This window comes from Corythoichthys intestinalis, chromosome 1 (genome assembly GCF_030265065.1).
Source record: "Corythoichthys intestinalis isolate RoL2023-P3 chromosome 1, ASM3026506v1, whole genome shotgun sequence".
NCBI classification, from domain to species: Eukaryota; Metazoa; Chordata; class Actinopteri; order Syngnathiformes; family Syngnathidae; genus Corythoichthys; species Corythoichthys intestinalis.
This window is the reverse complement of record NC_080395.1, coordinates 76497740-76641918: the sequence shown is the minus strand read 5'-3', so window position 1 is coordinate 76641918 and position 144179 is coordinate 76497740. Positions and strand designations below refer to the sequence as shown.

The window sequence follows — 144179 nt, the reverse complement described above, 5'->3', positions numbered from 1 at the left end:
GTGAAGCTCTTTAGTCTTCAGAAACACAATAAGAAATGAATAAAAAACATTGTGGTGGTCAGTAAATGTTACTTTTATTGAGCAAGTGCACGGAAATATATATGGAATGACTCCATTCTGAGGGAGAAAATATGGAATCATGAGAAACAAAGAAATAACAATGCAAACACATCTCTAGTATTTAGTAGCACCACCTCTGGCTTTTCTGACAGCTTGCCGTCTCTGAGGCATGGAGATGATGAGCATTTTTCATCGATTTGGTGCCAAGTCTCTTTGATTGCAGTTGCCAGATCATCCTTGCAGGTCAGAGCCTTTTTTTTTTTTCAATTTTCACCACAGGTTTTCAATAGGGTTGAAATCTGGGCCATTTGCAGGCCATGACATTGACTGGAGGAGTCTTTCTCCAAGGAATGCTTTAACAGTTTTACCTCTGTGGCATGATGCATTATCTTGGAAAATGACATATTTTCAACTGAAGGGGTCAAGAGTTAAGAATCTGCATTGGACAAGGTGATGATGCTGGAACTTTGGTTTGGTGCTGTTCCAGTGAGATTTACAAAGATGACTGCCTGAAGAAAACATAAAAATTCCCTCAGTCCTTCATGATATGGGGCTGCATGTCAGGCAAATGCACTGGGGAGATGGATGTGGTTAAATCTTCAATAAATGCACAAGTTTACATTGAAATTTTACACAGCTTTCTTATTTCTTCAATTGAAAATATGTTTGTCATTTTCCAAGATGACAGTGCAATTCTTGGAGAAAAGACTCAAGACTGCAAATAGCCCAGATCGCAACCCTATTGAAAACCTGTGGTGGAAATTGAAAAAAAAAAAAAGGTCCAGAGCAAGGCTCCAACCTGCAAGGATGATCTGGCAACTGCAATCAAAGAGACTTGGCATCAAATTGATGAAGAATACTCATCAAGTCCATGCCTCAGAGACTGCAAGCTGTCATAAAAGCCAGAGGTGGTGCTACTAAATACTAGAGATGTGTTGTGATAGTTATTTCTTTGCTTGTTTCTCATGATTCCATTTTTTCCTTCTGAATGGCGTGGTTCCATATATTTCCCTGCACTTGCTCTATAAAAGTAACATTTACTGACCACCACAATGTTTTTATTCATTTATTTTTAGAGGTGTGCATCGGCACTGCCCTCACGATTCGATTCGATTACAATTCGGAGGGCCACGATTCGATTCGATTCGATTCAGAGGGTCACGATTCGGTTCGATTCGGCAATGCATCGCAATGCATTAAAGCCTGGGATGCATTATCATTCTAAAGCAAAGCATATTTTGCGTGAATCATGAGGCAACACAAGCGGTCAGACATCAAAACAACTTTTTATTGGCTCTTGTGTTACTCCTGGTTGAAGTCAAATGAAAATACTTTCATATATATATTAGGGCTGTCAAAATTATCGCGTTAATGGGCGTTAATTATTTTTTTTTATTAATCATGTTAAAATATTTGACACAATTAACCCATGCACTGAATGAGCCGCTCTCGCATTGCCTCAGATTTCAATGACACCTTTTATGGACATTAAGAGTGAAGAGAATGCCACCGGCCGCTTGGGGGCAGCACAGCGCCGTTCCATACTAATGTTATTCCTTCTAATAGTGGGAGAATTAGTAGTTGTGAGACGTTTATGCTGTTGCTTTGTGCTCCACACATATTTCGGTAAGTTTGCTTTCTTTTAGTGGCAATTATGTGTCTCGTTGTATTTTGGGTAAGATATACACAGAGATATATCTGTTATAAAGGCGAGTGGACACAGGCGTTCTTTGGGCTGCGCCGTTTATTGGCATAAGCTTCTGCAACTCCTTCACAACAAACAAGTATCATTTAGTGAAAGCACAACAAAAATAATAAATAATATTGCTATCTCTTAAAAAAATAATATTCACAAAAAGAAAAGCACTTCAGTCTGTAGTAATGACGCCCTATTCTCACACAGCTAAACAACAATGCAAAGTGAACTGGCATTACTCAGAGTTTGGTCACTCTATTGTTATTATTGTTATTTTTATTCTTTTTATTATTATATTAACTCTACTTTTGATTGAAAATTGTACACATTTTATTAACACGAAAATATGAAGAGAGGTTTTAATATAAAACTACTATAACTTGTAACTATAACATTTATCTTTTATGAACTACAAGTCTTACTATTTGTGGATCACTTAAACAGAAAGAATGTTAATAATGCCATTTGTGGATTGTTATAATAAACAAATACAGCACTTAAGTACAGTATGTTGTATGTATATATCAGTCTTGTGTCTTATCTTTCCATTCCAACAATAATTTACAGAAAAATATGGCATACTTTAGAGATGGTTTGAATTGCGATTAATTACGATTATTTAATTTTTAAGCTGTGATAAACTCGATTAAAAATTTTAATCGTTTGACAGCCCTAATATATATGTATTTAAAAAAAATAATAAAAAACATCACAGCATTTAATTAGTGCTTTGAATGAGACCAGGGCTTTCTCTTTTTTTTTTATTTTTTTTTTTACACACAGTAGCAGCCTTTCACACAGTGCAAAATCAGTTATAACAGTCACTGTATTTTAGTCACAACGACCCATTAATAAAAATATTCAAGTAAATATTAAAGAAAACGACAAAGAAAATATTGTATTGCAGCAGCATCTTTATCGTAATATCAATCCAGGGATCAGTTCAGTTGCAAACAAAACATCAACTAAATAGCAATGTAGAACAAAAGTAAAATGTAGGCTTAGCCCACTATATATGTGCAAACAACTTAGAAATGCAATCAGTAAATACCACATAACAATAAAAAATAATGAATTAAAATGAAGTGCAGCAGCATTTTAGCAGCCATAACAATCTGTTTCAACATGAGGAAATATCATTTTTTTTGCAATCGAGAGAGCAGAGAGATAGTAGAGGTTAGATCGGGCCTAAAAAATCCAGCCCGATCCGACACGGCCCGCTGGTATTGAAGCCCGACCCGGCCTGAGCCCGATCAATTAACTAGATTTGCAGGCCCAGCCTGAAAAACCTGAATTTTTTGTTGTTGTTGTTGGAGTGACGTGAAAAAAAAAAAAAAACGCAGGAGCAGCAATTTATTTTCATTTCTTCGAGTTGGCAGAAAAAACGCAAGTTTTCTTAATATTTAAATAGTCAACATATTTTTATGATCATTATAAAAGCATTTACACAACGAAATAACGCTGGAAAAGTTTAATATAAAAAGAAACATGCGGTTTTGCAGACATACAGAGAAGATTCAAAAGGATCACATTTGTGTTGCCTTTGTGCGCATAAATAAAAGTGTCTTTTGTAACAAATCGCAAGCGCCACAGGGGGAGGAGAAGAAGAAAAAGCGGCGGCGCCACTGCGTTCATGTGCGTGCACAAGCAAATGCACAATACAGAGCGCCTGCCAGGGGCGGACTGGTAATCTGTGGGTTCTGGAGGATCACAGAACGGCCGGTGCCCCGGACGGCCGGCGGCCGCCATCCATTATACATCACTGTTTTTATCCCACCTATCCTCTGATTATCTACAGTTCGCATCCAATCCGACAGGTGGCAGCAATGCGCCTGGCTGTTCACCGCCAATCTAAGAACGAAGAAAGCACAGAGTAGCCTTCATTGGTTCCTTGTGGAAGCAAAATAGCGACGAGCGTCAATATGGATGGTGGTGGCAAAAAAAGAAAAGAGAAGGCGCGGAGAAGGTTAGGGAGAAAAAAATTAAAGAAACTGGAGAGCAAAGCATTAAAATGTCATAAGTTGACAAATATTTTCGCAAGCAGCAGTCTGGCTGCAACGGCCACGTCGGATAACAAGTTAACAGCCCAGCCCCCAGCGATGGTGAGTGTGGGAGCGGCAGCCGCTCTGACGTGCAGCCGGTGCAGGGAGAGAGAAAAGAGGGAGGGGGGTAATGATATGGAAGTTCCCCAGACAAGCGCTGGGAAAGTAAGTAGGGATGAAGTGGGTTACTTCCTCGGTATACTGGCAATTGTTATCCATCAGGTAGCTACATTTTAAATGAAATAAATGACAATTAAAGGGTTAGTGCCAGTGAGTCCATGTACCCGTTTGCAATCGTGTCAAGTTACAGTATGCGAGTACTACTATCACTCTCCTAAGAAAAATATTTTAGCTGTAAAACAACGTACGCACACGCAGCAGCAATATTAATTCAGAAGAAATGTAACAAAATATTAATAAAATGAATGATTTTACTTTAAAGTTTAGGTAGTTAAATTGATGGGATATACAGTATATTATTAATCATTTATATATCGTTTTGTTTTCTAGTTAATACTTTCCAATGAAGGTTATGTATACAGGATTTGTCTTGAAATGTTTATCGTATTTTCATTGAAATTTATTATTTGTATGGCAAGATTAATTATGGCAGGGGTCTCCAAACCGGTCCTCAAGGGCCGCTGTGGGGCTTGGTTTTTGTTTCAACCGATCGAGTACCGACAGTTTAACTAATGAAGTTTCTGCTAAAACAAGCAGCACCTGACTTCAATCAAAAGATTACACTTGTAAAACACCAGATTGGTGGACAGATGTTGTCTTGTTTTGTTAGATTGAAATCCTTCGCCCGCTGCGGCCCTATGTGGAATAGTTTGGAGACCCCTGAATTATGGCATAAACAATGAAGTCATTTTATAGACAGAGATATATAGAGATATATTATAATCAATTGGATACATAAAACTTGCTTCGAAAAAAATTCTTTCATTTGTTTATTCAGGTTGATCATAGAGCTAGTACAGAAAATGAATCCAACTCCAGTTCAGCCTTGCAGTACTTTGAGCGCCCCAAGTCAGACAGTCACAGTCTAAACACATTTTCTCTCATAGTGCACGAAATTGATGCATTTTACAATAAAATGTAAAAAAAAAAAATTCTCCACGGGGGGGCATGCCCCCGGACCCCCCTAGGGGGTCTGTGTTTCTCTTCGTATAGCGATTCTTGTGGGCTGGGCTGAGTCAAAGTCCAGGGCTGCTTTTTAGTCCCAGTCCGCCCCTGGCGCCTGCTCTCGGTTTTATCCCATTTTTTTTTTTTTTTTATAATTTATTAGTCCAGCGCGGCGGCCCAACCTGACCCGAACATGAATGCTTAACATTTTGGGCCCGACCCGACCCGTTCGGGTTCGGGCACAATATCTAACCTCAAAGAGATAGGACATAACATAGCAATGGCTTAAGCGAAGAAAGATGGAGTGAGAAAGATTATTGATGCACCTAAGACATTGAAAGCAGACATCTGCAGACATTTTGGCTTCTATGAGGTTGGTGGGAAACTTGACCAGAGTTATGCAGTGTGTAAAAAAATGAAACATTAGAATAATACAAATGGGGAGACCAAATCCGTTGCATCACCGGAATTGCGCAGGGAAGATTTTTTAACGTACTTATACGTATATTTTAAAATGCGCTGAATCGATTCGGCTTGTTGCCCGCATCGAATCGAATCGTCCATGCCCCGCATTGGGATGCATCACCGCATCGATTATTGTTGACACCACTATTTCTTTTAGTGTTCTCGAATGCTAAAGAGTTGCACTTTTGAACTAATTCATTATTTTTTCAAGCTTTTTATCAGAGTTTGTTCTACATGATAAAATGTCTGCGTGAGTGCTTGTCCGAGACTGGTGATTCCATACTTTGTGCTAGGGGTTGTAAATATGGGAGATGTCTTTCGGCGCACAGCAGGCGCAAATAAGGCATAAAGTTTGCAGCTCTGTGCTTGGTAAAGTCAGCAACGTTCTTGTGTGCTTCAAAGGTTAATTGTTTTATAACAGCTGCTACTTATTTTTTTTGTAACTGTTGTCTGAAAGTGCGTATGTAGGCTATAAGGCTCGAACAGTATTTTCTTGGACACCAAATAACAATGTTACTATTTTGAAATGATTTTCCCCCTCCTTTTCCATTTTTTTTCTCTCACGCACATTAAGTATTTGGCGTTAAAATTCTCACCTTGTATTGAATAGAATCGGTTCGAATTGGTTAAAATTGGTTACTACTTTTTATGTCTCTTCCTTGAATTGACTGTGAATAAAGATATGATTGTTTTTTTGCGTGAAAGAGTTTCAGCCCTAATCCATACGTACATACAGTTAGGAGCAGAAGTATTTGCACCCTTTGTGATGTTGCAAGTTCACCCATTAAGAAAAAGGTAGAGGTCTGAAATGTCAATCATAGATGCATTTCATCTCATAGAGACGGGCTTAAAAATAATCCAGAAACCACATTGTATTTTTTTTAAAGTAACTTATTTGTAATTTAATGGAGTTCATAAGTATTTGTACCCCTGAGAATCAGCAATTATTAGCAATAATTACAGTTGTCAGTCTACCTTACAAAAAAAGTTCACGTTTATTTATTTATTTATTTGATGAATGAGTGGATGAGACTCTTGGCCAATTATGGTGTTCATCTTTAACAAAGGGAGCACTGAAACTAATATCTGTGGCCACTTGATGGCAGCAATCGCAAGCAGAAGACGTGAAGGCAAGTGGCCATGGAAGAGAAAATGCTATTTGGCCATCAAACACATTCAGGTCATTTTTAAGGGTTTGTAAATGGCAAGGACTAGATTAAGAGTTGTCAAAAAAGCAAAAAATGTTAGTGTCAATGTCACTGTACTGCACAAAATATAATCACTATAGGCTCATTTCCTCCATATTTTGGTCCGAGATCACTTGAATCACTTATTTTCATACGCCAATAACTGACTACAGAACAAGTTAAAACATTACATTTTGGGGGTGAGGAATGGAGAGCAGAATCCGATCTTATATTCCTTCCTTTAAACAAATGTTTCAGAGCACACAAAAAAAATCCTAAACCAGAGCCGTCATTGCCAAGAATGAATGAATAACACCAACAGCAGCAGCACACCTTCTTCTTGTGTGTGTGTTATACTTAAAGAACAATTACGCTCTTTCATCTATTCATTTATCGCATATTTATTATCCATTGGTCGTTACAGTTTTTGTTTGCACTTTCCATGAGTGCTACTTTCTATTCAGTTATGCCCCTTGACTAATAACAATGAAATAATTCTCAGGGTTTCCCCTAGATATTAAATATTATGGCGCACCGCCACACCAAATTAAAAGCCATGCAAAAGTACGGAAGCCTATTGCATTCACATGAAAAATTTAAAAAATGGCGGGCTGTTTTTTGAATTAATTTTTTTTCAACTCTGTTTTTCTGACCAATTTAATTTTTGGGCTGTTTTTTTTTTTTTTTTTTTTTTTTCAACCCTCCATTTTTCTGAGTAATTTATTTTTGGGTTTGTTTTTTGAATTAATTTTTTTTTCCAACTTTGTTTTTCAAAATAAGTTATTTTCAGGTTTTTTGAATTTTTTTTTTTTTTTCCTGAGCTTGGCTCCCGAGGAAAAAATATTTATTCAAAATTCAAGCACTTAGAAGTCTCGCGCGAACTCTATCCTGCAAGTTCAATACTTGAAGACACCTCTCGCGAGACCTTCAAACGGTCGTTTTTCAAATAAATATTTTTTCCTGAGCTTGGCTAATGGTAATGGCTACCAAGAAAAAAAATAGTTCAACATTCAAGCACTCGTGAGTTATCAAAGTACTTGGACGTCTCACGCGAACTGCGTCCTGCAAGACTTGCAAGTTCAAGAATGGAGTGGAGGACACCTCTCGCGTACACCTTCAAACGGTCTTCTATTTTCGCTCAATTAAGGTAAGTCATCAATATCAGTAATGCTAAAACTGTCCTTCTGTGTAAAGCCTTTATATTATAATGCAGCATTAGCAGGTAAATTAAAGAGTTACGGGCTAAGATATGCGATTGGCTGGAAACTGCTCGAAATGCCTCCGTTTTTTAGGCTACCAGTCGGTCAGAGTAACATACCCGAAGGCGTACATATTACAGCGCCTTTCCACAAATAAAATTCTATGATTTTATAATTCTCATAATGCTGTACTTTAATTGTGTAAAATAGATATTATCCACGCCATGTGGACTACGTGTGTCGTCCATTGCACTGGTCGCCGTCTTTACAATGAAAATACGATTGCACAAGTATGAGGTTTCTCCGACGACGAGTATGTTGATGTGTCTGAACTCGAGATTGGGATAAGTAAATTATGTAAAGAAAGAATGGATGGATTTGCGTTATTTATTTGAGCGACTTCACTGTGTTGGCTTGCTAGACATGAATTTTCTTGGCACAGAAAGAACAAAGCCCAAAACGTCTTTTACGGTGTTGGCGTTGGCGCTTGACCTTGTACCTTCAACACCGCGCATTCTTTTTCTGTTCTGGAGGCTTTAATAAAAACGGAATCTACACACAAATACTGACAGTCTCAGGGTGTGGTCAAACAACAAACACATGTTTTAATGAATGAGGCACACAAAGATTCTGATCGATGTTTGAGAGCAATCCATTGTACGTTGGTGGGCAGGCAGGGATCATTCTCTGCTTTATTGCCCGGCAAAAGACATTGCATAAACATTTGTTTTGCAGTTGAGAATGTAGTGAATAAATACTTTGGTGTATTTCACTGTTCTTCCTTTCCTTTCGGCTTTTCCCTTCAGGGGTGGCCACAGCAAATCAGTTGTCTTCATCTGACCCTGTCCTCTTATAAATTTTAGCATTTGAAGTTCTACCTCATGTGAAATTAATACCAAAAGTGTTTGTGAATGTTTTTCTTTCAAAAGGTACAACAGATTTTCCTCTTGATGGTTATGAGCCACATTTTCTAAACAGAACAAATAAAAAAGGAGGAGGTGTTGCATTGTACATAGATAAACATCTTAAATATAAGATACGAGAAGATATGACACTAACTATTTCTGATGTTATGGAATGTTTGACTGTGGATTTGTATTTAGAAAAACAGAAAAATGTGATTATAAACTGTGTGTACCGTGCGCCTAATTCAAATATGGACATTTTCAGGAACAGTTTAGAGAATTTGTTTTCTACAACAAGCAAGGTCATGTTTGTGTGTGGTGACTTCAATGCTGACTTGTCCAAAGAAGGAAAAGATAAAACAACTGACGAATTTATAGAGACCATTTCTAGTATGGGGTTATATCCACTGATAATCAAGCCTACCAGAATAACTGCTCATAGTGCGACAATGATTGACAACATCTTCACTAACCACATGGGAAGCAGTCTTAACTGTGGATTACTGATCAATGATATTTCAGATCACTTGCCGATCTTCGTTATATATGACTGTGCTGTACTAAAACAAAAAGAAAAACAAACAATTAAATATTCAAGGTGTAGAACAGGAGAGACAATAAATTCTCTCAAAAATGAGATGCAAGAGTTTAACTGGGAATTTTTATATGGCAAGAAAAATGTTGATGATGCTTACGAATACTTTTTACAGGTATTTATATCTTTATACAACAAAAACTGTCCAATAAGAAGTTTAATTTGAAAAATGATGATAAACCATGGATCACAAAGGGTCTAAAAAATGCTTGTAAGAAAAAGAATTTGCTACATAAACAATTTATAAAACAACAAACAAAAGAGTCAGAGCTCAAATATAAAAAATATAAAAATAAATTAAATAGTATATTGCAATTATTTTAAAAAGACTATTATACTAAAGAGTTAGAAAAACAAAAAGATAACAAAGGGTATGTGGAAATTAATTAATAATTTAATCAGGAACACCACAACTAATCAAGACTATCCAAACATTTTCCTTAGGGAGGACGAACATATTAGCAAGACGAAAGACATAGTTGAGGGATTCAATGACTATTTCGTAAGGGTTGGGGAGAAGCTGGCTGCGAATATTGGGGGAAATCAGATCATTGATCCAACTGTTTTTAAAAATATCTCAAGAAATCCAAATTTAGGATTTCTAAGCAAGGTGGAAAACAAGGAGGTTATTGATACAGTAAAAACATTCAAAAACAAGACTTCAACTGATTGCAATGGGATTGACATGATGATTGTAAAAACTGTAATACATGGTATAGTAAATCCACTAACCTACATCTGCAACCTCTCTTTTAGTGCTGGAGTTTTTCCAAAGAAAATGAAAACGGCCAAAGTCATTCCACTTTATAAATCAGGTGACAGCAAATTATATTCCAATTATCGCCCGGTGTCTTTATTGTGCCAGTTCTCAAAAATACTGGAGAAACTATTCGAAAAGAGACTTAAAATTTTCTTGGAAAAATTCAGCATTTTGTCGGAAAGCCAGTATGGGTTCAGAGAACAAAGATCAACTGCACTTGCATTGCTTGACCTTACTGAAGAAATATCTAGTTGTATTGACAAAAGTAATCACGTAGCTGGTGTTTTTGTGGATTTAAAAAAGGCATTCGATAAAATAAACCATGATATATTACTTGGGAAAATGGAAAGATACGGGTTTAGAGGCATTGTTCTGGAGTGGTTAAAAAGTTACATGGGAAATCGCAAACAGTACGTACAGATTGGTGATTACAGATCATCATTATCGGACATTACAGTTGGAGTACCACAGGGCTCTGTATTGGGTCCAAAACTCTTTACACTATTTATCAATGACCTATGTATGACATCTAAAAAATTAAAATTTCTACTCTTTGCAGATGACACCAGCATCCTATGCTCAGGAAAATTCTTAAAGATGCATGAGGTAATGACTGAATTAACATATCTGAATCACTGGTTCACGCTAAACAAATCATCAATAAATATGGAAAAAACTAAATATATTTTGTTTGGAAATAAAAAGACAGAAACTGAAGAAAAGATCATTATAGACAATAGCGAAATTGAGCGAGTAACAGACTAAATTTTTAGGTGTAATACTGGATGAACAGTTGAATTGGAAGTCACAAATAAAGCACATAAAAACAAAACTGGCAAAAAGTGTTGGACTACTGAACAAAACGAAACCTTTTTTAAATTATAAAGCACGCCATATCTTGTTCTCTTCAATAGTAATGCCATACCTCAGCTACTGTGTGGAGGTTTGGGGCAATACATATCCCAGCAATTTACAGTCACTTGTGGTACTTCAAAAAAAAGGCAATAAGAATAGTGCACAAGGCTAAATACCTCGAACATACAAATAGACTGTTCTTGGAATCCAAGCAGTTAAAATTCCCGAGTTTTGGATTCGAAGGTGACTTCGACTGCCTCACGTGGATGGTGGTTGGCGATTCCTGTGCCTCTGAGGATCGGAGTTTTCCCGACCGCGGCTGCGACATTAACGTGAGAAGGATCAGTCTATTTCTTGGATGTGATGGTCCGACCGCTGTTTCAACATTGGTTTGGAATCCGTCTATTTCCTGGATCGTCAAGACGATACGACCTCAGGCCCAGACGTTGCCCTAGGATGGCGTCTGGTTGGACCAATGGACCAATGCCTTTCACACTGACAGACTTGACCTGGAGTGAGCCGTTTCTGGTTGTTGGCCATGTTTTGTGCTGCTCTTTTTTGTTTGTCATGTGTTGATTTGGTTACCATATTTGCCCATGTTTGTTGTTGAAATTGAGGTTCATGTTTTTCAAAGCTTTTGAAGTTCAAAGAGTAAAACCCACTATGCATTTGTTTTTGTTATTTTTCATATAGTCTTTGCCCTATGTGCCTTTCAGCCTTTACAGTCGTCTATGTATAGCATGCTGTTTAGCTGTTTTATGGTTCATCTTCAGCTGTGTACGGCTGTGGACAGCCTTTTTCTCATCAGGGGGGACTATGTAACGGTCACTTCTGTGATCCTCTTTGTTCCTTAGGACATCCACCACACGGTGGCGCCTCTTTATGTTGTATGTTCACTTTCTTTTTCAGTTGCTACCTACTTTTTGGGGAGTCAAGTGTGATCATGTGTGCATGGTCCGTTGCACTCCCAAGTGACGAGTGGTTGAGCTGGATTTATTTATTTTTGTCTATTAAAAGTGCATAAGTGGACGTCTACTCCCTTTTTTACCTTTTATGCACTCATCCTGCCCTGCCACGCGTTACAAATCGCTTGTGCTTTAGTGCTTACACAATGAAAAAAGTCATAATGTTTCTGTTTTCAGTAGACGTCACCATAATGTTTCTGTTTTCAGTAGACGTCACCATAATGTTTCATTCTGGTTTCTGTTCTCAATAAAAGACGCGGTCCCCAAGTTGGAGGCAGAGAAGCTTGTTGGGAGCCACTCGCTCCGCATCAACCGTCCTCCTGACGGCCGTCAGCGTAAAAACGTATCTCCGTCTACTGTCTGATCCTTGTCTTCGTGCTCCTCTAGGTCTTTATTATTTTGCTAGATACAAGTAAGTTTAGACCTAACACCACCGTACAACAAAAAAAAGAGTTTTTGTCCTTCAATTTTAGGTGTGGACTTGTGGAACAAACTTACTGAGGACCAAAAGAAAAGCGCTAATTTGAGCGTGTTTAAGAGAAAATACAAAGATCTTGTTTTCTGTAATTATAGAAATGAATTATAGTATTTATGTTGAGAAAATGTTGAGTGATGCCAACAATTGTTCTTTAGGCATTATTGAACTGCTGTGAATTGTATTTGTTTTGTCTGATTCATGCTGATGAGTATGTAGCGGACAAAGGGGTAGGATTCATATAAGTTTTTACTTCTTCCTACTCCTTTTCGAATCTTATGTTTTGTTTGTATTCTTGTATATCCATAATGTGATGCATGTTTTCGAAATAAATTCAATCAATCAATCAATCAATCAATTTTTGCCAACTGATCGTGTCTTTACTGCTGAGTCAGGTAGTTCAGTACTGCTCTGCGAGACGCATTACTGTTTCTGGATGTTTCCTAAGATGTACTGCCTGTCGCTGTCAGTTCAGCCAATGAGGCAAACTTACAGATATTTCTGCCAGTGCTTGCATGTTATCAGTCCACAATGTGCGAAATAATGAAAAGTTTCACAGTATTTATTTACCATTTGCTATTAAATTTAAAAATACAGTTCAGATATGTATTTCAATACAATGTGTATTATATAGATTAATTTGTTTTTAATTGAGAGACTGCTTGATAAAGTATTAGTATTCAAAGAATATCGTTACTATTAATTGTTTGCCTGCAATTTAAAGAAAACGAGTTGACAGTAAATGTTTCAACATACGATTATGGACATTACTGCAATTCTTATAATAATCAGCTTTTCCCCATAGTTACTGCACTGTCAGCACACTTTGATATACATTAGGACAACTGATAGCTTGTGCAGTTTATAACACTTATCAGAGATAGTATGTAAGAATGTAAAAACATAGGTCAATGGCTTCCTCTGGAAAAGTGAGAGGATGAAGACCATTTTCTGTCATGGCAAGGCAACAAATCTACAAAAAAATATATACAGTATATATGTCAACACAGTCCTCTCTGCAGACACACAGGGATAGGGTCCTCTGCAGACAATCTTCTCTGTAGGTTATCTTTATTTGAGATACCTCTTTAAGGTACTCTTGGCGCCAAAAAAAATGGGGTAGGGTTGGTACTAGACCCCCAGCTGTAGGTACAGCATTCCTGCTTGGTCAAATTCTGATCCAGCGGTGAAGAACTTCCTGCTGTTCTCTGAAAAAATGGGCACAACACGTGAGAAAAGTTCATAAATTCGAGCCATCTGTGGAAAAATATTTTGATATATTTAAGTACAACAGTGTAACTTTGCTCGTAACTTGTAAATCTGCAATAGAAGGCGTATCTGCTGCTAAATTTAAAATTTGTATTTGACAAGACGTGTTGGCATTTGTGTGTGTAAATAAATTTTTTTTAGAGTTATATAAGGCTAATCAATGCCGTTTGCTGGCGCCTGAATGTCGTATTTCTTGTAGGTTTGCATTAAGCTAGCGGGACACCTCAACATATCCATTGGAGGAGGAGATACCTCATGTTTGTGCAAAAGCATTTTCTTCGCAAAAAGAATGCAGCCACTGCAATTGACTACACAAATGGATAACACATATTATACACGATTATTATGAGAATTGTATAGCAATTTGGACGCCCATTTTACGTGTGAAAAACCGCTGCTGTAAGCATTCGGTTATGTTACTCGGGCAGAAGAAAATGTTCTAAAAAACGGAGACGCTTCGAGCAGTTTACATCCAATTGCATCTCTTAGCTGGTTACGTTATAACTAGAACATAATAAGCATGACTCATATTGATACTTTACCTTAATTGAGCCAGTCATGCGACCGTCATAAGCAGTTTGAAGGTGTACGCGAGAGGTGTCCTCCACTCCATTCTTGAACTTGCAGGACGCAGTTCGCGCGAGACGTCCAAGTACCTCGATAACTCACGAGTGCTTGAATTTTGAATAATTTTTTTTTTCTTGGTAGCCATTAGCATTAGCCAAGCTCAGAAGAAAATATTCATTTGAAAAACAACCGTTTGAAGGTCTCGCGAGAGGTGTCTTCCAGTATTGAACATGTAGGATAGAGTTCGCGCGAGACTTCCAAGTGCTTGAATTTTGGATAAATATTTTTTCCTTGGGAGCCAAGCTCAGGAAAAAAAAAATTCAAAACACAAACACAAAAATAAATTATTTTGAAAAACAAAGTTGGAAAAAAATTATTTCAAAAAACGAACCCGAAAATAAATTGTTTTGAAAAACAAGGTTGGAAAAAAGCAATTTAAAAAACAACCCTCAAAATAAATTATTTTCGAAAAACAAAAGTTGGAAAAAAATTCATTCAAAAAACAAACCCAAAAATAAATTACTCAGAAAAACGAAGTTGGGGAAAAAAAATTAATTCAAAAAATGAACTCAAAAATAAATTACTAAGAAAAACGGAGGGTTGAAAAAAAAATTAATTCAAAAAACAGCCCCCCCCCAAAAAACATTAGAAAAACGGAGAGTTGAAAAAAATTAATTAAAAAAACAGCCCCCCATTTTTTAAATTTTTCATGTGAATGCAATACGCTTTTGTACAAAAGAAATGTTTTATTTTGTTATTTTATTTATTTTTTAAGGCCGTTTCAAACTATTGGCAGCCTAGTGTGAAGGGTTGAGCAGCAACCTATTCATTGTGTATTGTCATGTCCGTAACTATACGAGGCCCCCTTAAGAGACGATCGGACGGGGAGCTGTGATGTAGAAGGAAGCAAGAAGGAGATAGCGGTCGCATGTCGCGGAAGCCTGCAGTTATTTTGTTCTTGTTTTTCTTTAGAAGGGCAGGACTGTTACAGCGGACGGATATACGCAATCATGGCTGACGAAATCTTGATAAATGCGCTTTTTTCCCCCCCAAGTTTTTTTTTTTTTTTTAAGCTCTGGGACACTCGAAAAATGTCCCTCATACCTCTCCTTGCTAAGCTGAATGGTACCTCGATGTGCGTTTGTGTGGAAATGTAGTTCATGAACAACAACAAAAAAACTATTCACCTTCTCACCGAAACTAGTAAAACTCTTTACATGGCAATTAGAATTTCCCCCTACACCTTGAAATGGGTCCATTACAAGGGCGTAGGTTTGCTCTCAATATTGGTGGGGACGATATAACAGCATAACCTGCATGTACACTTTTTGCTGGGGACAGGACATTAAAAAAACCCAAACTGATTAGGTGAAAGGGGGTCAGGGCTACATTTCTCACCAATATGAACCTAATTATTTGATAGGCTAAATGATCAATGCACAAATAAATCTGTATTGACTTGTACCAACTTTCACACCGCAAATTTTTAACGTTTTAATCTGATGATTTTACTTAAATCTATTCAAATAATTTTTTCCATCTTGTTTTGAGTGTTAAAGACTAACAGATTAATGGGTCAGATTATTCAATTTACTTTAGGTAGATATTACCATTTGTTGTAATTAGAGCCCATACATCTAAAGGTTGGTCATTTTTCACCAAAATTAAGGGGGAAAAGGATTTCAAATAATGTTTTGAACAATATCACTTCTTGAAATAAGATCATTTCTGACGAAAAAAAAAAAAGTATTTTTTTAAAGATTAAATATACTCACATTTTGCTTAAAAAACGAGTGTTAAGATTAATTTCAGATAGCCATTTTTCTTATTTCAAGAAATCCGAGTAAAATTTACTTGAAGCACTTGCAGATAATTTCACCTATTTCTATTAGGAATACACTGAAAACAAGAGAATTTAACCAGTCATCCGCCAATCAAACGTGTGTTTGAGAGGAAAAAAAGGTGTCATTGTGTAAGTCTGAACATAATGAAAATAATTCACTTAATAATCATAGGGTCAATTCTATCCTTACAAAATATGTAAAGACAATCTAAATGACCTCTATAACTGACCTCATTATATAAAGCAAATAAGTTTGCCTAAAAGTTGGTGGGGACTATTTGAGCATCCTGAAAAGTTCCTAGTGTTATGGCTCCAACATCCCTATGCAAACCAAATGTCATTGGTCTATTAACAGAAGGACTAGCATTGTTGTGTTAATGTAGTACATACAGTATTAGGGCCAAATAAAAGGAAAAAGAAGGACTACGAGATGTAAGTAGTACTAATGCTACAAGAAAAAAAAAGTCGTATTATTACGTAGTGTAATGTAGCTGTAATCAGCCACGCATTTTACATACATGTACCGTAGCTGAGAGCTATGACATTAGCCTGGCTAATGAAATATTTCAAATAGATCTTTGTTATAGTTCTTCTTGGGAAACAAAATGTGGAAAAAAAATTAATTTGTCATGATATGATGCAATTTTGCCGTGGCACGACATGGTGAGGCGGTCTGACTTCGATGCAGCCCACCACCGCAGCTTCAAAAAATCCTCGGGGAAACCTTGAATTCTCAGTCTGATGTGTGCTACAGTGGGTTTAAGTCATATATTTTGTTCCCAGCTTCTAAGTGGTATTTCCTAGTTTGTTTGGTCGCATTGACATATAAAAACACTTTTGTTTCCCAAAAAGTTTGGGTTTGTGGTCACAACTTTGAAATTCTATTTTCCACTTTTCTTTACTGTTGTGCTTTCAAATGCTTTTTATATGTAGATTTCCTCCTTATTTCACGGACTTAGTTTGACCTGAAATGCAAAGAAATGACATTTAACAAATATTTGCATAACTACGACGTAAACTCTGAAATTCAGAATATAGCCTCTAATATGAGCAAAACCAAACTTTTACCCTTTCAGTGCCGCTTTTTCAGTTATTTGGACCCAACTAACACAAATAAAATGATTACAAGCCAGTAACAATTGGTGTTATTGGCAGTTCAAATAACTTGCTCCATCTGTTCTCATCAATATCTATCCCAAATACATACAAACACACGCACACACAAGGTTACTTTTTCCATTTATTACAATATTGGTGCTGTGGATACCAGTGTCCTTGTGCATGTTTGCTCCACTATTTCTCAAAATAATCGCCAAATTTCTTAAAATGTATTTTTATTTTTAATAAATTTTTCACGAAACAAAAAAAAAAAATTGCTATTTGATGATATTTTGATATATGGCGGGAAACAGACAAGACCGAAAAAGCAGTTTCTGCTCTTGCACTACTCTTTAAAATAAACTGCTTTATTTTAAGCCAAAACAACTGTTGTGTTTGATAGAACAATATCTATAAACTAACATAGCAGATTCATGCTATGCAGATTCATTAAAAACAAGTTTGGACGCATTAAGCCCCAAAACTGTTTTTAATTTGTCCGTTTTACCCTGGAAACCCCCGTTTTCAGACGTTGCGCAACCGCTTTCGTTTTAACCCAGCCATGAAACTAAATTAATTATATTTAATTTTCAAAGTGTCATTTTTAGCTTAGAGTCGGTAATTGGTTTCTAATATATCATGTAAAAAAAAAAACACTTTAAAAAAATTATTCACTTGCATATTTTAAACTTTTAAACAATTTATGTCACAATGACAAAATTGGCGTCTGTAAAAAAAAGTCACGGATATCTATCACGGATATCTACCACATAACTAACGCTTAATTGTATTTTTTTTTTGTTTTGTTTCGTTACTGTCGTATTTTCTCCGATATGTTAGATTAGAAAGAATTGATCCAAACAAAGAAAAACTGGAAAAAAAAAAAAAAAAAAAAGGGGTTAAAAGGGTAAATATATGAAAAAGAAAATCGACCAGTCCTTGATGTCTGTGATTTCTGCATCGCGACCCTTGTTATATTACAATGTTTCACCCATAAAATCCCCCAAAAATCCGGCTGTGGCCATTCACATCTGTGTCTTGACACATATAAATATAATAAATGCTACATGGAGTTTTTGGATTGAAACAATGTAAGTATATGATAATATCTTGCTAAATCATGGCGCCTTCTATTCTGCTCTCTCATGCTCTCACCTCCAGTTAGGGTTTCGCTGTTTAATTTTTATTTTATTTTATTTATTAATGCATTCCTGATTAAAAATGTTCTTCCCACAGGAAAATTGAGATTTTAAGCTTTCCAATGATGTATCACATGTGCATATCGAACAACTTTGAAATTTGGCCAAATTGGGGGTCTTAGAGCGGAACTTCATGTCACCAGAGTGTTTTCCGCCAGTTAGTTACAGTGCCTTGCAAAAGTATTCGGGCCCCCTTGAATCTTGCAACCTTTCGCCACATTTCAGGCTTCAAACATAAAGATATGAAATTTAATTTTTTTGTCAAGAATCAACAACAAGTGGGACACAATCGTGAAGTGGAACAACATTTATTGGATAATTTAAACTTTTTTAACAAATAAAAAACTGAAAAGCGGGGCGTGCAATATTATTCGGCCCCTTTACTTTCAGTGCAGCAAACTCACTCCAGAAGTTCAGTGAGGATCTCTGAATGATCCAATGTTGTCCTAAATGACCGATGATGATAAATAGAATCCACCTGTGTGTAATCAAGTCTCCGTATAAATGCACCTGCTCTGTGATAGTCTCAGGATTCCGTTTAAAGTGCAGAGAGCATTATGAAAACCAAGGAACACACCAGGCAGGTCCGAGATACTGTTGTGGAGAAGTTTAAAGCCGGATTTGGATACAAAAAGATTTCCCAAGCTTTAAACATCTCAAGGAGCACTGTGCAAGCCATCATATTGAAATGGAAGGAGCATCAGACCACTGCAAATCTACCAAGACCCGGCAGTCCTTCCAAACTTTCTTCTCAAACAAGGAGAAAACTGATCAGAGATGCAGCCATGAGGCCCATGATCACTCTGGATGAACTGCAGAGATCTACAGCTGAGGTGGGAGAGTCTGTCCATAGGACAACAATCAGTCGTACACTGCACAAATCTGGCCTTTATGGAAGAGTGGCAAGAAGAAAGCCATTTCTCAAAGATATCCATAAAAAGTCTCGTTTAAAGTTTGCCACAAGCCACCTGGGAGACACACCAAACATGTGGAAGAAGGTGCTCTGGTCAGATGAAACCAAAATTGAACTTTTTGGCCACAATGCAAAACGATATGTTTGGCGTAAAAGCAACACAGCTCATCACCCTGAACATACCATCCCCACTGTCAAACATGGTGGTGGCAGCATCATGGTTTGGGCCTGCTTTTCTTCAGCAGGGACAGGGAAGATGGTTGAAATTGACGGGAAGATGGATGCAGCCAAATACAGGAACATTCTGGAAGAAAACCTGTTGGTATCTGCACAAGACCTGAGACTGGGACGGAGATTTATCTTCCAACAGGACAATGATCCAAAACATAAAGCCAAATCTACAATGGAATGGTTAAAAAATAAACGTATCCAGGTGTTAGAATGGCCAAGTCAAAGTCCAGACCTGAATCCAATTGAGAATCTGTGGAAAGAGCTGAAGACTGCTGTTCACAAACACTCTCCATCCAACCTCACTGAGCTCGAGCTGTTTTGCAAGGAAGAATGGGCAAGAATGTCAGTCTCTCGATGTGCAAAACTGATAGAAACATACCCCAAGCGACTTGCAGCTGTAATTGGAGCAAAAGGTGGCGCTACAAAGTATTAACGCAAGGGGGCCGAATAATATTGCACGCCCCACTTTTCAGTTTTTTATTTGTTAAAAAAGTTTAAATTATCCAATAAATTTTGTTCCACTTCACGATTGTGTCCCACTTATTGTTGATTCTTGACAAAAAATTAAAATTTTATATCTTTATGTTTGAAGCCTGAAATGTGGCGAAAGGTTGCAAGGTTCAAGGGGGCCGAATACTTTTGCAAGGCACTGTAAGTTTTAAGGCACTCTAAACAGTAAGTCCTAATAGGATTTTGAGTTTTTGCAATGTTCAAAATAAATGTATGATACCTGCTGTATAGTAGCAGTGCAGTTCAAAGCCGAACCATACGGTTCGCCCTGTACGGTTCAAAACGCCTTTATGAACCGCGCCTTTTCGGTTTCGCAATCAATTTCTTCCGAACGCTTGTGGAATAAATTGGTTGAGCTCTGTGTGCCTGTGTGTGACTGTGACGTGAAGCACAGCTGTGGAGAAATTCCCGCTCCGCAAGTAAATTTCCAATCGCTGTCAAATACCTGCGTAATAGGAGCCGAGTAATGCCCTCTCTCGCTTACAAGCGATGTGAAAGTGAAACAAGAAAGAAAACAGAAAAAGCTATGGCGAGCGGAGGAGTGGCGAGACCGAATTTTGAGGAAGCACCGGCTTCTTTCAAATCTGCGGTGTGGCAACATTCCGGTTTCCCAGTGGACTACAATGCGGAGGGAGAGAAAACAAGAAAATAACCCGTGCAGTGGGGATGTGCATACCAAAAGACATGCAGCCATATTCCGGGGTTGAAGATGCAGGCTTCGTTCATTTAATTGCAATGCTTGACCCGCGTTACATTGTTCCCTCGCGGACATATTTCTCCAACAACGTAATCCCTGACATTTGTGAAATGGCACGCAAAGCCATTGAAGATGATTTCGCTAAAGCACATAGTTTCAACCTGACCACTGATAGTTGGACGTCCCGTGTTGGGACATGAAAAGTGCAGTCCTGCAAACTCCTATCTATGAAAGCCATACCAGCGCCAAATTAGTTTAGGAATTGTGCACCGCAGTGGATAAGTGGAAGTTGAAGCGGCCTAATATATATACCAGTCTCCACAGATAACGCATCCAACATTGTCAACGCAGTGAACGAAACTGAGGGACTAGGGCCACAGATTGGCTGCTTTGCCCACACTGTTAATCCGGTAGCCAAAAGAGCACTGTCAAACAACCCTGCTGTGTCCCGCCTCCTGGGGAAAGTGAGGAGAGTGCCATTGGCAGCCATCCCAAAATGTTTCATTCAATCAACTCATGCATTTTATTTAAAATTACGGATATACCGTATTTTCCGCACTATAAGGCGCATCGGAGAACAAGGCGCAACTTCAATGAATGGCCTAGTTTAAAACTGTTTTCATATATAGGACACACCCCCATTATAAGACGCAGTAGTAGTAGTTTTTGGGGCTGCATTATGCATCCACTAGTTGAAGCTGCGTTAAAGGGAATAAAAATATTGATCCATATACAGTGGGGCAAATACGTATTTAGTCAACCACTAATTGTGCCAGTTCTCCCACTCGAAAATATTAGAGAGGCCTGTAATTGTCAACATGGATAAACCTCAACCATGAGAGACACAATGTGGAAAAAAAACAGAAAATCACATTGTTTGATTTTTAAAGAATTTATTTGCAAATCGTGGTGGAAAATAAGTATTTGGTCAATACCAAATGTTCATCTCAATACTTCGTGATGTACCCTTTGTTGGTAATAAGGGAGGCCAAACGTTTTCTGTAACTCTTCACAAGCTTTTCACACACTGTTGCTGGTATTTTGGCCCATTCCTCCATGCAGATTTCCTCTAGAGCAGTGATGTTTTGGGGCTGTCGTTGGTCAACGCGGACTTTCAACTCCCGCCACAGATTTTTTATGGGGTTGAGATCTGGAGACTGGCTAGGCCACTTCAGGACCTTGAAATGCTTCTTACGAAGCCACTTCTTTGTTGCCGTGGCTGTGTGTTTGGGATCTTTGTCATGCTGAAAGACCCAGCCACTTCTCATCTTCAGTGCCCCTGCTGATGGAAGGAGATTTTCACTCAAAATCTCTCGATACATGGCCCCATTCATTCTTTCCTTTACAGAGGTCAGTTGTCCTGGTCCCTTTGCAGAAAAACAGCCCCAAAGCATGATCTTTCCACCTCCATGCTTCACAGTGGGTATGGTGCAATTCAGTATTCTTTTTCCTCCCTTTTTGGTAGAAACACGAGAACCTGTGTTTCTACCAAAAAGTTCTATTTTGGTTTCATCTGACCATAACACATTCTCCCAGTCCTCTACTGGATCATTCAAATGCTCTCTAGCGAACCGCAGATGGGCCTGGACATGTACTTTCTTCAGCAGGTGGACACGTCTGGCAGTGCAGGATTTGAGTCCCTGGTGGCGCATTGTGTTACTGATAGTAGCCTTTCTTACTGTGGTCCCAGCTCTCTGTAAGTCATTCACTCGGTCCCCCCGTGTGGTTCTGGGATTTTTGCTCATCGTTCTTGTTATCATTTTGACGCCACGGGGTGAGGAGGGAGTTGAAAGTCCATGTTGCCCAACGACAGCGCCAGAACATCACTGCTCTAGAGGAGATCTGCATGGAGGAATGGGCCAAAATACCAGCAACAGTGTGTGAAAAGCTTGTGAAGGGTTACAGAAAACGTTTGGCCTCCGTTATTGCCAACAAACGGTACATAACAAAGTATTGAGATGAACTTTTGGTATTGACCAAATACTTATTTTCCACCATGATTTGCAAATAAATTCTTTAAAATCAAACAATGTGGTTTTCTGTTTTTTTTTTTTTCCACATTCTGTCTCTTGTGGTTGAGGTTTACCCATGTTGACAATTACAGGCCTCTCTAATATTTTCAAGTGGGAGAACTTGCACTATTAGTGGTTGACTAAATACTTATTTGCCCCACTGTATAAGGCACATTGGATTATAAGGGGCACTATCGGCTTTTGAGAAAATTGAAGACTTTTTGGTGCGCCTTACAGTGCGGAAAATACGGTACTTTTATTTTTTTTGCCCACAGCAAAATATGTGTGGGCATCACCAATACAACATTTGGAGGTCAAATTGGGCTGCAATTGGTCCCTGGGCCGCAAATGTTGAGTCCCTGTCCTATATGAATGAAATAAAATCTTAAAAAAAAAAAAAAAACACGCTTTTACTACTGTGTGTGTATTTCAATAGTCAGTCACTACACTAGCCAGAGAGCTAAGAAGCATTTTAACAGTTGTAAATGCTTACATTTGAAGTGTTTCATTTTCTAAAAAGCAAAATAAAGGCAGTGTTTTGGAAAGTCGGACTTGGTTTTTGTTTTTTTGTTTTTTTATATGCAAAACACAAATCGAAACCGAACCGAAACTGTGATCCCAAAACAGAGGTTCAAACCGAACCGTTGCACCCCTACTGTATAGGTGCACATTAGGGACCAGTGCTACTTGGCGTTTTATCCAGCAATGACTACTGAGCTAAAATTGACAGTTATCATTATTAAGTTTTTATTTTACACCCTAGTCACTCTACAGCGCTATGTTTTCACAAATTAAATAAAGACACGTTAGTCACGCATCAACAGTGGTCATAATTAATAGAAACCTAGCACTCTGCAGGGCTAATATCACGTGAGCGAGTGACAGTAACTTTAATCTTATTTATTAGCACTGAGAAGTCTACTGCTTTAAGATGGCGGCTGTTTACTAACGCCGCCGAGTCAGTCATTTCACATCTAGTTCTACAACATGTGATATCTATGAGACGCATCAGATGGTACCTGCTACCACTGAAGCATCATGCGGACATAGTCTGTCGCGGCTGTCGGCTGTAGTAAGGTTTTTTTTTTTTTTTTTTTTTTAAATTGCTTCTTCGTCTATGCACGTGACATCAGTGCGTTGTCCCGCATTAAAAGTAGTCCGGGCAAAACGTGATGCTTAAAGTAGGGGTGTGCCATCTTAGGCACCCCGCGATTCGATTTGATTACGATTCAGTGTGCTACGATCCGATTATTAAACGATGAGCGCCGTATTGACGGTGATCGCGGTTATCGCGATTATCGATGCATCGCACATTACTACTTAATACAGTAGCCAAAAAAAAATTATGTCCATTATTTATTTAAAATATCTTAATAATTCAACAGGAACAATGAAAACATGCCCATACAACAAAAGCTGCCCTTAAGCTGCTTTTTTATTTTATTTTATTTTTTACAAGAAAGTGCAAAAACATTAACCATTTTAAAGGGAGTACTTATTTCACTCAACAATACAATAAAATTTACACAGGTACAGTACAAGAGGGTTCGTGTACTCACCTCTTTTAGATGCACACAGTCTCAGGACATTTTTCAATTGAGATACCTTAAAACTACTGCTGGACATCTAAATGACAAGGAGCAACTCTCTCTCTCTCTTCCCCTCTTGCTCAAAAAAAAAAAACTTGTGCACAAAAGCACCGACCACCGATTCGCGTTTCTGTTCCTGCCTGTCTAGTACACAAATTTATTTTCAAGTCTTTTCAAAAGGAGTAAATCTCTCTCTCAGTAACCAGCAGCATCCATCATAACGTGCGCGCACCCGTTAACGGTGCCCGGCGGCAGACGTGTCTTGAATTTTGTTCTGCTATGAGCGGCTGTCATAAAGTTATGAGGGAAAAACATCGTAATCGAATCGTCACGTGTCGAATCGATATGCATGTAATAATCGATTTTTTGGAACTCCTCTAGCTTAGAGCTGGCAAAATTAAACGATTCCTCGAGGTGTATAAAATTACTCGGATCAGTTTTTAAACTCGAGTTACTCGAGTTGCTCGAGTATTTGTTTCAGCTATAATGGTTAATATGTGTTGTGTAGGGAACTGCTCAGTATGTAGGAAATTGCTGAACTTCTGTGGTAAAATCTCCCCAAAATCATGTTCTTCAGGACTTACTTCCTCCTCCTACCCACTTTCAATTTCGCATTGCGAACCGTTGCACAATAAAGTCAACGAGTCTTGACTGCTATTTTATATTGAGTCCTACAGCATCTGCCGGAACCCTTGCCTTGGACTACGTTATCGGTTTCAGTGATAAGGAGACAAACAGTTACAAAAATTATTTTGCACAAGTTCAATAGTTATGGATCTATGAGAGTCTTGACAATTGTTTTGAAACCGTGATAGGCACACTTTAAATCAAAGTAACACTACTGAGGTTTTTGTGTTTTAATACTTTTCTCTACTACTGTACTAAAACACCAACTCATATTTTATAGCAATGCTTTCAGATTAGTAATCAAGACTATTTTAGTGTTCCCTGAGCACGAATGCATTAGCAAGCAGGAACCAAGGATGTGCTCCTTTTAAGTCTTCTTGTACATTTAATGTCATCCCACCATTCCTTTGAAATTTAAGTCAATATTTGGACTTGGAGTTCAGACACACAATTATTAAATTTAAAACTTCAAAAGTTCTATTTATGCTACAAAATGTGAATCCTGAATAGAAATCTTACCAGGTCGGCATATGTTTTGCACAAAGCAGCCAATTTTTCTTCAGGTGTGGCTAAGGAATTCAACGCCTGCATAAGAAGGACAACCTCCTTCCCTGAAAAACAAAATCAAAACAAAGCGCGTTAGTATTTCACAAAAACAGGTAATTATACAAGTTATTCAGCAACTGTTGTGTAATATCTTATACAAGCCAATACAAGAACAACTGAACTTGGATATAACACACTACTCACTAGCCAGTGTCCAGATTGGAAAGTAGCATGATATAAAGGATGCAAGGCAACAGCGAGCAAAGTCAGCATGTGTTATTATATTTTATCTTCCACTCTTAAAGCAGACATCCATTTGCTTCACCAAGTACCTATGTCTCTGTGACATGATCAAATCAACCACTCATGATAAATTACATCAATTAATTTCTTTCTGAAATAACGCAGTTTTGAAGGGGACGTAGTGTATTTAAGAAACATTTACTTCTGCTAGGTCAGTTAGGTAGCAGAGGGGGTTGTTAATCAGTCAATCAATAGCTGTTTTTTTGTTAATGAAATTACCAACAGGAGCATCAGAAAGGCAACGAGGTTGAGGCCGCCGATACTTTTTTCCCCTCTTCATCTCTTTTGGCTGATTTTTTTTATTGACCGACTTTCTACTGCTGTAGTTTTTCATTGCAAGTGCAAGGAACAGGATGAGCACAGCCAGAGCTCTACAAAATGACCTCCATCAGGAAACTGGTGGGAATGTTTCTGACCAAACAATCAGAAACAAACAGATTCCATGAGGATGGCCTGAGGAACCGACGTCCTGTCGTGGGCTCTGTGTTCACTGGCCAGCACAGCAGAGTTTGATGGTTATTTGTCACTGGCGCCCTGTGCTCTTCATTGATGAGAGCAGGTTCAATCTGAGCACATGCAATAGACGTGAAAAGGTCTAGAGATGCCATGGAGAACATTATGCTGTCTGCATCATCATTAAGCATGACCGGTTTGGTGGTGGGTCAGTGATGGTATGTTGAAGCATATCCCAAGAAGAACACACAGACTGCTACAGGTTAGGTCATGGAAGCTTGACTGCTATCAGGTATCGGAATGAAACCCTTGGACCCATGGTCAGAACCTACGCTGGTGCAGCAGGACCTGGGTTCCTTCTGGTCCACGGGAATGCCAGATGGATGCAAGTGGGTAGAGTATGCTGGCAGTTCCTGGAGGTTGAAGGAATTGATACAATTGATTAGCCCCCACCTTCACCTGACCTAAACCCAATAGAAAACTTCTGGGACATTCTGTTAAGGTCAATCCGGCGCCGCCAGTTTGCATCCTCGCACAGGAGCTCAGTGATACCCTGTTCAGATCTGGGAGGAGATCCACCAGCAAACCATCAGTCATCTTATTAGGAGCATGCACCAACATTGCACACAAACTACTGAGAATCATTTTTGAGGTACTACAATGACATTTTGGCAAAATGGACCGGTCTACTGCATCATTTTTTCCACTGTTCCCACCCAGTTTCCCCAACCTGTTGAGCTTGTTGCCCAATGATTGCTGAAAAAATACTGTAAGTAAAGCTAAAGTAAAAGCTGGACTAAAGACCACTCACACAATTGGACATTTCAAACTCAACCCATCTGGGTCAGCCCCTTCTTTACCATGATGGACCAATAGAGTCTGCATCACTGCAGACGCCGCACTGACCTGCCTGTCGATCTCCAGCTCCATTCTTCCCTCACTTGTGAACAAAACCCCGAGATACTTAAACTCCTCCACTTGGGGAAGTACCTAATCCCTGACACGGAGAGGGCATTGTACCCTTTTCTGACTATGAACCAAGGTCTCAGATTTGCAGGAGCTGATTCTTACCAGCTGCCAACCACATCTGTCTGAGCACAACAGTGTGGTATGGGAGCCAAAGTCCACACCCTGACTCTGTGTATGACAGCCGGGTCCAGATGAGGGCCAGTCGAATCGGAACAGACCCCACCCAACCCAGGCATAAATTTTTGGTGCCTCTTTGCTCTGGCAAGAGATATAGCAGCATCAAAGCTTGCTCCAACAGCAAAACACAGCTTCTTCCCCAGCGCTGCCAACCAATCACACCCCACCTCTCACAGATATTACCCCACCCCTGTTATAATGGAGTTGAATCCCTGCACTGCAATTTAAATTGTATCTCATTCATACAGTGGTAGATATGTGCAATATGCTGTGCAGTATGTCCATTAACTATAAATTTGTGCAATCGCATGATGGCCTTCCATTTCAATCTTTTGTGATGTCTCCTTGTGTGGTCCAAGAGCTGTAACGGAGTTGTGTTGTGTACCGCATAATGACAAAAAAAGATTCTTTAAAATTCAGTTTCAGTAAGAGTTCAAGATTGCAGCTTGACGAAGCCAACAGAACTGCATCAACTGCAAAAAGCAGAGATGGAATACTGAGGCCGCCAAACCAGACTCAGCATATTCTGTTCATGTAATGTTATGCGATGTCAACATGTCCAGGTCTAACCCTTTTGAACAGAATGGGTGACAAACAGCAGTTCAACCCTCACTGGAAATGAAAACGACTTACGACTGACAATGAAGAAAAACTACAAAGACTTAAGAATTAGAAAAGACCTCTCACCTGTCTGCAAATGTCTTTCTGCCAGAGATATTGTTCATTGTTATTTTTTTCTGTGAAAAACTAGCTTGGCGGGTCGCTAGGACTGACCTTATTGGTATTAAAAAGTATTGTTCAGGAACAGGTGTTTTAGTGAAGCTAGCAGAATCGAAATCGGTATCAGTTTTTAAATATTTGCAGACAAATGTTTTGCGACACGCTTGTGAAATGCTTTGCGATGTCAATTGTCGTCTCCGTTAGGTGGAGTCGTCGAGGAAGTATTGTCTCATTTCTCCAAAGAAATGAAGCTCCTCCTGCGTAGCTCTTCTGTCAATATCCACTGTAATCCACGTCTCCTTGATGAAATTTCTGGTGGGAGTTGCTAGCGTGTAAACAGAGTAGCTAGAACCTAGAAGATTGCAATTAGACGTGCAAGATGAACCCAAAGTCTCCATCTTTGAGGTACTGTATGAGGGCAGTTTCTCTACCAGTGGTCGAAGCTGAGGCCCAACATAATTGGGCAATGCTTCTGTGAAAGGGCTGCTCTTAGAGAGGGACACAAATATTTTTGTGACATTTTGGAAAACCAGAAATCACTGGCTTCATTGTAAAATCAGTAAGCAGGTATCTGTACTTAAATTCACTAATATGACTAAAAGCCTTAGCCCAGGAGTCCACAAAGTATTCCACATCGGGCCACGGTGGGACGACACATTTGCACTAATTCGGTGACTTACAAGTGTAATCAGTTGATTGTAATCAGGTGCTGCTTGTTTTCGCAGAAACCTCATTGGTTAAACGGTCTGTGGTCAGTCATTAGGAACAAAAACCAGGACCACCTTTGAGGACCTGTTTGGGCACCCCTGCCTTAGTCTGTGAATCAAACAGTCAATTTCTATTTGGAAGGACTGGGTTGGATCACATGGCATTTTTTTTTGTAAAATATAACGTCAGATTCTAGTTTTATTATTGATATATAGTTGATCCATGAAAATGTATAGTGTCAACGTCAATCCAATGTCCCTCATTTGTCAGACTTGTTTTGCCCGTTATTGGCTGTGAACAGGATGTTTTGGAAACCCAAAAAGGTTCACTCTCCCGGGTGTAAAAACAAAAGCCTGCTGAATATCGGATGGCATGACACCAAAAAATGAAGGGTAAATGCAAAATATACAAAACTTGTGAAGCATTCATGTTGAATAAACATATCGATTTCGGCTGCACACAACGAAGCGGTCCATTTCATTCAGAATCAGGAGCTTAAAATAATTCATGTAGAATGAAATGAACATGCTTTTTCACGTCATATACACTTTAAGGCACTGTGGCAGGCCCCTGCCAACAGTTGTTCTCCCACGCTCTTTACATCGCTGTATAACTGGTGATTTTTTTTCCTCACCATACTAGATGTCAAAGATAACTTGGACGCCTCATCCGACGCTATCTAAAAGGCCTCATTCAGCACCTCGCCTGCAATGATTAAAATTGACCTGCAATCACCAGTGACTAGTAGTTCGTTATTGGTGTTGACGTCGCAGGGCGGGGACGTCACAGGGCCATGCTGCTGTATTTCACAGTCTAACTATGTAAGGTAGTGATTAAATACACCAGAAGGTGTCAATGGCGTGTTAGACATTATTAAGACATCAAACCAATGAGTGTGTTTTCTCCCTCGACTGACGCCGTGGCTCCCTGTGTTTTTTTTCTAGACTGGGTCTATTGTGATTCACGTTCATTTGAGTGTTGTCTTCACAAGACTCCTGAAAATGGCTCCCAGCATCATAGTTTGTGTATGACTAAATATTGCCATCCAGTGTTTGAGCTAAAGGAGTAGCTAAAATGTTTATATATAGGTTGACCAAAGTCTGAGTAACTTTTATGTGTATTTTGCGCATCTTATTTTTCAGACTATAAGTTGCAGTTTTTTCGACTTATACTCATGAGCGACTTATGTGTGAAATTATTAACACATTATGATATCATTTCACATGCTGTTTTGGTGTTTTGGAGTGACACTGATGGTTTGGTAAACTTGTTAGCATGTTCTTTATGTTATAGTTATCTGAATAAATCTTAATAGCTATGGCCACGTTCGCGTTCTGCCTTTGGCAACGTGTGTTCAATTGTATTATTGACTTTTTTATATTGAAATGCATTCTTTTAGTTTGTGGCGCTTTCACGCCCACGTAGGGGTGCATTCGCACTTGTTTACGTGAAGAAGAGCACTCACACACCAGAAGAAGAAAGACAGCTACGCAGCGTCTCTGAGAGCGAGTGGGCAAGAGAGAGGGAGAGAGAGAAAGACATGGCTGCGAACCTAGGTTCATTGTTAATGCTTGTAAAATCTCTCTACAGAGGCAACGCCTGTATGTATCATCTTTTCTGTTGTTGTTGTGTTTTCTCCACCCACGATTGGACACTTAGAGCCAGTTATGTGGTTGTTTGAACGATGTGCTAATGCTAGCGAACGCATGCTAAACGTTTGTGTCATTGCTGTAATAGCACCTAATTATCATTTATTTACGTTGATGCGAACCTGTTTGGTATCGAGGACGAAATCCAGCATCGTAACTTGGGAGTTTAGCTCGTTGTATAGCAAGGACCGAGCCGTAGCGTCCTGGTGAGGACAGTATATTCACATTTCGTTGTTCATGCACAATACACTCAACACTTACTCAGCATGTTGTTCTCTATTGTATTTTTATATTAAATTGTCTTTTAAGATGACATATCTGTTCTATGTGTTGGATTTCATCAAGTAAATTTCCCCCAAAAATGCGACTCATACTTCGGTGCGATTTATATATGTTTTTTTTCCTCTTCTTTGGCCATTTTATGGCTGGTGCGACTTATACTCATGTGCGACATGTAGTCCGAAAAATACGGTATTTTGATTGTGACTACCAGTTTTCTTTGCATTGTTGAGTTAACGGTGTGAGAATAGGACCTCAGTAATACAGATTGAAGCACTTTTCTTCTTGGTGACATTTTTTTGAGAGATATGAGTATTAGTTCTGTAGTATTTTCACCATATGATACTTATATGTGTTGTGAAAGAGTTGCCGAAGCTTATGCCAATAAACGGCGCAGTCCAAGCTACGAATCTGAATGCCTAGGTCCACTCTGCTTTCTCTCTCCCACTGTGGATTAAAGAAACTAGTCAGTCAAGGGAAAAAAAACACACTCATTGGCTTGATCCCTAATTAAGGTCAAACTCGCCATTGACACCTTGTGGCGTATTTAAATCACTACCTTACATAATTAAAGAGTGAGGTTTTTTTTGTTGGTTTTTTTTGTTTTTTTAAACAGTATTAAAACACCTGGGGAAATGCTAACATTCCATCATTTATCAATACACGCATGCCTTCTGGATTCATATCATGCCACTTCGTGTAATTACACACATCGCAACACCCAAAAAAATTATAGGAATTTGGATCGATTGTCAAGCTAAAACGACCGGCGCCCGAGATCCCCGTAATCTAGCATATTGTGTGCGTGACGTCACAACTAGGAAACACCGGCTCAGTGCTTGGGTCCTGACAAAGTACTGAATGGCGGCAATAATGGCGGACAATTTTGTTTCTAGTTGCAGCGACGAATCCGACGTAACAAACGTTCTTCTAATGGTGACGAGGAGAGTTGTGAACCTTTCTTTGGTGTTTTGGGTTATCAATTTGAGCCCAAACGAAAGCCAATGCAGTCTACTGAAACGATCATTGAGGGGAGCAATCACACTGATGAAACACCGACAACAGATCGTGTGGGAAACACCGAATGGTTTGTTTTGCATTTCTTTTTGTGAAGCGGATACACCGTGACCGCAAAATAAAGTAATATTTAGAATAATTATCATTTATTGTGCTATCATAGGTTTTCACTCTGCCAACAGACACAAATATGAATGGGATTAAAGGATTTGTTCTGTATATTTTACGAGCGATAATTTATACATGTGTCCAGTCCTATATCCAATGCGTGATATGTTTTTTATTATAAAAGAGTACTCACTCCGGCCATTTCGAGCTTTGCTGCTCCCCTCCTTTGCTTTGCCTGGGGTGGTGGAGTGGTCTCATCAGTGCCAGTCATCGTCCTATTTCTTGATATCTCGGGACATTTAGGTGGCTGCGCGTGTAGGTGGGCACCACATCTGCTTTAAGCAGCAATTTCTTAGCAAAACCTGATTTCATTTGTCCTTAGTTCGAATAGCTTTCAGGTGTAAAATGCGCACCACAAAAATCCGTGCCGGAGACTGGGTCTGCAAAATTAGCCATCTTTGCACGGACAAACTTTACCCATTGTCTGCGTAGTCCAGCTCTTCTTCTCACGTTCAGGAACTCATGGGTACTATATTGCGACAAATGGCTATTTGTACACCACTTAGCACGACAAGTTTGAACCATTTTAGCGATTTTTTGATAAAACATGAACGCAGCTCTCTCGTCGATAAACAATGATGGCACCTGCCTCGACCTTTTGCTTCCTGGTTGTGACATCACAGCCCCATTCGGCTGTTTCCGGGCTACATTTGGAAATGTTCGTAATTTTCGATCTATTTTCGATAATTGGTCATGAATGTGATTTATTTTTTTGTTAACTTTATTAATATTTGTTACCATGCCACATAACGGTTCTATTGATATCTCACAGCCCCTTAGTATTATAATTCTCTTTTAAGAGTGAAAGGTGAATTCTGGCAGCTTGGCCCTGTGACGTCACCACCCTTCGACGTCAACAACAACGTTGACTTATTAGTTCAAATAATTTTACAAATTGTATACAAACGAAAACATCAAGAGGGGTTTCAATATCAATTTATAATAACTTGTACTAACATTTATCTTTTAAGAACTACAAGTCTTTCTATCCGTGGATCCCTTTAAGGTCACTGAGAAAGGTCAACAAGTCAGAGGATCTGCTGTTTTCCTTCAATAGATGCTCTGTAGAGAGCATCCTGACCCACAACACCTTAGTGTGGTTTAGGAGCAACTCTAAGAATGACAAGAAGGCTCTGGAAAGAGTCAGGAAATCAGAACAGAGCATCATTGGAGTGCAGCTGTCCTCTTTGTCAGACACCTATATCATCAGGTATCCACGTAGGGCCAAAAGCATGGCCTGTGACAGTTCACACCACGGGTACAGCCAGTTCTCCCTGTTGCCCTCAGAGAAGAGGTACAGATGCATCAAAGCTCTGATTTCAAGATTTATGAACACTTTCCTTCCCAGTGCAATTAGGGTAATGAACACGCAGTAATTGTTTGCACGGCGTTATGTTCAGTGACTGCTTACTGTGCAATGTATTTATTTAATTTATTCTACTCTATTGTTGCTCTGCTGCCCTCTCTACTGCAGATGCATAACGGCATCCCTCATGATTTACGTTGCCTGATCTTCACACTTCTGTTTTTACTTTTTTTTTTTTTTTTTTTTTTTTTACTTTTGCACCACCGGAGTAGTTTTCAAATCTCATTGAGCATTTTCTATAATGACAATAACTACATTTAATACAATTCATTCAATAAAGTGACAGCCCTCCATTATAGAGTTCCCACCAAAGGCATCGTGTTCAGCAGATTTAGGTTCACCTCCAGGCTCAAGCTCCGTCTCCTTCAAGTCACTTGGGCTGCCTTCTCTGCCAGGAGTCTCTCCTCTTTCTTCCTCAGCACAACATATTTCTAAGCCAAACTGTGCAACTTCCTGAGAAGAGACAAAGAGAAAATGTACAGTGAAAATCAAACGTCTTGAATGAAACCACCGGCCAATTGCCCAGGGCAAGTAAAAAAACATTCCTTCGCAAAGGGGACGAAACATAGAACATGCCCGACTAAGCAAGCAAATAAAAAAAATATATACCTTTGGAGCTATGCACAAATTGAGGTGATTAGATGTGTCATTTGAGTGGGAGTGGAGAAGCAACCAACGGATTCAAAATGTGACTATTGTTGTGTCTATTTGAGCAAGTATTCCACCCTACAGTGAATATACTTTGCTTGACGACGGCAAATAAAAGGTCCTACTAAAAAAGATAAAAAATGTAAAAACACCGGCATTTTCTATGCTGCTATGAATATGATGACACCAGCAAATGAGCATAAGGCGGAAAAAACAGACAAGACTGAAAAAGCCGTTTCTGCTCTTGCACTCATCTTTAAAAGAAACTGCTGTATTTTCAGCCAAAACAACTGTTGTGTTTGATAGAACAATATGTCTATATCAGGGGTGGGCAAACCGGTCCTCGAGGGCCGCAGTGGGTCCTGGTCTTTGTTCCAACTGATTCAGCACACACAGTATAACCAATGAGGTTTCAGTGGAAACAAGGAGCACCTGACTGCAATCAACTGATTGCACTTGTAAGAAACCAGATTGGTGAAAGGCTGTCCTCATGATGGGTATGAACAAAAACCCGCACCCACTGCGGCCCTTTGTGGAATAGTTTGCCCACCCCTGGTGTATATGCTGCCCTAGCAGATTCATGGGCCATTAAGCCCCCGAACTATTTTTAATTTGTCCATTTTACCCTGGAAACCCCCGTTTACAGACGTCGCGCAACTGCTTTTGTTTCAACCCAGCCATAAAACGAAAGTAATTAATTATATTATTCAAAATGTCTGTAATTTTTAGCTAAGAATCATTAACTGATGTCTAATATTTTGTTTAAAAAATAATAATAATAATCGACTTGAAAAAATTATTCACTCGCATATTTTAAACTTTTAAACAAATTACGTCACAATGACAAAAATGGTGTCTGTAAAAAAAGTCACCGATATCTCACGGATATCTACCTCATAACTATCACTTAATTGTATTTTTTTTTTTTTGTTACTGTTGCATGTCTCCGATGTTAGATTATAAAGAATTGATCCTATCAAAGAAAAATTGGAGAAAAAAAAAACGTTAAAAGGGTAAATATATGAAAAAGAAAATCTCGATAACTCCTTGATGTCTGCGATTTCTGCATCGCGACCAGGGGTGAAAGTAGGCCAGAACGGTCAGGAACGCAGTTCCGGTATAACATTCAGGGCCGGAACGCAGTTCCGGTATAAGATTTAGGGCCAGAACGCTGTTCCTGTATACGGTGCTTTGATTCCGAAAATATGACGGCAACTGTCAAAACGCTATGTAAAAAAAAATAAAAAATACAAAGCTGTCACACGTGCATTTCATCTCCAAGAAGAAAACAATCTACAAACATCAGATTTACATACACACGTGTTAACAACAAGCATAATAAAGTGCTTGTGTAGCGTAATCCGTTTCCACCGATATTTATTATTTATTTTATTCCACGAACGGCATGGAGGTTTCCCCAGCTGCTGCAGTTATCAGAGTCTGACGATGACGAGTCACGCCAACGTGCGAATGCACGGAGCAAAGCAAAACGCCTGGACTCAATTATCCATTCAATTGGCTGACATACTGACATGTGATCACCAGACATAGTTAGCTCTGATTGGTTCAAATGTGCATGTTTTCTGAAACAGCAAAAAAAAAAAAAAAAAGGGGCAATGCAACAGAAAATGGATCAAATCTTTAAGAGCAAGGAAAGAGTTGAGAAGGCGTATTTATCATATTTAGTTTTATTTGCGCTGATGGGGAGGTTCAGAACATCTTAGCTGTCAATGTGCACTTTGGACTTATATTTGTTCATTTATGTTAGGCTTTTTATTCATTTCCTTATGATTTAAAAAAGTCAATGTTTGCGCGATCTTCAAAATATATTCCAATTCACTCCGCATAATATAAGTCATTTGTACTTATTTTTCTTAAAGCAGATTACTTATATCCTGATTATTAAAAAACAAAAAGTAAATGTTCACATTATCTTCAATTTTAATATACATCCTGTGTTGTTAAGTAGTTAAAATTGAGATTTGTCATTTAGTATGTGAGTAAATGAGGGAAAATCATTGAAAAAATACAATTTTGAATGAAAATCAGTTTTGGTATGTGTTATAGAAATAACTGACCAAAACAATTGCATTTCAGTAGTTTCGACACTCCCCCCCCAGAAAATATATAAATAAAATTTCTTGCTCCGTGGCGACCTTCACGTCGGGGAGTTCCGGCAAGAAATTCTAACCACTTTCACCCCTGATCGCGACCCTTGTTATATTACCAAGTTTCACCCATAAAATCCCCCAAAAATCCGGCTGTGGCCTTTCACCTCTGTGTCTTGACACTCGGTAATACATGCTACATGGAGTTTTTGGATTGAAACAATGTAAGTACGTCATAGTATCTCGTAAAGTCATGGCGTCTTTAATTCTGCTCTTTCATGCTCTCACCTCCTGATAGGGTTTTGCTGTTTATTTTTTTTTAAATGCTCTCCTGTTCCAAAACTTTCTTCCCACAGAAAATTGAGATTTTAAGCTTTCCAATTATGTATTACACATGCATATCAGACAATTTTGAAAGTTGGCCAAACTTGGGAACGGAACTTCAAGTCACCAGAGTGTTTTCCGTCGTAAATTTACTGTTATATAGTCAGTCAAAAAATACCTTTTCAACAGTGTCAACGCTTGTTTGTCAGCTGTAAAGTCAAACTAGGAAAGAAAAAGACCAATAAAAAGGAATTAACTGACAGGTAAAAGACTGAAAACTCGTCCGCATGCACCCATAAAAACGACGCACTATAGGAAGGAACTGAACAATCAAAAATGTGCAACTCGAACCAACAAAAGGAAGGAAGGAAGGCGAAGGGGGCATTGAAAAACCACTAACACCGACAACACACTAACACCAACAACACAAGTGGCGGCCCGCTCATATCTATTTTTTGTTGAAATCAAAATAGTGGATCAAGTGCAAGTGCAAAATGCCAATAAGGGACTGCCATACTACATATGGCATTGAAAAACCACTAAGACCAACAACACAAGTGGCGGCCCGCTCATATCTATTTTTTGTTGAAATCAAAATAGTGGATCAAGTGCAAGTGCAAAATGCCAATAAGGGACTGCCATACCACATATGGCTCACACAGTGCTTCTGGCTCAAAATAACAACAAAGGCACACAGTTTCAGTACAGTGAATGAGGTATGTAATGAGTCTACTGTATAATTATCTTTCAATCATTTATTGTTAATTTAATTTTTGCACCATGAATGCAAATGGTATGCTCACAACAAATCTTAGTTTAGAGACATCTAATGGTAATAAGCATAACTGTTGTACTAGGCTGTAACCAGCCCTTGAACAAAGGCAGAAAGAAGGCTTCACTTTGATCATGGAAAAACTCACTCTGCCATTTCAACAGCGTGACTAAACATCATTTGTTAGAAGCTGTTACGTCACGCGCGGGAGTGTGGGTTTATGCAGCAGAACATACAATCACCGCAGACAGCAACTTGTCGGACAACTCGTTTTTCTTCAGCAATTCAGACATTGAATTAAAAAAATGTTTTCGTTTACCAGGGTTTCGAGGACGATTAATGTGCTGACAGCAGTGGAATTCTTCCCAATAACCACAAATTTGAAATCTTAATTACACTATACATAAAATCCATCATCTGTTTGATTGGTGGCAACTCTTTATTACTAGTATAGTGCTTGAGGTGATCTAGTAATATTGAAAAATTGTTACATTGGAAATGCAAGAAAGTTACTCTTTCCCACGTGTAATTATTATTATCTATATTGATTTTTGATAACTGATTCCTAATAAAACTGATTTATGGACAAAATGCTAGTCCTACTTGAAAATATGTGCAAAAACTCCATCAAACCCAGTCCCGCCGATGTTATTTGTCCATACACTGGCTTTTTTTTTTTTTTTTTTTTTTTTTTTTTTTAAGTTTTTTTCTGTGTTTCGTCAAACAAAAAGCATTGGAAAAGTTACACTAGGGAACATATTTCCCCGGGATAGTAAAAACATGTAAAGATCAAAATGGCACCATGCTGCAATTTCTAACTTATTGCAAACAGGTTGGGGAGATTCGCACTAAATTCTTGTAATTATGCAATGTTATGGCTCATTGACTCCCATTATAAATCAGAATTTTTGATATGCTGTAAACCTGATGTTTTATAATGCATTTTCCGTGATTACTGATGCAATCGCTTCTTTGGCGAGTCAAAAACATGGAAATAGAGGAATTTGTGTGTTGAGAGTCTTAACACCCAAAAGTCACTAGGGGGCGCCATTGGCCAATACATGAATTTGCTTGCAAATAAATTCTGTTGTTAAGACTTGTGGACTTATTTGGGCCTCTAACTATGTCATATGAAATATTCAAATTAGACTTTTATTTTACATATATATATATATATATATATATATATATATGGTGGAAAACACAAAACTGAAAAAGCAGTTTCTGCTCTTGCACTCCTTTTTAAAATAAACTGCTGTATTTTAAGCCAAAACAACTGTTGTGTTTGATAGAACAATATGTCTATATGCTGCCATAGCAGATTCATGGCGCATTAAGCCCCGGAACTATTTTTAATTTGTCCGTTTTACCCTTGAAACCCCTGTTTACAGACGTCGCGCAACCGCTTTTGTTTCAACCTAGCCATGAAAAGATGGTAAGTAATCGTATTTATTATTTGAAATGTCTGTCATTTTTAGCTTAAAATAATTGATTAATGTCTAATATTTAGTTTTAAAAAAACAAAAAACGACTTTAAAAAAATTATTCACTCGCGTATTTTAAACTTTTAAACAAATTACGTCACAATGAAAAAATTGGCGTCTAAAAAAAGTCACGGATATCTACCTCATAACTATCGCTTAATTGTATTTTTTTCGTTACTGGTTGCATTTTCCCCAATATTTTAGATGATAAATATTTGATCCAAACAGACAAAAATTGAAAAATAAAGTTTGAAAGGGTAAATATATTAAAAAGTACATCTCGACCACTCCTTGTTGTCTGCGATTTCTGCATCGCGACCCTTGTTATATCACCATGTTTCACCCATAAAATCCACAAAAAAATCCAGCTTTGGCCATTCACAGCTGTGTCTTGACACTTGGTGATACATGCTACATGGAGTTTTTGGATCAAAACAAGGTAAAGGGGACATGAAGAAAAAACAATAATAATAATAAAAGCTATATATGTGTAGATAGGTCTGATGTCAATGAACATTTTTGAGTGGTTGAAAGTGAAAAAATATTCATCAATGACTTAGTTATCACATTTCAAAAGGAAAAACCATACTTTGGACAAAATCACAAGAATTTAGTCAAAATAAAATAACGCCCACTGGTTAAAAAAACATAAGTCTTTTCTTTCCCCCAGACATTTTCATTTTACGGACTAGGGAAACTTTAGCAAGAATGTGAATGAGAAAATGATTTGGAATTCTACATAGTTGGAGAAAACTTTTCATTTTCCTAAAGCAACTAAAAAGCCATTTTGCAAACTGTTCGACGGTAACGGGAAAAAATTTTATGTTTTCTGTTCACACAGCCCCTTAAAGGTCAATACTGTGACCCCAAGTACGTTTTTCTCTTTATTGTAATGTCCTGTCCGTAAATATTCAAATACAGTGACTTAGGAATGTGCCGGTATGAGATTTTGACTGTATGAAAACCTTAAGCAAAAATACTTATTCACTTATTGACGTTATCCCGGTATTGCAATTATAGCTGTGAAATGTGTTATATGGGTTTAAAAAAAAAAAAAAAAAAAAAACTTTTTTCCACTGAACAGGATTTTTTTTTTTTTTCACAACATACTTTGAACATCAACTTGAATATAATGTTTAAAAGAACTAAAACAAAAAATAATTTACAAATATTTTAAATAAAATTGAAATAAATATAACTTATAGACAAAACCCATAGCCACAGCCCAACATAAGATCAAGTTGCTCAACATTAGAACAAGAACGCTTGGTAATATAGAACTGGACTTAAAATCAATTTGATCATATATTGTTTATGTAAAACACATACCACTACTACTATTAGTATTAATTAGCTGAATAATAATCGAGAGCTAGGGTGAGAAAAAGCATGCTTGTGTATGACTCATATCATTATTTACACATTATATACCATCACACACACACACACTCTCTTGACACAAAAAGTTGCCAGAGAGAAAAAACACCAAAGGCTGTATTATGAAAATGCTATTTTGAACAGATGTTTACAATGGCGAAAGACTTTACAAAAGTAGGCTAATGGTAGAGAGGAAACTAGTGAGCCGTCTTTGCATCCTAACTATCAATGTTATCTGCCTCGTTAACAAGCTTACGTTATAGTACAGTGGTACCTCTACATACGAAGTTAATTCGTTCCAGGACCTTGTTTGTAAGTCGAAATGGTTGTATGTCGAGCAGGATTTTCCCATTAGAATACATTATAATTCCATTAATTTGTTTAACAGCCCAAAAAGGTACACTAAATCCTTAATAAATACTGCTGTTACTATTGCAAATAGCAATTACAAAGATCAAAACAAACAAATTATGAATAAAAATCATAATAATAATGATATAATAATAGTAATAGTAATAATACCTGTTATAATGTAACGAATCGGGTTCTAATGTGGTGGACTTTTTTGCTGTACCTGAACGCGAGGCTGACGTGACAGTGAGCAACAGAGCGCGGCTCTATTTTTATTAGAAACCTGACACAGCTGGCGATTTCTTTGGGGATGTTACCACAATAAGAATTATAAAGACTGGCAAACGAAGGACGACAACCGGAAAGACTGGCAAACAAAGGAGGACAACCGGCCGAGATCGACATTCTACGGCCCTACTGTCAACCCAGTTCAATGACGCACACACCATGCTTATATTTTGCTATCATTTACATCTTAATTTCAATGGTAAGTGTCACCTTTTCTTTTTTTTTTCCTCCACCTGCACTAACCTTTTTGGATCCAGTGTTGATTTCTCTCACAAGAAAATCAGCCGTGGGTCAGTCTTCCGGCAAAACAAAGAAACTGCGGCACTGTCAAAAATCGTCGTATTTCGAGCATGTCGTCGGATGTAGAAACACATGGCCAGTCAAATTTTACGTCGGATGTCGAAAAGATCGTGTGTCGAAGCGATCGGATGTCGAGGTACCACTGTATTTGTTTTACCATCGCTAGACACACTAAACACGCTGGAGTCGATTCTCGTACCTGATGGGAAATGTTCATGACAGCATTAGCTTACATTAAATTTTGTGTAAAGTGACGAATCATGGACACGTAAATGTGAAATCATGTTGGAGGTCCTTCTGTCCTTCCTCCTCAAAGCCGCGGCCGTCTGTTTCTTTTCGGTAGACGTAGTACTCCCATACTAGCGACTATTTTTGGGGACGGGGGGGCAGACACAGGACAGAGCAACAACGGTAAGGGAAGGGGTGAGCGCTGCCCCTTCAAGCCACGGATTTGTCGCTGCATTTTGGGACATAAAAAAAGTAGCTCATACCGTGCTTCACTTTTGTGGTTTTGAAACCATGACGTTTTCATACCACGGTAAACCTTGAAACCGGTAACCGGCACATGCCTAAGTGACTTGCCCCAATTTAGAAACTGTTGGAGTGGCCCTTGACAAATAATCAAGTTTTTCAAATGGTCCTTTTGAAAATGACTTCCCATCCCTGAAAAAGGCGTTTACCTCAACACAGCCGTCTTCTTCTGTTGGTGAATCAATTTCCCCCAAAATTCTTCTGGTCTCCACATCAATCCCACAAAGTTCTTCTGTGTCCATTAGGTCACGCTAGATAGTCAAAGGGAACAAGGCTTATAAGAGCTTGGTGATCACAAAAAAAATACAGGATATAAAATGAAAATTGTCCATTCTCCATTTTAACATTACAAGACATAAAAACCATTGAGTAATAATGGGGACAATAAATGGTAATTCATGTTTTTTCAATTTTGGTCCAGCCAATGTGTTTTCTAATCAGTTAAAGGACTTTACCATCAGTTGACGGGAAATGGGGCACGTAGCCGCTCCGTAGTGGGCCTATTTTCGAAAATGTGATACAGTGGGGAGAACAAGTATTTGTTCTCCCCACTGTGTGTATATATAAATATATATATCTATATACAGATATATATATATATATATACATATAGGCATATATGAGTCTTCATCAGCAGCGGCATAAAAAAAAAAAAATCAAATTTGTTCCCTAATAAAAGCACGGTTATTTTTTATATAAATATAACAAACTTAAAAAGGCTATAAAATTCTCAAATTTTACGCTTGATGAACCAAAAATCATCAAATGCAGAAATAACCACCGCAACTGACCTTTTTGTCAGAGATGCCAACAGTAGCTCTACCAGTTTCACCAGTAGCTCTACCAGTTTCACCAATGAGCTGTCGCAACAATAATCATGACTCCATTATACCAATCAGACTCAAGCTTGCCTTTCTTGTATCACACCAGCCTGTTCAATCACGTCTTTGAAGCACCGTAAAAAGTTAGGTATGTACTGTATGTACTTAGAAAAAAATACCATATTTAAAAGATAATTCTAAGAATAAAAACCTAACATTGTAAACAGTTACTCACAATATTACTCATTACTTGAGTATTCTTTTCACCAATTTTTTACTTGTACTTGTGTACATATTTTTGGATGATGACTACTTTTACTTGAATAATATTATTTTGAAGTAGCGCTACTCTTACTTGAGTACAAGTTTTGGCTACTCTATCCAACTCTGATCAAAAGGATCCAGGAGGCCACGTCTCTGCACACTTGCTGCCTTTATGAATAAAAAAAAATAAAAAAAGTTGCATGTCCTGCGATAGGACTATTGCCTATGCGCACATTGCGATGCTGATGTTCAAACAATATAATGTGCAGCCCTAATGTACAGTACAATTATTTTATTTTTACAATTATTTATTTTGTAATTTTTTTTTAGCTATTATTTTATTTACATGTTTCAAACTATTCTTTAAATGTTCCAACGACAACATTCATTTATATAGTTTATAAAAAAAAAATATATATATATATATATATATACTTATTAATATTATATGTAGTACACCATAAAAAATGTATTTTAAAAATGTGGGGGGTGAAACAACTTGCCAGTTTTTCACTTTACGCGTTCGGTTCTTGTCCCAATTAAGAGTGATAATTGAAAAATGACTGTATTCCTCCTCATTCTCGAGCATTGTAACGTCCTCTCTGTGTGTATAAATAGTCATATAAAACTATACGTATTTTAATTACAATTATGTTTCAATCAACTAACTATTAATATGTTGCAAAAATACCTAAAATTGTAAAATGGATCCCTTTTAAATCTATACTGGGAAAGAGCTCTTGAGGCTCTACTATTTTGTATCCACCGTGTGTATCTTTCTAGTATTGTTTTGCAAATTCTGCAAGCTTTTGGTGATCTCGCGTTGATGGCATAAGAACGTTCCATCGCCAAAACGGCAACCCGAAGAAGGCCTTCATCTACAAGTAATTCGGTAGAAAACATTGTAAGGCTTTGTATTTGGCATTGAAAGGCTGAGGATCCATATACTTTTAGTTCCTATTCTATGGTGCGCTCTCACGGTGAATCAACAACAACTTATATTTTTAGTTACTTCATTCAAAGAATAATTTCAAATGAAAACCATGAGCAATTTATACTCATTGTGTGTAACACGTAGATGGTCGTTTCATAATAGTGGTCTGTTTAGCTAATCGAATACAAAGTAATCCGATAATGTATTGCTCTGAACAAAATTATCCGTTCGCACACTTGTGTGACACTGAAATTTTAAGTACATTACTCTAAATGTTGAATGACACCAATATCAAAATGGAGCTCAATGTTATCTGACAGCGGCTAGCTGTTGATAGCGTGGCCAACACTATGCCATCAGCTAACACCTGAGATGATTACAGAGAATATCAACAAGTTCAATGAATGCTGACTCCAAGCGGCCGATGCATAACTGTGTTAGCTGTAAAATATTTCAAAGGATAAACTGTTATCAAATATCTAAGACACTTGCCTTTTTAATGTGGTGCCGGTGTAGACATAGAGTTCAAATACATATGGATAGATTTCTTAAGGCGAAGTCGGCGACATAAGGAACGTACGGCCATCTTGCGTCGGGGGACTCCTCTGGGCGGGCTCTGGGTTCTTTGCAATATTGGCAAACAGTTTATTGGTGCTTTACCGCCACCAATCGAGTGGAGTGTGCGTTCTGCTCTGTGGCTGGCCTCTACCACAGACAGAACAGAATAGAATACAATCAAGGGCGTAGGTTTGGTCTCAACATAGGCAGGGACGATATAAGAGCATAACCTGCATGTAAACGTTTTGCTGGGGACGGGACATTAATAAAACCAAACAGATTATTGAACTGGGGTCAGGGCTACATTTGTCACAAATATGAAACTAATAACTGATTTGCCAAATGATCTATGAAAAAAAAAAACATCTGTATTTATTCATACTAACTTTCACGTGTGTCCCATCTGGTGACCCTCCGTTCGATTCAAACCTTTGTTTTTAAACAATTCTAAAGAAACATTTTGAAAACTTCCAGATTAAATGACTGGATTTTATTAGCAAATTTAAATTGCAATATCCATCCATCCATCCATTATCTTCCGCTTGTTCCGGGGTCGGGTCGCGGGGGCAGCAGCTTTAACAGGGAAGCCCAGACTTCCCTCTCCCCAGCCACTTCAACCAGCTCCTCCGGCGGGATCCCAAGGCGTTCCCAGGCCAGCCGAGAGACATAGTCTCTCCAGCGTGTCCTGGGTCGTCCCCGGGGCCTCCCGCCGGTGGGACATGCCCGGAACACCTCTCCAGGGAGGCGTCCGGGAGGCATCCGAACCAGATGCCCGAGCCACCTCAGCTGGCTCCTCTCTACGCGGAGGAGTAGCGGCTCGACGCCGAGTCCCTCCCGGATGACCGAGCTTCTCACCCTATCTCTAAGGGAGAGCCCGGACACCCTGCGGAGGAAACTCATTTCGGCCGCTTGTATCCGGGATCTTGTTCTTTCGGTCACGACCCAAAGCTCGTGACCATAGGTGAGGGTAGGAACGTAGATCGACTGGTAAATCGAGAGCTTTGCCTTTCGGCTCAGCTCCTTCTTCACCACTACGGACCGGTGCAGAGTCCGCATTACTGCAGACGCCGCACCGATTCGCCTGTCGATCTCCCGCTCCCTCCTACCGTCACTCGTGAACAAGACCCCAAGATACTTGAACTCCTCCACTTGGGGCAGGATCTCATCCCCGACCCGGAGAGGGCACTCCACCCTTTTCCGACTGAGGACCATGGCCTCGGATTTGGAGGTGCTGATCTTCATCCCAACCGCTTCACACTCAGCTGCGGACCGCTCCAGTGAGAGTTGGAGGTCACGGCTTGATGAAGCCAACAGCACTAAATCATCTGCAAAAAGTAGAGATTCAATGCTGAGGTCACCAAACCGGACCCCCTCAACGCTTTGGCTGCGCCTAGAAATTCTGTCCATAAAAATTATGAACAAAATCGGTGACAAAGGGCAGCCTTGGCGGAGTCCAACCCTCACTGGGAACAAATTCGACTTACTGCCGGCAATGCGGACCAGACTCTGACACTGGTCGTACAGGGACCGAACAGCCCTTACCAAGGGGCTCGGTACCCCGTACTCCCGGAGCACCCTCCACAGGATTCCCCTAGGCACACGGTCGAACACCTTCTCCAAATCCACAAAACACATGTAGACTGGTTGGGCGAACTCCCATGCACCCTCGAGGACCCTGCTGAGGGTGTAGAGCTGGTCCACTGTTCCACGGCTGGGACGAAAACCACACTGCTCCTCCTGAATCCGAGATTCGACTTCCCGACGGACCCTCCTCTCCAGTACCCCTGAATAGACTTTACCGGGGAGGCTGAGGAGTGTGATTCCTCTATAATTGGAACACACCCTCCGGTCCCCCTTTTTAAAAAGGGGGACCACCACCCCGGTCTGCCAATCCAGAGGCACTGTCCCCGATGTCCACGCGATGTTGTAGAGGCGTGTCAGCCATGACAGCCCTACAACATCCAGAGCCTTTAGGAACTCCGGGCGGATCTCATCCACCCCCGGGGCCTTGCCACCGAGGAGCTTACCAACCGCCTCAGTGACTTCAACCCCAGAGATCGAAGAGCCCACCTCAGAGTCCCCAGACTCTGCTTCCTCAAAGGAAGGCGTGTCGGTGGAATTGAGGAGGGCTTCGAAGTATTCTCTCCACCGACTCACGACGTCTCGAGTCGAGGTCAGCAGTACACCATCTTCACTATACACAGTGTTAATAGTGCACTGCTTTCCTCTCCTCAGACGCCGGATGGTGGACCAGAATTTCCTCGAAGCCGTCCGGAAGTCGTTTTCCATGGCCTCACCGAACTCCTCCCATGTCCGAGTTTTTGCCTCGGCGACTGCCGAGGCCGCAGTCCGCTTGGCCAGCCGGTACCTGTCAGCTGCCTCCGGAGTACCACAGGCCAAAAAGGCCCGATAGGCCTCCTTCTTCAGCTTGACGGCATCCCTTACCGCTGGTGTCCACCAGCGGGTTCGGGGATTGCCGCCACGACAGGCACCAACCACATTACGGCCACAGCTCTGATCGGCCGCCTCAACAATGGAGGTGCGGAACATGGCCCACTCGGACTCAATGTCCCCCACCTCCCCCGGGACAAGGGAGAAGTTCTGCCGGAGGTGGGTGTTGAAACTCTTTCTGACAGGGGATTCTGCCAGACGTTCCCAGCAGACCCTCACAATACGTTTGGGCCTGCCAGGTCTGGCCAGCATCTTCCCCCGCCATCGGAGCCAACACACCACCAGGTGGTGATCGGTTGACAGCTCCGCCCCTCTCTTCACCCGAGTGTCCAAAACATGCGGCCGCAAGTCCGATGACACGATTACGAAGTCGATCATCGAACTGCGGCCTAGGGTGTCCTGGTGCCAAGTGCACATATGGACACCCTTATGTTTGAACATGGTGTTCGTTATAGACAAACCGTGACGAGCACAGAAGTCCAATAACAGAACACCACTCGGGTTCTGATCGGGGGGGCCGTTCCTCCCAATCACGCCCCTCCAGGTCTCACTGTCATTGCCCACGTGAGCGTTGAAGTCCCCCAGTAGAACGAGGGAGTCCCCAGAGGGGGCGCTCTCTAGCACACCCTCCAAGGACTCCAAAAAGGGTGGGTATTCTGAACTGCTGTTCGGTGCATAAGCGCAAACAACAGTTAGAACCCGTCCCCCCACCCGAAGGCGGAGGGAGGCTACCCTCTCGTCTACCGGGGTAAACCCCAACGTACAGGCGCCAAGCCGGGGGGCAATAAGTATGCCCACACCTGCCCGGCGCCTCTCACCATGGGCAACTCCAGAGTGGAAGAGAGTCCAACCCCTCTCGAGAGGATTGGTACCAGAACCCAAGCTGTGTGTGGAGGAGAGTCCGACTATATCTAGTCGGAACTTCTCTGCCTCACACACCAGCTCAGGCTCCTTCCCTGCCAGAGAGGTGACATTCCATGTCCCAAGAGTTAGCTTCAGCAGCTGGGGGTCGGACCGCCAAGGCCCCGCCTTTGGCTGCCGCCCAACTCCCTACGCACCCGACCCCTTTGGCCCCTCCCACAGGTGGTGAGCCCATGGGAAGGGGAACCCACGTTGCCTTTTCGGGCTGAGCCCGGCCGGGCCCCATGGGGACAGGCCCGGCCACCAGACGCTTGCCTTCGAGCCCCACCTCCAGGCCTGGCTCCAGAGGGGGGCCCCGGTAACCCGCGTCCAGGCAAGGGAAACTGGGGTTCATTAATGTTGCTCATCATAAGGGGTCTTTTTGAGCCATACTTTGTCTGGCCTCTCACCTAGGACCTGTTTGCCATGGGTGACCCTACCAGGGGCTTAAAGCCCCAGACAACATAGCTCCTAGGATCATTGAGACACGCAAACCCCTCCACCACGATAAGGTGATGACTCATGGGGGGTAAATTGCAATATTTGAATATAAATTATATCAACATGCACAATAAATACAAACTATCCAGGAATGCAAAATATAAACATTTGTCTTAATGCAGCTTAACTGTAGAAAGAAATTAAATATAACTGAAAAAAACGTATTAGTCAGGGAATAAAAAAAGTAAATAAAAATGGAGCCTTCTTTCAGGTAAAACGCTACTGCTTTTGTCCACAAGCACACCCAAAATCAATAAATATGATAGCTTTTTTTTTTTTTACCTTGATAATGATTAATGTATGATTATCTGTCAAAAATATCTGCGTAGGCATATATAAATATAAATATAAATATTGTAACAAAATAAATAAATACATTTTAAATAAATCCAAGTCATCAGCCAATCAAACGTATGTTTGGGGGGGCTAATGGACCGGTACATTCAGCAAGTGAAAAGGGGTAAATGTAAGTCCGAACATAATAAAAATACGTCACTTTAATAATGGTAGGGTCAATTATATCCTTACAACATGTAGGAAGACAATCTAAATTACCTATAGGGTAATTCAATATGAATGTGCCAAAATCATAACAAAACATGTCAAAAATGAAAAAAACATTACAAAACTCTTGCTTGGACACATGTGTTGAACATCATTTCAAGTTTTATAAGTGCTCAAACGACTACTTACAAGTACTCAGTGTGGCCATGTACATAAACATGAATGTATGCCATGACATGTGTTTGCCACAGGATGGCAGTAAATACACATTTTTGAGAGAGCCATCGAGCCAAAATAGTTTGTAAAACTTGAAATGATGTTCAACACACGTGTCCAAGCTAGAGTTTTGAAATGTTTTTCATTTTTGACATGTGTTATGATTTTGGCACATTCGTTTTGAATCACCCTATAGTGCAAATAAGGATGCTTAAAAGTTGGTGGGGGCAATTTGAGCATCCTGGAAAGTTGGTAGTGTTATCTCCCTACCGTCCCTATCCAAACCTACGCCCTTAAATAGAATAGAATAGAATAGAATAGAATAGAATAGAATAGAATAGAATAGAATAGAATAGAATAGAATAGAATAGAATAGAATAGAATAGAATTATTGCTTCATGTTGTTGTTGTTTTTTGCATCCAAGCATGTCGCTTTTCTTCATTCATTCATTCATTCATTCATTCATTCATTTTTTGAACCGCTTACCTCACAAGGATCGCGTGGGTGCTGGAGCCTATCCCAGTTAACGATGGGCATTAGGCGCTGTATACAATGAATCGGTTGCCAGCCAGTTGTAGGACCTAAGGAGATGAACAACCGTTCACCTACACACTCATACCTAGGGGCAATTTAGAGCAGGGGTCGGAAACCTAGGCTGGCTGGATTTTTGGGGGGATTTTATGGGTGAAACATGTTAATATAACAAAGGTCGCGATGCAGAAATTGCAGACATCGAGGAGTGGTCGAGATTTTCTTTTTCATACATTTACCCTTTTAAACGTTTTCAATTTTTCTTTGTTTCGATCGATTATTTATCATCTAACATATCGGAGAAAATGTGACAGTAACAAAAATAAATACAATTAAGCAATAGTTATGAGGTAGATATCTGTGACTTTTTTACAGACACCATTTATTTAAATGTGACATAATTTGTTTAAAAGTTAAGAATATGCGAGTGTATAACTTTTTAAAGTCGTTTTCCTTTTAAAAACCAAATATTAGACATTGATTAATGATTCAAAGCCAATAATGACAGGCATTTCCAACAATAGATATAATTACTTACCTTCTTGTTATGGCTGGCTTGAAACAAAAGCGGTCGCGCGACATCTGTAAACGGGGGTTTCCAGGGTACAACAGACAAATACTGTACCAATACCAATACTGTATTGTTTCATCAAACACAACAGTTCTTTTGTCTTAAAATACAGATGTTTATTTTAAAGCGGGGTGCAAGAGCAGCAACTGCTTTTTCAGACTTGTATGTGTTTTCCACCATGTATTTATATTAGGGCTGTCAAACGATTAAAATTTTTAATCGAGGTAATTACAGCTTAAAAATTAATTAATCGTAATTAATCGCAATTCAAACCATCTATAGAATATTTTTCTGTAAATTATATATATATTAGGGCTGTCAAACGATTAAAATTTTTAATCGAGTTAATTACAGTTTAAAAATTAATTAATCGTAATTAATCGCAATCAATCGCAATTCAAACCATCTATAAAATATCCCATATTTTTCTGTAAATTATTGTTGGAACGGAAAGATAAGACACAAGACGGATATATACATTCAACATACAGTACATAAGGACTGTATTTGTTTATTATAACAATAAATCAACAAGATAGCATTAACATTATTAACATTCTGTTAAAGCGATCCATGGATAGAGGGACTTGTAGTTCTTAAAAGAAAAATGTTAGTACAAGTTATAGAAATTTTATATTGAAACCCCTCTTAATGTTTTCGTTTTAATAAAACTTGTACAATTTTCAATCAAAAAATAAACTAGTAACCCGCCATTGTTGATGTCAATAATTACTTACACAATGCTCATGGCCTATAAAGCCTATAAAAGCCTATAAAATCAGTCGCACCCAAGCGCCAGCAGATTCGGCAAAACTCCATAAAACACAACAAGTGAGCGTTTCACTGTACTGTCATCTAAATCTGTCTGAGCGGGGCATCTGCGTTAATTGCGTCAAATATTTTAACGTGATTAATTTAAAAAATTAATTAACGCCCGTGAACGCGATAATTTTGACAGCCCTAATATATATATATATATATATATATATATATATATATATATATATATATATATATATATATATATATATATATATATATATATATATATATATGTATGTATATATATTGAAGTCAGTATACATCTCGCCTAACGCAATCTTCTGATATGCTTGCAAGCATGATAGATAGTTTTGCCTCAGATAATCATGGACTTTAACTGCCAACAATAATCATGGACTTTTAACTGCCAACCAGCAGGGCTCACGACCTATTTTGCATGATCAATTAATCACCAAACAGACACACCTCCTTTTAAGCAACGCTGAGCTCTCTGTTCGGCGTGCATTTTCTCTATACACAGCTTTGCTCTATCATTGAATGCACCCAGAAATTTCTGAAATTAAAACTGCGCAGTAATGATCTCTTGCCTCCAGTCCACGGTTCGGTTCATTTTCGGTACAGTAAGAAAACAAAATGCAAAATATAAAAGTGCTAGTTGTTTATTACACACCTTTGTGCATTCAACAATAGGATTATTAGCCTATAGAAAGCTAGAATTCTGCTCAAAAAGTAGCAGCTATTTAAAGATAATAATCCAACAACAATTTGCCTTTCAGACCCCGCGTATTGGTCAGCTTGCTTTCTGAAAGAAATAAGAAAAAAGAAGTCCTGTGCTAAAGAGAAAAGCAATCCCAATGACAAAGATTTTAACATGTATTTTACAAATTAAATGCCTCAATGAATCATTTTTTTCCCTTATGAACGGTTTTCAAAAGCTTTATTGGTGGATTTTCTCAAGTTAAAGCGCCACACAGAAATTAAAGGGCAACTGAAGACCTTTCCGGATTTTGGTGTAATTTTACGAATATAAACTTTGGACGAGTTCGTCAAAAACACCATGACACTATCAACACGTAATTGCAAGGACAATTCGCGTTTTTTTGTTTTTGTTTTTTTGGACTCCGTTAATGTTCCCTTCGCAAACCCGGAAGTGTGACGTAGATTCCCCGATGCAACAGAGAAGACTATCCACAGCTATCATAGCAGCAACAACAATGTCCGTGATATTTCCACCAAAGGTAACCATTCAGGAACGCTCTTTCGTGACGCTACCGATGGCAAAGGTTCCCAGGAAAGATTAACTACAATTAATCCCTACATGTTTGAACCTGAGGCGTCAGATGACGACGATTTCCTTGACACAGCAGATGTCGTCATGATGCCAATTGACAGCTCGACACTTCACGAACGGGAGAGTGAGTGGTAAGCCTAAGTCCAGCATTGTGATTTTTTTATTTGAGAGAACGCGATTACATGGTTGTATATTTTTCTATGCTCTCCACATAGCTAAAACTGGATATTAGGTAATGGGACAGCTCCTACCGATCTAAATATGGTAAAACTAGCCCAAATGTGGCTAAATGAATGATATGTTATTGATTTTTCAAAATAAATGACAAAACGATTTTATTTTCCAGGTGTTGCTGTAAACCGTCAAGTAATTACCCTTCCAAAAGTATGCCTGTGTTGTCAGGAGAACCCAGACATGAGAGCCAAACTTGAGGAGGCTGAAGCACTGACAGGGGCATGAATTACATTAAAAAAACAAAACCATAAATTGTAAACACCATTGACATATTTTGTTGACTGTTTAATGTATTCTATTGGTATATAATATATTGTAATTATATTACATTCTGAAACACATTCAATAGGCCACAATAATAAATGATACCAGATTTATGTTGAATCAGCATCAGCTTTCGCTGTCAGATTGTAACACAACATCGAAAGCTAAGTTATACCTAGCACACAATGGCACACATCAAAAAACATACATTTAGTAAGCAACACAAAGTTAGGATAGCAACGGACTAGCGCAACATTGAAAAATGATAATGACAGTGGGAAATATGTATTTACTCTTTTCTGTAGCATTAAGTGTTCTCTATACAAAGATAAATCATGATTAAAATATGAAGGTAACTAGATTTTTCTTTTAAAAATGTGTACAGTATATACTGTATAAATAGTTTATGATTTCATGTCATCAAAATTTGCTACATTTATTTCTCCTAAGTCATCATCATCTGGTGTCGCAGACGGAAGAAATTCAGCATCTGGCAGGCCTCATAGGATCTCTTCAGTCGTCATCGCTGGACACCGCATCACTTGGGTCATCATATGACTCGACCCACTCTCTGTTGGTTTTGGGAAACTGGGTGGCGACTGACTTGCAACGCTTTTTTCATCGTGTTGAGGGTTTCCGCCGCTTAATTTTTTATGTTTGGCAAATCACAGCAGCATGAAAATATTGGATGGATCCTAATTTTAATTTATTAATTTTTAATAATAATTTCTTGGTGAGCAAATAATAATGCCCCAGTCAAATCAGCATCTATTTGATGCTATTGTTCCTTCTTCAAAAAAAAAAAAAAAAGTCGCGCTTCAACAAACAGGCAGTAGGAGTCCCCCTCGTTTATCAACAGAAGTGCATCAAATTTTAGAATCATAAAAGCCAGTAAAGGTCTCTTCTAACGTTTTTGTAAAACCAATGTTGCATTGTTGTAGGTTTTCAAAGCTGTCGTCGCTGAAATGATAAAAACAATGAGCCGATTGGGAACCTGTATGCATGCTCACAAAAACGGTCCAAACCTTTGCAGGAGAAGTTTTATGGGACCACTCATAGAGTCTCGAGTCTTCCTGTGAGCAATTCATCGCTACACATCGCGATGGCATGACGAATCTCGCGAGTAAAACCCAGAAAATGTATGCAATATATGGCGAGGATAGCGTGGTGCTATATTTCCGTGTTCAGAGTGGTGGCGAAGCTTCCTGGAAGTTACGTCATCAGGTAGCGGTCGGCAGGGCGGCGCGTCCCTCGTTACTATGGTGTTGCTATGGCCATAACTCGAAAACTAAGCAGTCAATTATTATTATTATTATTATTTATGTGACTTTTTGAGACAGCGAATAATGCATTTAATACAATTCAACTGAGTAAAACACTCAAAAGCGAAATCCGAAAAGCTCTTCAGTTGCCCTTTAATAAATTCAATTTTGTAAGCAGGATCTGTATTATTATTATTTAATTACAGGTGTTTCAGCTCATTTCGATTTATTTTATTTAAATGGGCTATTATTTATTTTATTATGCGTTTGTATTTTACAAATGTGATTTAGTATTCATTTATATTGTATGTTTTATGTTGAATAACTTTAGTTCCTATGTGAATATTAGTTCCTACTTGGTTTGTTGTGGTAGGAGGTTTTGTATTGAACACAGGGCCGTGTTGGTTATTATTTTAGCACAGAAGACAACTGTAAATGAACAAAGACAAGTCAACTGTGCCCCGATCTACCACTCAAGAGATCTGATGGACTCAAAAAGTGGGTTACGATGGCATTTTAGTTTGAAAATCGACCGGTGTTCGGCCATTCCTTACTATGCGGCGAAACGTCCTACACAATGCTCAGCGCGCTTGCGCAAGCATCCGCACGCATGCGCACATCGGTTAGAAGTGGCGAGTACTCACTATTTTTGTTTTTATTTAGTTTTTTAGAACCTTTTTACTGCCTCAAAGATACTTTTTGCATGTATTACCCTCTAATACTTTTCACCATTGTGTTTTTTTTTTGTGTTAGCTTTGAAGCAGTTGACCACATTAGTCACGTAGCGAATTTAAACCATCCTTATTTGATATAACTACATTTAAGTATTTTCTTCAGGCATTTTTTTTGTATGTTATGCCTGTATGCATCTAAACAAAACAAGTTTAGAGCGCACGGTAGTAGGCCTGTCGCGATAACAAATTTTAGTGGGCGATAAATTATCTCATAAATTATTGTGATATGCGATATTATTGCGGTACCCCCCCCCCCCCAAAAAAAATTTTTTTGCGTTTATTTATTTATTGTCATCATCATCGGTATCATTGACAGTTGCAAGATGTGATATGAGTAACCCGATAAAACCGAAGAAAAGACTAGGGCTGACGAGAGAAGCATATGCTTATCAAGTCCCGTCCCCTTTTAACTGATTTACAATAACAATATAGAATACAGGGAATACAGTATATATTGATAGATCAATTACACCCATTTAAATAAATAATAAATGTTTACTTTTAAATTAAAAAATACCTTTTAAGAAATCACAACTAAAAACAATAGACCATGCCTCTTTCAAGTAAAAGACAACAATATTAATACCGCACAGAAACACATAATGAATAAAATGTCTTTTTTCAAGAAAAGATAAAATTGCACTTAATAACAAGCATTTAGGCACATAGGTATAAAGTTGCAGTCACTGTAATTGCACTTCAACAACAACAGAGAAAAATAGACTAAGTAGCAACAACCAAAAATTTGTCTCCCAAAGGTATCAAATATCATTAAACAGAGGTAAAACGTTCTCACTTCTTCAACAATGAAGCTGACTTCACTTTCCGTGAGGGAACGCTATTTTGCGCGGTGTCGTCTGTATTTCTCACATCAAGCGAATACCTCTAATTGTCAATTAAAGCAAGGAGGAGGCTCTGCTTGTTACGATGCAGTTTTCAAACTAAGCAGTGAAAACTGGAGAGGATGATAGTGTTTCAAATGATCATGTAGATTTATTCTGTTGGCCATCTTTGTTGAAACAACCTCCAGAAACATTTTGCAGACTGGTTCGTCCTCTTCCTCATTCCGCTCGCTCATTGCTGTGCGCCGACAGTGCACTCGGCCCAGCCTCCATCCATTAAATGACGGTCACTCAAACTCAAATGTATAAAACGAACATACCCAGAAGTTAATAAATCAGAGTGGCACAAGGAAGCTGAACTTTAAACAGCGCTGTCAAGCACGTCTGCCACACATCAGCGGCAACCGCGTGCTTCACGTGCGCACACGCGCGCACGTGCACGCGGGGCGATAAATCGCAGCAGGAAAATTACCGTCATCATTTTTATATACCGCGCGATTACTGGAATTATTGCATATAGCGACAGGCTTACACGGTAGTACTTTGGGTGTCAAATTCGACTAAAGTAGGACGTTTCGCCGATGTAGAAGATTTTGGCAGAACACCGGATCCACCGTATTTTTACACGAGTGACTTCCGGTCTGTCCGGTCTGCTAGCTAGTATTATTGACGCAGGAGGGCCGCGTCTCGCGTCTGCCATTCTTTTCGCGTGCATGAGCCGCTTCTGGGACGCGTCTAATGGCCGCACTGCGACTGGTGTGCATTGGCTGATTGACTTTAACGGCCGCGTTTCACTGGGTTCCCGCGGCGGCCACGTTGTTGCGCCGTTGACATTTCTTAATGTCCTACCGTGTTGGTCCTCATTATAGTAGACAAGACGGAGTAAATATAATCTACACAAAGAAACTGTAACCTGATCGACTCACAGCCTCGAAAAGTAAGGGTTACATTACATCAGAAACTCGTTGGGTACGCGTCCGTTCCGAACTGAGCACCAAGTACCGAAACGGTTCAATACAAATACATGTACCAATACACCCTTTATATATGTATATATATGTATATATATATATATATATATATATACATATATATATATATATATATATATATATATATATATATATATATATATATATATATAAACGCATGGACTTTTGTATTTTTACGTGAGTACGTTTTTCATCAGATACTTATACTAGGGTGACCATATTTTGATTTCCAAAAAAGAGGAAACTCAGCCTGGCCTCAAGATACTTGAATTTTACGCGAAGTTCACACAAAGATGTCTATATCACTTTAAAATATTTAAAGTGTGCCCCCGCACTTCTCGAAGTTCACACAAAGATGTCTATATCACTTTAAAATATTTAAAGTGTGCCCCCGCACTCTGGATGGAAAAATGCAGTTTTAAAAAAAATAATAATAATAATGACTAAAATATACTTTATATATTATATATAATGCAGACCATGAAAATGTAGTCCAGTCAATACACATACACACAGTAGGCTATGTGCCAACTAAACATTTTTATAAATTACTATCACGACAATTGTCCTTGACAAACTGTTATTTCCATTCAATTGATATTCTCATTCAATGTTCTAGATTGCACACAAACAATAACCAAAGTAAACTGACAAACTATTCAACCAGCATGTTTCCAAACTTAGCAGTTCAAAACTACATTTCCCATAATGCCTAGCGTGTTTTAGCTTACTGATAGCTAGCTGAGGCAAAAATCAAACTTTGCTATAAAAGTTTACAATCATCGGCAGTGCAACGATTTGACACCAAACAGGATTTTACAGTCAAAGCTCCGACAGAAGTCAACAGTTGCCATTATATACGTATTTATCATTAAAAACTTAACAACTGGGCAGGCGTTGTGGCCAAATCGTCAACCCAGTAGATGGCGGTAATGCCTCAAAAACAAGAAGAACTACTCCTTCCCTCCCTTCTAGTAGGAGCCATGTCAACTGCTGCCACCCAGCGGCCGGAGAAATTCTCTTCAAATTGGTCCCGTGAAAAATCATAAAAGCCGGACATTTTTATGAATTTATAAAACCCGCCCGGACGACGAGGATACTCCGTGAAAGTAGGACTTGTCCGGGCAAAAGAGGACGTTTGGTCATCCTACTTATACTTTTACTTATACTTTTACTTAAGTTAAAAAAAGGAAGTACTTCATCCACCACTGTCCTTAATTGATTACATTTTTCGCTACTCTACCAACCTCTGGTGAGGTCTAGGTTATGTGCTTAAAGCATGAGGTCAGCTGACTACATGATAAAAATATAATGAATAACAGGGTTATTCCATCAACGATTTTTTCCCCCATGGTGGCACGTATCATACCCCTTTTACTGACCGTTCTGCAAGGAAAAGGGCTCGCGCAAGTGACAATGTGTTTTGTCCCACTGAGTTTGCTGTCGTTTGCAATCCAAGATGGTCGACCCGTAGCGCAAGCGCAGATCAATTTACCACCGAAATTAAACAGTGGAAGGAAAACGAACATCGGACCAAGATTTCAACAACTTTTTGGAGGAAATATGAACTATTTCGACGGAATCAAATCTGCACTTCTAGAGAAAGACCGGTACGTTGATCAATGTGATGTTTTTATTATTGTTCACAGTTTGCACATAACTATTCCTTTGGTGTCAAAGGGGGAAATGTATAAACATATACCCCGTTTGTGTCGTTGCACACTTTCCCTATAGTTGTGGCGAAAAGAAAAGGTCGAGCATTTTGGTTTATCGAGCCACTGAAAGGTCTCTTTTTATGTTCAGAATTTGTGTTTTCGGCTTGTACTTGAGCAATTGTGATTATTTTGTAACGGTGCATACAATTTTCAAGCATGTGGATGAGAGTGAAATGTTAAATTGACAGTGGTCTCCACCTCGAAAATATATATTTAAATGTTATTTAAAAAAAAAAAAAAAAAGTTTTATTCGTGGGATGTTGAATGACTGGATGGATGACTGGTGAGGGCTTGGAAAGCAAACTACAGTGACACCAAGGTTTTGAAAATCTGTTGAAAAACCATAATGTAATGTTTTTTTCTGTCGATATTTAAATGAATTACCAGACCATTGAGTTGGTGTCAAGTGAAAGCTGGCCTCACCCGTGCACTTGCAAAATAACGGCTAAAAATATTACCTGTCTTTTTTTTTTTTTTTTTTTCCCGCGATTTTCGCAAACACTTTGCTGCATTGTTAGCTGTCTGACAACGTTTATGGTCTTAAAATGTCCAAAATTATCCTAAAATTTCATAAAAGGTATTAAATACGACCGTGAAAGGTCTTAAAAATCTATTGACTTTACTTTCATTCAGAACACGCATAAACTCCTGTCTCGATTTTAAATGTTTTGATTTTTGGGGACACTGTAGCGTAACTACAGAGGAACAACTTCCTGTGCTGCCCTGTCAGAATTAATCGAACAGCACCAGTTATTGCTTCACTGCAGAAACACGGTTAAATCCCCTTGTTTTCAGTGTAAATCTACCCAATTTCTGGAAATAAGCTTGAGACTTTCTTAATGTGCGTACAACCAGATAAAAAAAAGTCTTAGATAGCATTATTATGTGATATAGAACCATATTTTGAGACGATTCAGCTATATACAACAATTTGGCAAAGAGCAGATGACGAGCAATTAGTCTTTTAATCCGCTGTTTAGTCACGCCTACCATTATAGCGCTCTAGCGTCACCAACAGGAGGATGACGATGGCAGGGTCATGGTTTCATCTGACTTAGAATTCAGCCCATTGAGGGGGATTTATTCAGAACGAGGAAAATGCGACAAAAAGCCGCAGAAATGTCATTGTTTTAGTCGCTCTACTCCAATATTTTTACAGGATATTCTTTTTATCAAAGTATTTTCCCCAATAGCTAAATAAATGGTATGATCATGACAAATAACATTCTTGTGCTAAATGGAAAATGAAATAATAAACATGCATTTATTCAGTACAACGTGGCAAAAATTACTCCATAATGGTCAAAACTGTCGACTTCACCTCCCGAACGATATTTCATGCCACTGTAGTTAGCCAGGCTTTTTTCATTTCCCTGCCCCGGCTTCGGAGAATGTAAACAAACCAAGAGACGTGACAGCTAGCCGACATGCTAACCCGAACCGAGTGATGTTTCAAAGTCTTCGAAGCGAAAAATCACACAAAACTAGCCCGGAACATTTCACATGGTGGCGGGGTTGTTGATTGTCTTCGCCGATCAGCAACCCGCCCGGCGGCGAGCGAGTTAGAGCTCATCGTTTCCCTGCTGCGGGCAGAGGGCTCGTTTGCGGGGAAGCAGCTGGACAATGACCGCCCGGCTGTGAAACAGCGGACTAGCTCTACACCCTCGGCAGGGTCCTCGAGGGTGCATGGGAGTTCGCCCAACCAGTCTACATGTGTTTTGTGGATTTGGAGAAGGCGTTCAACCGTGTGCCTCGGGGTATCCTGTGGGGGGTGCTCCGGGAGTATGGGGTACCGAGCCCCTTGGTAAGGGCTGTTCGGTCTCTGTACGACCGGTGTCAGAGTTTGGTCCGCATCGCCGGCAGTAAGTCAAATTCGTTCCCAGTGAGAGTTGTACTCCGCCAAGGCTGCCCTTTGTCACCGATTCTGTTCATCATTTTTATGGACAGAATTTCTAGGCGCAGCCTAAGCGTTGAGGGGTCCGGTTTGGTGACCTCAGCATTTAATCTCTGCTTTTTGCAGATGATGTAGTGCTGTTGGCATCATCAAGCCGTGACCTCCAACTCTCACTAGAGTGGTTCGCAGCTGAGTGTGAAGCGGTTGGGATGAAGATCAGTACCTCCAAATCCGATCCATGGTCCTCAGTCGGAAAAGGGTGGAATGCCCTCTCCGGGTCGGGGCCAAGTGGAGGAGTTTAAGTATCTTGGGGTCTTGTTCATGAGTGACGGTAGGAGGGAGCAGGAGATCAACAGGCGGATGGGTGCAGCGTTTGCAGTAATGCAGACTCTGCACCGGTCCGTAGTGGTGAAGAAGGAGCTGAGCCGAAAGGCAAAGCTCTCGATTTACCAGTCGATCTACGTTCCTACCCTCGCCGCCATCTTAAAGCAGTACATTTCTCAGCGCTAATAAGATTAACGTTTCTGTGACTCGCTCACGTACATAATGTTAGCCCTGCGGAGGCTAGGTTTCTATTAAGACCACTGTCGATGCATGGCTAACATGTCTTACATACAGGCTTTATTTAATCTGTGAAATATAGCGCTGTAGAGTGATGAGGGGGTAAAATAAAAATATGATAAAGCTAACTGTCAATTTTAGCTCAGTAGTCATTGCTGGATAAAACACCAAGTAGCACTGGCCCCTAATGTGCTCCAATACAGCAGGTATCATACTGTAACGTCGACAAAGAGTCACCCGCTTCGTTAGGTTGCAATTATTTCTTTTTTGGGAACTTGTGGAACGACAACAACAACCGGAAGGCACGTCTCTCGCTCTGCCGCACCTCCCTCCCTTCCTTCAGGAACACATGCATATATTCCCGCCATATTATAACCTGATATGTTACAATACATTTATTTTGAACACTGCAAAAACTCAAAATCCTATCAGTGGCCTATACTACGAACCGAGTTCAACCTCCCCAGAAGTAATCCAGTTTACCATCGGGTAACCGGAGTTGACAAAACCTGGTTGTCTAGTTTGTGGTCAATCGGTACTACGACGCTGATTATGAGGTTGATTAGTCGAACCTGTGTCAACCCAGTCAGAGTTACTGCGCGTTCACATAAAAGGGCGCGGTGACCAGAGTCAAACACTACTTGTGACGATGGCACGGGCACCTTACTTCACGGAGGAGGAATGCGCGATGATCATGCGGAATTATGAGGAATTAAAATCAACCCTCACCGCGAAATCCAACACCGCTTCGGCGAGTAGAGCGCAACGGGTCTGTTGACAGCGAATTTACAGATCGTGTGATTTGTGAATGCGTCAATATGCCAGTTTACTTATGTCCATGAAAAGAAATAAAGCCTGCTGTCAGGACAATAAAATAAGATTTGGTACATTAACAGTAAGAAATAATTGTCACGCATCACCACACGAAACAGGATGATTGTATGTTTAGTCCCCTTGACTGTACGAATACGTATGTTTTTTTTTTTTTTAGTTTGGGCCTAAAAAATCCAGCCCGACTCGACCCGAGTCCGATCAATAAACTTGATTTGCAGGCCCGAGCCCGACAAAAAAAAATTATGTTATATTTGTGAGGACTCAGGAGAAGAAGGAAATGCGGGGATGCCATGCGTTGTTGCGTAAATAAAAGCCCGTCTTTTGTAACGATTTTTCACAGTTAAACAAGACTGTAAGATGCATATTCAATAAACATGTATATCTTTTATATTTGTGCGTCTGTCCTATCAGTGGATTTGACATTTAATTTAATCTCCTCGAGTTGGCAGAAAAAAAACGCAAGTTTTCTCAATGTTTAAATAGTCTACATATTTCTATGATTATTATAAATGCATCAATTTGAAGCGTTTCCATACCCCACTCCGAATCGCACGGCATACAGTGTTCTTACGCAGATATTCAGCATCACCGATGGAATACATATATTGTCCCCTGGCGAAAGAGCGCACGGACAGGCACACACAATCTGCGCGGTTGTGAGGGCCTGACTCGGCGGGTTACATTAGTGACGTCTGCCTAGATCAGTTGGCACAGGTAAAGAATTCCCTCAGCTGAAAATCTATATCTTTCATGGAGAACATCTTCCGGGTACGCCAGCGGATTCTGGAGGTCCCGAAATACCCGTGCCCTCCGGAGAGAGCCCCTCACAATCCGCGCGCCAATGTCGTATGGGTCGTCCAAGTACGCTGTCATTGTCAGGAAGACACGTCCGCGGAGGAGTGCTGTTTAAATAGAGCGTGGTTAATTGGAATCCTGATGTTAAGCAAGATCTAACTCTGACACGACCAGGTTTGGCGTGTGGCATGTGTTGCCATGGCAACACTTCTCGGTTCCAACATATCCACCTTTCGTAGTCTCGCATAGCCGCGAACTTACGTCGCACGTGATAAAGTTACTCTCGAAGTTACCCTGCTCAGCCAGAAAACCGGCTTCGTAGTATAGGCCACAGGATTTACAGTTTAGACTAACTTAAAACTTAACTAGAAATTAAAAATGGCTTGACACAAATGGAAATTCAATTGAAACATGTGGGAAAAACACCTAACTTTTAAGTGATGTGTGTTATCAAGCGTAATGGCATTTTTAGGTAAGAAATGTATCTATTTTTTAAAAGATCCAAAAGTTTTTGGAGTGAAAGCAGTGAATTGGCCTTTTTTTTTCTAGTCACATCTGAGAGGCAATTGTTGGCTGTTTTCAACAATGTACATCGAAAATAAAGACATTGATTGACTGAAAATGGTTCAGTATTAAATGAAATGTCGTTTTCTAATGTATAGACCCCATTCACATTTTTCTCATATATATTTATAATTGCTCTTTACCTAAAAAATATTTTATCCGATTACTCGATTAATCGATAGGATTTTCAGTCGATTACTCGATTACTAAAATATTCGATAGCTGCAGCCCTAATTTGGTCAATACCAAAAGTTCATCTCAATACTTTGTTATGTACCCTTTGTTGGCAATAACGGAGGCCAAACGTTTTCTGTAACTATTCACAAACTTTTCACACACTATTGCTGGTATTTTGGCCCATTCCTCCATGCATCTCCTGTAGAGCAGTGATGTTTTGGGGCTGTCGTTGGGCAACACAGACTTTCAACTCCCTCCACAGATTTTCTATGGGGTTGAGATCTGGAAACTTGCTAGGCCACTCCAGGACCTTGAAATGCTTCTTACGAAGCCACTCCTTTTTTGCCCTGGCTGTGTGTTTGGGATCATTGTCATGCTGAAAGACCCAGCCACGTCTCATCTTCAATGCCCTTGGTGATGGAAGGAGATTTTCACTCAAAATCTCCCGATACATGGCTGCATTCATTATTTCCTTAACACAGATCAGTCGTCCTGGTCCATTTGCAGAAAAACAGCCCCAAAGCATGATGTTTCCACCCCCATGCTTCACAGTGGGTATGGTGTTCTTCGAATGCAATTCAGTATTCTTTCTCCTCCAAACACGAGAACCTGTGTTTCTACCAAAAAGTTCTATTTTGGTTTCATCTGACCATAACACATTCTCCCAGTCCTCTTCTGGAATAATCCAAATGCTCTCTAGCGAACCGCAGACGGGCCTGGACGTGTACTTTCTTCAGCAGGGGGATATGTCTGGCAGTGCAGGATTTGAGTCCCCGGTGGCGCATTGTGTTACTGATAGTAGCCTTTTTTTACTGTGGTCCCAGCTCTCTGTAGGTCATTCACTAGGTCCCCCCGTGTGGTTCTGGGATATTTGCTCACCGTTCTTGTTATCATTTTGACGCCACAGGGTGAGATCTTGCATGGAGCCCCAGATAGAGGGAGATTATCAGTGGTCTTGTACTGTATGTCTTCCATTTTCTAATAATTGCTCCAACAGTTGATATCTTTACACCAGGCTTTTTACCTATTGCAGATTCAGTCTTCCAAGCCTGATGCAGGTCTAAAATTTTGTCTTTGGTGTACTTCGACAGCTCTTTGGTCTTGGCCATAGTGGACTTTGGAGTGTGACTGACTGAGGTTGTGGACAGGTGTCTTTTATACCGATAATGAGTTAAAACAGGTGCCATTGATACAGGTAAGGATACAGGAGTCTCGTTAGAAGAAGTTAGACCTCTTTGACAGCCAGAAATCTTGCTTGTTTGTAGATAACCAAATACTTATTTTCCACTCTAATTTGGAAAGAAATTCTTTAAAAATCAAACAATGTGATTTTCTGTTTTTTTTTTTCACATTCTGTCTCTCATGGTTGAGGTTTACCCATGTTGACAATTACAGGCCTCTCTAATCCTTTCAAGTAGGAGAACTTGCATAATTGGAGGTTGACTAAATACTTATTTGCGCCACTGTATGTGGGCTTCATAAGAGCAAATTGTAATATTTTTGCTTCAAGTAAGTGGAAGAATCTGACACATTCATCTGGAAACTAGTCTTTAACACTCAAAACAAAATGGAGAAAATTATTTGACTAGATTCATGAAAAATAATTGATCAAGACGTTACAAATTTGCAGTGTGCGCACGAGCAGTTGTGTATTGACAGCTTAGTTAGTATAGCAGTGGGAAAAAATTTAAACAGAACCGAATTACAGTACTTTTATCCATGGGTAAGTGGCCAACGGCCATCGGCTGCAGAGTTTACAAGTCTTGATTCACAACAGAGTAATAAAGAGAAATAAATTCATATACTTTGCAAGTAAGTCTTTTGTACTTTTTTTATGTGAGCTGGGTCTTAAACTGAATTCATTATGTCTTAAAAATCTTAAATTTGGCTTGTGGAAACTTGCAGAGACCCTGTGTTATATTAGTTTCATTTTGTTCACCACCAACCACCATCATTTTTGTCTCTAATGCACTTGGGGGCAGGAAAAAACAGTTGATATCATGCACCACTGCACTGAAAACTTACCTTCGCAAAAGCCACCCTCCATAGTTGTGTGTTGACAACGGAGCGTGTCAGTGATAGGGTTGCCAACCGTCCCGTGAAAAACTGAATCGTCCCGTATTCAGAAACAAAAATACACTTTGTCAAACCTACAAGGGACGCACTTTGTTCTGCATTTTCAATGAAACTGGAAAATAATGTCTGATTTGTAGAACAAACACATACTGGTAGGGTGCTTTTCAAGAATCTGCATGCAGGCGTATTCCCCTGCCTTTCTTGCTTTGTGACCTTTGAGCATACAACCCGATTTAAGTGGCACTACCGTGAAGTTGGCCCACCCATTAGAGGCAAATTTAAAGAAAATTTTGGGAAAAAAAATGTTTGTGCCGCTATCATAATTGAGATTAACAATTCTTTCTCAAAAATAGCGCAAACGCAGCACAAACAAATGGCACCCCTTCAGATTGAGATAAAAATTCGAGTGATGATGTGACTCGCAGCCCCCTGCTCCCTCTGTAACAAAACAAGATTTGACCAACAGAATGTGACAGCCGATGCTGACCAAAAGTGACGGGTTATAAAATAACGCCAGCAGGCCTCCCCGCACAGAGTGCACCAGTGGGCAACATTGGAGTAGTCTGTGAAATTGTCCAACCCGCGTCATTCCCTGGATATCTACATGCGTGAAAGGAATGATGCAGGTCAATCCCTCATCACCTTACACGGGAATTTAGCGGCATATGTTTGTGAAAGGGGCTTCAGAGTTATTTGGAATCTTTTTGGGACTTTTGAGACTGATCTCCTGTGTCCCCGATATAAGTTGAGTTCTCGGGAGAGGCAACTGAACATTGCAAAGCAGAAGGTTTTTGTGCATCTTATATTTTGTTCCTCATAAGCTACTGTCTTTGTGTTTAGGTTCACGAGTGACCGAAGTGGATGATGATCTCGTCACAATCAAATTCTACCCCATCATACACCTTCGTGTCCGATTAACCGCCGATTATGAACCACTCTCCGCAATTATCTGAGGAAAGCAAGTCCACAGGAGGTGAAGTACTGTGCAGGCTTGGTATGGAGTCGGATAGGAGGATTTGTTCCACAGAGAGTGTCGGGCTAGCCCCGAGCCCGAATAGAGAAACTTCCAGTTCCAGCCCTCCGCTTCTGCTTTCGCCGGGGCTTGGAGGCCTGGGAGCCTTGGGCATCATGGGCGAGGCCGCCGGGGCCGATTGGGAGAGCAGAGAAGAGCTGCGACTGCGAGAGCTGGAGGAAGCCCGGGCCAGAGCGGCTCAGATGGAGAAAACCATGCGCTGGTGGTCAGATTGCACTGCAAATTGGAGAGAGAAATGGAGCAAGGTACATCGTTGACAACCATATTATTAAGAAGTAGTACACTCAGTAGACTTGATGACTAATCTTTATCAAAATCTCCAAATGAAAAGAATATTATCTTGGCGTCTGAAACTTAAATAGGACTATTTTTACTTTAAAGTATTTGGGGGGGTAATGACTTGGGGGGGACTGACATTCTGGAATTTGGATTTTTCAGAAAATATCCCCAAATAGTACCATACGTGCAAAGATAGAATTCATTGTGAAGGGGTCGGATAGTCAAAGTTCTTATCGGTTCAAAATATTGATGTAGGTGACTATCGGTTGGGTGAAAAGCTCATTTAAAGATGCATTATTGCGTATGGCTTGAGCCGTGTCACATTTCCTGACCTTAACCTAAACATGTTGCGTGTTTCTGCAGCCTAAGTTCTCGCTTCGTTTCGACTGAGGACAAACTGTACTTGGTGGCTTTTGTTTTATTAATTTTATGGGGGGGCCAAGGGCGTAGGTTTGCATAGACACGGTAGGGACAAAACACTACCAACTTTTCAGGATGGTCAAATTGTCCCCACCAACTTTTAAGCAACCTTATTTGCATTGTGTTCAGTTATCTAGGTCATTTAGATATTCTGTAACGATAGAATTGACCCTACCATTATTAAGTGAATTATTTTCATTATTTTCAGATTAACCCCTTTTTCATTTACTGAATGTGCCAGTCCATGTTTTTTCCTCAAACGCACGTTTGATTGGCTGATGACTTGAGTTTGGCTGCTCTTGTGGACAAAGGCAGTAGTGATTTTCCTGAAGGAAGGCTCCATTTTAATTTTTTTATTTTTTTATTCCCTGATTAAGAAGTTTTTTTGTTGTATTACTTTAGACCAGGGGTGGGCAAACCGGTCCTCGAAGGCCGCAGTGGGTCCTGGTCTTTGTTCCAACTGACCCAGCACAGATAGTATAACCAGTGAGTTTTCAGCAGAAATGAGAAGCACCTGACTGCAATCAACTGATTGCACTTCTAAAACAGCAGATTGGTGAAAATGTGTCGTCTTAATGGGTTGCTACAAAAACCCGCACCCACTGCGGCCCTTTGTGGAATAGTTTGCCCACCCCTGCTTTAGACAGACAATTTTGAGTGGTATTAAGACAAATATTTTTATTTTTTTTTGCATTCCTGGATTCTGAAGAGATGATTAACTCATTCACTCCCAGCCATTTTCACCGGAGCAAGGCCCTTCGCTCCCGGCCATTTTACTGGATTTTGCCTGATTTTGCACGGCCCACAAAAAATTCTGTTCTATTGCTATATAAACATGGAACCCACCAAAAGAAAGATTAGACTCTCTTCTTTCAGCAGAAAAAAAAAGTAAGTTCATACGTTATTTCATTCTTTAGAAATCAGCATTAGAAAATAGCTTAGTTTGAGCATTTTTCCAATTTCTGATGAAAAAACGGAGAAAATGAGCTTTTTGTAAACGCAAAAATTTCAAACATAATTTTGACTTTAACACGGCTATTTTTTGCTTCAGTGTCATCCCAAACATCTGAATAATGTTTTCCTTTTACAAAATAACATGAACAACCAGCCAAATAGAGCTTTTCATAGCAAAGTAACAATTTATTCACACTTACCTAACTGAGAGATGACGTTTGGTGGCTGCGACAGCGGTTAAACTTTTCCCTCATTGCCGACTGTCTCGTAAAGATGGATTTTTTTAAAGTCTTTTTTTTGTGGTGACCACTGTCTCGTTCACCAGGGGAACTTATGTTCCTGGGGGGGAACTGGTTTGGCCGTGCGCGTTTCCGTGCAGGACCCTCGAGCGTGCGGTGGACATGAGCAACAAGCTGCGGAGGGGCTCTGCTAGCTTCCCTAATAAAGTTGTACTGTTTGAATTGAGTTGTGGGCTCTTAACAAATGCACTACTGCCCTCCAGTGGCCAGTTTTACTGCTTTAAAATGCGTTTTGAGGCTTGTTTTTTGTTTTGGCGATAGATCGAAAGCTCTAGATGCTTCTTGTACAAAAAAACGCAAAAGACGTATAAATACGTAATCGGGACACTGAAGCATTTGGAAATAGAACGTATTTATACGGTTCTGGGAGCAAATGAGTTAACAAGTTTGTATTTCTTGTAGAGCTAAAACGAATACTCGAGCAACTCGAGTTTAAAAACTTATCCGAGTAATTTTATTCACCTCGAGTAATCGTTTCATTTTGACAGCTCTAAGCATCACGTTTTGCCCGGACTACTTTTAATGCGGGACAACGCGCTGATGTCACGTGAGTAGAAGAAGAAACAATTAAAAAAAAAAAAAAACTTAACGCAGCCAACAGCCGCTACAAACGATGCCGACGTTGCTAAAAACTAGCCCGCATGATGCTACGGTGGTACCAGGTAGCGTCTGATGCGTCTCAGAGATCACATGTATGTTGAACTAGATGCGAAATGACAGAGTCAGCAGCGTTTGTAAACAGCTGCCATCTTAAAGCAGTAGACTTCTAAGCGCTAATAGATAAGAATAACATTACTGTCACTCGCTCACGTAACGTTAGCCCTGCGGAGGGCTAGGTCTCTATTAATTATGACCACTGTTGATGTGTGGCTAACGTGTCTTACATACAGGCTTTATTTGATCTGTGAAAACATAGCGCTGTAGAGTGATGAGGGTGTAAAATAAAAACTTAATAATGCTAACTGTCAATTTTAGCTCAGTAGTCATTGCTGGATAAAACACCAAGTAGCACTTGTCCCTAATGTGCTCCAATACAGCAGGTATCATACATTAATTTTGAACACTGCAAAAACTCAAAATCCTGTCAGGACTTACAGTTTAGACTAATTTCAAACTTAACTAGAACTTAAAAATAGCTTGACACAAATGGAAAATCAATTGAAACACGTGGGAAAAACAACTTTTAAGTGATGTGTGTTATCAAGCGAAATGGCATTTTTAGGTAGGAAATATATATATTAGGGCTGTCAAACGATTAATTTTTTTTTTTTTTTTAAACCTGTCCTGTTCAGCTGTTTGACACAGAGAATGGAAGTCTAAGTGCCTGGATTCTGAACAGTTTTAATGTTTCACATTGAGAGTCTGACATACTCCCATTTTGATCATTCAAAATACCTTTTTATTATGACAAAGCAGCGAACAGGAAGGGATTATGGGGGGACAGAAGAAAAGAAATACAAGAGAAGAAAGAAAAGAAACACATACACAAACAACAACAGGAAATACATTGAACATCTAAACTAGTTACTAATATGCTGGTGCTATCGTCAGCGAGATGTATTTCCGGTTTACACCATGTGGGGGCCTATTGGCCAGTGAAAGAGGAGAATGGGGGTGGGGGTGTCTATAAGACTATAAGCTAAGTGATTGAAAGGGGTAGAGTGTACACAAATCAGTTCTGTGATCTAGAACCCAGTAATCGGGTGAATCTCTTATGAGTAAGCCCGTTGGCGACCAACCCTACGCCGCCACATCGCCAATCCCGGCACCGGAACCCCCAACCCGAGCATGCCCTAACACATCCAGCAGCACGCAAGCCCCACCGGGCACGCGACAGCCACGCAGACGGGCGGAGAAACCGCGCGGGCGCCAACCCAGGGCCACGGCCCCCACCCAGCCAGCCCGGGGAGGGAGGGCGGGCGGGGGGATGGGGGGGCCATGCGCAGCCAGCCCATCCCTCCTCCCGCCGCCCAGCAAAGGAGCCACCGTCCCCCCCCCCGGGACCCAGGGTGGTCCCCTGGGCCACCCGCGCGCCCATCAACCGGCCTTCAGGGATGGCAGGAGGGGACGCATCACCAACCCCACGCCTACACCCACCCCCGCCCGCCCACCCGGGCCACGAGCCACAGCCACAGCCCCCCAACCGGGACGGCACGCTACGGGACCCCCAGCGGCCCACCCAGCCCCAGGCAAGGCAGGGTCCCCCGCCGGTGCAGGCGACACCCCGCTGAAAATTTTTAATCGAGTAAATTACAGCTTAAAAATTAATTAATCGTAATTAATCGCAATTAATCGCAATTCAAACCATCAATAAAATATGCCATATTTTTCTGTAAATTATATATAAATTCTGTAAAATAAATTGTTGCAATGGAAAGATAAGACACAAGATGGATATATACATTCAACATACGGTACATAAGGACTGTAGTGGGCATTTCACTCTACTGTCATTTAAATCTGTCTATGCTGTCCTCACTCCAAAGCGTCTACTTTTTCCAAAGCTAGACAGCTAGTGAACGACGCCTTAATAATTAGACTTCTTCCTTTTTCATCTGATTTATTAATAAAATGGCCTCAAACCATTGTCCTCTTTAGACCGTCGTAAAACTACAAAATAAAAGTACACAAGCATTGCAATAGCAACAATGTTAGCTTAGCACGCTATACATGTTCACTAAACATAAACAAAAACGTCTCATACAAAAAATATAACATTTCGCTTACTAACATAATATGTACATTCTTTACAACAACCATACTTACGGACAAATCTTGTCCAAGGATCACATAAGCACAACATTATCAGCCCGAGACGTCGTGCAGCCATAATGAACTGGCAAGAAAACAATAAACCATGTCGCAAAGCGACCACAAGAGTTCGCTGTTGGACAGGACAAAAAGCCTTGCTGTAAAACTTCTCAAAAGGCAGAATACTTTCTGAGCGGGACATGTGCGTTAATTGCGTCAAATATTTTAACGTGATTAATTTAAAAAATTAATTACCGTGCGTTAACACGATAATTTTGACAGCCCTAATATATATGTATTTTTTTTTCTATAAGATCTAAGTTTTTTGAGTGAAAGCAGTGAATTAGTCTTTTGTTTTATTCTAGTTACATCTGAGATGCAATTGTTGGCTGTTTTCAACAATGTACATCGAAAATAAAGACATTGATTGACTGAAAATGGTTCAATATGAGATGAAATGTCTTGTTTTCTCATGTATAGACCCCATTCACGTGACGTCACAACTCCGCCCCCCTGACTGGTGCCGCCATATTGTCCGTCAGCTCGTCGTGTTTACATATTACCGCTACGTACATTCCTCCTATTACTGCGTGTTTTTCTGCTTGTCTAAGGAATCACCACCTAGCAAACGAACCCCAAAACCTTCCTGACAATCGTTAACATTGATTAATCAAAATGGTAAAGGCATGTGTGGCGGTTGGTTGCAGTAACAGAGAAGATAAACGGTCATTTGTGTGCCCATTGTTAAAAGGGCAAATCTCTAAAGCAGCACGGTTTGTTTTAGGGATGTCCCGATCCAGGTTTTTGCACTTCCGATACAGATATTGTTTTGCACTTCTGATCCGATACCGATACTGGCCGATACCGATACCGGCCTATCTGAGCATGTATTAAAGTTTAAAGTTATTTAGCCTCCTTACTTAGTTGTCAGACTCATGTTGAAAAGGGTTTTAGTACTCTTGATAACAACTAGCCAGCTCAATTAGGTGAGTTTGAATAACACACAATGGTTGGTAACAAGAAACTGACCTGTTTATTCAGTGACAAACACAAAACATTCTAAATAACAAACAGAAATGGCATAGTCAGTCAGTAAAACGTGCAAATAATATTGTAAACTGTCAGTGGAAAATCCCACAAACTTCCCAAGCTATTAGATGCTTTTAATGTTTCGTGCATTAGTTACAAAAATTGTATAACAAGCCTCTCAGGTTTAAATAAACGACTATTTAAGTATCAAGTTAACATTTTAAAACAGTAAATAAAATACTCAAGTCCCCATTCTGTATCAGCAGCTTTAAACTACATTCAATTCATTTAATTTTGCGAATCAACTGTTAAAGTTGTTAAAATTGCTCCCGTTATTCCATAATTTCCCTTCTGTCTATTTTTGACATGAGAAAGTTTTAAAATGGTTTTGAAGATAGATTCAAGTCAAGATTTTGTCGATTTAGGAGTATTTTAGATAAAAAGTTAATTAGGTTCGCTTGGAAGGTTCAATACAACAGCCTACAAGGGAAGTCTCCTGCTTTAAGATGGCGGCTGTTTACTAACGCACGTAGTTTTCAGTGTTGCCAACGGCGTCGAGTCTGTCATTTTGCATCTAGTTCTATATACATATGATATCTATTAGACAAGCATGACGTTTATGCTGCATTCCAGAGAAGTGAATTCGAATGAAGTCGAATTTATCCCACTCGGATGGTACCAGTTCCGACCTCAAAGCGTTCCAAGCAAATGTAAACAACAATGATGGCTGATCGCGACGAGGTGTTTTTTTTTATTTTGGCCATCCAAAGACATTTTGACCTCCAGCAAACCTGCCTTCCTTTATAAGCGATCAAATAGTAGAGGAAAAACAACGGCTGTGTTATAGCCCACACTGTAAACTGCCTTTTTTTAGTTACACCCTTTGCTGATTGTCAATATAAAATCATAGCACAACAAAGATGATGTCGGACTTTTCCGGCCTCCGACTAGGAAAATATCATTGGAACGCCACTCGAACTGGGAGGTCCAAGTCGCGAAGTCGGAGAAAAAATAACTACCCCGACTTCCAAGTTGTTTCAATCTGACGTCAATGAACAAAATGGTGTTCAAGAAAACGTATTGAATGATAACACAATAATGAAGTAAATCAAGTTTATTTGAGACGCCATGTATTTTTTTCTCATACAGTGAATTATCTTTGTTGTGCTATGTTTTTATATTGACGATCAGCAAAGGATGTATCAAAAAAAAAAAAGGCAGTTTACAGTGTGGGCAATAACGCAGCCGTCGTTTTTCCTCTACTATTTAATCGCTTATAGGAAGGCAGGTTCGGTGGAGGTCAAAATGTCTTTGGATGGCCAAAATAAAAAACACCTCGTCGCGATCATTCATCTTTGTTGTTTACATTTGCTTGGAACGCTTTGAGGTCGGAACTGGTATCCGACCTCCGAGTGGGATAAATCCGACTTCCCACTTCTCTGGAATGCAGCATAAAAGTGTTGGATGGTGCGTCTTTTACTCACGAGAGATAATGGCTCGTCATCCAGAATGAATTCTTCGGCAATGACTCTTGTTATTCCCGGGGCTTTGGGACTGTCGAGTCCCAGTTTGTCATGCATAGCAAAAGTTTCTGCCAGTGTTAGTTGCGTAGGACCTTTCTTTTTGTCTTGGGTTTTCTTAACATACTCCTCATATTGTTTGTGGTGGTATTTCGCTAAATGCTTGATTAGGTTGGTTGTATTAAAACTTCTTACAGCTTTACCACCATGCTTGACTTCATTGTGGCATATGTTGCACTCTGCCTCTTCGTCTTTGTTGTCCTTTAAGGTGAAATGATCCCACACAGCTGACATTTTTACCGATAAAGTCTCTCGGTAAATTGGGAGACGGTAATGTAAATGTAGTCTGTTGAAGGTGTGCCGTAAAATGCGGACCGGATTTTAGGGAAACCGAAGCAAAAACTGTAATGGCTTATGTATATCGGTGCGCTGGAAAACCCGGACCGGATTTGAAAAAAAAAAATTGGATCGGAAGTCTGGATCGAAATGTTTCCGTGTCGGCCGATCCGATACTGATGCGCATTTTTTTGCCCATATCGACATCTCCAGTTTGTTTATCTCGGTCTCCGTCAGACAGTGGCGAAAACATCAATAGTCGTGAGACCAACACGATCGCAGACATAATCAGACGGAGACTACGAAACTCGTTGCCACGGTCGCGCAGCAAGAAGGTGAATGCAACAACAGGTGTTGTGCCGAAAAATAGCCACCCCGCGTGAAATGTCCCCCCTGACGGGAACGCCCACACGGAAACGACTTTCTTGTACCGTGAATATATATTATTTTACTCTGCTTGAACTAATAAATCATGTACTGTGAATATGTATTATTTTACTCTGCTTGAACTAATAAATGTCATACCTGTGTGATTGTCATTGGGATATGGTCGTGAAAACCTGTAGACTGATACATTTCTGTTCAAAGATGGTGATGTGGCCCAGTCCACGATTTGTTACTAAAATACAGTACTAATATTTTGTGTAATTTAATTATTTATTTAAAACTGATTTTACAGTCGTAAATTCATTACTGTAATTAAAGATACACGATAATATCGGTCACCGATAATTATCGGCCGATAATGGCAATTATGACGTCACACAGATAATCCAGATAATAAAAAAATTAAACCGATAATGCAATCCGATAATTATATACTTGATTTTGCCTCCAAATGTGCGCAACCAAAGAATTCAGCACACCGCCTCCTCAACCCCTCCCCTCTCTGAAGCCCCTGAGGGAGGAGCGGTTGAGGAGGCGGAGTTACAAGACAAGAAGTAGTTGAATATTATGGCGGCTGTTACTAAAAAAACGACGCTCTCGCCATCTGTGAAACATGTACCGTATAAGTTCCACGAGGCAGAAAGAACGCGTCCTCATTCAAAACCACTAACCCAGCAGCCATTTAAAAATGCATCATAAAGAATTTTGGAACAAATACGAGGCTGCTGCTAGCAGGAATGCTAAAGCTATTGTAAACACTAAGTTAAACTACAGGGCTTGTGACGATACAGAGTCGGGCTGTTTGGAAATGCAGCCCAAGGCGGGTGGTAAATTCGCATGTAAGGCTAACACCGGCACTACTGGAGACCGATAGTCGGCAAGTAGCCGTCTTCCGACGGAGCCCGCCGCTCTGGCCAGTCCGGCAGGCCGCCGCCGCCTCGCCATAGGCGGGGCGGGCCAAGCCCGGTTCCCCGGCCTCTGGACCTCCGGCGAACACCCCGGTTTCTCGAGCGTTCCCCCACGGCGTGCGAGCAGAGCCAGGACCCGAATACGCCGCGGCGAACCGGCCAGGGCGGGCGGATTATCCGGTACGAATGTAGCTGCCGCCGCCGCCGAGACAAGACACGTGTTTTTTTTGTTTTTTTTCACCTTAATGACCCGAGAACCAAAGCCCTGGATAAAAGAAATAATGCAGTTTATACGACCACCATTCTTCATGAAAAAGTGATGTCCGATAAGCAAGCTTATCATGACGGCACAGTGGTTATAAGATCATTTAAACATGGAGAAAACGAAGTCAGCCAGTCAATAATGCATTCAGAATGTGAAATGACGAGCGGTCAGATGACTTTGTAACGCTGCCTTTATTTTCAGTTTAATAAAACTCCGGCACAAAACAACACGCACGCGGATGCGAGCTCCAACTCCGTCCAAATAGTACTGCCGTGTAGCAGTTTAGCTGCTGTAACGCAAATGTCGTGAAAGCCGCAAATGTAAACAAAGCGCTGCAGAATGGGTACATGACATCTCGCTCTTTTGAGGTAATCATTTTCACAGTGTGCAACAAAGCATATAACATTAGCAATCACTTTTCAAATTATTTAACTTATTTGTCTGCTCAATTACAGTCACAGTAGATAATCAAATTCTTAAATCAATATTCTGTAGCCACAAATATTATTCAAAATCTTTCCTTCTTGAAGCTTTTTTTTTTTTTTTTTTTAGGATTAAGTATAATAATGTATTGCTTAAAACAAGGCTCTTAAGATTATTTTCAGCTAGCTATTTTTCTTCCAAGAAATCTGAGAGAAATACACTTGAAGCGATCGCAGATAATTTGACTTATTGCCAATAGATTTACACTTAAAACTGACTAGTTTTAAGGAGGTGTGTTTTGCAGCGGATTAATGTTATATATGTTAGGAATGGCTTACTTTTAAACGCATTTTTGTGTAACTTAGGTATTTACTCTGTAATTGTTGCCAAAGGTTTACCATTACACAATGTCAGACAATCTGTCATTATTTAGATGTTTGAATTGACGACTTGTTCATACTTTATGTTGAAAAAAAGAGCAATAAATTATATTTTTGCACAGTAATATTTTCTTTTGTGTATACTTTAAAATTTTACATAAATCTTTTAATAGAATTATCGGCTTGACATTATCGGTTATCGGTTGGAATGAGGAGGAAATTATCGGTTATCGGTATCGGTTGAAAAATGCATTATCGTGCATCACTAACTGTAATGCGTCAATAAAAACATTTGATGTTTTCACTTCAATAAAGCGTTATAAATAAGCGCTCCCGTCATGGGGAACAATTCACGCGGGGCGGCTATTTTTCGGCACACAGCGGCCCGTTGTCGAACCGCGGATCAAGTTTCATTTTGCAATCATGACAATGGTGACGCTCAGCTGCCCAAATGTCGGTTTATATTCGGGCCGGTGCCGATTTGGGTACCCGACGCCTCATTGTAACATCAACTGGAGTATGACTGGAGGTTTTTGCACGGGACGGGACCGGACGGGAGGAAACATCGATTTGGGTATCAAATATGGATCTGGTGACTGGATTGACCAAAGCTTTTCCAAATAACGGCTTTTATGCAACTCATCCAATGAGTTTACAGCGTCTGAAAGCACCGGGGCTTCCATAATTTGCAAGTGAATCCAACTTTAGAAACTACGATCATTGACAATACGGACACACAATGATGGACAATATGGCAGCACAATACAGCGATCACGTGATTGTGTGACGTTGGTGATTGGGGTCCATATTTCTAATTGCTCTTCACCTAAAAATATACGTTTTATCTGATTACTCGATTAATTGATAGAATTTTCAGTCGATTACTCGATTACTAAAATATTCTATAGCTGCAGCCCTAATTTCTTGTGTATCTTAATACAATTTGTGTTCAAATAATACAATTTAAATTTGCTAATAAATTCCAGACATTTATCCTGGAAGTTTTCAAAATGTTTCTTTAGTAGTTTTATAAAACAAAGGCTCCTTAAAACTGACAAAAAACAACAACCTTAAATTCCCTTATTTTCAGTGTAAATCTACTAGAAATACCGGTAGGTGAAATTATCTGCTATTGCTTCAAGTAAATTTGACAGATTTCTTGAAATAAGAAAAATAGCTGGATGAAAATAAGCTGAACAGACTTATTTTAAGCAACATGTTTCTCCATTTAATCTTATAAAAACTTGTTTGTCAGAAATGTTCTTAATTCAAGAATATATATTGTTCGAAACATTATTTGAAAACATTTTATCTTGATTTATTGGCTATATTTTGAGTTACTTTGAGGGGAAAATAGATTAGTCTGTGTGCAGCTTATATAATAGTTACTTTTCATTGTGTCAGTGTCATTTTGTCAGTGTTGTCCCGTGAAAAGATGTACTTAAATATCTGCGGAAATGCGAGGGGTGTACTCACTGTTGTGATACACTATATGTGTAATATTTCTAATACAGTATGTGTGAACATGTGCAAATGAGCTTTTTAGTTGATGAGAGAACTTTTTCCCAGGTTCGTGCAGAGCGTAACCGTGCACGTGATGATGTCCGCCAATTAAGGCAGAGGCTTGACGCCTTGACCAAGGAGCTGACTAACGTTCGTCGGGAACGTCAAGAACTTGCATCGGAGAATGAAATGCTACGAAATGATGGGATGCATCTTCACGATGAATCAACAGCTCTTCCAGCCAGAGGTTCTACGTCTTCCCCTCCACACCACATATGTGCTTTTTCTGCCTCTTCTAGTCCATCTGTTTCACCTTCTGCTTTTACCTACTCACCCTCCACTATGCAAGTCAACACTGATTGCCACCATGACAAGTTAGGTGAAGGGGTAACTCCATCACCAGAGCCAGAACCAGTGAAGGACATGGATACGAGCGCACGAAAAAAAGTTCAACAAAAGGTGAAGTTGTGTTGTGGAATTATTTTGTTTAAAACTGTAAACCCCCTTTGTAGTTCTAATATTCACTCTTATTTTTTATCAGTAAGACTTGACATTTTTTTCCTTCAAATTTCACAACGAGATGGTGGTGCGTGATTGAGTGGTTGGTTAGAAATCTCTTGAGTTCAAAGGTTCAATTCCGGGTTCTACTGTGCCTGTGTAAGTATTCTGGTAATCCAGTTTCCTCCTCCAAAAACATAAATGATTGGCTGATTGGACATTCCAAAATTGTCCCAAGCTTCGAGTGCGAACGCAAAAGGTTGTTTGTCGCGACCAGTTCAGGTTGTACTTTGCCGCCTGCCCGCAGTTAGCATACTCGTGACACTCATGAGGATAAGCGAGCCTGAAGATGACTATTACAACTAGTGAAAGTTAAGTTCCGCTCTAAAACCCCCAATTTGGCCAACTTTCAAAATTGTCCGATATGCATGTGTGATACTGTACATCTTTGGTAAGCCTAAAATCTCAATTTTCTGGGGGACAAAAAATTTTGAACAGGGGGGCATTTAAAAATTGGTTTTTTTTTTTTAAACAGCAATTCCCCATCTGGAGGTGAGAGCACTCGAGAGCAGAATTAAAGACAGCATGACTTTAACGAGGTATTATCGCGTACTTACCTTGTTTTGATCCAAAAACTCCATGTAGCATGTATCACCGAGTGTCAAGATACAGCTGTGAATGGCCACAGCTGGGTTTTTGGGGGATTTTATGGGTGAAACATGGTACTATAACAAGGGTCGCGATGCAAAAATCGCAGACATCAAGGAGTCGTCGAGATTTTCTTTTTCATATATTTACCCCTTTTTAAACTTTTTTTCCCCCCTTTGGATCGATTATCATCTAAAATATTGGGGAAAATGCGACACTAACGAAAAAATCAATTAAGCAATAGTTATGAGGTAGAGATCCGTGACTTTTTTACAGACGCCATTTTTTTCATCGTGAAGTAATTTGTTTAAATGTATAAAAGTGCGCGAGTGAATAATTTTTTTTTAACAAAACATTAGACATCAATTAATGATTCTAACCTAAAAATGACAAACATTTTGAATAATAAATGTAATTAAATACCTTCGTTTTATGGCTGGGTTGAAACAAAAGTGGTTGCACGACTTCTGTAAAAAAGGGGGTTTCCAGGGTAAAACGGACCAATTAAAAATGTGCTTAATGTGCCATGAATCTGCTATGGCAGCATATACACGTATTGTTCTATCAAACAGAACTGTTCTTCTGGCTTAAAATACAGTAGTCTCTTTAAAAGAGGAGTGCAAGAGGAGAAACTGCTTTTTCAGTCTTGTCTGTGTTTTCCGCCATTTGGAATCTGGTGAAAAGGGTCAGGTTTTACATTTTTCTGCTTCATGCTCACACAGCCTCTCACCCTCCCTCCTGCTATGCAATGTGACCAGTTTCTTGGTCATGAGTGCAGCCGGCGTTTGGTACTTGACAGATTTGTAGCTTTGATCTGGCCAGAGGCACCTCGGTAGCACTGCGATCAAAGGAACAAACGTGTTAATCATCGTTCAGCTTAGTACACAGCCTAAAGTGTTTTCGGTAACGTGAGTATCGAGGTGTGGCGTGGCTCATGGGTAGTGTCGTTGTTCCCCAACCGAGAGGTTGTGGGTTCGATTCTCCCCCCCGATGAACTCGTCCAAGTATCCTTGAGCAAGATTCTGAACCCCACGTTACTCCTGGTGCTGCGTCACCAGTAGGTAGATGAGGAGACAGTGTAAAGCGCTTTGATGGCCTTAAAGGTGGAAAGGCGCTATTCAAGTGTAACACCATTTACCAAAAAAAACGAACTTTTTTTCGGTATTGGATCGGGACTAATCTCACGATATATTGTGCAGGCCTACTATAAACTGTTTGCATCCATATTTGCCTGTAGATTAGATGGTGTCTTGCCTTATCCTTTTGGAGCAGACCGGCTTCATTCACCATAGACTGACATCCAATAACATTGGTTATACTTTGTATATTATAAACTAGGCCTGAACGATATTGGAAAAAACTATTGTTGCGATTTTTTTTAGGTTTGCAATATATTGCGATATTATATTGCGATATTAAAAAAAAAAGATCTATCTTTTTTAAAGAAATTTTCACTAAATGACTTGAATAGTTGTTTGGAAATACTTTACATAACACACCGTGACCACAGTGTATTCATATAATACCGTTTAATTTGTTAATGATGAAGATTTCTGTATGAAGGTATCCAGAAGTCATGTCTGCACAAAATAGATCATTTATTGAATACAATATTTTACACTTCAACAGCAGCAAATACATTAAATGATAAATAAAAGAGCAGGTGCATTAGTCCCCTTAGTTTTTGACAAAATATAACAAATAAAAACTTCTGTAAAATAACAACAAAGTTGTCAACATATTTGAACAAAAATATTAAATATGACAAATAAAAGAGTTGTTCACAAACTATAACAATAAATAAAAACCTCAGTAAAACAACAAAGTTGTCAACATATTTGAACAAAAATATTAAATATGACAAAAGAGTTCACAAACTATAACAATACATAAAAACCTCAGTTAAACAACAAAGTTGTCAACATATTTGAACTTAAATATTAAATCTGACTAATAAAAGTGCAAGTGCATTAGTCCCCTGAGTTGTTTACACAAAATATAACAATATAAAACTGCAAAACGGCAACAAAGTTGTAAAAATATTTCAACAAAAATATTAAGTATCAAAACTTTATGTGCAGCTGTACTATATATAGTTATTTGAAAAATACGGTTTACAATAAATTTAAATATAAAAGAAACAAACTCAATTGAACTTGTAAATAATTGAACTGAATAACTGCAAATAACTGTGATGAATAACAGAACCATTTTAACTCCCAAATTTCCTGCCTTCCTGATAGCTGTCACATTAAAAGAAGAAAAGACATTCCTTCAGCTGTGTTATGTATTTGTCTGCATATCGTCCACCTTCCTTGCTCAGCAATTCTCAACTGGGTCTCATAGGTTTTTGGCCAAGACTATTAGTTTATCCACTATAGCAGGCTTGAGACAATAACGTTGGCACGTAACAATGTTCCCACCTGTGCTAAAAAGCCTCTGATGGGGAGCTCGTAGCAGGAATGCATAGATACCTGCGTTTTAAATGGTCCCACATGTTTGACAGATTACTTCTTGTTGAGGCAACCATGGCGAGGCACTGTCGACAGGGCTGTTTTTTGTCCCTTATAGTCTTGTTCTTGCCAAAATACTTCCAAAACTCCTTTTGGATACAGTCTTCCTTGCTCCTCCAACGTGTTGATTGCTTGCTTTCACTTTGAGAACGGGCCCTCCTCCCTCCGCTCTGCTGTTCGGCCCCTCCTCCCTCCACTCCGCTGTTGCAGGGGGAGGGGGAGGAGCCGATGACTTGCTGGAGAGAAAGAGAAGCTGTGCGCTTTTTTTTCCCTCTCCTTCCTCAAAACAAACGTTTGTGGATTAAAAAAAATGAAATTAAAAAACTATCGCACGTCCTTGCGATGGGACTATTGCACATGCGCACATCGCGATGGCGATGTTTAAACGATATATCGTTCAGGCCTATTATAAACCAAATCCAAATGGCGAAAATACAGTCCTTTATTTTGAGTCCGAACACTGAGAAAGGATTTCACTCTGTTAGATGGGTCTTTCTCGCCAAGTCTGGCTTTCAGGATAAGTTTATAGGGGTCATCCAGGCACTCTATGACAATCCAATCGCACCGATCAAGGTCAATGGAGAGCTAACAAAAATGTTTCTCCAACGAGAGTGCAGGCAAGGCTGCTCAGTCTCGCTTTACCTTTTTGACTTGTTGACAATTAATAAGACTGCACAGTAGCTGAGTGGTTAGCACATCCACCTCATAGGTCAAGGGTTCAATCCCGGGCAAAGGCCTTCCTGTGTGGAGTTTACATGTTCTACCCGTGCCTGTGTGGGTTTTCTTCGGGGACTCTGGTTTCCTCCCACATCCCAAAATCATGCAGATCAGAACAGGCTGATTGAACACTCTAAAATTGCATGAGTAAGAAAATTGATTAAAAACTGAGAAAAAAGGTTTGGCCTTTTAATTCTGAGACTCTGTAGGCGTGTCCGATGACTTTGCTGAAACCACACTCCTCCACTATGCCGACTGTCAATCAAACTACTGGTGTAAGGTACCGATTGTTCCTATAACTGAGGGGTTTGTTACGTAAGCCTGTCGTGATATGTAATAAGTCAATTAATCGCACGGTTAATAAAAATGAAGGCTGCAATTTTACCGGCTGCGATTTATCACCGTGTGTGTGCGTGCGTGCATTTATTTGTGCGTGCGTGTGTATGCGTGTGCTGCATGCACTCGGCAAACGTGCGTGTTGACTGCATATAAGACTCCGGTTCCTTTAGCAGATGTTTATTGGTCATCAACACACTGTAGAATTACAGTTCACACATACAAAATAAGGAAACACATCTGTATTAAACATTGTAAAATGTTAGATTTGCTACATTGTGGCTAATTGAAAAAAGACAATGTACTAACCAGTTTAGCCTGATATAAAACATTGGTACTCTTCTCCTAAATGCAAACTCACGGTTAAAAGGCGACACTTAAAACATGAAACTACATGCATAACGAAAATAGAGTTGCACTTTTTTTCCCCCACTGAGTGTAAAGCTTATGGTTAGCGGGTTTGCAAATGTACTTCCGGTGAACATTTTAAAATAAAAGCACATCATGTTCAGCATGTAAATAAAGATTTTCTGGAGTGGATTTGACATACTTCAGATTTTACCCGAAGAATAGCTTTAAAATGACACCCATTATGAAAAATCTGTTCGGCAATGAATAATTTTGATTTATAAAAAGTATTATATCTAATATATTGTGATTAAGAATAAAAATTTATTGCATTTGAATGGGTGATTTATTACGATGTATTGTCACTACATTAGTGGTTGAATTGGTTGAAACAAATGGCCAATAATATTGCACATCGGCACTAATTTATGAGACAGTTTAGCGCCTACTAAAATTTGTTATCGCGACAGGCCCAACCTTATTATTCGCCATACATATTGGCCGAGGAGTTTAAATGCTCTCCTAAGAAATGCCTGTTTAATAGTGTGCCAGTTGTTCTTGAGAGTGTTTAAAAATGCATATGTAATAGCTACTGATGATTAGGGATGGGAATCGAAATCCGATTCCAATTCGGAACCGGTTCCGAGTGTTTCGAGGCCTCGACATCACAATGAAAAAGCCTTAACGATCCCTTTAACGATTCCTAAAGACGCATATTGCGTCGTGACGTGTCTTGTTGTCCAGACGCATCAAACTAGCATGGCGCCAAGAACCACTCGCTCCAAAGTTGGACTACACTTCACCAGGAAAGAGTGTGAAAATGAAAGGTTACGACGGGTAAGCACGAGCATTGCAGCCATAAACATAACAATGACAGCACGTAGTTTCAAACGCTCGAAAGTGTGTCTTCACTTCACGAGGAAAAATTACAACAAAGCGACTTGCAGTCATTGCAAGGTGGAGATAACTGCATCGGGAGGGAATAGACTGCACTGTCCTCACCGAGACAGCTATACAGCTAGCTAAACTCCGAAATGACGATACAGAAGACGTTGGTATGATTTGCTGACTTTATTCAACCATCACTTGAAGAGTGAAACTAAAAATAGAAATGAAACAAATCAATTTCGTCCCCAATAACAAACAGGTTTGCATCAACGTAAATCAGCGATGATTAGCTGCTAATAACAGTATGGTTAGCATTCGTTCGCTAGCATTAGCACATCGTTCAAACCACTACACAACTGGATTTAAGTGTCCGATCGCGAGTGGAAACACAACAACAACAGCACAAAAGATTATACATACAGGCGTTGCCTCTGTGGATATTAACATTAACAAAGAACGTAGGCTTGTAGAAGTGTTTCCCTCTCTCACTTCGCACGCTCACTCGCTTGGATGCGGCATTTCTTCGGGTGCCCAAACTGCGGCCCGCGGCCCAAATACGGCCCGCCTCCACATTTGGTCCGGCCATTTTGAATTTTTTTTTTCCTCAATCGTGTTATTTATTTCCTGGCCTTTTTCCTTGAAGAATTCAGAGCGGGTTATTTGGTTATTATCTATTTAATTAATAGTGTTTTTATTATTAATTATTATATTATTATTTTTATTTTATTTACTTTCATCCAGAAAGGGTTATTTGATTGCGGCTTTCTGAAAAACAATAATTTTTTACATTTATGCACTTCTGCAATCGTCACACTTTTTTTGTTACAAACTGACCCCGGCCCCTCATCAGAGAAGGGAAAAGTTATGTGGCCCTCACAGGAAAAAGTTTGGGGACCTCTGCTTTAACACATATTGCCAAACGCAGAACAACAACCTATCTCCCAATATATACCAATATTTTTTATTTCTATTAGGTAAATGTTTCAGTAAAATGTTACACATTCTTGTGTATTTGCCACTTATTGCCACAGTTAACACTGAGGCTTTGGGCCTCTTTTGATCTCGTTGTGAGTTTGTAAGGTTGTGAGTTCTGATTAAACAAACTCAATGCCAATCAAAACGTTTGTTGTTCTTTTTCCCCAAATTAGAATCGATAAGAGAATCGATAAAGAATCGAATCGTTAAGCGATATCGATAATGGAATCGGGATCGTAAAAATCCTATCAATTCCCATCCCTACTGATGATGTCACGAACAAAAGTTATTATTAACAATAAAGTTAATAATAATAATAAAGCTATATTTAAAAAAACAACAAATGTGTGTGCACGCGTCGGTTTCTCATGTTGGAGGACTTTAAATATCAGGGCCCATCACTGTCCATTTCTAAAACTTTCAGCAGGCACAGGGCCCCGAACAGTTTGTGTAACCTGAGCTACAACAGTAGCGAATCTGGTGTCAATTTACCATAAGAAAACATGTATGTAAACCAACTAACTAACTTACTTACTTACTTACTTACTTACTTACTTCCATCCATCCATCCATCCATCCATCCATCCATCCATCCATCCATCCATCCATCCTCTTCCGCTTGTTCTGGGGTCAGGTCTTCCGTTGTTCGGGGGTCAGGTCGCGGGGGCAGCAGCTTTAACAGGGAAGCCCAGAACCCCAGCCACTTCAACCAGCTCCTCTGGCGGGATTCGGAGGTGTTCCCTGGCCAGCCGAGAGACATAGTCTCTCCAGCGTGTCCTGGGTCGTCCCTGGGGCCTCCCACCGGTGGGACTTGCCCGGAACACCTCTCCAGGGAGGCGTCCAGGAGGCATCCGAACCAGATGCCTGAGCCACCTCAGCTGGCTCCTCTCTACGCGGAGGAGTAGCGGTTTGATCCTGAGTCCCTCCCGAATGACTGAGCTTCTCACCGTATCTCTAAGGGAGAGTCCGGACGCCCTGCGGAGGAAACTCATTTCGGTCGCTTGTATCCGGGATCTTGTTCTTTCGGTCACGACCCACAGATATGTGAGGGTAGGAACGTAGATCGACTGGTAAATTGAGAGCTTTGCCTTTCGGCTGAACTCCTTCTTCACCACTACGGACCGGTGCAGCGTCCGCAGTAATGTGGACGCTGCACCGATCCGCCTGTCGATCTCCCGCTCCCTTCTACCGTCACTCGTGAACAAGACCCCAAGCTACTTGAACTCCTCCACTTGGGGCAGGATCTCATCTCCGACCCGGAGAGGGCACTCCACCCTTTTCCGACTGAGGACCATGGTCTCTGATTTGGAGGTGCTGATCTTCATCCCAACCGCTTCACACTCAACTGTGAACCGCTCCAGTGAGAGTTGGAGGGCACGGCTTGATGAAGCCAACAGCACTACATCATCTGCAAAAAGCAGAGATTAAATGCTGAGGTCACCAAACCGGACCATCTCAACGCTTCGGCTGCACCTAGAAATTCTGTCCATAAAAGTTATGAACAGAATCTGTGACAAAGGGCAGCCTTGGCGGAGTCCAACCCTCACTGGGAACGAATTCGACTTACTGCCGGCAATGCGGACCAAACTCTGACATCGGTCGTACAGGGATCGAACAGCCCTTACGCAAGGGCTCGGTACCCCGTACTCCTGGAGCACCGCCACAGGACTCCCCGAGGCAGACGGTTGAACGCCTTCTCCAGATCCACAAAACCCATGGAGACTGGTTGGGCGAACTCCCATGCACCCCCGAGGACCCTGCCGAGGGTGTAGCGCTGGTCCACTGTTCCACGGCCGGGACGAAAACCACACTGCTCCTTCTAAATCCAAGATTCGACTTCTCGATGGACCCTCCTCTCTAGCACCCCTGAATAGACTTTACCAGGAAGGCTGAGGAGTGTGATCCCTCTATAATTGGAACACACCCTCCGGTCCCCCTTCTCGAAAAGGGGGACCACCACCCCGGTCTGCCAATCCAGAGGCACTGTCCCCGATGTCCACGCGATGTTGTAGAGACGTGTAAGCCATGACAGCCCTACAACATCCAGAGCCTTTAGGAACTCCGGGTGGATCTCATCTACCCCCGGGGCCTTGCCACCGAGGAGCTTTCCAACCACCTCAGTGAATTCAGCCCCAGAGATCGAAGAGCACACCTCGGAGTCCCCAGACTCTGCTTCCTCAAAGGAAGGCGTGCCGGTGGAATTGAGCAGGGCTTCAAAGTATTCTCCCCACCTACTCACGATGTCCCGATACGAGGTCAGCAGTACACCATCTTCACTATACACAGTGTTGATGGTGCACTGCTTTCCTTTCCTCAGACGCCGGATGGTGGACCAGAATTTCCTCGAAGCCGTCCGAAAGTCGTTTTCCATGGCCTTGCCGAACTCCTCCCATGTCCGAGTTTTTGCCTCGGTGACCGCCGAAGCCGCAGTCCGCTTGGCCAGCCGGTACCCGTCAGCTGCCTCCGAAGTCCCACAGGCCAAAAAGGCCTGATAGGCCTCCTTCTTTATCTTGACGGCATCCCTCACCGCTGGTGTCCACCAGCGGGTTTGGGGATTGCCGCCACGACAGGCACCAACCACCTTACGGACACAGCTCCGATTGGCCGCCTCAACAATGGAGGTGCGAAACATGGCCCACTCTGACTCAATGTCCCCCACCTCCCCTGGGACAAGGGAGAAGTTCTGCCGGAGGTGGGTGTTGAAACTTTTTGTGACAGGGGATTCTGCCAGACATTTCCAGCAGAACCTCACAATACGTTTGGGCTTGCCAGGTCTGGCCAGCATCTTCCCCCGCCATCGGAGCCAACACACTACCAGGTGGTGATCAGTTGACAGCTCCGCCCCTCTCTTTACCCGAGTGTCCAAAACATGCGGCCGCAAGTCCGATGACACGATTACAAAGTCAATCATCGATTGCGGCCTACAGTGTCCTGGTGCCAGGTGCACATTTGGCACCCCTATGTTTGAACATAGTGTTTGTTATGAACAAACCGTGACGAGCACAGAAGTCCAATAACAGAACACCACTCTGGTTCTTTTCTTTTTAAAACCTGTCCTGTTCAGCTGTTTGACACAGAGAATGGAAGTCTAAGTGCCCGGGTTGTCTTAACAGTTTTAATGTTTCACATTGAGAATCTGATATACTCCCATTGTGATCATTCAAAATACCTTTTTATTATGACAAAGCAGCGAACAGGAAGGGATTATGGGGGGACAGAAGAAAAGCAACACAAGAGAAGAAAGAAAAGAAACATACACAAACAACAACAAGAAATACATAGAACATCTAGACTAATTATTAATATGCTGGTGCCATCGTCAGCGAGATGTATTTCCGGTTTACACCATGTGGGGGCCTATTGGCCAGTGAAAGAGGGGGACAGGGGTGTCTATAAGCTAAGTGATTGAAAGAGGTAGAGTGTACACAAATTAGTTCTGTGATCTAGAACCCAGTAATCATGTGAATCTCTTATGAATGTAAGCCCGTTGGCGACCAACCCTACGCCGCCCCATCGCCAATCCCGGCACCAAGACCCCCAACCCGAGCATGCACTACCGCGGCACGCGAGCCCCACCGGACGCGCGACAGCCACGCAGACGGGCGGAGAAGCCGCGCGGGAGCCAAACCAGGGCAACGGCCCCCACCCAGCCAGCCCGGGGAGGGAGGGCCTGCAGGGGGTCGGGGGGTCCAGCGCAGCCCATACATCCTCCCGCAGCCCAGCAAGGGAGCCATCGCCCCCCCCCCCCCCTCCTCCAGGATCCAGGGTGGTCCCCCGGGCCACCCGCGCACCCATCAACCGGCCTTCAGGGATGGCAGGAGGGGACGCACCACCAACCCCACATCCATCCCCACCCCCGCCCGCCCACCCGGGCCACGAGCCACAGCCGCAGCCCCCCAACCGGCACGGCACGCCACGGGAACCCCAGCAGCCCACTTAGACCAAGGCAGGGCAGGGCCCCCCGCCGGTGCAGGCAACACCCTGCTGATACACCGGCGCCCAGCCAGCGACCCGCGACAGAGCGCAGGGCGGATGCCCAGCCAGAGAAGAGGGGAAGGCGGAGGCAGGAGAACGCCGAGGAACTGCCACGGGGCGATGCAAGATCGGAGCCCCGACCCCCCCACCCCACTCCCGCGGCTGACAGCTCAGGCAGAGGGGAGGCCACACCCCAGGAGCCACGCCATGAGGAAAAAGTGTGGGACCCACCTACCACCCTATTACTGTGGCTGCCAGGTTCCCGGCTGGCAGCCATCACCCAGCACCGTGTTGGGATTGTGAGGGGAGGGTAGTGCAATGTATGCATTAAAATAGGAGAGCTTGGCTTGGGGCAGTGGGACCGCAGCATGGATTTCTGCCCAGCCGCCCGTCCCACTGCCCTTTGCCGGAGCTCTCCTGTGGAGTATGATGTGTGTGGTGCATTTAAAAAAGGTGCAGGGATGGCGGGGCCTGTCGTGAGGGGGCAACCGTGAGGTACCCCCCCCCCAACAGGTCCCAACCATCCCACAACCTTGGTGTGTGGTGCATTAAAAACAGGGGGGAGCCGGGCCGGGACTGTAAAGCCCCGTCCCAACTCTCCCCGGAGAAATGTATGAGCATGTAAGTGCCAGAGTGAAAGATATTTACAGTGCCGGAGTGAAAAGCGCGTGAGTTAAGAGGCAGGCTCCCGCGGGCGTGGCCCCACCCACCAGAACCACCGGCCGCAGGGCGGGAGAAGTGTCAGGGCCCCGATCAATCCCCGCCCCAGACCACCCACGGCGCCTCCGTTCGGATTTAAACATATCCAGTTTCCAGCTGCAAAAGGATGCATACAACTTCCCTGGACACCCCGCATACATCAATTTATGTATACATTCTATTATTTTTGTGACATTCCTTCGCAGGCGAGAGAGAATCCTTATTCTATGTTCATCATTCTTGCGACCGTTCCCCACTGTTGTTCGGATTTGTCCATTTTATTTGTCTGTTTGGCAGATATTTTCTCTAATGTTATATATTCAATGATTAGATTTAGCCATTGGTTAATGCTAATGTTTTGTTTGTTTTTCCAATTCAACAATATGGTTTTTTTGGCTATCGTTAAACTTGCTAGTAGTGGACGGGTTTGATGGTTAGAGATATTCACTGTATTCAGATCGCCAAGCAGACAAAGAGTTGGAGACAGTGGAATCCTGCAGTTCAATAGGAAAGAGAGTTTCTTCGTTACCTGTGACCAAAACTCTCGCACTGATTTACATTGCCAAAGAGCATGAAAGTATGTATCTGAAGAATCTTCGTTGCAGCTTGTGCATTTATCTGATTGGGAGCACCCCATTTTGTACATTTTAGATTGAGTAATATGCCATCTGTGCAGTATTTTGAATTGTATAAGCTGAAGGTTCTTATTCTTTGTCATTATAAATGTATTTTTACAGATGTTGGACCAATAGTTATTATCTAATGTTACCGAAAGTTCGTTATTCCATTTTTCGATTGGTAGGCAAGTTCAGTTGTTACATGAGAGGGCTTTATAGACTTTTGAAAGTATTTTTTTTTTGTTCAGGGTGGATATTTATTATTTTATTTACGAAAGGTGGTGGGTCTAACGTACCCGTTAGTGATGGGAATTTGCTTCTGATGGCTGCCCTGATTTTATTGTATTGAAGGAAATTGACCCCTTTGATCTGGAAATTTTGTAGTATTTTTTTCATATGACATGAATGTATTATCTTTAAACAAGTGCTGTAACTGGTTTATTCCCATATCATCCCATGTGCTGAAATAAATAGGAATTTTATTAACTCCAAAGTCTGGGTTGTGCCAGATTGGTGAAAATTTACACGGGGCTTGTTGTGATTGCGTAATTTCCATACCTCTCCACCAGGCTTTCAAGGTACATGCTATCATTGGGTTTTTGAAGCAGCTATGGTGCTTAATACTAGAACTAATAAAGGGCAGGTTTGCCAATTGTATTTGGTTGCAGTCTATTTGCTCTAATTCTAGCCATGACTGTTGTTCAGTGTTAAGATATAACCACCGAATAAGATATTGTATTTGATTTGCTATATAATAGTGTTGGAAATTAGGGGCCTCTAGACCCCCCTCCGGTTTATTTCTTTGCAATTTAGCAAGGCTAATTCTGTTTTTGTTGTTCTTAAAGTAGAATTTTGTGACGGCTGAGTCTAGGTCTTGAAACCATTTTTGAGTGGGTTTAAAGGGGATCATTGAGAACAAATAGTTTATTTGTGGTAATACTTTCATTTTGACTGTTGCTATCCGGCCCAAAAGTGAGATGGGTAGATTATTCCAGTGTGTCAAATCTTCACATATTTTTGCTAAGAGGGGTGTATGATTTAGTTTAGTTAATTCTGTAAGTTTTGGTGAAATGTTGATTCCAAGATACTTTATATTCCCTATTGGAATATTGTGATTTAGATTTTGATCTGCAGGATTGCATGAGTTTGTTGATAAGGGCATTATAATTGATTTTGACCAATTTATAGCATAATCTGATATTTGCGAAAATGTTTTTATTAGTTCAAAAGTCTCATTTAGGGAGGATTCTGTTTTTTCTAGATATAATAGTATATCGTCTGCGCATAAGTTATTGTTGTGTTCTGATGTTTGCGAGCAGATCCCTTTGATATTAGCATTTTGTCGTATTGCAATTGCTAATGGTTCGATAAATAGAGCGAATAATAGGGGTGAGAGTGGACAGCCTTGTCGAGTTCCCCTTTGAAGACAGAAACTTTGTGAAATGACCCCGTTTGTGTTGACAGTGGCTTTTGGGGCGTTGTAGAATATTTTTATCCAACACCACTCGGGTTCTGATCGGAGTAGCCGTTCCTCCCAATCACGCCCCTCCAGGTCTCACTGTCATTGCCCACGTGAGCGCTGAAGTCCCTCAGGAGAACGAGGGAGTCCCCAGAGGGGGCGCTCTCCAGCACACCCTCCAAGGACTACAAAAAGGGTGGGTACTCTGAGCTGCTGTTCGGTGCATAAGCGCAAACAACAGTCAGAACCCGTCCCCCCACCCGAAGGCGGAGTGAGGCTACCCTCTCGTCTACCGGGGTAAACCCCGACGTACAGGCGCCAAGCCGGGGGACAATAAGTATGCCCACACCTGCTCGGCGTCTCTCACCGTGGGCAACTCCAGATTGGAAGCGAGTCCAACCCCTGTCGAGAGGATTGGTACCAGAACCCAAGCTGTGTGTGGGGGAGAGTCCAACTATATCTAGTCGGAACTTCTCTGCCTCACACACCAAATCAGGCTCCTTCCCTGCCAGAGAGGTGACATTCCATGTCCCAAGAGTTAGCTTCTGCAGGTGGGGGTCGGACCGCTAAGGCCCCCCCCGCCTTTGGCTGCCAGCCAACTCCCTACGCACCCGACCCATATATAAACTTGTTAATTAGATTGTTCAATCCATTGAAATCCAGATTTTTTTTTTCTCAGTTTTGCGATGGGAAAGAACCACTTTTATACTGATATACTCCATAGGCGCATCGCTTCACCATTTAGCAAGTCCGCAGCTTGTTGAACCATTTCGTCTTCTTCCTTACAGTTTTATAGCAGTTGGCGATCTCCAAACCACCAAATTAGTCAATTAGGCAATGAGGCATCCAGGAGTTTTGTTGGAGCTTGCTCCCTTTACAGCGGTTTCAAGGATGTACAGTACGATTGCGTTTCTGGCAGTTTAATCCACAGTTGAAATTGTCTGTGAACTCCATCGGGAATCACTGAAATTGGCGGGCATTTGGTTTTTCACGTAGTGTGTTTTCATGACGTTGTTTACCACTGTTACTTTTCCCAACAGCAGATGGTGCTTCTTCAGTCAGTGCTCCATTTACAAACTCCAGTGGACAACGATCAAGGGGCCTGGGATAACCAGAGAGGAAATAGTGACATTATTCCATCAAGCACCTTCGTGAGCCGACAAGAACGCAAAAGGCAGCTGTGGGGAATCAACAGCACCACAGAGGATGACCTAAGCAAACTCCATGTGTTACAGCTTCGTCTGGACGAGTCCCAAAAAGTCCTGCTGAAGGAGAGAGAGTATGTCACAGTATCACAACCAATCGACACCACTTGAACCTTGGTTTACATGAAGTAAAAAGAAAATTTGTAGTCAGGTGTGAGTTGTGTATACTTTTTATTTGCTGGTGGATTTGAATTGTTTAGCAAAATCCACTGGAGGTTTAAAACCCCAGCTGTTGTGTTGACCCCCCCACCCCCTATGCATTCTTATAGTTAACAATCTAAAGATTCTGGTGACGTGAACTGGGCTTTTGTGAAATCTGATTTTTTGGTTTTTCTTTTATTCACAGGGACAAGCGTTCATTGATTAAGAACATTGAGAAATTGGAGACAGATCTCAACCAGTGGAAACTAAAATATGAGGATCTTAACAAAAGCAAACAGGAAGCCCTTAAACAGGTAAGATACAAATGGTTTCATTATTATACCACTTTGCATTGCTCCTGATCCAATCTAGTTTTTACTTGATGTTCCACTTGATGTTCCAACACCTACAAGAGGAAAAACCCAAACTCACTAGTTAACACAAACCAAGCTAGTTAACACAAAACTGAATAACTTATTTTCTATTATTAAGTTAGCAGGTCAGCAGCAACCCACACTCTAGTATGCTTGTCACTTGTCCAGTCAAGTCCATGACAATGGGGATGTTGATTTTTTTTTTTTTTTTTTACTCTAAACGCCACTCAAATCGATTAGAAATTAAACGAACAAGATGTTCTATTTCTGCAGACTTTCAGCTTTATTTTAGAGTATTTCCAGTATTTGCCTTCTAATTTTTTTTTTGCATATTTATTTTATACAAAGGAAAATCAAACAAATATTAATGTCACCCAGAGACGACCAAAGGAAAAACAAAATGCATTTTCTAAATGGAGATATCATTGATCAAGTTAGAAAATTCCAAACCTGTCTGGCCCTGTTTGAAAAAGTAATTGTCTCCTTTAAACTAGCTGTACCGCCCTCGGCAGCAATAACTGAAATCAAGTGTTTGCAATAATTGATGATGAGTCTTTCGTATTGTTGTGGAACAATTTTGCCTACCATGCTTTGAAGAATTGTTTTAAGTTTGCCATATTGTAGGATTTTCTAGCATGAAATGCCTTGTTCAGGTCACTCGACATCATCTTAATTGGTTTTTAAACCCATGCTTTGACCTGGACATTCCAAAACATTCATTTTGTTTTTTTGAGCCATTCAGAGGTGGCTGATGTGTTTCAAATCGATGTCCTACTAAATGATCCAAGAGCACACAAACTGATGGCTGAAAGTTTTTTAACTTCAAATTCATTATTCCATCAATCACAGCAAGTTTTTCTGGTAAGGTTCTGACCATCATACTGCCATTAAGCCTGTCGCGATATGCAATAATTCCATTTATCGCACGGTAAATGAAAATGAAGGCGGTAATTTTCCTGCTGCGATTTATCGCCTAACGTGCGTGCGTGCGCGCACGCATGGCAGATGTGCGGCAGTTGTGCTGTTAAACGTTCGGCTTCCTTGTTACCAACAGCGCAATATGTTGTGACGAGGATTTACTCTGTTTATTGACTTCTTTCTGGGTATGTTCGTTTTTACACATTTGAGTTTGCGTGACCATCATTCAATGGGGAGAGGTGGGGCCGAGTGCACTGTCGGCGTACAGCATTGAGCGAGCAGCAAAATGGACAGAAAATGCTGATTTCCAAGCCAAACACCACAGCCTCGGTGTCGGAATATTTTGATTTTAAACCAAATGAAAATGGCGAGACAACTAAAAAGGATGAACAAGTCTGCTAAATGTGTTTAGAGGTTGTTTCAACAAAGAGGGCCAACACAACAAATCTACATCCCCATTTGAAACACTATCACCCTGTTTAGTTTTCAATGCTTGGTAAGAAAACTGCATCGCAACAAGCGGAGCCTTCCTCATCACGGCAATCGACAATTACAGAAGTAATCGCATGATTTGAGAAATACAAACAAGATGACGCAAAATGGCGTTCCCTCACGGAAAGTGTAGTCCGCTACATTGCTGAAGAAATGAGACAGTTTTACCTCTGTTTAATGTTGTTTGACGCTTAAGGCTAGGTTCATACTGCAGGTCTTAATGCCCGAATCCGATTTTTTCGTGTTTTTCCGACTCAAGTGAAGCATTAACTTGACGGTCTGAACGTAACAAGTCGCACAGAAGTGGACCATTTCAAATCCGATCTGGGCCACATTTTTCCAGAATGTGGCTGGCGGTCTGAACTTTCAAGTGTCCCGAATCGGAATTCATGCAACAATGACGTCAGCAAAGTAAAAGCGGCAAGCAGGACGGGAGTGATGTAGCTGTGCATTAGCTTCTAGCTTGAACTCTGCTTTTATGCAGAAGCGGGCTTGACCACAGTCATATAAAAAATAAATGATGAAAAGGATAAGCCTGACAATTTTCGATTTTCATTCTATGCGCCGAATGAGCAATATTACAGTATCGCTTAAATGGCCCAGACGGGGCAAATTGACACACCCACGTCACGTCACGCACACAAGTCAAGGCTTATGTGCGTGCGTGTATGCGTTCTATCAGTCCATATAAACTTAGAATAAAAGACTAAACGGGCATTATTAATGTCTGTTATTTGTGTCATCTTTCTGGAAATCAAAATATGATCACCCTGGAATGACATACAGCTAGCATGTGTAATTTGTTTTGATGCTTCTGTGCATGCGGGTCACATTGCTGAGTGCATCTCTGACTGCAAATTAGTGCGCATGCGTGATACTTGAACGGGCTGCATGGACAAAGGCAGTCTGCACAGGCACGCCAAAAAAACAGACATGACAAAAAATCAGACTTGTGCATTACAGCCTGCAGAATGAACCTAGCCTTAGTGAAGCCAAATTTTTGTAATTGCTACTTAATGTAGTTTTCTCTTGTTGTTGAAGTGCAATTGTTTGTGTTACTACAACCTCTGTGCCTAAATGCTTAAGTTCTTAAAGTGCAATTTTATTTTTTCTTGAAAAAGACATTATATTTATTCTGTGTTTCTTTGCGGTATTGATATTGAGTAAACGTTTACTGCGTTTAAATGGGTGTACTTAATATTACTTAGTAGGATTAATATATACTGTATTCTTACTGTGTTATTGTAAGTTGGTTAAAAAAATTGGGGGGGGGCAATAATATCGCATATCGCAATTTATGAGAGAATTTATCGGCCACTAAAATTTGTTATCGCGACAGGCCAAACTAACATTATCATGTTTTACTGTTGGTATAACCAGTGTTGTGCATGAACACATTCAATAAACAATCGTTCCTACTTGCTTACTTAGTGGCAAATTCTAGGGAAAACATAAACAACACAGACACTGAATTTCATCCCTCGGCTTCTGCTGCAACGGTATTAAATCCAATCAGTTTTTGGTTGAATGACACGCTAGTACTCCCGGTAACACGTCACTATTCATAATGGTGCTTTTGTCAGAGGTCTAATTACCAATAAATACAAGAATACCAGTTCCATTGGCAGCCCATAAATGCCAACACCATCAAACAGCTGAGCAAGCAATTGTCCCATATTTTTGCCAATGCGGGAGTCATTATCAAAAGGCACTTCATGTTTGAAAGCCCTAGAGCAGAGGTGCCAAACATAAGGCTCACAGGCAGGAAACGACCTGCCTGAAAGGCATGTTTTAGTCCGTCAGTCCATCCATCCAATCAATATCTTTATTTAACAGTAAATCTTTTTTTTTTTCATAATTTGTATTGCCACCAGCTAAATCTGTTGAGGGAAATGCATCAAGATGAACTTGGCCGTATATCTGAAGACCTGGAGGACGAACTGGGAGCCCGTACTAGCATGGACAAGAAACTAGCTGAATTACGAACTGAGGTATCATGTCTTTTTTACATTTTATTAAAAATATATAAATTGCATGAAATTCTCTGTTGAACACTGTGGATTGAACATTATTTGAAGCCAAAGCTGCTTATGGTAATTGTGAGTAGAGAGGGAGTGATCAGGATATTTGATAAGGAGGATCATATAGTACTCTATTTAGTAGAGATCTCCTAATCCGTGGCGATCGCGCCATTTTTCAGAAAATCGGAATCTGTTGAAAAGGATCGGGTTTTTAATTTGAAAATGTATTTCTTTTTCTGCTTCATTAATCATACAGCCTCCCTCCTGTTAGCTAAGCAGTGCGACGAAACTTTTTTTTTTTTCTTCAATTCAATTCAGTAAACTTTATTAATCCCTTGGGAGGGTTCCCTCAGGGAAATTAGTTTTCCAGCGCCCAAAACCCCACAGCATCAAAGATAAAAAGTTTAAAGTGCAAGATAGTAAAAAAAAGTAAAAAGAATTAAAACAATAAAATGGTAATTTAAAAATGGAATGAATACAATTCAATACAATATGCTATCACTAATGAAGTACAATATAAGAAATAATAGAAATAATACACACCAGGCAGACAATGGCAGGAGCAGGAGAACCGAGTTACAAATAGCAGCAGAGGTGCTATACTGCTAATAGTGCATTACTATTTGGGACCGTGTGCTTTGGTCAGATGAGACCTCTCCAAGAGGAGAGTACAGAGGACAGGACCCAGGTCTCTGGGTGATTTAGAGAGAGATTCTGCAAAGAGGAATGGCTGAAGATCCCTCTTTCTGTCTTTTCCCATCTTGTGAAACATTATAGGAGAAGATTAGGTGCTGTTTTGTTGGCAAAAGGGGGTTGTACAAAGTATTACCACCAGGGGTGCTAATAATTGTGACACACATTATTTGATGTCAAATAATTATTTCTTTATGTGGGATTTTTTCCCCACTGAATAAATGCACTTGTATTGAAGGTTGGATTTTTCTCTTTTTTTCCATTATGGTCCCATATTATTTGAATAAAACAAAAAATATTAGAAGCTATAAAACACATCTTAACCAGGGATGCCAATAATTATATATACCTAAAAATGCCATTACGCTTAATAACACACATCACTTAAAAGTTCTGTGTTTTTCCCACGTGTTTCAATTGAATTTCCATTTGTGTCAAGCTATTTTTAAGTTCTACTTAAGTTTTAAGTTAATCTAAACTGTAAGTCCTGATAAGATTTTGAGTTTTTGCAGTGTTTAAAATAAATTTGTTGAAACATATCAGGTTATAATATGGCGGGGATATTTGCATGCGTTCCTGAATGCTCCGCGTGACGTGCGGAGGTGTGGGAGAGTGAGAAACGTGTCTTCCTGTTGTTGTTGTCCTTCTGGCAGGTGCGCATCCGTCAGCTGCGCAGACAGCAGTCGTGTGTTGGTTGTTCCACAAGTTCCCAAAGAATAAATAATTGCAACCTAACGAAGCGGGTGACTCTTTGTCAACGTTACAGTATGATACCTGCTGTATTGGAGCACATTAGGGACCAGTGCTACTTGTTTTATCTAGCAATGACTACAGAGCTAAAATTGACAGCATTAATTAGTTTTTATTTTACACCCTCATCACTCTACAGCGCTATGTTTTCACAGATTAAATAAAGCCTGTATATAAGACACGTTACCCACGCATCGACAGTGGTCAAAATTAAAAGAAACCTAGCCCTCCGCAGGGCTAATGTTACGTGAGCGAGTGACAGTAATGTTAATCATTTTTATCCTCCTCTCTATTAGCGCTGAGAGGTCTACTGCTTTAAGATGGCGGCTGTTTACTAACTCCGCTGACTCCGTCGTTTCCCATCTAGTTCAACATACACGTGATATGTATGAGACGATTCAGACGCTACCTGCTACCACTGTAGTATGCTCTGCGTAGCATCATGCGGGCTAGTTTTTAGCAACGTCGGCGTAGTTTGTAGCAGCTGTCGGCTGCAGTAGGGTATTTTTTTTTATTCCTTCTTCCTCTACACACGTGACATCAGCGCGTTGTCCCACATTAAAAAGTAGCCTGGGCAAAACGTGATGCTAAGAGCAAAATTAAACGATTCTTCGGGGTGAATAAAATTATTCGTATCAGTTTTTAAACTCGAGTTACTCGAGTTGCTCGAGGATTCGTTTCAGCTCTAAAAATAACATTTGTTTCTAGCCCCGTCGTGTTAAGAGCAGGGAAAATATAACTTACCCACTGAATCAGTGAGAGGCCTGAGCTTGTTTCGTTGAGGCGAGATTGTCCCATCTAGGAGTGATGGGAGAGTGAGAGAAGCCCGCTTCACAAAGATACGAATGGAAATTGTAGCGCTGTTTTCAGTGCTCTCGTTGCGATGTCAGGATATTCCGGAATGACTTTAATCCAGAACCTTGGTAGAGTTGTTGTCTCAAATGTGCATTTTAGATCTCCGTCATTTGCGATCTCTACAAGCTGATCCTCCTGTTGCACAGACATGCTCGAATCACTCAGTTTATTCACAAACGGGTCACGAATCCACTCCTTCGCAGTGCGTGGGTCTTTAGTGATTGGGAAGTAGCTAGATTTTTTTTTCTTCGAGGTTGTAGGCTCATCTTCTGCCTCGTCAGGTGGCCTTTTCCCTGTAAAAAATCTGGCCAAAGACGTCTGTTTTTCAGTCATTCTAGTGGGGGGGTAGGGCTTATTATTGTTATGGGAACAAATGTGATGCGCCCGACCTACGTCATATGTTATTATCGAGGACAAGCACACATAGATATACAAAATAAGATGTACTGCTAGCAGTCCAATCAATGGATTTTATATGACGACATTCTATCCTGTAGTATTATATCTAGAGGAGACAATTCAATTTTATTTGTATAGCCCTATATCACAACAAGGTTGTCTCAAAGGGCTTTGCAGAGGCAATATGATACACAGTCAGAAACAGCAGATGAAATAAAAAGATGAAATAAATAAAGGTCAAGTCCTGGGCATCCCCCATCCTTAGACCCTCCATGTCGGCAAGGAAAAACTCCAAAACTCTTTGGGAGAATTGAGAAACCATGGGGAGTACTACAGTCAGAACAGAATAGACAGGACAAATAGACAGGATGCACCAGGACTGCTAATGGGTATTAGCAGACGAAGTTACAGTTTGTAAAGATGCAATAGGGAACAAGAAGATGTCCATCTAGCCAGATGAGACGGGGGGGGGGGGGGGGGGGGGGGGCAACGAGGACGTCCATCCAGCCAGGGTCCCGATAGTCAGGAGGCTGCAGCTGAAAAATAGGGGAGGGGGGAAAGGGGACTCCGGGTGACTAGTGATGAAGAGACTAGTCAACTAGATATTAAAATTAGAAAATACAAATAAAGTAAGCAAGAGGTAGGTAGAGTAAGAAAAAGGAGATAGGACTCAGTGGCTGTACTTCCCCCAGCATTATAGCTTTTAGTGCAGCTTAGACTGAATTGTTAGTCTAGTCGGATTTCAACTAGCCTGACCATAAGCTTTGTCGAATAGGAACGTTTTTAGTCTAATCTTAAATGTACAGACTGTCTCGGCCTCTAATACTAGCTAAGAGCTGATTCCATAAAACAGGAGCTTGATGGCTAAAGAATCTAGCTCCGACTGTACTTTTAGAAACCCTGGGAACTACCAGTAGACCTGCATTCTGAGAACGGAGTATTCTGTTGGGGCGGTATGGAACCAGAACATCGGTGAGATAAGAAGGCCCCAACCCATTAATGGTCTTAAATGTAAGAAGGAGGATTTTAAATTTAATTCTAAACTCAACTGGAAGCCAGTGAAGGGCCTGGAGCACAGGGGTGATGTGCGCTTTTCTATTAGTTCCTGTTAAAAGTCTTGCTGCTGCGTTCTGGACTAGCTGAAGACCTTTTAGAGAACTTTTAGGACAAGCTGCAAGTAGGGAGTTACAGTAATCCAATCTAGATGTGACGAACGCGTAGATGCATAGATTAAATATTTCTAATTTTGGCTATGTTGCGCAGGTGAAAAAAGGCCGTTCTGCAGGTTTGTTTAATATGAGCTTTAAATGATAAGTCTGGGTCAAATAGAACTCCTAGGTTTTTAACTGTGGTGCTGGAGGCTATACTTGCATTGTCCAGAGTGACTATCTGGGCAGTTAATGAATCTCTTACACTTTTTGGGCCTATTATAAGGACTTCTGTCTTTTCAGGGTTAAGTAGAAGAAAATTAGTGCTTATCCCAGTCAGATATCTCAGACGCAGGTACTTAGTTTATCCACTTGCCTGATCTGCTCAGGTTTAATTGATAAATACAGTCGTGTGTTGTCAGCGTAACAATAAAGGTTAATGCTATGTTTTCTGATGATATTGCCCAAAGAAAGCATATACAGCGTAAACAAGATGGGCCCGAGGACCGACCCTTGTGGCACACCATAACTGACTCTAGAGTACGGTGATAATTGCCGGTTTACATTGACAAACTGGTACCTATTAGATAAATATTATTTAAACCAGCAGAGGGCTGCTCCTCTAATGCCTATGTCACATTCTAGTCTCTACAATAACATATTATGGTCGATTGTGTCAAAGGCTGCACTCAGGTCCAACAGAACTAGGATTGAGAAAAATCCATCATGAGCGGCTAGTAACAAGTCGTTAGTTACTTTGACTAATGCAGTTTCAGTGCTATGATGAGCTCGAAAGCCAGACTGAAAATGTTCAAATAAACTATTGTCCTATAGGTGCTGACAGAGTTAACTACCACTCTTTCAAGGACTTTGGAGAGAAAGGGTAGATTAGAGATGGGTCTATAATTGGCCAAGATGTCAGGATCAAGAGTAGGTTTTTTCAAGAGTGGTTTAATTACTGCATATTTAAAGGACTGAGCCACATTGCCAGTAACTAATGAGGTATTTATTATATTTAGGATAATATCAATAGTTAGATGCAGGGTCTCTTTAAAAAGTTTGTTTGGGATCGGGTCTAGGAGGCACGTTGATAATTTGGAGGACGTAATGATTGAAGATACATCGATTTGGTCTACAGTGGTGAATTTATTTAATATTATAGAGGGGTTTATAGACCCTACTCACCGACATCACAGAATGACGTGTCGCTGTATCCGGCCGCCATGTTGTCCGTCTCTGTTTAGCCCTATTCTCAATGGTTTCAATTAGTCGTTCAATTTATAGAGCAATTCATGGAAGCGCCAGTGCTTTCAGACTAGAGCTGGGCGGTAAACCGAAAATTTACCGTCACCGAAATTCTTCACGATGACCGACGTAATTTTGACCATGTCGGTAAATTCGGTAAATTAATAAAACAAGAAAATAGTCTTTTCATCCCGCTTTGACTCTGTGTTGTTCGCCTATGTTCATTCCCCTTTAAGAAAGCAGTGAATGCACTTACGTAGGAAGTCACGTGATCATCAGGAAGCCAATCAAACAGAAGCCCGGTAAGCTAACGCTAGCAGCTAATGCTACAAGCAAAACGTGATGGAGTGTGGCTTAAGGGAGGTTCGCCAAACTTTCACCCGACCTTTAATAGACTCTTGGTGACATCCAGACGGGCTTTCACCCGCTGTCCTCCCTTGTTCTCAGGATTTCCAGAGAGGGTGCTTTCAGTGCTTTCTACTGGTAGCCAGGCCACAGGCTAACGCTAGCAGCTAACGCTAGCGGCCGCTAGCAGCTAACGCTACAAATAAACGTGATGGAGTCGGATAGCGGCTCTAACCTTGTCGAAACGGCTGAATTTAATGAGTGGATTGGGCACGGACTGCATCTAGCAATTACTATGTCGCGTTATTTTGTATCTGACTGTGTGATTTCTCTGATAGCTTTTGTGATGGTAAAGCATTCAGCACAAAGCACAATCCAACGGTGAAACTTCTAATATGACCGAGAAATGGCCCCAGCTATTTTTCTGTATGTGCTTAATTCTGTGTCATTATTGCTATCATAAAATCTTAAGTGTTTCATTTGCAGAAGATCAATATAGCTTTAATGTGTGTCTGTCTGTCTGTCTGTTTGGGGGTTCATGTATGCATGTATTTATTAAAAAATGCACTGGGGGAAAAAAAAACCCTGAAACCATAAAGTACACACTTGTATTGAATAATTATGTCACAGCAGCTATTAACAATAAATTGTCTTTTTGAAGTGTACTGTTCAAGCTGCAAGTCATTTGTGTTACAATGACATGTTTGCACAGGCATATTGATTTTGACAATGTACATTGTTCAAGCCATATACGCTGTTATAAATGCTCATACTTGAATTCTTATTGTTTACAATACATTTTTATAAACCTAATGTCTAGACTGCATGTATAATTGTTAAATATATCAAATTGAATGCTGGTAACTAAATCAACAAGAAACTTAATCTGTATTTCATGCATTGATTAAGATTTTCAAATTATATAACAGTCCGCTTGGGCGACTTTATCGTCATTTATCGTTATCGAGGTAAATCTGCTCCATTTATCGTGATACGTGTTTAAGGCCATATCGCCCACCCCTATTTCAGACGCTGTAAACTCATTGGATGCGTTGCATAAAAGGCGTTATGTGGAAAAGCTTCAGTCTATCCATTCGCCAGATCCATATTTGATGCCTAAATCGATATTTTTTGACCCGCTGTGTTCGTCCTCTCTGCCTGACATCTGCTACCCTGATATCTACAACTATCTTTTCCACAGAAACTCAGGCTATTCTCATGAAACTTTGAAAAACATTAAGAGCAGCACTCTAAGCAACATTACCCTGTGTGATTTCTAAAATGGCGACAATCAAAAAAAAAAAAAAAGTTGACTGTGATGGCCGACGCTTCAAGGATAGGTGGATATTGGACTATTTCTTCAATAAAACACGCAACAACTGTGTCTGCCTCATTTGCAAAGAGACAGTCGCTGTTTTCAAAGAGTTCGATGTGACGCGATAATATTACCGAACAAGACACGCTGACATGTACGACATTGCAGGGAAGATACGCAGCGAGAAATTATAGCAACTAGGAAGCTAGTTTAATTTCACAGCAGCAGTATTTCGCAAGAGTGTCAAAAGAGAACGCCACAAAGACGAGATTGTTAAAATTATGAATTAAAAAATAAATAAATAAAGCAAATGTGACACACAGAAGGGCTTGCTAAAATTTGTTTAATTTATTGTTCTATGTAAAACAGCCAAGGTAGCCCCCCGCATTTTCACCACACCAAATCTGGCCCCCTTTGCAAAAGGTTTGGATACACCTGTTTAACTGATGATCCGTAGACGAGGCCAACTTCTTTCACTTGGTACCATCTAAATATTATTCAAAATGTAATGATGGTGGAAGAAATAAACATCTTGAATTTGAAACTATGTTGTCGGCGATTAGCCTCGCAATGATCTTAATTGCGGTTGTCAGCCCAAAACCATCTAAATATATATTAAATGCATCTTACCAGATATAAAATGACTATTACATAGTCTGTGGTAATCGTTTGGAGCCCAGTTTTCTCGTCGAATTGCAGCAGTCCATCTCGCTCTCCTCTCCGGGTCTCTCGGAATATGGTAGAACTTCAAGTCTCTCCGTCTATCTTCTCTGTTATTGCAACCAACCGCCACACACGGCTTCACCGTTTTGATTATTAATGTTAACGAGCAGAAAAACACGCCATAATAGGAGGAATTTACGTAGGGGTAATGCTAAAATCCGACGAGTAGACGGACAACATGTCACGGAGGCGTGGTTGTGACGTCATGTGAGTAGGGTCTATAGGAGATTTTGAATTTTCAGTCTGCGCTTTATCAGACCTAATAGTTGGAAGTAATTCATTTATTTTATTTCTAATAGTTGAGATTTTATTGTTAAAAATTTTTAGGAAGTCATCACAGCGAAGAGTGGTTGGAATAGAAGGTTCTACTGAGCTGTTACAGGGATGTTGGTGTGTTAATGGGCACAGGCAAACCAATGCAAAAACTACGTGTGGAACCTTGGCAATATACTATATCGCAATGTTAATTTATTTCAATACCGTTCGGGCCTAATTTAGAGTCTATATATATATATATATATATATATATATATATATATATACCCCAATCACGTGACGTCACAACTCCGCCCCCCTGACTGGTGCCGCCATATTGTCCGTCAGCTCATCGGGTTTACATATTACCGCTACGTGCATTCCTCCTATTACTGCGTGTTTTTCTGCTTGTCTAAGGAATCACCGCCTAGTAAACGAACCCAGAGACCTTCCTGACAATCGTTAACATTGATTAATCAAAATGGTGAAGGGATGTGTGGCGGTTGGTTGCAGTAACAGAGAAGATAAATGGTCATTTTAGTAGCTGCTGTGTGCCCAATGTTAAAAGGGCAAATCTCGAAAGCAGCACGGCTCGTTTATCTCGGTCCATGATGCGTTTGTGTCGACAGCCGTTAGACAGCGGCGAAAACATCAATATGATGCCAACACGATCGCAGACACCATCAGACGGAAACTAGGAAGCTCATCGCCATTATCGCGCAGCAAGAAGGTGAGCGCAAAACAGGTGTTGTGCCGAAAAATAGCCGCAATGCATGAAATGTCTCCCCTGACGGGAGCGCCCACACGGAAACGACTTTCTTGTACCGTGAACATGTATTATTTTGCTCTGCTTGAACTAATAAATGTCATACCTCTGTGATTGTCATTGGGATATGGTCGTGAAAACCTGTAGACTAATACATTTCTGTTCAAAGATGGTTATGTGTCCCAGTCCACGATTTGTTACTAAAATACATTACTAATATTTTGTGTAATTTAATTATTTAAAACTGATCTTACAGCCGTAAATCCATTACTATAATGCATCCATGAAAACATTTGATGTTTTCACGTCAATAAAGCGTTATAAATAAGCGCTCCCGCAGGGGGAACATTTCACGCGGGGAAGCTATTTTTCGGCACACACCGGCCCGTTGTCGATCAAATTTCATTTTACAATCGTGACAACGGTGACGCTCAGCTGACCAAATGTCAGTTTATATTCGGGCCGGTGCCGATTTTGGGTACCCGACTCCTCATCGTGACATAAACTGGAGTATGATTGGAAATTTTGTGGTCTCAGGACGAGCTCTGACGCACGGGACGGGACTGGACGGGAAGATGACGGTTTGGGCATCAAATATGGATCTGGCAATTGGCTCGACCGAAGCTTTTCCAAATAATGGCTTTTGTGCAACTCATCCAATGAGTTTACAGCGTCTGAAAGCACCGGGGCTTCCATAATTTGCAAGTGAATCCACCTTTATAAACTACGATCATTGACAGTACGACACACAATGATGGACAATATGGCGGCACAATACAGCGATCACGTGATTGTGTGACGTTGGTGATTGGGGTCTATACAGTATATATAAAGTATATTTACTTTTCAGGCGTTTAAAAGTAACAAAATAATCCAGAAATATAATGGCATTGCCAAAAGATACAAAAATATATACATTTTATACGCCGCAATCCTCCCGGAAACAGCAGAAGAGGAAGTGTAACTAAGCCTGTCGCAATATGCAATAATTCCATTTATCGCACGATAAATAAAAATGAAGGCGGTAATTTTTCCGCTACGATTTATCGCCTCTCGTGCGGCAGACATGCTGTTAAAAGTTCGGATTCCTTGTTACCAACTGCGCAAAATGCATCTTTGTTCCAGGTCCAGCAAAAAATGGCGCCGGAGCCAATCGTTCCCATTATATCCTATTGTTCAACGTATACCGGCCGCGTCAGTGCTCTGGATTGACTGCGGACCATCTCCGGCGTGCCTGTGTTGTTGACGTGAGGGCGCTCCCGTCAGGGGTGACATTTCACGTGGGGCGGCTATTTTTCGAGAGACAGCGAGAACCAAAAGTGGTATTTGCCATGTGGCAAAAATGTTTTGCTATGTGGCTTTTTTTTTTGCCATGTGGCTTTTTTTTTTTGCCATTTGGCAAAATGTTTTTGCCATGTGGCATTTTTTATTTGCTATGTGGCAATTTTTTTTGCCATGTGGCAAAATGGATTTTGCCATGTGGTATTTATTCAGGGTACGTGGCAAAATGCATTTTGATTTGTGGGGGGGTATATGGCATTTTTGGGGCTATATGGCTGTTTTTCAGGCCATACAAATCCATGCCATTGACGGCTATGCACGTCCAAATTGTATTTTCATTTTAAATGGCAGAAAAACGTGTGGCTGTGTTTTTTGACCATACACTTTACATTAGAGCTTATCGACATTCAAATGGCACCCAAGTGAGGCTCTGCCATTGACGGCTATGCACGTCCAAATTGTATTTTCATTTTAAATGGCAGAAAAACATGTGTGGCTGTGTTTTTTGACCATACACATACACTTTACATTACAGCTTATCAACATTCAACTGTCACCCAAGTAAGGCTCTGCCATTGACGGCTATGTACGTCCAAATTGTATTTTCATTTTAAATGGCAGAAAAACATGTGTGGCTGTGTTTTTTGACCATACACATACACTTTACATTGCACCTTATCGACATTCAACTGTCACACAAGTAAGGCTCTGCCATTGACGGCTATGTACATCCAAATTGTATTTGCATTTTAAATGGCAGAAAAATGTGTGGCTGTGTTTTTTGACAATATACATACACTTTACATTCGAGCTTATCGATATTCAACTGGCACCCAAGTAAGGCTCTGCCATTAACGGCTATGTACCTCTGAATTGTATTTTCATTTTAAATGGCAGAAAAACATGTGTGGCTGTGTTTTTTGACCATACACATACACTTTACATTACAGCTTATCGACATTCAACTGTCACCCAAGTAAGGCTCTGCCATTGACGGCTATGTACGTCCAAATTGTATTTTCATTTTAAATGGCAGAAAAACATGTGTGGCTGTGTTTTTTGACCATACACATACACTTTACATTAGAGCTTATCGACATTCAACTGGCACCCAAGCAAGGCTCTGCCATTGACGGCTATGTACGTCCAAATTGTATTTTCATTTTAAATGGGAGAAAAACATGTGTGGCTGTGTTTTTTGACCATACACATACACTTTACATTACAGCTTATCGACATTCAACTGGCACCCAAGTAAGGCTCTGCCATTGGCGGCTATTCACGTCCAAATTTTATTTTCATTTTAAATGGCAGAAAAACATGTGTGGCTATGATTTTTGACCATACACTTGAAATTAGAGTGATTTGACATTCAACTGGGACCCAAATAAGGCTCTGCCATTGACGGCTATGCACGTTCAACTTTCCGGTTCAGCTTTGTTTCTGCACTGATGAATCTTGGGTATCTGGTCACTGCGCTCGCTGTTGGACCATTAGGTTATTTCAGGAGCCTCGCCAACAATGAAAGGAAAGTCTTAATTTAATCGCTGTTTTTGTTTGGTTTTGATTGTGTTGTATGTTGAAAAATTAAAGACGTTGTACATCTCGATTTTCTTTTATTCTCTTTTTACTGTGTGCTGTGTACATACATCTACTGATGCATCTGGACACATCTTCAGTGACCTTCCTGGTCACTTCCTGTTTCAGGTCTGTCATCATCATACACCCTCCTCTAGGTGACCTAGCCAGGCTTGATCAGACCCCAGCTTGTGTCCAGATGACGAGCTACAATGACATCATGGCTCTCCTTTCTTGAGCCACAGCCATCACGAGGCTCTCTCTGCCGTATCGGTCATACTGCAGATGGCTCTCTTCTTCCTCTCTCCCTCAATGCCTAAAATATTGAAGGCCTTGGGTAGTGAACGGACTGCGAAATCCCTACATCCGACTTCAACTGGGAGACACCTTGCTCTCCACCCAGCTTGCTGGCAGTCACTAACAAGTCCCATGTACTTGGAAAGTTTCCTCTCAAAGGCTCCCTCAAGTCGATCTTCCAATGGGACCGTAGTTCCAGCAACACCACTTGTTTGGTGGACACAGACACGAGGACAATGTCTGGCCCAGGGTGGTGACAGCGATGTGACTGGGGAACTTCATTAGTCGACCGAGGTCCACCAGTAGCTGCCAGTCTCTTGCCGAAGCCAGAATGCCAGCAGATGTTATTCTGGCAGGGGTTGCCTTCTCCCCAGCTTTGACAAAGGTGATGGTTGTCCTTGAGGGTTGGGCCTGCTTTGCCCACACCAATCCAGTGCTGATAGCTTCAGCAATGGCTTTAAGGACTTGGTCGTGCCTCCAATGGTACCTTTCATCTTCAAGCGCCTTGGTATAGCTGCTAATGATATGCTCCAGGCTTCCTCGCTTAAAACACAAGGGGCAAGCTGGTGTTTCGGCTAAGCCCCAAGTGTGCAGATTCGATGGGCTGGGTAGCACATCGTAATCTGCCTGAATGAGGAACCTAATGCGCTGAGGCTCAGCTCTCCATAGCTCTGCCCTTGTCACATTCCTCTCCACTGCATTCTCCCATCTTGTCCAGGCTCTCTGTTGTTTCATTGCCACAGCCAAGCAAGATCTTAACATCTCTTCAACTGCCCTAACCTCCTCCTGAACTAGGCGCTTCCTCTCTTTTCCCTTGATGTTCACTCGGGGAGATGGGAAGGCAGGAGATTCAGAGTCCCTTGTTTTTAGTCCAACAGGACAAAGAACTCCTTTTTATCAAGTGCGATTAGGCTGCTAAATTAGCAATTTCTCGGACCGAGAGGCAAAGCTGTTCATAGCATTTTTTAAAATTGTGGTCCTTGTTATTTTATATGTATGGTTTATCTGTTGTTGTGTATCTGTGTGCTCACCTGCTGTAAGATAAGTTTCCCCTCCTTAGGGGACAATAAACTTGAACTTGTGGCATAGCAGTCAATGGCAGAGCCTTACTTGGGTGCCAGTTGAATGTCTATAAGCTCTAGTGTAAAGTGTATGGTCAAAAAACACAGCCACACATGTTTTTCTGCCATTTAAAATGAAAATACAATTTGGACGTGCATAGCCGTCAATGGCATGGACTTGTATGCCCCGCAAGACAGCCACATACCCCCAAAAATGCCATATACCCCCCCACAAATCAAAATGCATTTTGCCACGTACCCTGAATAAATGTCACATGGCAAAATCCATTTTGCCACATGGCAAAAAAAAATGCCACATGGCAAAAATATTTTGCCACATGCCAAAAAAAAAAATTGCCACAGGGCAAAAACATTTTGCCAAATGGCAAAAACATTTTGCCAGATGGCAAAAAAAATGCCTCATGGCAAAATCCATTTTGCCACATGCCAAAAAAATGCCACATGGCGAAAACATTTTGCCACATGGGAAATTTTTTTTGCCACATGGCAAAAACCATTTTGGGTTTTCGGCCCTGCTGTATTTTTCAGCACAACACCGGATATTTGAGTGGCAAATTAAGTGCACTGTACTTCAAAATCATCACCAAAACAAGCCCTACTACTGTGGGACCATGGGACGTACGAGGAAGTGAGTAAACGTCTTGTTTTTTATTATGTCAAATACTGGCAAATACAGCGATTACAAAGTAAACACTACAGACTTTCTTTAAATAAAGGACTACTTACGTTTGATCATTGATAGGCATGTAAAAAGCTCTCCTCATGCACATTAGCTGCACGTTAGCTGCACAACAATTGCAGCCGCCCTCCTTTGGGGAACGAGCTGTAAATTGCTCTCCGCCGGGCGGTTTGCTGATCAGCGAAGACAATCGACAACCCAGTCGTCATGTCAAATGATCCGGGCTGGTTATGTGTGATTTTCCGCTTCGAAGACTTTGAAACATCACTCGGTTCGGCTTAGCATGTCGGCTAGTTGTCACGCCTCTTGGTTTGTTTACATTCTCCGTAGCCGGGGAAGGGAAATGACATAAGCCCAATTTAGGTGTCATAAAATATCGTTCGGTAGGTGTGACAGTAAAGGTGAAGTCGACAGTTTTGACCATTCTGGAGTAATTTTGCCATGTCGTCCTGAATAGGTGCATTTTTATTATTTCATATTCCATTTAGTACAAGACTGTTATTGGTCATGACCATGCCATTTATTTAGCAATTGGGGAAAAATACTTGGATAAAAAGAATATCCTGTAAAAATATTGAAGTAGAAGACAGAAACAATGACATTTTGCAGCTCTCTTGGTCGTGTTTTCCTCGTTGTGAATAATTCCCCCTCGACGGGCTGACTGGTCCTTCTCAAGCCATTTATTTAGCTATTGGGGAAAAATACTTGGATAAAAAGAATATCCTGTAAAAATATTGGAGTAGAGAGACTGAAACAGTGACATTTTGCGGCTCTCTTCGTCGCGTTTTCCTTGTTCTGAATAATTCCCCCTCAATGGGCTGAATAGTAAAACTGATGAGCGCATTCTCCTGCTGACGTCATCCACCTGTTGGGGACGCTAGAGCCCTATAATGGTAGGCGTGGCTAACCGGCAGATTAATAGAATAATTTGTCGTCTTCTGCGCTTTGCTAAATTGTTGTGTATATAGTCGAATCGTCTCAAAATATGATTCTAATTCACATAATAATGCTATTTAAGACTTTTTTTCTCCTGTCGTATGCTCTTTAACTGTACCGTTGCATTACTATAGAACACCATTGCAGAAGCTATGAGGGGAAAAGTTTTCATTTGCCTAAGTGCTTAAGTTATTAAATGCAATTGTATTTTTTTTCTTGAAAAACACATTTTATGTATTCTTTATTTCTGTGTGGTATTAATATTGATGTCTTTTACTTAAGAAGCATGATCTATTGTTTTTAGTTGTGATTTCTTATCGCGTTTAAATGTGTACTTAATCTATTAATATATACTGTATTCTCACTGTTATTGTAAATTGGTTTAAAAGAAAAATTGGGGGGGGGGGGGCGCAATAATATCGCATATCGCAAAAATTTATGAGGTAAATTATCGCACACTAAAATTTGTTCTCGCGATAGGCCTAAGTGTAACATGTTTGGAACTTTTGTTCAAATAAAAACAAAAACTAAATTTCTTTGGGTATCTGATCTGAACTCTGTATCGGCAGATTCTCACATTCAGCCTTTACACAAAGGGTGCTCTGTCCTTAACACCTAAATGCCATGAAATACAAACTGGAAAATACAAACTGGATTTAGAAGTTTGTCTCATATGTTTAATTAGATCTGAAACCTAATTGTCTTAATGGCCAAATGTGAACTAAGGTTGGCCAACCATGTTTTTGAATAATGTCAATGGCTAAACAATTATAAGCATATTTTCATTATTTTTTTAACGCAACCCTTCCAGATTGTTTGTTTAACCCATAGCAACGCCCCTGACAACGAAAATGCTTATCTTCGGAAATCTTCGGAAATTACTTCACACCGGGAAGTGCGAGAAAGTCCGCCATAGAAGAGTATTGTTTGTTGCTTTGCTTCTCGGTAAGATGCCACGGCGGTGTGTGGCGATGTTTTGTTCTCACTCAAACGAAAAGTTGTATGAGTGGCCAAAGGATAGCAGGGCACGTAAATGGACATCTTTCGTTTGCACAAAGCGAATGAATTTCACGCCATCATCGAGTAGTGTTCTCTGCTGAAAACACTTCGAAGATGCCTGCTTCCTTAACCGGTCTGCTTATGATCAAGGATTTGCCAAAAAGTAAGTGTGATTTTTGGATAGATGACTGATGACTTTGTCAAAGCAGAGCTGCCAACTGTTGTGGAATGTACAGTAGAAGCTGGCGACGTTAGCCGCAGTGAATCATGGGAAATGTAGTCTCGGGACAACACTGAAGTGGTGCTTTGTAATCTGTTCGCTTGTGTGAAAAAACTACATTTCCTCACGCCATTAGACGCCACTTCCTGCCGATAGCCCCAGGAAGTAGTAGTAGCGGGAAGTACGAGGCGAGGCGGAGATGAGCAACAAGCAAAACTTCGCGGTCGAATGTGGCGGCAGTCCGGTATTATTTTGTTTTCTTATTGTTGCCACAATAAAGTGGAGAAAGCCATCAACGACTCCCCCCCACCCCCCAACGTTTTTATATTATTATTTTATATGCACGAGCGCTGCCGGATCTGCCAAAATGAACATGCAGTCTGATTATTATTTTTTTTAAACAATGTCATCAGATAGACAAAAACATAAAATTATGTGCAAATGCCTGCATCTTCAAATCATGAAAATAATAACAGCCTATATTTTACCAATCTTGTAATCTCGATGGGTCTTGTCTCCATTCGATGTCAGGTAGTCTGGGCACATTGTTTGCATCCTGATTAGCGTCTGGCTAATACATGTACGATCCAACATAAAATTCCAACCTCCTCCTCCTCTTCCTCCAACTCTTCAAAAACTTGGGTCTCCTCATTTGCGCTTGATCTATCACTTATATCGCTGTTTGAAGCATTGTTTGAAGGGCTTTGTAGGGCGGCCGTATGGAGCGCTCCCATCGCTGTTCTCGGTGTGACGTATCACGGGTTCGTCCCCTTTCAGGCTCGAACTTTGGAAACGCGATTATTTTGTCAAATATACAACATATAAATTATTTTTTCATGCTTTATTTGTTGGACAATGTTTAATTACTTTAATTGTGACCCTATTTGGCATGTTATGAAATTACTTCACAGTACAGCTTGAAATGTAAAACAAAATAATAGACCTTTTCTTTCAAATATTTTAGGAGGAGACGTTGTTTTATTAATGAATGAAATTTGTTCTGCTGTCAGATGGAGAGGTTGCAGGTAGAAAATGCAGCAGAATGGGGTCGCCGAGAGCGTTTGGAGACAGAGAAACTGGCACTGGAGAGGGACAACAAGAAGCTGAAGGCTCAGACTGAAGATCTAGAAGAACAGATTGCAAAGAAATGTCGCCAGGCTGCATCAGCAATCAGCACTGACTTGAAGGCCATCCAGACTGAGTTGTTTGAGAAAAACAAGGTAAAAATCAAGTCCAATTTATTTATAGTCTTAAATCGTCAGGGGAAAAAAGAGCCCAAAGAGCCTTAGAGACAGATAAATATCAGCAAACCGTATACATTAATATATTAAAAGTCCTATGAAATGCTAGAGCAAGTGATTTTAAATACTATACTATACTATTCTTGAGATCTTGAGATCATTGTTGAAAGTGAAAGGAAGCGTTTAATAATGAAATTAGATCCTATTTTGTCCTAACTGTGTGCGAGGCCTATGTGGTTTCTGTGGCTTCCTCTTTTCTTTACCAAGAAGTGATCCAAAAATTACCATTTTTTGTGTTAATAGTACTGGTGCACGATAATTATTTGTCCGATAATTATCAGTCCGATAATAGGAATTATGACGTCATCCCGATAAATCCAATAACATTATTAATAGGATCGATAATATGTACTGTGCTGGCTTTACAGTGTACAGTACACACTAGTATGGGAAATCAGTTGACCATTTGCGGGGCATTGTGCCACCTGCTGGTCAGAATAATTCACTGCATCTATTTTTTGTTACAGTAGTTTTGTTCATTCACTTACACATTGCAGTGTCTAGTAGTAGCACTGACAATCGTGAGTGCTTTCTGTTAGTTTCCGCCTCGGAAATATATGTAAGTGTTTTATGTTTACTATAACATATGGATGTGCAATATATGTTTACTTCTGTGGTGAAGGGTCATATGTACAGAACTTCATAAGTTTTTGTGTTATAGAAGCCAGCCAATACTTTAGTAGCTCAAGCTAGTGTGCTATGCTATACATATAATAGTTGTGTATATAAGTGTATTGTGCAGTTTGTTGTAAATTGAGTATTGAATATGTATTTTTATGTTGTACTATCACAATATTAAGACGAGTGTCTTCCCATAAAAGCAAGAAAAGACCAAGCCTTGTGGTTAATGGAAGCGCATTCATTCTTAGCTGGCTGTCGGGCAGTGCAGAAGTGAAAAGCACTGTTTTGTTCATGTCATGATGAAAAATCTATTCAGATCAAAGGCAATTCTATGTTGAATCCACCAGTTTTTTTTTTTTTTTTTTTTTAAACCTCTAGGTGTTCAAAAACTCAGGTTATACATTTTTTTAAAAAATATATCGTTATCGGTATCGGCTTTGAGGAACAGGGAGTTAGTGATATCGGTATCGATTTCAAAAAATGGATATCGTGCATCCCTAGTTAATAGATTGTGTATTTGCTCAGAGTGGAGAATATCTGAAAGCCTTTAGTGTTTGCGTTATTTCGTAAGCCATCCATTTTGGTCTGTTTTTAGGAGTTGGCTGACCTTCGCCACATTCATGCTAAGCTGAAGAAGCAGTTCCAGGAGAAGATAGCAGAGCTAACCCATGCAAACCGGAGAGTGGAAAGCCATGAGGCTGAGGTCAAAAAACTGCGACTTCGAGTGGAAGAGCTAAAGAAAGAATTAGGACAGGCTGAAGATGAGGTAAGAACTAAAGATTCATTATTTTTTGTTGGATTATAGATATGCAGAACAGTGACGGTCATAATCGGATGAACTACCTTGCATGACAAATCACGAACTCGTACAGTCAGGAAAATAAGAATTTCAGCATCCTCCGATTTTGCAAGTTTTCCCTCTTAGAAATGATTGGTGGGTTTCAAATTTTCATGGTAGTTGCTTGTCCACTGTGAGAGACAATCTAAAAAAAAATCCAGAAATAACAGTGTATTTTTTTTTTTTTAAACAACTTATTTGTATTATACTGCTGCAAATAAGTATTTGAACACCTGTCTATTAATAGTGCCAAGTGCAAAAGCTAGCTGAGGGCTACGTAGTTGACACGCTGCGCCGTCAGAACCAGGTAAGTAAAACAATGCATTACGTCTGTCTTCTGCTGTCCCAGCGACCCGATCCCGGATTAAGCAGTAGATGATGGATGGATGGAATAGTATGAGAATAAATCGTATTATTACGTCGGGCTAAGGTCGATATCGCATGTAAATAGAAGTTGATGCAAAATGACAGACTCGCTGGCGTTAATAAACAGCCGCCATCGTAAAACAGTAGACGCCTCCGTTAAAATCATCAGTATTAAAAGGATTTTTGTTTGGAATCTGTTGTGTTGCTTATTTAAAAAGAAGCAGCCGTATGAAGCATTCGATTACTTTTTCAATGAACTCGTAGCAGTGAAAACATAGCATCATATCACAAAGCATCCTAGCCAGATGCTCTCATCTCTTCTCCTCCGCATTATACGTACACACTACTACAGCGGCACTCACTGGCCTAACTGATATTGTCAAAACATTAACATTGCATGTGTCTGTAAACACAACAGAATCTGTTTTACAAATCAGGAAACCCTATTATTTTGCCTCATCTACATCAAATCATAATCAATAGAAGAATTTGTACTATTGCTTCATTGAAGCTCCCAGCTAAGGTAAAAGAATATAAGTAAATGTTTTCTCCTTTGTGAAAGTGCACTCCTGTGGAAAGAAACCATCACATTTGAGTTCAAAGAAATTTAAGTTAAAAATAACCCTGTGAGAAGTTGATACAATTCATGAATTTCATATTAATTGTATTGATAATAAATAATAATAATAATACATTTTAAATTCATATAATTAAAAAAAAAAAAATCGAAGACATTAATATAAACCAGGGTTTCCCAAATCTGGACCTCGATGCCATCTATCCTGTCGTGTTTTCCACGTCTCTTTCCCCTAACACACCTGAATCAAACGATTATGTCATCAGCAACCTCTGCAGAAGCCTGATAATGATCCTGATTATTTGATTCAGGTGTGTTGGAAGAGGGAGAAATGGAAAACACGACAGGAAAAGTGGCTCCGAGGTCCGGATTTAGTGAACCCTGATATAAACCAAAAAGAAATTTAAACTATAGATTTTTTTACCCTGCCTTTTATTTATTTATTTTTTACCCTGCCTCTTACAAGATTCAGAATCAAGAATCGTTCGGTACCGGAATCGAAACACGGAACCAGGAAGGAGGACAGCATGCTATGACGTCGTGACCCTCGCGAGCGTCCAGAGATGGTTATTTGGTTATTATCGATTTAATTAATAGTGTTATTGTAGGAAAGCCCCATTGCATGTTTGTGCTTTAATTGTTACTACGCTGGCCCTTTAAGAAAAGCGACGCGCGCACGAGTCACTTTCTCTCCTCCCTTCATTGGCGCGCACGAGTTACTGTCTCTCCTCCCTTCACTGCTGGTGTACACGGGTCACTTTTTCCTCCTTTCACTGCCTGCAGTTCGTTCCTCAAGCTGCCGTCCTGTTTCGTGACAATCCAAGTGTTGTGTGTGAATGAGAGAGCTGGGTATATTGCAGAAGTGTGCCTTGGCAGTGCATAAACAAGTTTGGCAGATGAGTTACCTGCTTAGGGTCCCTTGTATTCGTTAGCCGCCACGAGCTAATGGCTAGCCACCGTGTTCTAACCGTTAGCTGCTAGCGCTAATCGCTAATGCTAATCGTTGGCCGATTTTGCTACATTGTGGAGGCTGAATTTTGTTTGTAGCAAATTCACTTATCTAAATTGTTAGTTATTTTCCTGCTTAATGTGTATGCTCATTATTGTGAATGATTAGCATTGTATGCATTATGTAAGCAGTGTATTACATTTATATTATATTTAATGTTGTTCCTGTTAATTTAGATATGTTTATAATACAGTATATGTTTATAGGTTATATACATATTATATTACCGACATATTATATGGTTAACTTGTATTCACAGAAACCACAATACAACAAAATAAATCTCATACTCCTTTCATCATCATTAAAGGAAACAAATAAATCCTGAACGTCCCCTGTTGATTCTCTGATCGATGTCACAACTCCATAGCGTCGCTGGCTTTATACCACACACCAACAGAGGGATCCCCAGTCAAATTAACCCTCTTTTTCAGCTATTATTATTTGTTATTGTTATTATTATTATTATTATTGTAGTACAGTATAATATATTATTATTTTATTTACTTTTGTTCCGTGAAGAATCCAAAAAAGGTTATTTGATTGTGGCTTTCTGAAAAACAATACATTTTTACATTTAGGCACTCCTGCAATCGTCACACTTTTTCTGTATCAAACTGACCCCGGCCCCTCATCAGAGAAGGGAAAAGTTATGTGGCCCCCACAGGAAAAAGTTTGGGGACCCCTGGCCTAGAGGAAAGGGTCCGCGTCCAATAATCGCCAAGTTCGATCTCTACCAGCAGAAAGTACTGTTGAAACCCAAAGGAAGAGAATTAAAAGGAACAAGATTCGGTATAAATGATAATTTTCCGCCTGAAATCAACAAAAGACTGAAAATCCTCTACCCAATTCTAAAGCGGTCCAGAGCAGATGGCAAACGTACGACAATAACAGTCGACAAGCTCTACATCGACGGTCACCTATATCGAGACCAAGTGTTCACCCCATGGCTATTCTGACCGATAAGTAATCCCTAAATATTTCTAGTACGCAAATAATGCTGAGTGAAGCTGTTCTGATTTAAGTAAGACATTTGTATAGTTTGGGGATGTGTAATACTTCGTTTGCTATTCGTAAACACTTCCAGTGCACATATAATGCTGTATTAAGTTGTTTTGGTTTGAGCAAGGCACATATTTAGATTAGGATTGCATGATAATCACTTTGTCTGTACGTCCTAAACACTTCCAATATGTGCATAATGCCGTATTAAGTCGATCTGATTTAAGCAATGCACACGTACAGATCAGGGTTGCATGATAATCACTCAGTCTATGAGTCACGCATGTCTCACATTACACTTTCCTGTACTGGCGCTCATATCTTTTCTTCTTTTTCTGGGTTATCTTTTTCACCTCCCTTTCCGCACCGCAATTTTCACACACACACTAAGAACAAACTTTAAAACATTGATGTTCAGTGTTGATGCTACCCATGTATTTAATCCTTCCAACAACGTCTTAATGTCATGTGAATTATACCAAGCAGTTTACAAAAAATTGCATTCAGTTGTATTAAAATTTGATTTGCTTCATACTTGTATGGCTTGTAATGAATGTGAATGGTTGATGACATTCAGGACCGAATACTATAACACACATCTTGAGATCATTACTTTCCTTAAGATACTTATAAATATCCGCATATGACATATATAAATTTTATTTCATTTAATGTGAATGGCTTCCGATCGCAGGCAAAGAGAACTACAATTATGGAATACATTACAAAATTACAGGCAGACCTCTTCTTCATGCAAGAATCACATCTAGCCAAATCCAAAGAGAAATATCTTAGTAACTCAGATTTTAACTTGATCTATTCAGCCAGCTATAACAGTTGACAAAGAGGAGTATCAATACTAATACATGAAAGAATCTCATTCACATTAAATAATGCAATTGCATATCCTGAAGGTATATTCATTATAGTACAAGCTACCATAAGTAATAAATTGTTCACATTAGTGAACATATATGCCCCAAACAACGAGGATACACAGTTCTTCCACAATATCTTTGGTAAATTGAGTGACATGTCAGTGAACTCAACAATTATTATAGGAGGGGACTTTAACACAACACATGATCCAAGTATAGATAGCTCTAATTTGAAACTCAATAAACAGTCACAAACTGCAAGAACTCTTAGGAAATATACGGTCAATTTCAGCTTAAGTGATGTTTGGATAGCAAAGCATTTAACAAAAAGGGAATATACCTTTCAATCCCTAGCCCATGGTTCGTGCTCAAGAATCGATTTTTTTCTAGTGAAAAACTCCGCTGTTAACAATATTTCGCCAAGAATACATCAAATAATCATCAGTGATCATGCACCAATCTCTTTAGCCCTTAAAATTGACTCCCGCACGATACCCCACGCAACCTGGCGCTGTAATGATTCCTTATTAGATGACCCAGCATTTGATACATTCGTTAAGAAAGAATGGAAAGACTTTATGGAACTTAATGATTCCCCAAACATTTCACCATCATTGCTTTGGAAAACAGGGAAATGCGTAATTCGAGGCAAGATCATCTCATATTCACCATATTAAAAAAAAAAAAAATCCCACAGACACTACCACAAAAGAACTTTTCAGCGCCAAAGAACGGCTCAATAGCACTGTGTCTAAAAAAACTCAGTTTCTGTTACAACAACTATGATATACCAACTGTGAGTATAATAACAAATCCTGGAAATATTTAGAAAACCAACTTGAACGTAACAAGGAAAAAACATTAATTACAACAATACAAGATTCAGCCGGCATAATAACAAAATCACCAGAAAAAATTAACGAAACTTTCTATAGCTACTACAAAAACTTGTACTCGGTGACAAATAATCATAACGAGAAGATATTGACTTATTTGTTAGTAATCTTGACATCCCCCAAATAACTTGAGAAAGCCAACAATTGGTAGATACCCCACTTACCCTCACTGAATTATGGAATGCCTTAAAGGACATGCCAACAGGTCGCACACCGGGGCCTGACGGGTTCTCGTCATCATATCTTAAACACTTTTGGAATATGCTGGCACCACTTTTCTATAGAATGGTTCAAGAAATCAGTGCCAAGGGTCAAATTAGAGACAATATGAACACTGCAGTAATCAAACTACTGCCAAAAGCGGGGAAAGACCTAACCCAACCAGCAAACTATAGACCAATATCCTTAATTAATACAGATATTAAAATTCTTGCAAATGTTTTAGCTACTAGATTAGAACAAACTCTTCCCACTATAATTCATAATGACCAAACCGGCTTTAATAAAGGACGTAACTCTACAAACAATATAAGACGGCTGTTAAATCTCATTAATAGAGTACAGAATTATTAAGAGAAAGCAATTATCCTCTCTTTGGATGCAGAAAAAGCATTTGACGTAGTCAATTGGATTTTTCTCTTCAAAATTCTGAAAAAATTTGACCTTGGTGAGCCATTTATCCGTTGGATAAAAACATTCTACAACGCCCCAAAAGCCACTGTCAACACAAACGGGGTCATTTCACAAAGTTTCTGTCTTCAAAGGGGAACTCGACAAGGCTGTCCACTCTCACCCCTATTATTCGCTCTATTTATTGAACCATTAGCAATTGCAATAAGACAAAATTCTGATATCAAAGGGATCCACTCGCAAACATCAGAACACAAAATTAACTTATACGCAGACGATATACTATAATATCTAGAAAAACCAGAATCCTCCCTTCATGAGATTTTTTAACTTAAAAATGTTCACAAATATCAGATTATGCTATAAATTGGTCAAAATCAATTATAATGCCCTTATCAACAAACTCATGGAATCCTGCAGATCAAAATCTAAATTCTAATATTCCAATAGAGAATATAAAGTATCTTGGAATCAACATTTCACCATAACTTACAGAATTACCTTGGCTAAATCATACACCTCTCTTAGCAAAAATATTTGAAGATTTGACACACTGGAATAATCTACCTATCTCACTTTTGGGCCGGATAGCGAGAGTCAAAATGAAAATATTACCACAAAAAAATTATTTGTTCTCAATGATCCCCTTTAAACCCACTCAAAAATGGTTTCAAGACCTAGACTCAGCCGTCACAAAATTCTATTTTAAAAACAAGAAAAACAGAATTAGCCTTGCCAAATTTCAAAGAAATAAACCAGAGAGGCGTTTAGAGGCTCCCAATTTCCAACACTATTATATAGCAAATCAAATACAATATCTTATTAGGTGGTTACATCTTAACACTGATCAACAATCATGGCTAGAATTAGAGCAAACAGACTGCAACTGAATACAATTGGCAAACCTCCCCTTTATTAGTTCTCATATTAAGCACCATAGCTGCTTCGAAAACCCCATGATAGCATGTACCTTGAAAGCCTGGTGGAGAGGTATGGAAATTTTGCAATCACAACTAGCCCCGTGTAAATTTTTACAAATCTGGCACAAGTCAGACTTTGGAGTTAATAAATTTCCTATTTATTTCAGCACATGGGATGATACAGGAATAAACCAGTTACAGCATTTGTTTAAAGATAATACAGTGCCTTGCAAAAGTATTCGGCCCCCTTGAACCTTGCGACCTTTCGCCACATTTCAGGCTTCAAACATAAAGATATAAAATTTTAATTTTTTGTCAAGAATCAACAACAAGTGGGACACAATCGTGAAGTGGAACAAAATTTATTGGATAATTTAAACTTTTTTAACAAATAAAAAACTGAAAAGTGGGGCGTGCAATATTATTCGGCCCCCTTGCGTTAATACTTTGTAGCGCCACCTTTTGCTCCAATTACAGCTGCAAGTCGCTAGGGGTATGTTTCTATCAGTTTTGCACATCGAGAGACTGACATTCGTGCCCATTCTTCCTTGCAAAACAGCTCGAGCTCAGTGAGGTTGGATGGAGAGTGTTTGTGAACAGCAGTCTTCAGCTCTTTCCACAGATTCTCGATTGGATTCAGGTCTGGACTTTGACTTGGCCATTCTAACACCTGGATACGTTTATTTTTGAACCATTCCATTGTAGATTTGGCTTTATGTTTTGGATCATTGTCCTGTTGGAAGATAAATCTCCGTCCCAGTCTCAGGTCTTGCGCAGATACCAACAGGTTTTCTTCCAGAATGTTCCTGTATTTGGCTGTATCCATCTTCCCGTCAATTTTAACCATCTACCCTGTCCCTGCTGAAGAAAAGCAGGCCCAAACCATGATGCTGCCACCACCATGTTTGACAGTGGAGATGGTGTGTTAAGGGTGATGAGCTGTGTTGCTTTTACGCCAAACATATCGTTTTGCATTGTGGCCAAAAAGTTCAATTTTGGTTTCATCTGACCAGAGCACCTTCTTCCACATGTTTGGTGTGTCTCCCAGGTGGCTTGTGGCAAACTTTAAACGAGACTTTTTATGGATATCTCTGAGAAATGGCTTTCTTCTTGCCACTCTTCCATAAAGGCCAGATTTGTGCAGTGTACGACTGATTGTTGTCTTATGGACAGACTCTCCCACCTCAGCTGTAGATGTCTGCAGTTCATCCAGAGTGATCATGGGCCTCTTGGCTGCATCTCTGATCAGTTTTCTCCTTGTTTGAGAAGAAAGTTTGGAAGGACGACCGGGTCTTGGAAGATTTGCAGTGGTCTGATGCTCCTTCCATTTCAATATGATGGCTTGCACAGTGCTCCTAGAGATGTTTAAAGCTTGGGAAATCTTTTTGTATCCAAATCCGGCTTTAAACTTCTCCACAACAGTATCTCGGACCTGCCTGGTGTGTTCCTTGGTTTTCGTAATGCTCTCTGCACTTTAAACAGAACCCTGAGACTATCACAGAGCAGGTGCATTTATACGGAGACTTGATTACACACAGGTGGATTCTATTTATCATCATCGGTCATTTAGGACACTGTACATTCATATCATATGAAAAAATACTACAAGATTTCCAGATCAAAGCGGTGGTGGTGCGTCCCCTCTTGCCATCCCTAAAGGCCGGTTGAAGGGTGCGCGGGTGGCCACCCTGGATCCCGGGGGAGCGATGGCTCCTTTGCTGGGCTGCAGGAGGAGGAATGGGCTGCGTGGAGCTGGTCAATGACCTGAAAGGTTTCCAAGGTTACTGTTGGTAATACACTAAGATGTCATGGTTTAAAATCATGCATGTTCCCCTGCTTAAACCAGCTCATGTCCTGGCTTGTTTTAAGTTTGCCAATGACCATTTGGATGATCCACAAGAGTCATGGGAGAAAGTCATGTGGTCATATGAGATCAAAATGGAACTTTTTTTGGTCTTAATTCCACTCATAGTATTTAGAGGAAGAAGAATGATGAGTACCATCCCAAAAACACCAACCCTTCTGTGAAGCATGGGAGTGGCAGCATCATGGTTTGGGGGTGTTTTTTGCACATAGGACTAGACGAGTGTATTGTATTAAGGAGAGGATGTCCAGGGCCATGTATTGTGAGATTTTGGGGAATAACCTCCTTCCCTCAGATAGAGCATTGAAAATGGGTTGTGTCTTCCAACATGACAATGGCCTGAAGCAGACAGTAAAAATTACCAAGAAGTGGCTTCGTAAAAAGCACATCATGGTTCTAGAGGGGCCTAGCCAGTCTCCAGACTAAAAGCCAATAGAAAATCTTTGGAGGAAGCTCAAACTCTGTGTTTCTTGATCTGGAGAAGATCTGTGTGGAGCAGTGGTGCAAAATCCTTGCTGCAGTCTGTGCAAACCTGTTGACCTTTGACCTCTGTAATTGTAATTAAAGGCTACTGTACCAATTATTAACATTTTTTTCCCCAGGTGTTAAAATACTTATTTGCAGTAGTATAATACAAATAAATTGTTAAAAAATCATAAACTATGATTTCTGGATATTTTTTAATAGATTTTCTCTCACAGTGGACAAGCACCTACCATGAAAATTTCAAACCTGCCCATCAATTCTAAGTGGGAGAACTTGCAAAATCGCAGGGTGTTCAAATACTTTTTTTTCCTCACTGTAATACCTTTGGTCTTGATATTATGTTCATTTGTTTGCTCATTTTCAATTTGCTGGTATTTCCATCTTAATGTAAATGGCCTCTCATTTCTCCTTTTAACATATTTAGAATATGCACATTTTGTTCCCAAAAGTGCTAATTCTCTTGGATGTGCAGATAAACAGCTGAGTATTGAATTGTGTAGTTAGTCTATTTATTAAGCCCATTTGTCTAAATGTCAAATTAATCATCCGATCATGTAAATAATGGTTAGTTTTTTCAGCCCTAGTGGATACATAGATGGACAGAATACGTTTGATTATTTCAAGGGATGTACCTGCCTTGACATTGGATGACATTAGAAAGGACACGATGGACACAGTGGAGTAAGGGACATTGCAAAAACTGGTGGCAATAATTAAAAAAGGAAGCAACCACAAAAAAGATATTTAGATGAGTTATCACGTTATGAGAGCACACAGGATTTTGTTGCTCAAAGGATAACTAAAACAAGCAATGGATTTTGCACACGTGACACATCAAGGAATTGTAAGAACCAATCAATGGCGTACCGCACGCATGCTATTTTTAGACCGTGACGTCGCATCGTAAGGCGGAAGTAAAGCCGAAGTGGGACATTATAGACCAGCCCTCGCATAGAAACAATGTAATTTGTGCCAATTTTCTCCAGTAATCTTTCAAAAACGAACATGACGATCACGCATTGCTTTTTTGGAACTTGTAGAAACGACTCTAGACATTACGAGACATGAAGGATGTTTTCTTCATACGTTTCCGGAAACCAAAAACTCGGGAGGAAAAAATGTGAAGAGCGAATCAACTTGCGCAGACTTTAACACCAGCTCGGTGAATCCATTCACATTTCTTATGCAGTAAACATTTTGTTGGGTTGTCATGGTCTTTCAGAGGACCAAGAGGTAAGCCATTTTTATATTTTGACTTATTTTTTTAGCGTAACATTGTGCCGTACTGCTTCTGTCTGACAATGAATGACCTGAAAAGAATTACAATGGTATCTGACTGCCACTGTTACCGTTTAGATATATATCTAAATATATGTGTGTGTGTATGTACACATATATATATATATATATATATATATATATATATATATATATGTATATATATATATATATATATATATATATAAACAAACAACTTTAGTAAGGGAGAAGTGTAAATAAATTATAGAATTAAGATTTTTTATCAATGAAAAAATTAAAAGTGTTCGTTGGCTGTCACTGAGTAGCATTTGCGATCGCTACACAAACCTAACTAAATTACCCCCAAGAACAGTAAGAGACGTAGGACAACCAGAGGATATATAAGAAAGACAGGGCTGATGGTAAAGGATAGCTTGTTGAAACAGGAGAATGTCATTGTCAGTCGCGTCGATAAAAAAGCTAAGGCTATGCTTACGTCGGCTCGTTTTTTTCGTCTTTTTCAGCCTTCGACACTCAAGCCGTCTCTTTAACTGAACATTTTTATGTTCTTCCACATCTTTGCCAGTGAATTTGGCACCAGGCACATCATTTTTGGAGAGAATTGGTAGGTTTACCTCTGTAAACATCTCCTTCGTACACGATTTCCATTCATTTCCTATTAGGAACAACCGTTGGTTTGTCCCTACTTAGCAACAGTAGCTAATGTCATGAATATTAATGAACGGAAGTGACGTGTTGCTTGCAGTACGCCATTCCTGAGGAGTACATTTTACTGGCCAAACATGGACATTGGTATTGAAAGGAAAATTAGAAACGGCAATGCCTAGATTCTAAATGACCCACGACATGCATTTTGGTTGCCACCAAGACCATGGATAAAGTCTGTAGTGGACATTATTGGATCAATTGAGAATTAGTACATACAGACTGTTACCGACTACTAGTTTTGTCTTGTATGTCATCTAAAGCTGTTTGAAAGTTTTCTTAAAACAAGTGGAATTAAACACATCAAGGCATCTCCATATTACCGAAAGGGTAACGCCAAAATTGAATGTTATCATCTTTACCGGGAAAAAGACTTTCCGAACTGCCAGATGTGAAGGAAAGACCTAGAAGGACAAATTACCAAAAAATCATGATGGCATATACATAGAAGCATTGAGCATCAGGAGAAACACCTGCTTATCTGATGTTTGGAAAGAACATAAGAACAAAGTTCCGACTCTGGAAAAAGAGGAAAAAGGTATAAGAAAACATCAAGACTACAAACATAGAATCAAAGAAGAAAAAGAATGAGATAAATGAGCAATGCGTCCCCATTTTAGCTTGGCATCAATGAAAAGGACACATTTTAGGTGGTGATACATTGTCTCATAAATTATTGCCTATATACGATATTATTGTCCTTTTTTTTAACTAGTTCATTTTTTAACTAGTTCAGCCTCTAACGTAGTGACAATACATCCAAATAAATCACCCATTCAAATGCCATAAATTGTTATTCCCAAATAAAAGCTGAAAGAAATTGAAAATTATAATGAATATTTAGAATAAAAAAACACACAATGCATAATTTTCCATTTGAAAGCTAGCTAAGTGTTTGTAGAATATGAAATAGGTGTGAAACCCCAGGCCATGTTTGTTTTCTGCCAGATAGAGCCCATCAAAAGTGTTGTTTTGATCCAAACAAACTTTCATCTTGTCCTGCAAAGTGCGCGCGTTAGCAAATTTGAAGTAAAATTATTCATTCTCAATCAGATTTTTCCAAACTGGGTGTCAATTTAAAGATTAGTGTTGAATTGGAAGTATGGTGACAGTAACTCCAGACATCTTTATGGCGTGCTTTTATCTTTGAAATGTTCACTGGAAGTACGTTCTCTAAGCTGCTAACTTTAAAAAAAAAAAAAAAAGTGCACTTACCTTCTATTTTTTCTCATGCATGTGGTGTGAGTTGATTTTTTTTTTTTTTTTTTTTTTTTTTTTTTTTTTTTTTTTTTGCATCGTTTGTAAATGCTGTAAACCAGCAAGATTTCATGTCGGAAGTGTTACCTTATAACTGCAAGTTTGCGTTTTGGCGAAGAATGCCAATGTTTTATAGCAGGCTGAAGTGGTTAGTAGTACATTGTCTTTTTTCTATTAGCCTCAATATAGCAATGCTAATATTTTACGATGTTTAATATAGGTGTGTTTTCTCATTGTGTATCTCTGAACTTTAGTTCAATGGTGTGTAGAGCTGAAACGAATATTCGAGCAACTCGAGTAACTCGAGTTTAAAAACTGATCAGAGTAATTTTATTTGCCTCGGGGATTCGTTTAATTTTGCCAGCTAAAAGCATCACGTTTTGCCCGGACTACTTTTAATGCGGGACAACGCGCTGACGTCATGTGTGTAGAGGAAGAAGCAATACAGCAGACAGCTGCTACAAACTATGCCAATGTTGCTAAAAACTATGCCCGCATGATACTACAGTGGTAGCAGGTAGCGTCTGAGGCGTATCATAGATATCACATTTATTTCGAACTAGATGCGAAATGACAGACATGGCGGCGTTAGTAAACAGCCGCCATCTTAAAGCAGTAGACTTCTCAGTGCTAATAAATAGACAAGATTAACATTGCTGTCCCTTGCTCACGTAACGTTAGCCTTGCAGAGGGCTAGTTTTCTATTAATTATAACTACTGTCGATGCGTGGCTAACGTGTCTTACTTATTTAATCTGTGAAAACATAGCGCTGTAGAGTGATGAGGGTGTAAAATAAAAACATGATAAAGCTAACTGTCAATTTTAGCTCAGTAGTCTTTGCTTAATAAAACACCAAGTAGCACTGGTCCCCAATGTGCTCCAATACAGCAGGTATCATACATTTATTTTGAACAATGCAAAAACTCAAAATCCTATCAGGACTTTAGACTAACTTAAAAATAGCTTGACACAAATGGAAATTGAATTGAAACACGTGGGGAAAACACCCAACTTTTAATTTATGTGTGTCATCAAGCGTATTGACATTTTTAGGTAAGAAATAAGATTTTTTTTCTTGTAAAATCGAGAGGTTTTTTGAATAAAAGCAGTGAATTACTTTTTTTTTCTGGTCACATCTGAGATGCAATTGGTGGCTGTTTTCAACAATGTACATCGAAAATAAAGACATTGATTGGCTGAAAATACTTCAATATTTGATGAAATGTCGAGTTTTCTCATGTATATTTATGATTCCGCTTTACCTAAAAAAATGTTTTTTCCGATTAATCGATAGCATGTTCAATTGAATACTCGATTACTAAAATATTCGATAGCTGCAACCCTAGTGTTGATGAGCAATAAACATCTGTTAAAGGAACTGGAGTCTCATATGCAATCAACACACAGGTTTAGTGGGTGCACACAGCACACGCAAATACACACACTCACAAATGTATGCAAGCGCACATGTGGCGATAAATTGCAGACGGGAAAATTACCAACCTCATTTTTATTTACCTTGTGATTAATTAGCTAATTGCATATTACGACAGGCTTACTTTTGGCATTCTGTGATTCACTATAGCACAAGAAAAAGGAAGTCTAGTGAGACTTGGTTTGTAGACGAGAGAAGACAGGACACCTCATACACAGAAAAGCAATCTGGTGTATGTAGTATAGTGCAGTGATATACAGTTTTGGGGAATATACGCGTAAGCAACCACTGACCAGACATGGCACTAGCTGTAAGGGCAGGTTGACATCGTCTCCTCAATGCTCTTTCCCCAGCACTATATCTTAGTCCAAGGCGGTAATGTCAGGTCATGGTCGAGGAGCCGCTGTGTTAACGGCTGGTGCTGAGCTGGTATTAGTTTTGCGTCAACGACCCAGGAAAGGAGACAAAGGAAGAAACTCAAACTCATAGAGCTTTAGACATAGAAATATGGTAAAAAAGAAAAAGAAGAAATATTGTGTGGGTATAAAAACCACTTTTACATGTATTTTTATTAGCTGGACGAGTCCCATAACCAGACAAGGAAACTCCAGAGGTCTTTGGATGAACAGGTTGAGCAGTCCGAGAACCTGCAAGTACAACTGGAACACTTGCAGTCAAGGTAAGAGACACAAATGTGCAGGCACATATACAATGCACTCACATTCATATACTAGTCCTTCTCAAAAAATTAGCATATTGTGATAAAGTTCATTATTTTCTGTAATGAAGTGATAAACATTAGACTTTCATATATTTTAGATTTATTACACACAACTGATGTAGTTCAAGCCTTTTATAGTTTTAATATTGATTATTTTGGCAAAAAAAGTCAAGAAAAACCCAAAATCCCTATCTCAAAAATTAGCATATTTCATCCAACCAAAACAAAAAAGTGTTTTTTTAATACAAAAAAAGTCAACCTTCAATTAATTATATCAGCTATGCACTCCATTCTTGGTCGGGAATCCTTTTGCAGAAATTACTGCTTCAATGCAGCGTGGCATGGAGGCAATCACCTGTGGCACTGCTGAGGTGTTATGGAGCCCCAGCATGCTTCGATAGCGGCCTTAAGCTCATCCAAAGTGTTGGGTCTGGTGTCTCTCAACTTCCTCTTCACAATATCCCGCAGATTCTCTATGAGGTTCAGGTCAGGAGAGTTGGCAGGTCAATTGAGCACAGCAATGCCATGGTCAGTAAACCATTTAGCAGTGGTTTTGGCACTGTGAGCAGGTGCCAGGTCGTGCTGAAAAATGAAATCTTTATCTCCATAAAGCTTTTCAGCAGATGGAAGTATGAAGTGCTCCAAAATCTCCTGATAGCTAGCTACATTGACCCTGCCCTTGATAAAACACAGTAGACGAACACCAGCAGCTGACATGGCACCCTAGACCATCACTGACTGTGGGTACTTGACACTGCACTTCAGGCATTTTGGCATTTCCTTCTCCCCAGTCTTCCTCCAAACTCTGGCCCCTTGATTTCCGAATGACATGCAAAATTTGCTTTCATCTGAAAAACGTATTTTGGACCACTGAGCAACAGGCCAGTGCTGCTTCTCTATAGCCCAGGTCAGGCGCTTCTGCCGCTGTTTCAGGTTCAAAAGTGGCTTGACCTGGGGAATGCGGCACCTGTAGCCCGTTTCCAGGTTTCTGCAGGTCCCCCAAGGTCTGGAATCGGCCCTTCTCCACAATGTTTCTCAGGGTGCGCTCACCTCTTCTGGTTGTGCAGCGTTTCCTGCCACACTTTTTCCTTCCCACAGACTTCCCACTGAGGTGCCTTGATACAGCACTCTGGGAACAGCCTATTCGCTCAGAAATTTCTTTCTTGCCCATGACTGCGGTTTTGAGTAATGAACCAGGCTGGGAGTTTTTAAAATACTCAGGAATCTTTCACAGGGGTTTTAACTAAGGCTGTCAAAATTATCGCGTTAATGGGCGGTAATTATTTTTTTTTAATTAACCACGTTAAAAATATTTGACGCAATTAACGCACATGCCCCGCTCAAACAGATTAAAATGACAGCACAGTGCAATGTCCACTTGTTACTTGTGTTTTTTGGAGTTTTGTCGCTCTCTGCTGGCGCTTCGGTGCGACTGATTTTATGGGCTTCAGCACTCATGAGCATTGTGTAATTATTGACATCAACAATGGCGGGCTACTAGTTTATTTTTTGATTGAAAATTTTACAAATTTTATTAAAACAAAAACATTAAGAGGGGTTTTAATATAAAATTTCAATACCTTATCTTTTAAGAACTACAAGTCTTTCTGTCCATGGATCACTTTGACAGGATGTTAATAAGGTTAATGCCATCTTGTTGATTTATTGTTATAATAAACAAATACAGTACTTATGTACCGTACGTTGAATATATATATCCATCTTGTGTCTTATCTTTCAATTCCAACAATAATTTACAGAAAAATATGGCATATTTTATAGATGGTTTGAATTGCGAGTAATTGCGATTAATTACGATTAATTAATTTTTAAGCTGTAATTAACTCGATTAAAATTTTTAATTGTTTGACAGCCCTGGTTTTAAGTTAATTCGTTGATTCAGATGATTAGGTTAGTAGCTTCTTTAGAGTATCTTTTCATGGTATGCTATTTTTTTGAGATAGGGATTTTTGTTTTTTCTTGACTTTTTTGCCAAAATCATCAATATTAAAACAATAAAAGGCTTGAACTACTTCAGTTGTGTGTAATGAATCTAAAATATATAAAAGTCTAATGTTTATCAGTACATTACAGAAAATAATTAACTTCATCACAACATGCTAATTTTTTTGAGAAGGACCAGTACACACAGGACACCATACTAGGTCTCCAGGAGGTGGAGAGGGGGTCCTAATAGAAACGGAATTGCCTTTGTTATTGCTACAATGAGGGTAGGGTGATAAGTGTCTCAAAACCTTTCACCGTGGGTGCACACAATCACGTTCACATATGGTGACTGGCTGGATTCGACCGATATATTCGTGGATCTCGAAAATACACTTGGATTTATTTCTGGATCTTGAGAAGACTTGCAGGAATGTATTGTGTGAATATTCTTGAGGGAAATCTCTCGTCATTTGAGGGCGTGGGGGTCTGAGTTCATAATTTGACTAAGGGTGCCGGCTGTAAAGCAGACTTTTTCTACTACTGGACTACTGCTCTTGTCGACGTCAACTAGTTGACTGCTGCTCGCCCACAGCTCCTCTTTGTCACATTAACCTTGCCACCCGCCTCCTGATGTAGTTGGTCCATTGCTGGCCTTCGTCAGGCCCAGCAACGAGTTGGTGCTTGCTAAGCATCAATTATCAGTCCCTTGGGCCAGTGTTTGTTTATACCAACACGAGCCCAGACCAAGCAAGAACACCAACTCTGTGAAAAGGCGCCACAAAGGTTTATGCTCATCAAACAAATTTTGATGTCACACAGAGACAACCCAAGGAAATAAAAATGCAATTTCTAAATGATGATATTATTTACTAAGGGCCGAAAAATAACAAAACTATAAAGTTGTACTTCTACATACGAAGTTAATTCGTTCCAAGACCTTGTTTGTAAGTCTAAATGGTGGTATGTCGAGCAGGATTTTCCCATAAGAATACATAATAATCTCATTACCGTATTTTTCGGACTACAAGTTGCACCTGAGTATAAGTCGATCCAGCCATAAAATGCCCAACGAAGAGAAAAAAAACGTATACAAGTCGCACCGGAGTATAAGTCGAATTTTTGGGGGAAATTTACTTGATAAAATCCAACACATAGAACGGACATGTCATCTTGAAAGGCAATTTAATATAAAAATACAATAGAGAACAACATGCTAAATAAATGTACAGTGTGCAGTGCATGAACAACGAAATGTGAATATACTGTCCTACGCTACGGCTCGGTCCTGGCTATCCAGCGAACTCCCAAAAGACAATGCTGGACGTCCGTATAATTTGCTGAATCAATTTGGTCCTCGATAGCAATCACGTTCGCATCAACGTAAATAAATGATAATTAGGTACTATTACAGTAATACAGTAATAAGTAACAGGTTAGCATGCGTTCGCTATCATTAGCACATCGTTCAAACAACCACACAACTGGCTCTAAGTGTCCGATCGCGGGTGGAAAACACACAACAACAACAGAAAAGATGATACACGCAGGCGTTGCCTCTGTAGAGATAATTTAAAAGCATAAACAATGAAAGTAGGTTCGCAGCCGTCTTTTCTCTCGCTAGCTCGCCCACTCACTCACTCAGAGCTACGTAGCTGTCTGTCTTCTTCTGGCGTGTGAGCACTCTTCTTCATGTAAACAAGTGCGAGTGCGCCCTCACGTGAGCGTGAAAGCGCCACAAACTAAATGCATCCATTTCAAGATAAAAAAGTCAATAATACAATTGAACATACACTGCCAAAGGCAGAACGCGAACGTGGCCATAGCTATAAAGAGTTATTCAGATAACTATAGCATAAGAACATGCAAACAACTTTACAAAACCATCAGTGTCACTGCAAAACACCAAAATAACATGTGAAATTATATCATAATGTGTTAATAATTCCACACATAAGTCGCTCCTGAGTATAAGTCGCAACCCCAGCCAAAATATGAAAAAAAACTGCGACTTATAGTCCGAAAAATACGGTAATTCGTTCCACAGCCCGAAAACCTACACTAAATTCTCAATAAATATTCATGTTACTATAGCAAATATCAATAACAAAGAGCAAAACAAATAAATAATGAAAAAAAAAAAAAAAGGAATAATAATATAATAACAGCAACTACGCCTGCAAGCAGGACTGAACGGGCCCTCGCACTCTGGCACAACTCAGACAGCACGCAGGTCAGGGTGGTGGCAGATCATCCCCCTCTCATCATCTCCTGGGAACTTAACCTTCTTGGAACTCGCCTTTTTTTTTGGGATTACAAATATATTCACACACCTAGGTGAAAAAGCCCCTATTGAAGACAGTCCTACAAAAAAGGAGGCGCTACAGAGCTGTGCAGCCAAGCCCATTTTCAAACCCAAAATGAATCTTCTAATTGGGCTAATTTGACCAAGTGGGCCAAATTTTGTGGGTCTATAAGCTGCCAAAACCCTGAAAAAATCTTCCTTTTAACGGTGAACAAAATGGGCGTCACGGCAACAGACAGAGACATGTGGACGTGAACCATAAAATGTAGAATTACAAAACGTCTTGAAACCAAAATGACCAACCTGAAAAGAACTGGACATGTATAAGTGAAATGACTTTCTGTTGCCACTAGTTGGCGCTGTACGGTTGATGCAAATGATCCCAACAGAACCATTCAGGGTACGACTCTCACCAAGCACGGGAAGTTTGGCGCAGATGTGTTGTATGTCTGCCTGTTCAAAATTTGTGGCGAGACAAAATCGCGACGGTCATTTTCACGGTCCTGTTTGGACCCCTGTACATTAACGAAACCTCAATATTTTTTATCATGCAGCTGAACGCAAGGCTCCCCTGAAACAGGTTTGAGGTCAATTGACCTCCCGCAAAGGAAAATATCCTTTGCGGGAGGAGCCTTTCTCGTTTAAAAAAAAAAAAAAGGCCGTTTCCTTTTCCCAGCAGTTGTCGCCAGGTCTAATGGGTAATATTTCAATACAGTCGTGTTCAGGGTGTGATACCTCACATACATACCAGATATGAAAAAGATTGAACCTTGTGTCAGGGAGTTAAATGGTGTTATACTTGTATAGCGCTTTTCTTACACTACATCGCCATCTACCTACTGGTGACGTAGCACTAGGAGCAATGTGGGGTTCAGTATCTTGGTCAAGGATACTTAGGCTAGTTAATCAGGGCAGAGAATCGAACCCACAACCTGTAGGTTGGGGGACAACTACTCTCCCACTGAGCCACACAATCTCCCGTTATTTGTCATTTACTGAATTTTGGGTTAGGATTAGGGGGGTTTTGCAAAAAAAAAAAAAAAGGCTGTCTTTGGCACTACGCCCAGGTCAGGCCCGTGAATGAAAACTTACCATTTTGATAGCTTTAGATCTCATATGTCTCATGAAAAGTCTCACCAATATCCGATTTCCTGTTGGGTTTGGAATATGGGTGCGAGAGACTTTTTGAAGCAATTTTGCACAACGTATCAACTCCCCAAATTTCTTTGCTCTATGTTGAAAAAACCCAATAGGAGAGGACTTTTTGAAATATTAAGGGGACGCCACTGACCCATTTTGTTACATTTTTTCGCAACGTTGCAAAATTATCAAAAATTACGCAAAGCTGCATTTATGTGCAAATTTTGGTGAGTTTTCAAACATGTTCAGGCCTCCAAATTGGCCATTTTCATTTGCCATGAAAAAGAAAAATTATAATCCTTTGCATTCTAATAGGGCTCTTGCGCCAGTTGGTGCTCGGTCCCTAATAATAGTAAAATAATACCTGTTTAATGTGGCAAATGTGTTTGCGTGGTGTACCTGAACGCGTCGTGTGGCTGACTTGATAGTGAGCCCTTTTAGTTTCACTTTGTTTACTTGCTGCGGGGGACAGTAGGCACAAGTTGATGGAATGAATGAGTAGAAACCTGAAGAAGCTGGCAATTTCTTTGGCGATGTTACCACAATAATAATTGCCATCTTAACTTATAAAGACTCGCGAACAGAGGAGGACCGTCATAGACAGTCTACGGCTGTACTGAGCGAGCCATATCAGGATGCGCACCCCACGCTCATATTTTTCTCATCATCATATCATATCTATCTTCATGTTAATGGTAACGGTAAGCATCAACTTTTTTCAACCACCAGCACTAGCATTGTTGGAACCCATTTTGATTTCTCTCACAAGAAAATCTGCCACGCGTCTGTCTTGCGGGAAAACTAAGAAACTGCGGTGCTGTCATAGACCGTCGTATTTAGAGCATGTTGTCGGATGTACAAACAAATTAAGAGCCATATTTTACGTCGGACGTCGAAAAGATAGTGTGTGTCAAAGCGATCGGATGTCGTGGTACCACTGTACTATTAAAAAAAAAAAACCATTTAAAAATAGATAATGTCAAGTGACATAGGCTACAGGATCTCAAGGACAAACACATCATGCCAAGATTTTAAAAAAAATGATTGATTGTAATAAATCCATCTGGAAAAGGTTATAAAGCCAAGACTTTGGGACTCCAGAGAACCACGGTCAGAGCTTTTATTCCAAAATGGAGAAAACGCGGAACAGTGGCAAAAGTGGTTGACCAGCTAAAATGACTTCAAGTGTGCGAAGACGACTCATGACAAAATAATCTAGAACAACATCCAAAAAACTGTAGGCCTTGCTGGCTGAGTTGGGATCAGTGTTTATGACTCATCCAGTTATTGCTGGCAAGGGTGGCACAACCTGGGCAATTACTTTTTCACATATGGCCAGATAGTTTGGGATTTTTTTGTGGCATGACAAATTCTTCATTTTAAAATCTGCATTTTGGATCTATTTGGGTTGTCTTTGTGTGATATTAAATGTGGTTTGATTAACTGAAACCTTTGAGTATGATAATATGTAAAATTAGCCACAGTATTTCTAACTGATTACTAACTAATCTAACAACCCTAAACCTTCTCTGGCTCTTCGGCAAAAATGCCGTTTCTCATTAATATGCTGCTGAATAGTGCTCATTAGCGTTCTCTTTGCTCTTTTTGGCTGTCAATGAAGAAGCATTGTCAGTATTTGGCAATTTGCGTGGTGTCTTAGAGATCACGAACACACGGACGACCCTCTTCTGAAAAATGACAAGCTTCGCTAATTCACAATTATACAAAAATAAAACATTCACTCAAATTTACAATCCTGGCTTCAATGGGGTTCTGCGTGCACAGAGAGGTGAATTTCAGTTAGGACGCATGCTTCGTGCTTACAAATTCCTTATTTCTACTTAAATAAAACAATCACTCACTTAATGCCTACATGGTGCAACTTGCAAGTGTCTGAAGACAACACACAGGAGATGACGGTGGGTGTGGTTTTAGTCAATCAGATGAGGACAGCGACTTATGGTGGCGAACAAGCCGCCGGAAGTGCCTTTTGGCTGGCTAGGCTGCAAGAAGTGTTGCGGAGGAAAAACCGTCGAGCGAGAACACTATGAGGAGGCCGACTTTTGGCAGCGAACAAGCCTGCACAGGTGTCTCTGAGCTAGGCATGTGCCGGTATGAGATTTTGACGGTACGATAACCGTGAGCAAAAATACCGCAGTTTTACGGCATCACGGTATTGCAATTATAGCTCCAAAATGTATTTTGAGAGGTATGGGTTAAAAAAAAAAAAAAAAAAAAAAAAACTAAATTAATTGCCTTAAAAAAGTAAAAACACTTCTAAATAAAATTATATTGACTGTATTTTTTTTAAATTTATTTATTTATTTATTTTTATTTGAGGGGGCAAAAGCTCAAGTGAAGTTTCCCCATTTTCAGCCACTGTGTCAACTCTAGTCTACATGTCATGCCTTTGTGTTAAAAAGACGCAGAATTCATAAGTTAATAAGTTAAATATGGATAAGTTAGTTAAAATGTGAATGTTGTTGTGTAAAGGTTTAATCTAAAAACACTGGGAGTGAGACGTCTCCTTGTCCAGCGAGCGTACATTTGTGCTTAGGGCAAGATCATCTGTCGCAATTAGCGATCTTTGATGTTATCCCTTTTTCTTCATTCAAGCTTGTTTCTCAGTGGCCGTGAGATTTATAACCTCGACGAAGTTGCTCTCCCAGCTAAGTCTAGGCTAACATTCGTCTTTGTAAGTTTTTAGTTAATTTGTATTTTGAATTTGAAAGGAAAATGTGTGTTTTGTTTTTGGCGAACTTTTTCATTGATGACTTCCTCACATTCTGTTGTGTTTGTGCTAATGAAGCTACTCACACGTGTAAAATACTATTGTACAACGTTTTAAAAGTGTTCATTTTTTATATTTCAGTTACCATGATTTGAGACCTCCATAAATTCAAGAAAAGTACGCCTTTTGTTTGGAGTGTTTCTTTTTTGGTGTTTAGCACATCAACAACCGGAGAGGGAGGATTGAGCGCTACCGCTCCAAGACACTTCTGGCTGCATTTTTGAGACTTGTAAAATAGCGAATACCGTACTACGGTATGACGGAAAATTTTTGTTTTCATACCATGGTAAACCTTGAAACCGGTAACCGGCACATGCCTACTCTGAGCCGCGTAAACGGCAGAGAGCGTCGAAGGATGGAGGTCGTGGGAGGATAAAGTGACAGAGACATGAACTGGTCGTGCAACAAAAATATCGCACAAAACCTCAGCGATTGCGCATGTCTAGATTTCAACAATGTATTATTTACATAACGTATACAGGAAGAGGCAACCTCCAGATGGCTCAGTGCTCCTAATAGTAGGAGTGAAAGAGGAATGAAGGGGGCAGTACTTGCATCTTTCCATTAATCGATTATAAAAAATAAAAGTTGCAGCCAGAGGCGTCACTAGGTTTTAAGAACGGGGGGCATAGCCTCCAGGAGTTACATAGGTTGTACCAACTGCTAGCACAGGGGAAATGCGGACTGGATTTTCAGCAATGTGGGCGTTCTCTATATCAACAAGTGGAATGGATAGGCTCTCTAACTTACGCTATGAAGTAAAGAGAAACTGACAGATTTATGACCAACCACCTCCAGATACAAACTAAATTTCAGGCACAGAGACTGCTCACGTTACGCATGATTTCTGAAAGTACTCGTTATTCGGCCTTAAATGATACACACTCACTATTTTATTTGTCTTATGATTTTTGACCCACGATTAGATAATGATGTAAAAAAATAAAAAAAACCTTTTTGGCTAAACACTTTTTCCCGTGGCACTGTTTTCTTTGTCATAGGCTTCGCCGCCAGCAGCTGAGTCCTGGTCTGTTTGGGAAGATGCGATCAGCTCGGTTCAGTCCTGATAACCCAGATGGCTCAACTAGTGACATTGATGAGGAAGAAGAGCAACTGCATCTCCAGATTCATGGATGACACTTATATGTATTGTCAGTGTTTACCCAAATGTGTATCTTCAAAAATGCCAATGAGCTAAATAAGATGATATAGCTATGGACATAAAAAGGGAGGTGCCCATCTACAATGAAAAACTGCATAAGTTGAAAGGGGATCTAGACTAAAACTAAACCAAACAAACCTGTGTGGCTTATCTAGCCACACTGTTTTAGGCAAAACTGCATTTTGTCTCCTTGGTTTCTGGAGCAAGAGTAACATTTATCCTGTATTTTTTGTTATTTCTTCTTGATTTTATCTCTGGACTGCAACAATAAGCCACTCTCAGACACACGCTGAACTGCGGTTAAGTGCTGGGATTTAAACGGGTAGCCCTTATATCTGAAAGCTATTTCCCCGGTCGACTGATATGGAGATGACACGGACATGAGTCGCATCCTAGTATAATGTCTGGGACATTCATGTATGAAAACAGCCGGTTATTTCACGGGTCACGGCGCGAAGGCTGATGACGTATATATCATGGCGGGTTGATCGTCATTTCCTCTTTCTTTGCAGTGAGACAAAAAGAGGTAAACAAAAATCGCAATTATCAACATGGCAAACTGGAAAGATAGCAAATTTAAACTGGAAACATAACAAAAATACATTGCTACTGGATCTTAGAGCCAAGGAAGAGACAGTCCATTCTCCAGCTTTGGAAATGTGTGGTTTATTCTGTTGCCACGCCGACCAAAAATGACATCATGTCCGGTTATAAAATCCCGTCCCCTGCCCATCCTGCATATGGAGCGCCGAGTCGCCAACAACACGTCGGAAAGTGTCCAACCCGGGTAATTCCCGGTATACCTCCCCACGTCTAAAAGCCATGAAACGGGTAAATCCCACGTCACACATGAATTTAGCGGTATATACTGCAAGTCTGAAAGGGGCCAATCTCATTCAAGATTATCTAACTTGGAATGAGATGGCATTTCTAAGAGCAGTTTTATCTGTCTGAAAAGGACCGTGAAAATCGTACCTCATTGTAAAATTTCATCTATGTCCACTCATTTTTCATGATGGTTAAATTGTCATTTGAAATATTTACAATCTAACATTTCGTTTTTCCTTTCATTGCTCTCAAATTTCGGGAGAAAGTCTGCTACACTGAGGTTGTGCAATTGCTCTCGAGCAAGAAGTGGCACATCGGGATTTTCTCCTAAAAGCAAATCTCGGGGCATTTTTGGCACAGTGACTGTGTCTTTGAGAACACGCCAAGTGTATGTAAAAATTTGGTGGACAAAACATTTTGAACTAGGCCTGAACGATATATCGTTTGAAGATCGTCACCGCGATGTGCAATACTCGCATCGCAAGGATGTGCGATATTTCAAATATAGCGCAAAAACACAAACTCGTTTTTCTGCTTCATGCTCATACGGCGCCACAGATTCACTCACGCTTTGACGCTCACGCTGACGAGAACAGCCTCTCACTTACACAATGGATGAGTTGCCTTTGATCGTAGAGCTACTGAGTGGTCGATGCCCAGATCAAAGCTACAACCCGGTCAATCATTGTTAACTTTAAGTACCAAACGCTAGCTGCACTGGTGACCAAGAAAAGTTTGGTCGCATTGCTTAGTAGGAGGGAGGTGTTTGAGGCTGAGTGGACTCAATGAAGTATTATAATTAATATAAATAATAATAAATAAATAATAATAAAATAAATAAAATAAATAATAAATAATATAATTAATAAGTATAATGAAGTAAGAAAATCATTTTTCTAAGTCATTCTTGTTTGAAAATAATTCCCGTTATGAAGGAGGCATGGTGGGACAGTGGTTAGAACGTCCACCTCATAGTTCTGGGATCGTGGGTGGCCTTCCTGTGTGGAGTTTGCATGTTCTTCCCGTGCCTGTGTGGGGTGTTTTTGGGGTTCCTGCTGGTTGAACACTCTAAATTGTCGATAGGTGTGAGTGTGTACGTCAATGGTGGTGTGCCCGGCTGGCAATCAGTTCAGGGTGTATCCCACCTTCTGCCTGGAGTTAGCTGTGATGGACTCCAGCACCCCCCACGACCCAGAAGATGAATGAATTATATGAATGTTCTGGCGAGTGATGAAAAATGTGTGTGCGCGCCTACATTTTGTGCTGGTGCACCTTAAGAAAAAAAGTTGGGCGCACTGGTGCAACCAATGCAAAAAGTAACTGTGGAGTCTTGGCAATATATCATTCAGGCCTATCCCAAACAGCTATTCAAGTCATTTGGTGAAAATTCTTCTATTTTTAGTATAATATCGTAATATATCGCAACCCCTCACCCCCAAAAAAATCCCAACAATAGTTGTTGTTTTTTTCCTAAATATCGCTAGAGGGGAGAAGTAACGCATTACATATACTCGATTACATTTACTTGAGTAACTTTTTGAGAAAACTTATTTGTGAAGAAAAAACGCTACTCTGCTACTTTGGGCAAGTGTCATTACATTTTTCCTGTTTATTGTACACAAGCTTGCCATACTATGAGCACGTCAATCGCGTGTAGGCTTGCCACCCGTCCCTTGAAATACGGAATCGTTCCGTAATTGGGAATTAAAAGTTGCGTTCCATATTGAACCAATACGGAACGCAGTTTATTCCGTATTTCACAATTGTCCCATGGTGCAACCCCGCGCGACCCGCGGCTCCGATGGCACGCCCAGCACATTCACGTCTGTCACACGCAAACACAGACCCGCGCTCTTAAGTGAACAATGAGCCAACAATAATGAACAAAAAGGGCAGGAGAGATTAAAGACAGCAAAATAGTTATCTGCATGCCCGCTGCCGTCTGCCCTGCCCTGCCCTGCCCTGCCCTGCCCTGCCCTGCCCTGCCCTGCCCTGCCCTGCCCTGCCCTGCCCTGCCCTGCCCTGCCCTGCCCTGCCCTGCCCTGCCCTGCCCTGCCCTGCCCTGCCCTGCCCTGCGCTGCCCTGCGCTGCGCTGCGCTCCACTTCCGGGTAGGTTGCCTAGTTACGGAAGTTACCTCGCTGGAATGTTGATTTTTTTTTTTTTTTTTTTTTTCCGAAACATGCATTTATTATCAGTCAATATAGAATGAATTTATGTACCCATAAAGAACATCTTATTTTGTTATGCTAACTAATGCTCCTCATTTGGAATTATTCCTAAGCGATTAACAGCAAATAAACACTGAATTAATAGTCTTAATGTGAATATATACTATCAATTGATTGATTAATAGTGATACCAAAATTAAAGCAATAATTTGACATCATCCCACTCCTACCCTCTAAATTACTGCAGCTGAGGTGACACAGGTATACCACACAGTACAACATGGCCAGAGCCACAACAGTGCTGACGGTGGATACAAGCTCAATCAAAAGATTCTATGTGATTCCAAAATGGTGAAGAAAAGGACTTTGGGGAGAACAAAGCAAGAGGCACTGTTGAAACAAGTCCTGGTTCCGAAGGCAGTGGGTGTTGTGCTCAAGATCTTAACGTCACCCATCCCATTCTCCATATAGACCAATCCCTCGAATAAATTGAGCAGGAAGTCCAGAGTCTAGGCTCACCAACAAAACGCTGGACTTCATAGAGAATGCAGACGAGTCAGCTGCTGGAATTGTAGCTCCCCTGGAACATTCCCTTGAAAAATTTGGCTTGTCAATGGATCACGTGACTGCATTCAGTGCTGACAACATAAATGTTAATTACGGTATTCACAACTGTTTTCACTAAACTGCAGAAAAAAAAGAAAAAAAATCTGCTGCAAAAAAACTGCCATGCCCACATAGTGCACAATACAGTTTTCTAAATTTCTATGGATTTTAGGAGTTTTGAGGATGTCCCTTTTTCTTTTTCGCCTGTAAGGCTTCGGGCGCGAGGGGGGGCGTCCCTTATTTCTATTTCTGAAAGGTGGCAACCCTAATCGCGTGGCGTCTTCAAAGCAACGTAAAAATGAAGTATTTGACATAGAGCGCTAGGGGTATGCCATCTGAGGCACCCCACTATTCGATTCGATTACAATTCGGGGTTCAACGATTCAATCGTTGAACGATGATCACGGTATTGACGATGATCACGATTATTGATGCATCATACATTATTAATTAATAAAGTAGCCAGACAAATTTATGTCAATTATGTATTTAAAATATCCTAATGATTCAACAGGAACGATTGAAACATGCCCATACAACAAAAAGCTGCCCTTAAGCTACTTTTTTTGTTTTTTCTATACACAAGAAAGTGCAGTAACACGAACCATTTCAAAGGCAGTACTTATTTCTCAACATGCCTATACAACACAAAGCTGACCTAAGCGGCTCTTTTTCACAAGAAGGTGCAAAAACATTAGCTGTTTCAAGGGCAGTACTTATTTCTCTCAACAATACAATAACATTTACACTGGTGGAATGAATCTCACAATCGATGTATTGCCACAACTTTGTAGAGTGCTTCCCTCAACATAAATCTCCCAGTTTTTATCTGGAACCGATTGACCACGGAAAACCAGAGATATGATCCTTTTAATTTCATAATAGTCACTATGAAGGAAGTTTTCACGATTCAAACTAGGAACTATTTTCTCCACTAGAGGGCACTAATGCTTTTTGGACGACTAAAGCTTCATTTCTTTTTTTTTTTCTCTCTCTCACCGAAATTCAATGTATTATTATTATTACTTTTTTATTTTATTTTATTTTATTTTGTATTTTTGTAATGGGTTATTGTACAGTATTATAACAACTGTTCATATGGATAAGTTTGTGCTGAGAGAGAAAAAATACCATTGTTTAAAAAAATAAAGCAGTTACTCACAATGTTAACTCATTGAGTATTCTTTTCACTGGATACTTTTTTACTTGTACTTGAGTACATTTTTTGAATGACTACTTTTACTTTTGTAATATTATTCTGAAGTACTGCTACTCGAGTAAATTTTTTGGCAGCTCTACCCACCTTTGAATATCGTTTAGGCTTATTTTGAACCCTAAGTTTCAGCGTAATGATTTAGATTTAGAACTTCTGCAATTAGTTCGTCATCCAGTTTCAGTTTATTCACACATACAGTAGTATCATGGTGCACACAAGAACATTGTCATATATACAAGCAGTTCATCTGATAAGATGCATGAAAGCGACACTCCAAATAAGCTTTTTTGAAGCTTGTAGTAGGGGCCCAGTCAAACAGCACACACATACACACATACATACAATTAACTAAGGAAAATTTCAACATTCTGATTACATCAGATTTGACATGCAATACCTCAGTAATGTTATTCAAACACTCAACATATTAAGCATACATTGCAAGGAGGTGAGTTTTCATTTTTTTCTCAAAAATGGAGATGGAGTGCGACATTTTAAGTGTTTCGTCCAGTTCATTCCAGATCTGTGGTCCTCTGCTCACAATGCCAAAGCTTGTAGACTTTAGCCTTCTGTTTTTTTCCAGTGATGTGATTTTTTTCTTCGGGTAGTATTTGTGTGCTGAGGAGGACAGATTGGGATGAAATCACTTAATTTATGGTTTAGTTTATGGATGACCTGATACATTATGCAAGTAGATTGAAAGTAGTTGTGTTCTTTTAGCCTCAGAAGGTGGTGGTGGTGGTGGTGGTGGTGAAATATTTACAGTGCCTTGCAAAAGTATTCGGCCCCCTTGAACCTTGCAACCTTTCGCCACATTTCAGGCTTCAAACATAAAGATATAAAATTTTAATTTTTTGTCAAGAATCAACAACAAGTGGGACACAATTGTGAAGCGGAACAACATTTATTAGATAATTTAAACTTTTTTAACAAATAAAAAACTGAAAAGTGGGGCGTGCAATTTTATTCGCCCCCCTTGCTTTAATACTTTGTAGTGCCACCTTTTGCTCCAATTACAGCTGCAAGTCGCTTGGGGTATGTTTCTATCGGTTTTGCACATCGAGAGACTGACATTCTTGCCCATTCTTCCTTGCAAAACAGCTCGAGCTCAGTGAGGTTGGATGGAGAGTGTTTGTGAACAGCAGTCTTCAGCTCTTTCCACAGATTCTCGATTGGATTCAGGTCTGGACTTTGACTTGGCCATTCTAACACCTGGATACGTTTATTTTTTAACCATTCCATTGTAGATTTGGCTTTATGTTTTGGATCATTGTCCTGTTTGAAGATAAATCTCCGTCCCAGTCTCAGGTCTTGTGCAGATACCAACAGGTTTTCTTCCAGAATGTTCCTGTATTTGGCTTCATCCATCTTCCCGTCAATTTTAACCATCTTCCCTGTCCCTGCTGAAGAAAAGCAGGCCCAAACCATGATGCTGCCACCACCATGTTTGACAGTGGGGATGGTGTGTTCAGGGTGATGAGCTGTGTTGCTTTTACGCCAAACATATGGTTTTGCATTGTGGCCAAAAAGTTCAATTTTGGTTTCATCTGACCAGAGCACCTTCTTCCACATGTTTGGTGTGTCTCCCAGGTGGCTTGTGGCAAACTTTAAACGAGACTTTTTATGGATATCTTTGAGAAATGGCTTTCTTCTTGCCAATCTTCCATAAAGGCCAGATTTGT

General features: G+C 40.2%; 2 protein-coding genes across 7 annotated transcripts in view; one reads left to right on the top strand and one right to left on the bottom strand.

The window, feature by feature from the left end:
• LOC130918558 (gamma-taxilin-like) overlaps positions 1–44060 on the bottom strand; it is an 81973-nt gene extending 37913 nt beyond the window's left edge. For 2 of the 3 annotated variants that reach the window (XM_057840355.1, XM_057840373.1), the window contains exons 1-4: positions 43934–44060; positions 41572–41673; positions 33548–33692; positions 25404–25495 (exon numbers count right to left, since the gene is read on the bottom strand). In XM_057840355.1, coding sequence (XP_057696338.1) covers positions 25404–25495; positions 33548–33692; positions 41572–41664 — 330 coding nt within the window. In that variant the 5' untranslated portion in view covers positions 41665–41673; positions 43934–44060. The remainder of the gene's footprint in view (positions 1–25403; positions 25496–33547; positions 33693–41571; positions 41674–43933) is intronic. The other variant, XM_057840364.1, reaches the window with a different exon arrangement.
• Positions 44061–53920: 9860 nt separating this feature from the next.
• On the top strand, positions 53921–142575 carry LOC130921704 (coiled-coil domain-containing protein 102A-like). 4 transcript variants are annotated; one of them, XM_057845920.1, is made up of 11 exons: positions 53921–54006; positions 57536–57686; positions 65533–65970; positions 77246–77638; positions 91893–92131; positions 92404–92512; positions 95857–95973; positions 112580–112789; positions 114087–114257; positions 128191–128294; positions 137518–142575. In XM_057845920.1, exons 3-11 carry the CDS (start codon positions 65620–65622, stop codon positions 137651–137653), a joined length of 1830 nt encoding a protein of 609 aa, XP_057701903.1. In that variant the 5' UTR covers positions 53921–54006; positions 57536–57686; positions 65533–65619; the 3' UTR covers positions 137654–142575. The 4 variants fall into 4 exon arrangements, with proteins under 4 accessions (XP_057701903.1, XP_057701919.1, XP_057701910.1 ...); XM_057845936.1 differs by lacking the exon at positions 53921–54006 and having other exon boundaries at positions 56991–57686; positions 77246–77426; positions 77529–77638; XM_057845942.1 differs by lacking the exon at positions 53921–54006 and having other exon boundaries at positions 56992–57686; positions 77246–77426; positions 77529–77638; positions 91896–92131; positions 137518–142574.
• The last annotated feature ends 1604 nt before the right edge of the window (positions 142576–144179 follow it).

Excerpts from the sequence above, each read along its gene's own strand:
- LOC130921704 (XM_057845920.1), top strand. The coding sequence starts at position 65,620 with ATGAACCACTCTCCGCAATTATCTGAGGAAAGCAAGTCCACAGGAGGT. Across the intron at positions 65,971-77,245 it reads GGAGAGAGAAATGGAGCAAG|GTTCGTGCAGAGCGTAACCG; the intron begins GTACATCGTTGA and ends ACTTTTTCCCAG. Across the intron at positions 77,639-91,892 it reads GAAAAAAAGTTCAACAAAAG|CAGATGGTGCTTCTTCAGTC; the intron begins GTGAAGTTGTGT and ends TTTTCCCAACAG.